This window comes from Oncorhynchus mykiss, chromosome 11 (genome assembly GCF_013265735.2).
Source record: "Oncorhynchus mykiss isolate Arlee chromosome 11, USDA_OmykA_1.1, whole genome shotgun sequence".
Classification (NCBI taxonomy): Eukaryota; Metazoa; Chordata; class Actinopteri; order Salmoniformes; family Salmonidae; genus Oncorhynchus; species Oncorhynchus mykiss.
The window spans coordinates 61,917,029-62,061,207 of NC_048575.1; the positions used below are offsets into that span (position 1 = coordinate 61,917,029).

Genomic DNA, 144,179 nt, shown 5'->3' on the forward strand with positions numbered 1-144,179 from the left:
AATCATTCAGATGTTCATTGGCAAATTTCAGACGGGCATGTATATGTGCTTTCTTGAGCAGGGGGACCTTGAGCAGGGACACTGCAGGATTTCAGTCCTTCACGGTGTCGCGTGTTACCAATTATTTTCTTGGTGACTATGGTCCCAGCTGCCTTGAGATCATTGACAAGATCCTCTCGTGTAGTTCTGGGCTGATTCCTCACCGCTCTCATGACCATTGCAACTCCACGAGGTGAGATCTTGCATGGAGCCCCAGGCCGAGGGAGATTGACAACTCTTTTGTGTTTCTTCCATTTGCGAATAATCGCATCAACTGTCACCTTCTCACCAAGCTGCATGGCGATGGTCTTGTAGCCCATTCCAGCCTTGTGTAGGTCTACAATCTTGTCCCTGACATCCTTGGAGAGCTCTTTGGTCTTGGCCACGGTGGAGAGTTTGGAATCTGATTGGTTGATTGCTTTTGTGGACACGTGTCTTTTATACAGGTAACAAACTGAGATTAGCAGCACTCCCTTTAAGAGTGTGCTCCTAATCTCAGCTTGTTATCTGTATAAAAGACACCTAGGAGCCAGAAATCCTTCTGATTGAGAGGGGGTCAAATACTTATTTCCCTCATTAAAATGCAAATCAATTTATAACATTTTTGACATGCGTTTTTCTGGATTCTTTTGTTGTTATTCTGTCTCTCACTGTTCAAATAAACCTACCATTAAAATTATAGACGGATCATGTCTTTGTCAGTGGGCAAATGTACAAAATCAGCAGGGGATCAAATACTTTTGTCCCTCACTGTATGTGTGTGTAAATATTGTACATAATCAATGCTGTAATTTGGGGACTCTGTATGCTTTTTGATTGAGTGATGCGTCTCCAGCTTTGTTCAAGCGATAACTCCATGTTGTACATCTGTGTCTCCTCGACTACTGTGTATATAAACTTGCATGCGTGTATGAAAACTTATTTTTCTTCTTCTACCAGAAGAAAAAAATATATATTTTATTTTTAGAAAAAACTTAATGTGTCACTATAGTTAGTTTTTGTTTAGCCATTTTGTTGAAGTGAACAAGGTGTGTGCTCAGATTAATATAGATGTGTATATTATTGTGAAAGGAATGCCAATCGTGGGCAGGTCTATAAACATGAAGCTGTGTAGAGAAATATTTGCCAAACGATGCCCTGCGAATATTGTTTTAATTAAAGGGGATTGGCAGGAATAGCAGACAGTGCTGTTTATGAGCGTCAAGTATATGAAATAAAGAATGATGTTCTCTAGCAAATTAAATAATGTGTTCCTCTGGATATAAAGCTACACAACATTGAGTACATTGCAGCTTACATAAATAGGTCTACTGCAGGTAATTTTGGAGACAATATTGTGTCAGAGTGCATGCACACTGGAGAGCATGGGCGCAAAAACACTACACCTCAATAACAATAGCATTGTTTAGTTCTCACAATCACAACTCAAAAAAATGTAATCGTATGAGTTACTGTGCCTTCAATGTTTGCAAATCAGATATCAATTGTTGTTGGGAATAAAAAGGTCAATTTTCAATTAGTATTGTTGGGTTCTGAGAATATGAAATATACTTATTCATGTCACTGAGGGAGAGAAGGTAATGTATAACGTTTACATTATGTCAGGATATGTTATTGTTAACCATCAGGGATCCTATGGGAGGGATCCTCTGGGAGGAGAAGAGACACAGTCTGGTACCAGGCACCATGACAGACGTGAGTTGAGCAGGGAAGCGATCACATGTGGCAGGCATTGATAAGGGGAGAGATCTTTGGATTAGACATCAAGGGGGTTGAGGTCACCTTAAGGGAGAAGGAAGGGTTTATTACCCTATCACTTCGTCTTCCTGTTGAACCATAACAGATGTCAGGGTTGGAGAGAAGGAGGAGTGCATCTAAATTGGAGTATATAAACTTGTTGGTGGAAACATGTTTTGTCTGATGCAGCTGGATTGACCCTCTGGGAGAATGAACTTGGTTAAGCTTTCATAGTGTCCGTTGAGTTTTTCACTCTGAGAATTAGAACCTAACAGTATAGTCTACTATAATTCCAGTCTATAAAGTAGGAAAAGATACAGTTGAACCAAAGTAAGGGCTTATGGTATTAGTTTTAAACAACAACACATAGTTTTCATAGCTAGTAGGCATTAAGCATGTATAGTAATTACATTTACCCCTGGCTTTTCCATTTGAATTAGAAAAACAAACCTTCCAACAAAACAAACAAATTTACATGTACATTTTCTCTAACTTGGAATTTGGAGTTAATGCCTTCTCACACACAGTATTTGAAAATGTCTACAATGGAATGCCTGCTTATTGTCCTGCAATGGCAACATTAGCACAGCAGAGACAAGAGAAGTTTCACAGCATATCACAGATTACTCCTGGTCCCTGCTGGTTGACTTAAAATAATAAATCAATTGCTACAGGCAGGCACATATACCCTTTTCGCACTACTGCCCAACTGAGCCAAGCCATACCGAGCTGTACTACACTGGTCTGGTTACATGTCATCCACTGTAGTTGCTGTAACAATGCTGGAAAGGAGAATATGAAAAGAAAATCCAAGTCGGAACAATATGGTTCACGTCGGATTGATGGTGTGAAAAGGTACTGGTGTAGCCTGTCAGCCTACAGTGCATTCGGGAAATGTTCAGAACCCTTCTCTTTTCTCAGATTTTGTTACGTTGCAGCTTATTTTTTGCAAATGTATAAAAAACTAAAACAGAAATACCTTATTTACATAAGTATTGAGACCCTTTGCTATGAGACTCGAACTAGAGCTCAGGTGCATCCTGTTTCCATTGACCATCCTTGAGATTTTTCTACAACTCGATTGGGGTCCACCTGTGGTAAATTTAATTGATCGGACATGATTTGGAAAGGCTCACACCTGTCAATGTCAGGTCCCACAGTTGCCCGTGCATGTCAAAGCAAAAACCAAGCCATGAGGTGGAAGGAATTGTCCGTAGAGCTCCAAGACAGGATTTCTAAATGTTTTATTTATTTATTTAACCTTTTAACCAGGTAGGCTAGTTGAGAACAAGTTCTCATTTGCAACTGCGACCTGGACAAGATAAAGCGTAGCAATTCGACACATACAACAACACAGAGTTACACATGGAATAAACAAAACATACAGTCAATAATACAGTAGAACAAAAGAAAACAAAAAGTATATATACAGTGATTGCAAATGAGGAAATAAATAGGCCATGGTGGTGAAGTAATTACAATATAGCAATTAAACACTGGAATGGTAGATCGGCAGAAGATGAATGTGCAGGTAGAGATACTGGGGTGCAGAGGAGCAAAATAAATAAATAAATACCAGTATGGGGATGAGGTAGGTAGATAGATGGGCTGTTTACAGATAGGCTAAGTACAGGTGCAGTGATCTGTAAAATGCTCTGACAGCTGGTGCTTAAAGCTAGTGAGGGAGATGTGAGTCTCCAGCTTCAGAGATTTTTGCAATTCGTTCCAGTCATGGGCAGCAGAGAACTGGAAGGAAAGACAACCAAAGGAGGAATTGGCTTTGGGGGTGACCAGTGAGATATACCTGCTGGAGCGTGTGCTACGAGTGGGTGCTGCTATGGTGACCAGTGAGTTGAGATAAGGCGGGGCTTTACCTAGCAGAGACTTGTAGATAACCTGTAGCCAGTGGGTTTGGCGACGAGTATGAAGCGAGGGCCAACCAACGAGAGCGTACAGGCCGCAATGGTGGGTAGTGTATGGGGCTTTGGTGACAAAACGGATGGCACTGTGAATGACTGCATCGAGTTTGTTGAGTAGAGGGTTGGAGGCTATTTTATAGATGACATCACCGAAGTCGAGGATCGGTAGGATGGTCAGTTTTACGAGGGTATGTTTGGCAGCATGAGTGAAGGATGCTTTGTTGCGATATAGGAAGCCAATTCTAGATTTAATTTTGGATTGGAGATGCTTAATGTGAGTCTGGAAGGAGAGTTTACAGTCTAACCAGACACCCAGATATTTGTAGTTGTCCACGTATTCTAAGTCAGAGCCGTCCAGAGTAGTGATGCTGGACGGGCCAGCAGGTGCGGGCAGCGATCGATTGAAAAGCATGCATTTAGTTTTACTTGCATTTAAGAGCAGTTGGAGGCCACGGAAGGAGAGTTGTACGAGTTAAGCTCGTCTGGAGGTTAGTTAACACACTGTCCAAGGAGGGGCCAGAAGTATACAGAATGGTGTCGTCTGCGTAGAGGTGGATCAGAGAATCACCAGCAGCAAGAGCAACATCATTGATGTATACAGAAAAGAGAGTCGGCACGAGAATTGAACCCTGTGGCACACCCATAGAGACTGTCAGAGGTCCAGACAACAGGCCTTCCGATTTGACACACTGAACTCTATCAGAGAAGTAGTTGGTAAACCAGGCGAGGCAATCATTTGAGAAACCAAGGCTGTCGAGTCTGCCAATAAGAATGTTGTGATTGACAGAGTCGAAAGCCTTGGCCAGGTCGATGAATACGGCTGCACAGTAATGTCTCTTATCGATGGCGGTTATGATGTCGTTTAGAATCTTGAGCGTGGCTGCGGTGCACCCAATGACCAGCTCTGAAACCAGATTGCATAGCGGAGAAGGTATGGTGGGATTCGAAATGGTCAGTAATCTGTTTGTTAACTAGGCTTTCGAAGACCTTAGAAAGACAGGGTAGGATAGATAGAGGTCTGTAGCAGTTTGGGTCTAGAGTGTCACTCCCTTTGAAGAGGGGGATGACCGCAGCTGCTTTCCAATCTTTGGGAATCTCAGGCGATACGAGAGAGAGGTTGAACACGCTAGTAATAGGGGTTGCAACAATTTCGGCAGATAATTTTAGAAAGAGAGGGTCCAGATTGTCTAGCCCCGCTGATTTGTAGGGGTCCAGATTTTGCAGCTCTTTCAGAACATCAGCTATCTGGATTTGGGTAAAGGAGAAATGGTGGGGGCTTTGGCGGGTTGCTGTGGAGGGTGCCGGGCAGTTGACCGGGGTAGGGGTAGCCATGTGGAAAGCATGGCCAGCCGTAGAGAAATGCTCAGAGCAGTGGGAAGCTGGGAGGAGGTGCTCTTATTCTCCATGGACTTTACAGTGTCCCAGAACTTTTTTGAGTTAGATTGTGTCGAGGTACAGATCTGGGGAAGGGTGCTAAAAAAATTCTGAAGTATTGAAGGTCCCCAAGAACACAGTGGCCTCCATCAATCTTAGATGGAAGAAGTTTGGAACCACAGTTCCTAGAGCTGACTGCCTGGTCTAACTGAGCAAGTGGGGGAGAAGGACCTTGGTCAGGGAGGTGACCAAGAACCTGCTGGTCACTCTGACAGAGGTCTAGAGTTCCTCTGAGGAGATGGGAGAACCTTTCAGAAGGACAACCATCTCTGCAGCACTCCACCAATCACACGGAAGCCACTCCTCAGTAAAAGGCGCATAACAGCCCGATTGGAGTTTGCCAAAAGGCACCTAAAGAATTTCAGACCATGAGAAACAAGATTATTTTGTCTGATGAAACCAAGATTGAAGTCTTTGGCCTGAATGCCAAGCGTCACATCTGGAGGAAACCTGGCAACATCCCTACAGTGAAGCATGGTGGTGGCAGCATCATGCTGAGGGGATGTTTTTAACGGCAGGGACTGGGGGACTAGTCAGGATCGAGGCAAAGCTGAATGGAGCAAAGTACAGAGAGCTCCTTGATGAAAACCTGCTCCAGAACGCTCAGGACCTCAGACTGGGGTGAAGATTCACCTTCCAACAGGACAATGACCCTAAGCACATAGCCAAGAAACGCAGGAGTTGTTTCGGGATAAGTTTCTGAATGTCCTTGAGTGCCCAGTCAGAGCCCAAACTTGAACCTGATCGAACATCTCTGGAGAGACCTGAAAATAGCTGTGCAGCGCTGCTCTCCATCCAACCTGACAGAGCTTGAGAGGATCTGCTGCGAATAATGGGAGAAACTCCCTAAATACAGGTGTGCCAAGCTTGTAGCGTCATACTCAAGAAGACTTGAGGCTGTAACCGCTGCCAAAGGTGCTTCAAGAAAGTACTGAGTAAAGGGTCTGAATACTTATGTAAATATGATAAACATTTGTTTTTATACATTTGCCAAAAAATGTAAAAACCTGTTTTTGCTTAGTCATTATGGGGTATTGTGTGTAGATTGATGAGGGGAAAAAACTATTTAATACATTTTTAAATAAGGCTGTAATGTAACAAAATGGGAAAAAAGTTGAGGGTATACTTTCTGAATACTTTCCGAATTCACTGTATATGCATTTCTCAGGCCTGTTCGAAACCCATTAGCTAAACTATCAGGAAGTAAAAAGCATTGCTGAGTAATCCAAAGGAAATGTGTTTAGTGGTCACTATGGGTATGTCCAAAATTCCCCCTCTTCCCTCTTTATAGTGCACTACTTTGACCATAGCCCTATATGGTCCCTGGTCAAAAGTAGTGCATCACTCAGAACCCCCTCAACCTGCAGACCCAGGCCCTAACTACAGCATTTGGGGCTCTGGAGCATCGACCTCCTATAGCCCCCCCACCCCCCGGAGGTGTTGAAATGCAGCTAACTTCCTGCAATTCTACACTTTTTGCCATGGGGCAGTTTTTAGTTTTTTTTTGCTGTTTCATAGCTCCTCTCATGCTTTTATTTCGATTTTGCGACGAGGCTGAGAGAAAATGTTGCCGTTTTAAGCGAATTTCCTGCTATTCTACACATTTTGCCCTGAGGCTGAGATAACATTTAGCATTTTTAAAGCTAATTTCCTGCAATTCTAAAAATATTGCTATCATAATATGCTATCCAAACCCCAAACGTGTCAAGTGTGCCTGTTCGGTAATCCGGTAATCCGGCTCTCAGCTGAACCCAACCTTGACGTGTGAAGTGAAACCTTCTGATGTCTGCAAGCCTAACTATCTTCACCATGCATTTTTCTATAAACCAATCAGATACACTTTTTATACCCTTTTATTGTAATGATTCCACTGACACCCCTTTCATTTGCTGTTTTGAGGGTATATTGTTACCCTCATTCTGACAGCAAGAGATGGACAGCTGTCATGATAAATTGGTCGCCAGGTGGTGCTGAGGACAGCTAGATAATTAGAGCGTCAGATCAGGGGCGTATTCATTACGCCAATTCTGTTGCAAAACGTTTCTTAAAAGGAAGCAAACGGAACAAAATTCGGGAGGGATTTTCCTGAATTTGTCCAATTGTAGATCTCGTGTAGGTTGCAAAACGTTCCCTTTTGCAACTGTTTGGCTAATGAGTACACCACTGGGGTATTCATTAGTCAGATTATGTTGCACAACGTTTGGTCTGTTGAAGCTCTGTGCTATGGCAAGAATAGCTCAAAGAGAAACAAAGAGTCCATCAATACTTTAATTATTTTCTCGGATTCCGTTGCAAAAGGTTTCGTCGGTTGCACAACGGAAACAGTGTACTCTAGGAACCATATCGAAGCAAACGGGACAAAAGAAAAAGGAGATAACATAATTTGTCCAATATAAACGCGTTTTCGTTGGGAAACGTTTTCCGTTTGGAGTAAACGGTTTCCGTTGCAAAACGTTGCGCAACCGACCAAACGTTTTGCAACGGAATCCGAGTAAAGAATTTACCCCAGTTCAGAGCGCACTGACTGTGAACACTTGCACTGAGACAGAGGAAACCTCAAGCACTTTCTGACATGACCCAGCAAAGGTGAACAACGCGATGGGAGTTCTGCTGAGAAAGTGACAGGAGGCATATCGACGAAAAGGAAGTTTAGAAAACTAGAAGTTAATATTCTCTCGATAGTGTCACATCTAAGAATATTGTTTTGACTCATCTTAAAACCAAAAGCGCGGTTTATGGTTTGCTGATAGCTAGCATTGGTTGGGCAACATTCATCAAGTTCATAACCGGGGGAACAGAGGCAGGATGTACTATGAAGAAAAAGCTAATTCACACAAGCCACGTTATGGAAGTAAGTAAAAGTGTCCTAACCCACCATTTGTAAATAAATTCAATCGACAGTTTTTATTGTAGCTTTCATGTTTCAAGTGGTTTTGGCAGGGTGCGTATGTGGCCTTATAGCTGCATGTTCGATGATGAGCCACAGGTGTTTATTGGAGCTACCATTTTATCTATTTAACCTTTAACTAGGCAAGACACACCATAGGACTACTGTACATGTGCACCGCAGAACTGTTCGATTTTCACCTTGAATTATATTCTGCATAAACAAGTGTAAACTTTGAAAAAGCTATCAAACTCTGATGTAATGTTGTCAAACATGGAATTGTAGGCACATTGTTTGCTAGGGATGGGGAAAAGTATGACACTACTCTGGCCCCAGAGGACTGGAGTTGTCCATCCCTGACTAGTCTGTACTCACTCAGGCTATTGTCAGTGACCCTGACCCTTTATCAGATAAAGTTCTACTAACCATTTGCACCCATAAAGCGAGGGAACAAATGACTATTTGAAGTGGCCTGTGTGTGCCCCACATCACCTCAGACAGACATGATCCATCTTCAACAACTCTGTTTTCTCAATCCAGAAGGTAGCCCTATTTGGTAAAAGACCAAGTCCATATTATGGCAAGAATAGCTCAAATAAGCAAAGATAAACAACAGTCCATGATTAATTTAAGTCATGAAGGTCAGTCAATCTGGACAATTTCAAGAACTTTGAAAGTTTCTTCAGGTGCACTCGCAAAAAACATCAAGCACTATGATGAAGCTGGCTCTCATGAGGACCGCCACAGGAAAGGAAGACCCAGAGTTCCCTCTGCTGCAGAGGATACGTTCATTAGCGATGCCAGCCTCAGAAATTACAGCCCAAATAAATGCTTCACAGAGTTCAAGTAACAGACAAATCTCAACATCAACTGTTCAGAGGAGACTGCATGAATCAGGCCTTCATGGTCGAATTGCTGCAAAGAAACCACTACTAAAGGACACCAATAAGCAGACTTGCTTGGGCCAAGAAGACGAGCAATGGACATTAGAACAGTGGAAATAAGCCCACATTTTGTTTCTAACCTCCGTGTCAGGTGAACGATGATCTCAGCATGTGTGGTTCCCACTGAGTTGGACTGCAGAGTGAAGGAAAATTGGTCAACAAGTGCTCAGCATATGTAGGAACTCCTTCAAGACTGTTGGAAAAGCATCCCAGGTGAAGCTGGTTGAGAGAATGCCAAGAGTGTGCAAAGCTGTCATCAAGGTAATGGGGTGGCTACATTGAAGAATCTAAAATTTGTTTAACACTTTTTTTGGTTACTAGATATGTGCCATTTCATGGTGTTGATGTCTTCACTGTTATTCTACAATGTATAAAATAGTAAACATAAAGAAAACCCTTGAATGAGTAATTGTCCAAACTTTTGACTGGTGCTGTAGATATCTTTACAGTAAAAAGACTCATCCTAGTGCACAAAAGAGTCAACAGTTAAGGGTCTCTACAGACAGAAGGCATTTTCCCAGTGGTTGAATATGAACTTTTTGCTATTACTGTTAAGAAATCCACGCATGACTTCTGCATGGGTATTACAGGAATTTAGCAAAGTCAATAAATATTTTGGAAAAAAGGTTTGAAACGCCAATAACATGCTCACCTGTATCACTTTAGGCCTGTGTGTTGTTGACAGGATTTAGCCTATGCTGAGTCAGATCTGAGAACAAATGGCAAAGTGCAATGGTGAGAGATATTCAATTAGGTAATCAGGTCAATAGTATTTTTTTCTCTCTACAATTTCAACCAGTAAAATGATAACTTAGCTGCATTATCAACCATAGTGGAAATGTCTCAACCAGTTTGTTGACCTGACATTGTTGTTTACCGGTTTAAAATGAACTGACTAACTGCATAGGTCCAAACAGGAAAGGTTGAAGGTAAATTGTCTGTCTGTCTGTCACACAGAATGAGGAGTTTATTATTGTAAGGGCAGAGGTGGTCCGTAGAAGCTGACTAATGCATTACCATAATTCCGGCACTAATTATCTGTATTAGTGATCTCTATCTAGGAGTCTTCTTTTGGATTCAGCACCCAAGTGAGGTCTTGGGGGAAACGGTCCACAAAAACAGGTTTTGCTAAGTTTAATCAGACGCAATTGGGGTTTTGAGCCCAGTAGATGGGTTGGTTGTTTAGCAACAAAACTGATGCGTGGGCAACTATGGGAAAAAACAGACTGGGTTGGCTTAGATTGTTGACAACATGTAAACTATATTTAGTCTCCAATGTTTATTGAAAACATGAAATACATTTGCACTTGTTGTCGCAAATACATAGTCTCAGTTGTTAGTTAGCTACCTAGTGATTTTTTTTGCTGTATTAGCATTGACAGTCAAATCAAGACCTGGTATCAAGAACTAGATGAAATGAGGCAGTTTATTGCTATCTATCTCATACATATTTTTTTTTACTGAACCTTTGTTTAACAACTCAAGTCAGTTAAGAACAAATTCTTATTTACAATGACGGCCTACCGGGGATCACAACTTAAACCAGCTGCCTTGTTCAGGGGCAGAATGACAGATTTTTTACCTTGTCATCTCTGGGATTCGATCCAGCAACCTTTCAGTTACTGGCCCAACGCTCTAACCACTAGGCTACTTGCCACCCCAATCACAACAACACCAGATCTTCTGCCCCATTGAAGCGTGTGCATCGTTTTCATGATGTTGTCAGCTAACCCATCTATAAAAAGCACCGTCTCTGCATTTCTGATTCGTTGATTTGCCTCAAGGTTTCCCCCTACCTAGAAGTTTGACATGTTTTTATATATCAACTCATTTAAATATATATATATGAGATTATAGGCCTAATGTTAAATTGATCAATTCACAAGTTTGACCAATTTTCATGTAGGACAAATCTCAACATCAACTGTTCACAAGTTTGACTCTTATGTAGGTTACTTATACAATGTATTGGCTTAGGCTAACCGACATAAAAGTCAATGTATTGATTATGTAGACTAGCATAAAACAATCTGATTAGTAATGCACAACTCTAGGCTTGGAAGGTCACGCTGTAAGCTGGTTTAAGTTGTGGTCTTTTAATCAGAGACTGATTTAAGACCTTGGTAAGCAGGTGTATGGACTCTTTAGCCAATCAATAACTGTAATTGATCAATTAAGGGCAGAGAGTAACTAACACTAGCAGTGCGGAATCCCAAACCGGTCCCTTCCCCTTGATCCTTTGTTCACGCCTGCCTCCTCCATGTGAATGAGTGTTCCAAAGCTAAGGGAGAGAAAATGATTGAAGATGTAGTAGCTAATAACCTCCGATAGCCCCTCCTGACAATGCATCGCGATATGTTTCTAGTTTATTCAATCTCATACAAAAGAATGAGACGTGCGTTTGTTTGTCTGATTTTGAGGCTTGACACATAAAACAAACGAAATACCTCCCAAATTAAATGTTTAACTGTTACCAAGGTTTATGTCTTGTAAAATGACATGGGGAATTTGTTCAATTTAATTTCTCGTTTTATTTAAATGAATTGCGTAATTTAACCCCGAAGTTGATGGGTTTATTGATTCTCTCGTTATTCCCCTCAAAGTCACCCTCTGAGTTTCATCAGCAACACTTGACAATGGAGGGCCCTCGGCACGAGTTGGTTGGGGCGAGGGTCTGGATTGGGATTCATCGCAGGGCTGTGGCCCTCTGACTGGACTTATACATCCCAGAGCAAAGTGGTACTGTCTCTCTATGCTACATCTGGATCTCCTTCTGACATATTTGTACAACTATGCACATGAGCCCTCAGCATAGTATGGGGGGACTAAGGCCATATCCCTTTCCCCCAACTCAAGGATTTGATAACCACATGCATTTAAGAGCCCCTTGCGTAACTTGTTGCTCCCACAGGATAGAAAAACATTACCTTAACAAAGGAATGAGTCATCAAGTCTATAAATCATGTCCAGTGATGTTCTGACAGATGAAGGCAGTGACAGATTAAATATAGCCCAGCATACTGAGCGCAGGCAGGTCTTCCAGGAAGTTTGAGTGTGGTGTGTGTAATGGCTGTGCTGGGGATCCCACGCCTCTGGGGTGAGTGTTTACTCACACTCTGGTCCTCTCCAATAACACAGCTGGCTCAGTGGATTCAGGCTGACGGATGCTCTGACCATAGATCTCCCCCTGGGCCCACACAGCTCAGAGATGGACCCCTGCTGTGTGTGTGCTTTCCTGTGCCCCCTTCCCCCTCTCATATTTTCGTATTTGGCATAACAATTTCAGGGCCAACAGACCCTTATAAATTGACCCTTCAACTAGAAGTTCCATGGCTTGTCCAATTAACTTTTGTTTTTAGCGGACCCTTGCATCACAATCTGCCCCTCAGTGAGACTTAAGGTCATTACTCCTTATTGTAAAATAAAATGTTCACTTGGTTAAATAAAGGCTAAATTAAGACTGGTGAGGCGAGTCTTGTTGGTCGGGTAAACTGGCTTTGTGTGCTGCCTCAGTGAGAGTGGGTCACAGGAGCTATAGGGATAGATGTCAGTGAGAGTGGGTCACAGGAGCTACAGGGATAGATGTCAGTGAGATTAGTTCTACGGTAGTGGGCTGATAAGGCCCAACAATGGTGCAGGAATTATCTGCTGGGATTTGTGAGCGAGATTTCTAGACCTAACTAACTTGTTCATCAGGGTGTAAATACTGCATAGTGGGTTGGATTGTGCTGCTCTTTCAAGAGCACAGGGGCAAGTATGACAGTGTGTCAGCAGCATACTCAGTTAATCTTAATAAATGGTGTTTGGAGTAGAGGTCGACCGATTAATCGGAATGGCCGATTTCAAGTTTTCATAACAATCGGTATTTGGGGCGCTAATTTGCCAATATATATATTTTTTTACACCTTTATTTAATCTTTATTTAACTAGCAAGTCAGTTAAGAACACGTTCTTATTTTCAATGACTGCCTAGAAACGGTGGGTTAACTGCCTCATTCAGGGGCAGAACGACAGATTTTCACCTTGTCAGCTCGGGGGATCCAATCTTGCAACCTTACAGTTAACTAGTCCAACGCAATAATGACCTGCCTCGCACTCTTTGCACTCCACGAGGAGACTGCCTGTTACGCAAATGCAGTAAGCCAAGGTAAGTTGCTATCTAGCATTAAACTTATCTTATAAAAAACAATCAATCATAATCACTAGTTAACTACACATGGTTGATGATATTACTAGATATTATCTAGTGTGTCCTGCGTTGCATATAATCTGACTAAACATACAAGTATCGAAGTATCTGACTGAGTGGTGGTAGGCAGAAGCAGGCGCGTAAACATTCATTCAAACAGCACTCTCGTGCGTTTTGCCAGCAACTCTTCGTTGTGCGTCAAGCATTGTGCTGTTTATGACTTCAAGCCTATCAACTCCCGAGATGAGGCTGGTGTAACCGAAGTGAAATCGCTGGCTAGTTAGCGCACCCTACTCGCTCTGAGCCTTGGGGTGGTTGTTTCCCTTGCTCTGCATGGGCAACGCTGCTTCGATGTTGTGGCTGTTGTCGTTGTGTTGCTGGTTCGAGCCCAGGGAGGAGCGAGGAGAGGGACGGAAGCTACACTGTTACACTGGCAATACTAAAGTGATTATAAGAACATCCAATAGTCAACGGTTAATTAAATACAAATGGTATAGCGGGAAATAGTCCTATAATTTCTATAATAACTACAACCTAAAACTTCTTACCTGGGAATATTGAAGACTCATGTTAAAAGGAACCACCAGCTTTCATATGTTCTCATGTTCTGAGCAAGGAACTTAAACGTTAGCTTTCTTACATAGCACATATTGCACTTTTACTTTCTTCTCCAACACTTTGTTTTTGCATTATTTAAACCAAATTGAACATGTTTCATTATTTACTTGAGGCTAAATTGATTTTATTGATGTATTATATTAAGTTAAAATAAGTGTTCATTCAGTATTGTTGTAATTGTCATTATTACAAATGCATAAAAAAACTTTTTTAAATTGTCCAATTTAATTGGTATCAGCTTTTTTGGTCCTCAAATAAATCGGTATCGGCGTTGAAAAATCATAATCGGTCGACCTCTAGTTTGGAGAGATGCAGCCTATCAGTCAGATTAGGCTTGCCTCCAAGCCTGCATGTGCCTGCTAGACTTCTCCACTCTGGGTCTTTAGGGCAACAAAGGTATTTTTCGTAAGTCATGCCAGTAAAATAGGGGTCTAATCAGTCTGCAGACTTAACTAGTTCAGCACTTCCCAGTAATAATGGTCCATCAATTACATACTCGCCCACTACATGCATACTGTAGCAGGATTTCCGGAAATGTGGCGCTGGACATTTGACTGACAGCATTTTGATTTACCGGACATTTGATACATTTACCGGACCCATCTGCATTGGGTACGTAACCTGATTAGGGTGTCCACTCACTGTGCTCAGAATGACAGAAATCACATTTACATTATGGTAATTCATATTACAGAACATGTAAGTCCAGGATGCAATGATGTGCGGATCTTCTTAATGAATTCTGAGTACACTTTGAAGATGTTAGAATAACTGTCCACATGTACTTTTCCTCAGCCAACAAGACCAGTAACTAATAGCAAAATCACTAGCCTATGTCAATCTACTATACCCCATCGTACAAACGTTTACCTATTATATTGGTCAGCTTGTCGAGAAAGAAATAGCCTTTTCCAAACAGACTCAGGGACAGTTGTGGGACGAAAGATCCCAAATTCATACCACCAGTAGGCCTAGGCTACATAAAAAACTTTAAAAAGCAATGAGTCTGAAACAACCGATCAGAATATTTAGCCTAAAATCTTTGGAATATCTACGTATTCTTTTGGTTTATTCGGATCCACTTTTGCTGAGGCAGCAGTTATTCTTCCTGGGGTCCACACAAAAACATAAAACACGACAAGTAACAAAACACTCATAGACAAGAACAGTTACACAAATTTAAAATACAACAATATACAAATAATACAACTAAAAACTGTGTGCGATTAGTGTGTTTGTGTAATTTCACAGTCCCTATTGTGCCATGAGATGTTGTTTTTGAAAATGTAAGGTAATTTTGCTGGTTACTTGAGTAATTGCGATCATGGTTCTGTATAATATTGTCCACTGGCGTGAATTCGTTTTGGTGACATGTCTTGCTGGGTATGTATGGGTGTCTGAGCTGTATGTTATTTGATTATGTAGACAATCTGGAATTTTCATTACAGCAATATTTCTCATTAAAACTGGAAGAGAATGGCATGCATGTTAATGTTAGTTCTGTATGTGCTGTAAAGGGCAAGGCGTGCTACTCTGTTTTGAGCCAGCTGCAGCTTTGCTAGATCTTTCTTTGCTGCACTTGACCATATTACCAGACAGTAATCAAGATGGGACAAGACCAGACCCTGAACAACTAGTACACTTTATTTTTGTGTCAAATGCATAATATCATTTATACCGAACATACTCCTCATCTTCACAACAACTTTGTCAATATTACTTGACCATGATAATTGACCTAGGAGTTTAGCTTCCTCAACTTGCTTAATGGTCACACCCTTTATACACAACTCCAGTTGAGGTTTCAGAATTAGAATGTTTTGAACCAAATACAATGCTTTTAGTCTTAGATGTATTTAAGACCAGTCTATTATTATTCATCACCCATTCTGATGCTGAGTGTAACTTCTTATTTAGAAATTCAGTAAGCCCACAGGCTTTTGGTGCTGACATGTAGTGTGTGGAATCATTGTCATACATAGTCGTTCTAGCTTCGTATAAGACCAGTGGCAAATCATTTGTAAAAATAGAGAAGATTAATGGCCCAAGGCAACTGCCCTATGGGACACCACACTGTACATATCTGATGTTAGAGAAGCTTCCATTGATGAACTCTATGGGTTCTATTGGATAAATAACCCTCCAACCATGAGATGTAGGTGATGTAAAGCCAAAGCAAGTGAGATTCTTTCAATAACAATTTATGATTAATAACATCAGAGGCTGCACTGAAATCTAACAATACAGCTCCAACTATCATCTTATTATACATTTATTTTAACCAATCATCAGGCATCTGCGTCAGAGCAGTACAAGTTGAGTGCCCTTATCTATATGCATGCTAAAAGTTCGTACTCAACTTGTTTTTTTAATAATGTAATTTAAATTCTGAGTTTTCCCACTTCACTAGTGAAATAATCATTTAAATTATTGAAAGGTTTTGTTATAAATGACCCATCAACTGCAATGAGGGATGGAGATGAATGGGTTTTCTATCCATTATATCAATTAAATTACTCAAGTCTTGTTCCATTGTGTTTTATATCAGTTATCTTGGTTTGGTAATATTTTTGTAAAGTTTAGTCACAAAATTTCTCAATTTACAGTATGTCAACCAATCAGCTGAGCAGTCTGACTTGTTTGCCTTCTTTTTTTTTTGTTGCATCATTTCTTTGAACCATAAAATGTTTTAATTCATAATCATTCCAGGGGGCTCGAACTGTTCTCATAGTTAATTTTGTAACAGGTGCATGCTTGTCAATGCATGAAATGAATCATTTTACAAATACTTCCAGTGCTGCATCTGGATTCACTTCCTCATACACATCAGACCAACATACATCTTTTACATCTTCAACAAAAGATAACACAACATTTTGGCACTTTGGCTTTCCTTGTTATTGCCACAATGTTATGGTCACTACAGCCAATGGAAACTGATTTCACTTTGGACAAAGATATAGAAGAAATAATCAATACAAGTGGACGTCACAGATCCAACACTATTGGTATACACTCTAGTTGGTTGAGTGATAACCTGGGTCATAATTACAGGCATTAGTCACAGTAAGAAGATTCCTCTTGAGAGGAAAGCTACTTGCTAACCAGTTCAGGTCACCCAGAAAATAGATTTCTGTTAACATCACACACTTAAGCATTGCAGACATGATCCAAATACTGACTGTTAGCACTTGGTGGGCTATAGCAGCACCCTAAAATAAGTGACTTTAGATGAGGCAGGTGAACTTGCAACACAACACTTCAACAACATTTGACACAACAATAACCTCCTTTAAGCTTTACAGGAATATGGCTCTGAACATATACTGTACAGCAACACCTCCCTCATGGGCATTCTTGTCTTTTCTGTAGATGTTATATCGCTATATTGCTACTGCTGTGTCAAAGGAATTATCTAAGTGAGTTTCAGAGAGAGCCAGTATATGAATGTTATCCAATGTTAGAAATGGTTCATGAAATCAGTAACTTGCTTAGGCTACAAATATTAATATGGGCTTTTCTTAGCCCTTTCCTGGGTAGCTTATCAGAGATGGCCATAATATGGAGAAAAAATGAATCAAATAAAAACATTGTTTGACTGATCTAGTCAGTCGTGTGTGCGTGTGTGTGCGCGAGATGTGATGTTAGTCTGAAGCTACTGACCAGAAAGATTGGCTCTCACTCCTTCCAGGCTTTTGTTAGGTGGACAATGAACTTGTCATAGCAAATGTAAGCAATGTCCCCACGCGCTCTCTAAAGTAAGGTAATAATGTCCCAAGTATCCTACTAGGCAGGTTTCTGATTCGTTGTGATTTTTAAGAATGCATGCTAAAAAGATCCTATCATGTTGATAATGGTTGATAATGGTTTTCTCTGTGTTCTTATGAATCTCTTAATTCACAAGAACACAGAGAGAGAGAACTATATCCAGTCCAAGATGATTACAGCAGATGATTCCCACCCTCTCATTACAGGCGTGTGTGCATGAGGCTGTAACTGTTTTTATTTCAATCTGCAGCCATTCAGGACGATGAGAGGCTCTCGGCGGAGGAGATGGACGAGAGGAGACGACAGAACATTGCCTACGAGTATCTCTGTCACCTGGAGGAGGCCAAACGGTAAGAGAGGAGTAGTCATGGAGCGTAGGGAGCAACAAAATGGCTCCGGAGAAGAAAGCAGACGTTTTACGTGCCCCCAACCGATTGTTTTTTGTTTATTTTTGGGGTTTTCTGGACAGGACTGCGGTTACTCATCACGGACTGACAGAATCCTTTTTTTCCCTTTTAATGAGTCTGACGAGCCCAACGCGAACAATGTTCTTCTTTCTTGGGAACAGGCACAGCTCCCCATGATTTGTGGCAAGAGGAGCCAGAGGGCGGGCTGCCTTCTGAGAATTTGTAGGCGATCGAATAAACCCCCACTTCCTTCCATTCTGCTAGCAAACGTGCAGTCTTTGGACAATAAAATAGATGACTTACATAGAAGATTAAACTAGCAACGGGACATTCGAAACTGAAATATTTTATGCTTCACGGAGTCGTGGCTGAACAACGACACTCAACATACAGCTGGCTGGTTATACGCTGCACCGGCAGGATAGAACAGTGGTCTCTGGTAAGACAAGGGGCGGCAGACTGTACTTTTGTAAATATCGGCTGGTGCACGATATCTAAGGAAGTCTCGAGCTATTGCTCGCCTGAGGTAGAGTATCTCATTATAAGCTGTAGACCACACTATCTACCTAGAGAGTTTATCTGTATTTTTCGTAGCTGTTTACATACCACAGTCAGAGGCTGGCACTAAGACAGCATTGAATGAGCTGTATTCTGCCATAAGCAAACAAGAAAACGCTCACCCAGAGGTGGCGCTCCTAGTAGCCGGGGACTTTAATGCAGGGAAACTGAAATCTGTGAAATCCAGAGGAAAAAAACTCTGGACCACCTTTACTCAACACACAGAGACGCACACAAAGCCCTCCCTCACCCTCAATTTGGCAAATCTGACCATAATTCTATCCTCCTGATTCCTGCTTACAAGATAAAATTAAATCAGGACGCACCAGTGACTAGATCAATAAAAAAGTGGTCAGATGAAGCAGATGCTAAGCTACAGGACTGTTTTTATAGCACAGACTGGAATATGTCAGGATTCCTCCAATGGCATTGAGTACACTACATCAGTCATTGGCTTTATCAATAAGTGCATCGACGACGTCGTCCCCACAGTGACCCTACGTACATACCCCAATCAGAAGCCATGGATTACAGGCAACATCCGCATTGAGCTAAAGGCTAGACATGCCACTTTCAAGGAGCGGGACTCCATCCCAGAAGCTTATAAGAAATTCCGCTATGTCCTCCGACGAACCATAACACAGGCAAAGCCTCAATACAGGACTAAGATCGAATCGTACTATACCAGCTCTGACGCCAGATATGGCAGGGCTTGCAAACCATTATAGACTACAAAGGGAAGCACACCCGAGAGCTGCCCAATGACACGAGCCTACCAGACTAGCTAAAGTACTTCTATGCTCGCTTCGAGGCAAATAATACTTAAACATGCATGAGAGCACCAGCTGTTCCGGAAGACTGTGATCATGCTTTCCGCAGCCGATGTGAGTAAGACCTTTTAAACAGGTCAACATTCACAAGGTCGCAGGGTCAGATTACCAGGACGTGTACTGCGAGCATGCGCTGACCAACTGGCAAGTGTCTTCACTAAATGACAACATGTTTTAAGCATACCAACATAGTGTTCTTGGGCACAGGCACTAAGGTAACCTGCCTAAATGACTACCGACCCATGGCACTCATGTCTGTAGCCATGAAGTGCTTTAAAAGGCTGGTCATGGCTCACATCAACATCATTATCCCAGAAACCCTAGATCCACTCCAATTTGCATACCGCTCCAACAGATCCACAGATGATGCAATCTCTATTGCACCCCACACTGCCCTTTCCCACCTGGACAAAAGGAACACCTACGTGAGAATGCCATTCATTGACTACAGCTCAGCGTTCAACACCATTGTGCCCTTGAAGCTCATCAATAAGCCAAGGACCCTGGGACTAAACACCTCCCTCTGCAACTGGATCCTGGACCACGACAAAACCTATTCCCCCTTAAGAGACTGACAAGATTTGGCATGGGTCCTCAGATCCTCAAAAGGTTCTACAGCTGCACCATCGAGAGCATCCTGACTGGTTGCATCACTGCCTGGTATGGCAACTGCTCGGCTTCCAAACGCAAGGACTACAGAGGGTAGTGCGTACGGCCCAGTACATAACTGGGGCCAAGCTTCCTGCCATCCAGGTCCTCTATACCAGGCGGCGTCAGAGCAGAGGAAGGCCCTAAAAAGTATCAGACTCCAGCCACCCTAGTCATAGACTGTTCTCTCTGGTACCGCACGGCAAGCAGTTTCAGTTAAACAGCTTCTACCCCCAAGCCAAAAGACTCCTGAACACCTAATCAAATGGCTACCCAGGCTATTTGCATTGCTTCTCTCCCTCTTTTACACCGCTGCTACTCTCTGTTGTTATCATCTATGCATGGCCACTTTAATAACTCTACCTTCATGTACATATTACCTCGACTAACCGGTGCCCCCGCACATTGACTCTATATACAGGGGGGTACTGGTACAGTCTCGCTATTGTTATTTTACTGCTGCTCTTTAATTACTTGTTACTTTTATTTATTCTTATCCGTATTAAAAAAAAACATGCACTAACACTTTAAACCCCACAATGTCTCTGACATGGGGTCAACAATGTCGTTTTAAAGTTTAGTGTAAAGAATTTTTAATACAGTTTAAGATTGGTTTTGATAAAACAATCACAACTTATTTTTTATAAACCAATGTAGTCTTTTCCTGAGAGCTCTGAGCGTGCTGTGTCTGATACTGAACCACTTCCTGTCGTATGTATGAAGGCACCCAACGGAACAGGAAGCCTCTCCTCTCGTGTTCTCACGTGTTGTTTTTGGGACTGCCCACCACACTACACCTCTGCAAGCAACCGAGAATAATCACACCAAAAGTTAATCTGCTATAGCTGTACCATGGTGACATCACCCGTCAGCAGGTGGTTTAAACACTTCTAGCCTCTATGTGTTGAGGTCAGAGTTTGCTGTACACTGGTATGACTCTGCATTGGCTCCCCTGATGAGATGTTGTATTAAAGTTTGACTGCAGAACGTGGACTTTGATTTGGTAGAGAACAGAGACTTGGTAGTGGGATCATCAACTAGATTCAGCCGTGGGACTTTCTTTTTCTTGAGCAGATTGTCGGGGGCTGGAACATAACTACAAAGAATTTGTAGACTGCAAATTCAACGCAAGAAGCCCAGACAGATATGATTGACTAAAACATAATCATTTCAAACCTTGCTTACATTTGTACATGATCAAGTCTTGTCTCTCTCTTATGCGTGGGAATACTTGAACATATTTCTTAAATTAAAATCACTGAGCTGATATTTTTGGTGTTTTTTACAGTCTTATGGGCCAAATAAAACCAGTTGAGGAACCCTGATTTATGACCTAATTGGTGTCATGGATCTCTGTCTGTTAAAGTGTAATAGGGATTCTGGTGACAAACTAGCACTCAGCAGCACCGCTGACTTCCCTTATCTCTCCTCCGTCGCTGATGAGCCTCTATTCTGGGAAACTTGTCATCTGGGATTAGGATTATGGTGCTGGCTGCTAATTAGGCTATTAGTGAATATTAGTGACTGAGTCAGGCAGTGCGATTAGGACCCGTCTAACCCTGCTCTGCTTCAACTCTGGGGTCAGGAGTCACAGGCACAGGGCAGGCATGCAGCCCCAGTCTAGTCAGCCCTTCAACAGCTCCCGGGAGAATGGCTTGATTGGAACAACTAAACCATGCTGCTTTTGTCTTCTCTGGTAAATGGGGTTAATGCACTCTGAGTGTCTGTCTGGACTTTATTTCTTCATTTGCATTGATAATACACCTGTGGTTTACAGGTATGATATGATAACACACTGGTAGCTCACAAGTCACAACCTTAACATAAACCAAAATGTGGGCCTACCTCCGTTTTAACCAAACTGTAGTGCAGTGACAGGCCTTGACACTCTTTGACAGGCTCATAGGCGGACTTTGTACCTGTAGTACTGAGTAAACAGTATGTCAGCTTGCTCATGTTTTTTGATAGGGTGTCATTTTTGGAAGTTACATTTTTACCCTTACTACCCTTCACCTCCATTTTTTTATTTGTTTTTATTTTACCTTTATTTAACTAGGCAAGTCAGTTAAGAACAAATTCTTATTTTCAATGACGGCCTAGGAACAGTGGGAACTAATGAAGTTTTAGTTCCATTTTTACAAGTGTGGCAAAAATGTTATTTACCATTTGTCTGAACTTTTATCATTTAGTTAGTCGAAACAACTTAGCTCCATGCTAAGTTAAGTTATCTCATCAAACATGCAAAAATACCCTTAGTGTCACTAGTATCACACAATCTCATAACATGAGAGCTCTCAAAGGCAGGCTTACTGTGCGCATAGTAGAGTAACACAAAGGGCACATATGGCGTTACTGTCGGTCTATAAATAATGGAGTAAATGTGGTTTGAAACAAAAATGAAAAGGATATTCATGCAGTTCCATATGAAAATTGACCCATACCTCCACCTATACAACAACAGGTCTAGGACTACATCCTTTTAGCAGGATTTATATAGACATTGGCATGTCAAATTCAAGGACTTTCAGGGACTTTTTCAAGCACTTCATTGTAATTTTCAAGGACCTCAATGTGTAGTACAATTGTGTAATTGATATAATTGTACATATAGGGCCTAATATAGAACCCCACCCCTCCCTGCAAAAAGTGTCAAACAAGTAGGCCATTACCACTTTTTAAGGATAATAAGAAAAAGTATGCCTTGCCAGTTCACTGAAATTCATATTATTACATTCAAAATGTGTGACAATAATGTGGACATTGCCTGACTAATTAGATTTGAGGCCTTCATGGCCATTTTTCTGGAGCCTATGTGGCCGATGCAGGCACACAATAAAACCATGAATAGTTGTAGCATTAATCTCACCATTTGAAACTCGCCATCACTGTTTTTATAATTAGAAAGTGACCAAAAACCAGGTTCCTTTTTTAATGGAAGAGTTTGTATGGACATCCAATTTGAAGCCAACATTAGATTTTGTTGTCCTCGTAATAACCGCATGTGGTTTTACCGCAACAGAGTAGCGCAACACCTTTTCAATTGAAGCAGCAGGAAACAAACTGTGTCCCCATCTCTCACAAAAACTGATCAAAAGTGAAATCACAGATAATTATAAGGGAGCAGGAGAACTTATCAATAAATTGGCTACAATAATTACATGGACTTCTATCCTGGGTCTATCCTACACAATTGCGCACAGTAGACTTGGTGTCCAATCCGACGCACAAAAACATCTGAAAACATGAACACATTACCTTGACGCTTCCTCTGTTAAATCTAATGAGACCCTGCTGTAAATCAAGCAGACAACAGATAATCAACATCAATTCGCTGAAGATATTTAATCCAATGTGGATCCATACACAACTGTCTTCACTGGCGTAACGAATGAGGCACCAAAATATTCTGGACATTCCTCGTGAACACCTTTTTTTCATCTCTTTAGCGCAAGCGACGCAACATCACAACAGTTGTTCGTTACCTGACTGTCATTAGGAAAATTCCGTCCCAGATCAGATGGTGATGTGTGAAAATATCACTGCGTTACTAATCAGCTAGACACCAAATGCACATCCAACAAGTGTTATGCATAATTATTGAACAGCCACATGAATGACAGTCGATTTTAGGTTTTAAGGTAAAGGTGACTCTTTCGGTTAGAAGCATTCGATTTTGCCATCACATTTATTATTTTGGATTTGTGTGCCCATAAACTGTTTTCACCCCATAACATAAGAAGACACAAAATGTTAAGTCTTGAGGTTTTGCTTGCCTGAGGTAGAGTATCTCATAAGCTGTAGACCACACTATTTACCAAGATCTATATTTTTCGGAGCTGTCTATTTACCACTACAAACTGATGCTGGCACTAAGACGGCACTCAACAAGCTGTATAAGGCCATAAGCAAACAAGAAAATGCTCATCCAAAATGCGGCGCTCCTAGTGGCTGGGGACTTTAATGCAGGGAAACTTAAATCTGTTTTACCTAATTTCTACCAGCATGTTACATTTGTAACCAGAGGGGAAAAAACTCTGGACCACCTTTACTACACACACAGAGACGCATACAGTGGTTCCTCCTTTAAAAGTTGCAGAGTACTGCGGCACAGCTAGCATGGTGCCGCAGAATTCTATGGCACGTTATTTAAGTATGAACCACTGGTACCATTAAGGCTAGTTAGTGCTGGTTTGTCCACCAGAGGGCATCTTTGAGAAGCATTTGATAGCCTTCAATAATGGCTGTACTAGAGAATGCGTACACGCGGGAGACCGGGGTTCAGTTCTCTGACGGGCAGGAAGGAATAGGCTGTCCTTGTAAATAAGAATTTGTTTTTAACTGATTCCATGTGTTATTTCATAGTTGTAATGTATTCACTATTATTCTACAATGTAGAAAATATTAAATAAAGAAAAACCCTGGAATAAGTAGGTGTGTCTTTTGACTGATACTGTAATTTGATTAATATTATGGTGGTTCTATTCCAAGGAAAATGAAAATGCCTCTAGGTTTCCGTTATGATGGAACGGAAAATATGGCAATGTACAATGTGATGGTCGGGAGTACAGTACTGGGCTATTTAGGTAAAGAATTCAGTGTCACCTCCCTGACCAAGGCCCTTCTCCCCCGATTGCTCAGTTTGGCCGGGCGGCCAGCTTTAGGAAGAGTCTTGGTGGTTCCAACTTTTTCCATTTAAGAATGATGGAGGCCACTGTGTTATTGGGGACCTTCAATGCTGCACACATTTTTTGGTGCCCTTCCCCAGATCTGTGCCTCAACACAATCCTGTCTAGGAGCTCTACGGACAATTCCTTTGACCTCATGGCTAGGTTTTTGCTCTGACATGCACTGTCAACTGTGGGATGTTATATAGACAGGTGTGTGCTTTTCCAAATCATGTCCAATCAATTGAATTTACCACAGGTGACGCCAATCAAGTTGTAGAAACATCTCAAGGATGATCAATGGAAACAGGATGCACCTGAGCTCAATTTCAAGTCTCATAGTGAAGTGTCTGAATACTTATGTAAATAAGGTATTTCTGTTTTTTATTAAATTAGCAAACATTTCTAAAAGCCTGTTTTTGCTTTTCATAATGGGGTATTGTGTGTAGATTGCTGGGATTTTTTACATACATTTTTTTTTTTTTTTTTTTTTTTTTTTTTTTTTGAATAACGCTATAACGTAACGATGTGGAAAAAGTCCAGAGGTCTGAATACTTTCCGAAGGCACTGTAGCTTTTTTTTTGCAGATTATTATCATTGATTTATCAACAGCTGTAGCAAGTTGTCCTGCGTAGGAAAGCCTCACTGGTACCCTAATTTATAGAAAGACCCATATAGGCTAGTAACACTTGGCCTGGCTAGCAGTTTAGTTTAGGCTAATGTGGACTGGTCACTGGTGTGGGATTTCTCCATTTGTCCTAGAGAGCAGTAGGCTAATATTAGGGCTGGGAATTGCCAGGGACTTCACGAAACAATATTATCACGATATTTAGGTGCCGATACGATATGTATTGTGATTCTATATGTATTGCGGCTCGATACTGCGGCTCGATGTTGCTCACTATATATGTCTGCTGCAAAGATGAGGGAGCATGAGAAAATCAGTCATGGAAATAAGTGCTCAAAACATGTTGGCTCACTATTTAAAAAGATGAAGAGCAACTACCTAGCAAAAAAAAATATCGATACTTGGAGTCAAAGTATTAATATTGTGATATGCAACTACAGTGGGGCAAAAAAGTATTTAGTCAGCCACCAATTGTGCAAGTTCTCCCACTTAAAAAGATGAGAGGCCTTTAATTTTCATCATAGGTACACTTCAACTATGACAGACAAAATGAGGGAAAAAAATCCAGAAAATCACATTGTAGGATTTTTTAAATGAATTTATTTGCAAATTATGGTGGAAAATAACAAAAGTTTCTCAATACTTTGTTACATACCCTTTGTTGGCAATGACAGAGGTGAAGACTTACAGAAAAGGTTTGACAAGGTTTTCACACACTGTTGCTGGTTTTTGGCCCATTCCTCCATGCAGATCTCCTCTAGAGCAGTGATGTTTTGGGGCTGTTGCTGGGCAACACGGACTTTCAACTCCCTCCAAAGATTTTCTATGGGGTTGAGACTGGCTAGGCCACTCCAGGACCTTGAAATGCTTTTTACGAAGCCACTCCTTCGTTGCCCGGCGGTGTGTTTGGGATTATTGTCATGCTGAAAGACCCAGCCACGTTTCATCTTCAATGCCCTTGCTGATGGAAGGAGGTTTTCACTCAAAATCTCACGATACATGGCCCCATTCATTCTTTCCTTTACACGGATCAGTCGTCCTGGTCCCTTTGCAGAAAAACAGCCCCAAAACATGATGTTTCCACCCCCATGCTCCACAGTAGGTATGGTGTTCTTTGGATGCAACTCAGCATTCTTTGTCCTCCAAACACGACAAGTTGAGTTTTTACCAAAAAGTTATATTTTGGTTTCATCTGACCATATGACATTCTCCCAATCTTCTTCTGGATCATCCAAATGCTCTCTAGCAAACTTCAGACGGGCCTGGACACGTCTGGCACTGCAGGATTTGAGTCCCTGGCGGCGTAGTGTGTTACTGATGGTAGGCTTTGTTACTTTGGTCCCAGCTCTCTGCAGGTCATTCACTAGGTCCCCCCGTGTGGTTCTGGGATTTTTGCTCACCGTTCTTGTGATCATTTTGACCCCACGGGGTGAGATCTTGCGTGGAGCCCCAGATCGAGGGAGATTATCAGTGGTCTTGTATGTCTTCCATTTCCTAATATTTGCTCCCACAGTTGATTTCTTCAAACCAAGCTGCTTACCTATTGCAGATTCAGTCTTCCCAGCCTGGTGCAGGTCTACAATTTTGTTTCTGGTGTCCTTTGACAGCTCTTTGGTCTTGGCCATAGTGGAGTTTGGAGTGTGACTGTTTGAGGTTGTGGACAGGTGTCTTTTTTATACTGATAACAAGTTCAAACAGGTGCCATTAAAACAGGTAACGAGTGGAGGACAGAGGAGCCTCTTAAAGAAGAAGTTACAAGTCTGTGATAGCCAGAAATCTTGCTTGTTTGTAGGTGACCAAATACTTGTTTTCCACCGTAATTAGCAAATAAATTCATAAAAAATCCTACAATGTGATTTTCTGGATTTTTTCCCTCATTTTGTCTGTCATAGTTGAAGTGTACCTATGATGAAAATTACAGGCCTCTCTCATATTTTTAAGTGGGAGAACTTGCACAATTGGTGGCTGACTAAATACTTGTTTTGCCCCACTGTTCCCCCCTCCTGCATCACTAGCTAATATAGTGTTTAACCTGGCCACAGGTCTAATAGTACCATTTTTATTTTTTTACACTGTTTGGACTAAGGCGACCTGCAAAAATGTTTAGGTGGCTCTCCCAAGGATTACAATGGCAGAAAAATCTGACAATAACAGGAAAGAGTGGCTGAGGAGTTTTAAATACTGTTGTTGGAGCTGTGCTTCGCCATGCGGCTGTATTACAACCAACCACATTGTTTCACTCCCGGAAGTGCAGCTTCAGAGGCTAGAGAGCTTTGTTACTGACTGAGCCAGGATATTCTTCTCCTCTCGTTCACTTTACCTCACCCTGGTCCTCTTTATCTTGCTTGGTTTCTCTCTTTCCTTCCACCTCTCTCCTCATTTGCTTATGTAATAATGAACTTTGCCTCTTATTTTCATCTGTGATTTTAAAACACCCACAATGGTGTGTCACTAAAGCCTTCCCAGCCTTGTATCTGTGTCTGTACACTCTTCCGTTACCCCTCTCCTCCACTACTTGAGCGCTAGCCAGTACAGTAGGCTGGCACTCTCTCCAACCCATGCAACCAACTCTCATCAAGTGCTCACCGTGATCAGGCGGACATGGCATGGTGTGCTGTTATCTCTATCAGCCACCCACACAAAGCCCTCTGTACCTCCAGTCACACCGCCTCTATTCCAGATTGGGATTTGTTATTAGTTTTTTTTAGCGAGGGCATGCCTGGTTTTGTTTGTCCTGTAGTCCCCTGAGCCAGTTCAGTAGCCACAGAGCTGCAGTGTGTAGAATGTGGCTGTGGCACTGTTCCAAGATGGTAGATTAATGTCAGGTAGCGTTAGTGCAGAAGTATGCCGATCTGACACAGCGGATCTGACTGGTGTGTCGATCTGACACACCACTCAGATTCTTCAGGCCTGTTGCACTAATTTCCCACTTTCCCAGGCCATTATGGCTCAGCATGGCAGCATTGGACCAACTGATATCTAGGCCTGTATTCACAGTGTCTCCAGAATAGCAGTGCTGATTTAGAATAATAGTGAAGACATCAAAACTATGAAATAACACACATGGAATCATGTAGTAACCAAAACGTGTAAAACACATTAAAATATATTTTAGATTCTTAAAAGTAGCCACCCTTTGCCTTGACAGCTTTGCACACTCTTGGCATTCTCTCAACCAGCTTCACCTGGAATGCTTTTCCAACAGTCTTGAAGGAGTTCCCACATGCTGAGCACGTGTTGGCTGCTTTTCCTTCACTCTGCAGTCCAACTAATCGCAAACCGTCTCAATTGTGTTGAGGTCGGGTGATTGGAGTCCAGGTCATCTGATGCAGCACTCCGTCACTCTCCTTGGTCAAATTGCCCTTATAGCCTGGAGGTGTGTTGGGTCATTTTCCCTACTACAATGTAGAAAATAGTAAAAATAAAGAAAAACCCTTGAATGAGTAGGTGTGTCCAAACTTTTGACTGGTGCTGTACATGTAGAGTTGCTTTTTCTGTGTCTGTCAACATTCTCTCATGTTTCCTTTGATATCGGCAGGGTAGCCTAGTGCGTTGGACTAGAGCGTTGGTCTAGTAACCGGAAGGTTGCAAGTTCAAATCCCCGAGCTGACAAGGTACAAATCTGTCGTTCTGCCCCTGAACAGGCAATTAACCCACTGTTCCTAGGCCGTCATTGAAAATAAGAATTTGTTCTTAACTGACTTGTCTAGTTAAATAAAGGTAAAATAAATACAAATTGATTTGCCATAATACAGTTTGCTGTAATAAAATGTTCTTATGTACCGTAGAGTCTTGGCATTTACCAGCAGGGTTTGGTGAAGAATCACATCACTTTACAATTTTAGCAAATCCTCCTTAGCAAGATTGTAGAACAAACAAAGGACCTTACAATGAAGGGCAGATGCAAGGAACTGTTCATTCTGCAATGAAACTCTACAATGAAGTTAGAGTTCACCCAAATTACGTATTGATTTCCTTACCCTGTGAGGAACCTATGGACAAGATATGACAACAATCCATGCTTTAGTTTAGTTTCCCTGACACTGTTTCCACATGCTACCATTTCAGCATTTGTGGCACAAATCCCATTCAAGTCATGGGACCGTTATTAGCATTTTTCCATGCATCATGTTTAAATCCTCTAAGTGACTTTGTTGCGCTTCAAAATCAATTTGACATACTTTCTGATGATTTGGACAAAATTATAATATCGGTCCCATGACTTGAATTGGGATTTGTGCAACAAATGCTAAAATGTTAGCATGTGGAAATGATGCCAAGGAAATTAAACCAAAGTCATACCCTGCCCATAGACTGCTTAAAGGGTAAGGAAACCAATGTGTCATTTTGTAATTTGGGTGAAATATCCATTTAAATGAATCAATCAATATGATAGGGTGGCATGGACTGACTTGCCATAATAACATGTTTGTTGTGGTTGTCCACACAGAGACAGAAAGTGCTGACAGAGGAGAGGGAATGGTGTGTTTGTTGGGTTCAATGTGTTGACACGTGTTGGGGCAGAGTGTTGTCTCTGTAGTGGTGGTTCAGCCTACAGACAGACGTTGACTTGTCATTAGTGGTTGCATGGAGGAGGGAAGGCCTGATGGAGTGAGCAGGGCGGAGGAGGCCTGATGGAGTGAGCAGGGCGGAGGAGGCCTGATGGAGTGAGCAGGGCGGAGGAGGCCTGATGGAGTGAGCAGGGCGGAGGAGGCCTGATGGAGTGAGCAGGGCGGAGGAGGGGAGGCCTGTTTTTAAAAAAATAAAAAAATGTGTTATCATGAATGAAGTTGGACTTTACTGTGACTTTAATAATAACTTCTAACACCCTGTGTGTGTTGAACATCCCCCCACACATTTTTACAAGGAACTCACTTGTGAAACAAATCTTACTGTAACATTTTATAGGGAACTTAACATTATTCTCAACTGACACTTCACTTGCTGCAAGGTTCAACATCTAAATTGGTGGTTTCAGTTCAGCTTTCAAGGGTGTGTATGATTACTGGGGTAACAAATGCAACAGATGCATTCATATTGTAAATTTAAGCGTGATCCCTTTTCTCTCGCTCTCCCTCCTGAGCACATGCATGACAATTTGTCTTACAGGATTTCACTCATCTTTACTCGAGACCCAGAATCACCTATAGGCCTACTGTTGATTTCGTTGAGGACCAAACCCTTGTTCCCTGCCCCATATACTCCTGAACAGTTTACTCTTATGCCCCAAATAGTCTTCTATTAAACAGTTTACAGAAACCTAATGTATTGCCAAAAGGCATGCCTCTCCAACCCCCCTACACTGGTATGTTGGACAGTGAATGTGGGAGCTGGAACAATGGGCTCTTCTCTCTGGGTCAGTACCAGTCTATTAACACCACAGACCGAGAGGGTTTATCATCCTCAAGCATGTCAGTCAATTTATAGACACACTGACATGTGTTATGTTATGTCAGTATACATTGACTGACTGAATGTACAGGTAGATTGTGTAGTCTAATTCCTTAGATTAAGATTAGTGACTGGATGCACAAACCAGCTAGTCATGTCAAATACTGTGTAGTCAATATAAACCTAAGCCAGCTGATCAGTGCTGTTTTGATCTTGGATTTAGAGATTTTGTAACAGTTGTGGGACTCTTTAATGACCCTTCCACCTGTGCCTTTCACTGAAGGCTTGATGTTATTTTTGTGACTTGCACATGCCTCTCCAGGTGTGTTTGTGTGCACACTTAGTATATTGTAAAATTTAAACCACTGCCACAGTCGTACAATACCTAATCCTTCAATACCATGAAATGTCAGGAAGCAAGGAGGAGTCCTACGGATGCAGACATGGACTTAAATAAAGCATGTAGCCAACATATAGAAAGGTGAATCCCAACAATCACCAGAGGAACATTCTGAGTTAGCCTAGGTCTACTGCTGGTTTTCCCTTGACTGTGCTGCTCCTTCGATAAGTACAGGGAAAGCCAATATTGACCTATGTGGTGCTAGCGTAGGCGGCTTGTCAATCAGCCCGGTAATGGCTCACATGCTCTTAGATCGCAGATCACCACGGTGCAAGGTGATGGACAGACCAAGGTTATGTTTGTTTATATCTGCTTGTATCCATGACGACAGCTTTCATATTGAGAGAACCGTTACCTTGAAGCCAAGGAATGAGCGGGCAACAGGTTCAAAGAGTCAGACTTTGGTCCAAACATTTGCATTTTGTTATCCATAAGCTCCTCAAAGATGATGAACATATGATGCTAAATGAACCTATGATGTTCTGGGATCGGTGTCTCTGCTAGTGTTTACCTGGCCTCACAGTTAGCCTACATAGACAGGGCGGGACCCTACACCATTCCTAACAAATCATCCAAAGGAAACACTGGTCTGTTTTTCTGTTGTGTTATCAGTGTCTCTTCCCTATTGCTCCATATGAATGACTGGAGAGCGGTTGCCATTTTGTTGTGAGATCAGTTTCTGTTCCAGTCATTTCCATATAAATTACTGAACAGATGTTGTCAACATTAGAATTAGCAGAACGGGCATCCCCATTCAGTTCAATTATGCCATAATGGGTGGGCTGGTGGCCATTATTAGTGTCCCCATAGGAGCAAAGCAGGAAGTATATATTTTGTTCCTTTTCTGAGATCAGTGTTTGTGTGTATACCCAGGTGGATGGAGGCGTGTGTAGAGGAGGAGCTGCCCTCCACCACAGATCTGGAGGAGGGTCTGAGGAACGGAGTCTACCTTGGAAAACTGGCCAAGTTCTTTGCTCCCAAGATGGTGTCTGAGAAGAAGATCTATGACAGGGACCAGGCTCGCTACAAGGTGACCTTTGTCCTCATATTGGAAAGATCTGGTACCGCAGGATACTCCAAGTTAATTGACACTTCTTCAGACTATGAATTTAACGAGGCTACATAGTAAAACTGTCACAGACACAGGATCACAACTGGGTGGCAGTGGGCGCTATCTAGTTTCTCTCCCCCATACCCCACCTTCATCTAGTTTCTCTCCCCCACACCCTATCTAGTTTCTCTCCTCTCCTCTCCCCCACACCCCACCTCTCTAGTTTCTCTCCTCTCTCCCCCACACCCCACCTCTATCTAGTTCCTCGCCTCTCCCCCACACCTCCATGGCGTCATAAAGGAAATGTCTAATCCCAGATCCAACGCAGACAGCCCCACTTCCTGTCAACCATCTCCCAAGGGACAGAGTGATGCCCCCACCCATGTTAAAAACAGCAGCTGTGCTGACAACACACTCCCGCACACACTCTCCTTCATCTTTCCGTGCGCCTGCACGTGCACATCCTTGCATGCGTATGATTCCTACCAATAACATGCTATTTCTGATGCACAACAGACTCAGTTGCAGGGATCTAATATTTCTGTTTTGTCTGTGTTTGTGTCCAGCGCACAGGACTTCACTTCAGACACACAGACAACACAGTGCAATGGCTACGGGCCATGGAGTCTGTAGGGCTGCCTAAGGTACGACTAACACACACACACACACACACACTGCCCAAGTCCCTCCTACCAGAGGCATACAGTATCAGAACCTTTTAGTAACTGGTAATATCACCAGGCTGATATGCCTGTTTTATGGATTTTAGTAAGTCAAATGACAGTGGACCATGTAAATTTAAAGCACGCTGTTTGTTCTAGTGCGTCCTTATGGAACACCTTATTGTCATGCCATGTGATGGTAACTCTGGAATCGCTCAGAGATGCATGTTTGATGATGATCAACAATGAATGATTCTGTTTTGGGGAAGCAGTACACTTACCAAAGGAGACTCTTTAGGAGTCGACAGACAGCCAATGATATGATACATTGTTTATTCATATGGTTATTATGGCCTCATCTTGTCATTATTGATGGATTAAAATGTTTCACTATTTGTTTTAATTCAAAATAATGATTAGGGTAGGGGAATAGGTACGACATGCCAGCAACAAACGCTGACACTACACATCCAAGTATTTTGGACCAAATTATGAAAGACAAGAACTGTACTTTTGAATTCCATAAAGTCATTGTAGAAGAGGAGAATGAATGATTGTTGTATATGAACAATGACAAGCCACCGGGGTCTGACAATCTGGATGGAAAATTACTGAGGATAATAGCAGACGGTATTGCCACTCCTATTTGCCACATCTTCAATTTAAGCCTATTAGAAAGTGTGTGCCTTCAGGCCTGGAGGGAAACTAAAGTCATTCCGCTACCCACGAATAGTAAAGCCCCCTTTACAGGCTCAAATAGCCGACCAGACTGTTACAAACCCTTAGTAAACTTCTGGAAAAAAATTGTTTGACCAGATACAATGCTATTTCACAGTAAACATGTTGACAAGACTTTCAGCATGCTTATAGGGAAGGACACTCAACAAGTACAGCACTTACACTAATTACTGATGATTGGCTGAGAGAAATGTATGAAAAATTGATTGGGGGGGCTGTCTTGCTAGACTTCAGTGCAGCTTTTGACATTATCGATCATAGTCTGCTGCTGGAAAAACTTGTGTTATGGCTTTACACCCCCTGCTATAATGTGGATAAATAGTTATTTGTCTAACAACACAGAGGGTGTTCTTTAATGGAATCCTCTCAAACAAAGTCCAGGTAGAATCAGGAATTCCCCAGGGTAGCTGTTTTGGCCCCTTGTTTTTTCCAATTTTTACTATTCATATGCCACTGGCTTTGAGTAAAGCCAGAGTGTCTATGTATGCAGATGACAACACTATACACGTCAGCTATTACAGCGACTGAAATGACTGCAACACTCAACGAAGAGCTGCAGTTAGTTTCAGAGTGGGTGATAAGGAATAAGTTAGCCCCAAATATTTCTAAAACTAAAAGCTTTGTATTTGGGTCAAAACATTCACTAAACCCTAAACCTCAACTCAATTTTGTAATAAATAATGTGGAAATTGAGCAAGTTGAGATGACTAAACTGCTTGGAGTAACCCTAGATGGCAATCTGTCATGGTCCAAATGTATTGATACAGTAGTAGCTAAGATGGGGAGAAATCTGTCCATAATAAAGCGATGCTCTGCCTTCTTAACAACACTATCAACAAGGCAGGTCCTACAGGCCCAAATTTTGTCGCACCTTGACTACTGTTCAGTCGTGTGGTCAGGTGCCACAAAAAAGGACTTAGGAAAATTGCAATTGGCTCAGAACAGGGAAGCACGGCTGGCCCTTGGATGTACACAGAGAGCTAATATTAATAATATGCATGTCAATCTCTCCTGGCTGAAAGTGGAGGAGAGAGACTTCATCACTACTTGTATTTATGAGAGGTATTGACATGTTGAATGCACCGAGCTGTCTGTCTAAACTACTGGCATACAGCTCGGACACCCATGCATACCCCACAAGACATGCCACTTGAGGCCTCTTCACAGTCCCGAGTCCAGAACAGACTATGGGAGGCGCACAGTACTACATGGAACTCTATTCCACATCAAGTAACTGATGCAAGCAGTAAAATTTGTTTTAAAAAAACGTATATGAAAACACCTTATGGAACAGCGGGGACTGTGAAGCAACACAGACACATGCATACACACACAATAACATATGTGCTATGCACACACATGGATTTAGTACTGTAGATATGTGGTAGTGGTGGAGTAGGGGCCTGAGGGCACACAGTGTGTTGTGAAATCTGTGAATGTATTGTAATGTTTTTAAAATTGTATAAACTGTCTTAATTTTGCTGGACCCCAGGAAGTCAGCAGCTAATGGGGATCCAAAATAAATACAAATAGGTTGCTTTACTTTTGTTCACCGCTACTGTTCCCTTTTGGGAAATACATGGACATCCACAGCAGTCAGCCAAGTAAGTGTAGGTACAGTGAGACACACTGACAGGCAAGAATTACATCACCCAAAGGTGTGTGGCAGTAGCCAGGAGGATACAGAGGAATAGTGTCAGACTGCTTCAGGTTGAAAATGAGCTGACAGTCTGAAAGATGTAGTGTGCTCGCTGTGCCTCTTGGCTGCTGCACTGTGCAACATATCAGGAGACGTTAATGAAAGACCCATGACTAATGCCTTCTCTGGTTGCTACTTTCAGATATTCTATCCTGAAACGACAGATGTGTACAATCGCAAAAACATGCCCAAGGTGGTGTACTGCATACACGCGTTAAGGTAAGACAGCGTGCATTCCAACACAAGGTGGGTTTTCTATCTGACTCGCCCCCATTAGGCTTACTGCTCAGTGCTTACATCATGCCCCTTACTCTTTGTCCAAAGCACACTACAATATTTCTTGTTTCTTGACTGCACATTATATTGTGTAGGAGACCTAAGTTTTTTAGCTCTTCTGATATTTGAAGAGCCCTAAAAGCATATCACATAATATTAATGTCTAAATGGGACTTGAGGATCATTTTTGAAAAATGTAACAATGTGTGAAACAAGAGAAGTGAAGATGAATGGAGGAAAATGGTAAAATATGACATGAAACTAGTATCGGCTGTTTCAGTTTATGGTTAAAACATGCTATTTTCACGATTCATGGAACGAAGGTTTGGCAATATGCAGTAATTTCCCACGCTTGCCATTGTTTTTGTGTGTTTGTATGGATATCGTTTGCGCATGCAATGCTAGGTACAGCCTCAGAACTGATAGGTGACTTCCTGTATACATTAAGTCATTTCCTGCCAACAGACTGCTTCAATTTGTAGGCTTCCTCTAGCTATTTTGTGTCTCCTTTGACAATGTTCTCTTGAGTCTACAAGAGACCACAATGATGTTATTCTCACATAGTATCATCAGGCTCTGTAAGGAAAGCCAGATGTTATATTGGGAGCTGGGGGTGGTAGAAGGGCCTGTCTATCATTCAACTTTTTAGATTTGAATTAATAGCCCTCTCACCATATTTTACTGTGAAGCCTATTTTCTTATGTGCAGTCAGTGTTGACTCTGACTCCTAACTTTCAGTGAGCATTGAAATACCTGTTATATGAATAGGATGAATGAATAGGAATTAATAGGTTTATCTGAGATCATGTTCAGAGGGATTTTACTACACAACCTCAAGCGTTAGGCTTTCTGCTCTATATATATATATATATATATCACACAACCATTATAGCCTATATAACGTTATGGCAGGTTCACACATTATAGCCTATACAGTGGCTTGCGAAAGTATTCACACCCCTTGGCATTTTTCCTATTTTGTTGCCTTACAACCTGGAATTAAAATAGATTTTGGGGGGGTTTAATCATTTGATTTACACAACATGCCTACCAGTCAATACTTTGTAGAGCCACCTTTTGCAGCAATTACATCTGCCAGTCTCTTGGGGAATGTCTCTATAAGCTTGGCACAAAACTGGGAGTTTTGCCCATTCTTCAAGGCAATTGCCCATTCTTCAAATCTCTGGAAGACTGAAACAGGTTTCCCTCAAGAATTTCCCTGTATTCAGCGCCATCCATCATTCCTTAAATTCTGACCAGTTTCCCAGTCCCTGCCGCCAGACGTCGAGTTATCCTTGATGGCCAAAAAGTGTACCTTCCATATGTTTGGGGAGTCTCCACATTGCCTTTTGGCGAACACCAAACCGGTTTGCTTATTTTTTTCTTTAAGCAATGGCTTAATGGTTGACCGATTTTGTGATTTCAATATTCCCAGGTAAGAAGTTTTAGGTTGTAGTTATTATAGGAATTATAGGATTATTTCCCTCTATACCATTTGTATTTCATTAACCTTTGACTATTGGATGTTCTTATAGGCACTTTAGTATTGCCAGTGTAACAGTATAGCTTCCGTCCCTCTCCTCGCTCCTCCCTGGGTTGGAACCAGCAACACAACGACAACAGCCACCATCGAAGCAGCGTTGCCCATGCAGAGCAAGGGGAACAACTACTAGATGGCTCAGAGCGAGTGACGTTTGAAACGCTATTAGCACGCTCTAACTAGCTAGCCATTTCACTTCCGTTACACCTACCTCACCTTGGGAGTTGATAGGCTTGAAGTCATAAACAGCGCAATGCTTGACGCACAACGAAGAGCTGCTGGCAAAACGCACGAGAGTGCTGTTTGAATGAATGTTTACGCGCCTGCTTCTGCCTACCACCGCTCAGTCAGATACTTCGATACTTGTATGCTTGTATGTTCAGTCAGATTATATGCAACGCAGGACACGCTAGATAATATCTAGTATTATCATCAACCATGTGTAGTTAACTAGTGGTTATGATTGATTGTTGCTAGCTAGCAACTAACCTTGGCTTACTGCATTCGCATAACAGGCAGTCTCCATGTGGAGTGCAACGAGAGAGAGGCAGGTCGTTATTGCGTTGGACTAGTTAACTGTAAGGTTGCAAGTTTGGTTCCCCCGAGCTGATAAGGTGAAAATCTGTCGTTCTGCCCCTGAACAAGGCAGTTAACCCAAGGCAGTTAATATTTGGTGTTCTCGGTATCAGTATCTCTACTTGCACATTCATCGTCTGCACATCTTTCACTCCAGTGTTTAATTGCTAAATTGTAATTACTTCGCCACTACGGCCTATTTATTGCCTTATCTCCCTAATCTTACCTCATTTGCACACACTGTATATAGACTTTTCTATTGTGTTATTGACTGTACGTTTGTTTATTCCATGTGTAACTCTGTTGTTTGTGTCGCACTGCTTTGCTTTATCTTGGTCAGGTCACAGTTGTAAATGAGAACCTGTTCTCAACTGGCCTACCTGATTTGACTAATTATGTGACTTCTGAAGGTAATTGGTTGCACCATATCTTATTTAGGGGCTTCATAGCAAAAGGGGTGGATACAGATGTAGTGGTTTGGGTGTAGCTGGTGCAGAGGAGTCGGGCGCAGGACAGCAGAGATGAGCAACTTTACTCAAATATTCCAATAACATGTCGTAATACAGAGCCCACATTTACGGACCGAACAGACATAACACAATCACGCACAAAAACCATGGGGAAAACAGAGGGTTAAATAATGAACATGTAATTGGGGAATTGAAACCAGGTGTGTAAAACAAAGACGAAACAAATAAAAAATGAAACGTGGATCGGCGATGGCTAGAAGGCCGGTGACGTCGAATGCCGCCCAAACAAGGAGAGGGACCGACTTCGGCGGAGGTCGTGACAGCAGATGCATGCACCACTTTTCCGTTTTTATTTTGTATAATTTTTTGAAACAAGTAATATTTTAAATTTCACTTTCCCAATTTGGACTATTTTGTGTATGTCCATTACATGAAATCCAAATAAGAATCTATTTAAATTACAGGCTGTAATGCAACAAAATAGGATAAACGCCAAGGGGATGAATACTTTTGCAAGGCACTGTATCACGTTATGGCAGGTTCCCACATTATAGCCTATATAACATTATGGCAGGTTCACACATTATAGCATATAGAGTGCCTTCAAAGTATTCACACCCCTTCACTTTTTCTACATTTTGTTGTTTTACAAAGGTGGAATTAAAATGGATTTAATTGTCTTTTTTTGTCAATGATTTACACTAAATACTCTAGTGACAAATTGGAAGAAAAATTCAAACATTTGTTAAAAATATGTGACAAATTAAACACTAATATATCTTGATTAGATAATATTCAACCCCCCTGAGTCAATACATGTTAGACTCACCTTTGGCAGTGAATACAGCTGTGAGTCTTTCTGGATAAGTCTCTAAGAGCTTTGCACACCTGGATTGTACAATATTTGCACATTATTATTCAAAAAATTATTTAAGCTCTGTCAAGTTGGCCATTTTCAAGTCTTGCCATCGATTTTCAATTTGATTTAAGCCAAAACTGTAACTCAGCTACTCAGGACCATTCAATGTCGTTTTGGTAAGCCACTCCAGTGTATATTTGGCCTTGTGTTTTAGGTTATTGTTCTGCTCAAAAGTTTAATTTGTCTCCCAGTGTCTGTTGGAAAGCAGACTGAACCAGGTTTTCCTCTAGGATTGTACATATGCTCTATTCCATTTATTTGAATCCTAAAAAGCTCCCTAATCCTTGCCGATGACAAGCATACTCATAACATGATACTTGAAAATATGAAGTGGTACTCAGTGATGTGTTGGGTTGGATTTGCCCAAAACGTAACACTTTGTATTCAGGACATAAAGTTAATTTCTTTGCCATTATTTTTGCAGTTTTACTTTTGTGCCTTTTTGGAAACAGGATGCATGTTTTGGATTTGTTTTATTCTGTACAGGCTTCCTTTTCAAATAAAATAAAATAATAATTGTCACATGCGCTGAATAGAACAGGTGTAAACTTTACAGTGAAATGCTTACTTAAAAGCCCTCAACCAACAATGCAGTTAAGAAAATCCATAAATTAAAAGATAAGAATAACAAATTATTAAAGAGCAGCAGTAAATAACAATAGTGGGGCTATATACAGGGGGTACCTGTACAGAGTCATGCCTGGCTGTCAGTGAACAGGGAGTACAGGAGGGGACTGAGGACACACCCCCGAGGGGCCCCCGTGTTGAGGATTAGCATGGCCGATGTGTTGTTACCTACCCTTAACACCTGGGGATAGCCCGTCAGGAAGTCCAGGGTCCAGTTGCAGAGGGAGGTGTTTAGTCCCAGGGTCCTTAGCCTATTGATGAGCTGTGAGGGCACTATGGTGTTGAACGCTGGGCTGTAGTCAAAGAATCGTTTTCTCACATAGGTGTTCCTTTTGTCCAGGTGGGAAAGGGCAGTGTGTAATCGAGATTGCATCATCTGTGGCTCTGTTGGTGTGGTATGTAAATTGGAGTGGGTCTATGGTTTCTGGCATAATGGTGTTGATGTGAGCCATGCCCAGCCTTTCAAAGCATTTCATGGCTACAGACGTGAGTGCTACGGGTAGGTAGTCATTTAGGCAGGTTACCTTGGTGTTATTAGGCACAGTGACTATGGTGGTCTGCTTAAAACATGTTGGTGTTATAGACTCAGACAGATAGAGGTTGAAAATGTCGGTGGAGACACTTGTCAGTTGGTCAGCGCATGCTCGGAGTACACGTCCAAGTACTCAGTTTGGCCCCGCAACCTTGTGAATGTTGACCTGTTTAAAGGTCTTACTCGCATCGGCTGCGGAGAGCATGATCGTCCGGAAAAGCTGATGCTCTCATGCATGTTTCAGTGTTGCCTCGAAGCGAGCATAGAAGTACTTTAGCTCGTCTGGTAGGCTCATGTCACTGGGCAGCTCTTGGCTGTGTTTCCCTTTTTGTAGTCTGAAATAGTTTGCAAGCCCTGCCACATCCGATGAGCGTCGGAGCCAGTGTAGTATGATTCGATCGTACTACATCCGTCAGCTCTACCCTTTAGCTCAGTGCGAATGTTGCCTGTAATCCATGGCTTCCTGTTGGGGTATGTACGTACAGTCACTGTGGGGACGACGTCCTCGATGCACTTATTGATAATGCCAGTGACTGATGTGGTGTACTCCTCAATGCCATCGGAAGAATCCTGGAACATACAGTGCCTTGCGAAAGTATTTTGTCCCCTTGAACTTTGCGACCTTTTGCCACATTTTAGGCTTCAAACATAAAGATATAAAACTGTATTTTTTTGTGAAGAATCAACAACAAGTGGGACACAATCATGAAGTGGAACGACATTTATTGGATATTTCAAACTTTTTTAACAAATCAAAAACTGAAAAATTGGGCGTGCAAAATTATTCAGCCCCCTTAAGTTAATACTTTGTAGCGCCACCTTTTGCTGCGATTACAGTTGTAAGTCGCTTGAGGTATGTCTCTATCAGTTTTGCACATCGAGAGACTGAAATTTTTTCCCATTCCTCCTTGCAAAACAGCTCGAGCTCAGTGAGGTTGGATGGAGAGCATTTGTGAACAGCAGTTTTCAGTTCTTTCCACAGATTCTCAATTGGATTTAGGTCTGGACTTTGACTTGGCCATTCTAACACCTGGATATGTTTATTTTTGAACCATTCCATTGTAGATTTTGCTTTATGTTTTGGATCATTGTCTTGTTGGAAGACAAATCTCCGTCCCAGTCTCAGGTCTTTTGCAGACTCCATCAGCTTTTCTTCCAGAATGGTCCTGTATTTGGCTCCATCCATCTTCCCATCAATTTTAACCATCTTCCCTGTCCCTGCTGAAGAAAAGCAGGCCCAAACCATGATGCTGCCACCACCATGTTTGACAGTGGGGATGGTGTGTTCAGCGTGATGAGCTGTGTTGCTTTTACGCCAAACATAACGTTTTGCATTGTTGCCAAAAAGTTCCATTTTGGTTTCATCTGACCAGAGCACCTTCTTCCACATGTTTGGTGTGTCTCCCAGGTGGCTTGTGGCTAACTTTAAACAACACTTTTTATGGATATCTTTAAGAAATGGCTTTCTTCTTGCCACTCTTCCATAAAGGCCAGATGTGTGCAATATACGACTGATTGTTGTCCTATGGAAGAGTCTCCCACCTCAGCTGTAGATCTCTGCAGTTCATCCAGAGTGATCATGGGCCTCTTGGCTGCATCTCTGATCAGTCTTCTCCTTGTATGAGCTGAAAGTTTAGAGGGACGGCTAGGTCTTGGTAGATTTGCAGTGGTCTGATACTCCTTCCATTTCAATATTATCGCTTGCACAGTGCTCCTTGGGATGTTTAAAGCTTGGGAAATCTTTTTGTATCCAAATCCGGCTTTAAACTTCTTCACAACAGTATCTCGGACCTGCCTGGTGTGTTCCTTGTTCTTCATGATGCTCTCTGCGCTTTTAACGGACCTCTGAGACTATCACAGTGCAGGTGCATTTATACGGAGACTTGATTACACACAGGTGGATTGTATTTATCATCATTAGTCATTTAGATCAACATTGGATCATTCAGAGATCCTCACTGAACTTCTGGAGAGAGTTTGCTGCACTGAAAGTAAAGGGGCTGAATAATTTTGCACAGACAATTTTTCAGTTTTTGATTTGTTAAAAAAGTTTGAAATATCCAATAAATGTCGTTCCACTTCATGATTGTGTCCCACTTGTTGTTGATTCTTCACAAAAAAATACAGTTTTATATCTTTATGTTTGAAGCCTGAAATGTGGCAAAAGGTCGCAAAGTTCAAGGGGGCCGAATACTTTCGCAAGGCACTGTATTCCAGTGTATGCTAGCAAAGCAGTCCTGTAGTTTAGCATCTGCTTCATCTGACCACTTTTTTTATAGACTGAGTCATTGGTGCTTCCTGCCTTAATTTGAGCTTGTAAGCAGGAATCAGGAGGATAGAGTTATGGTCAGATTTGCCAAATGGAGGGTGAGGGAGAGCTTTGTACGCGTCGCTGTGTGTTGAGTAAAGGTGGTCTAGAATTTGTTCCACTGGTTGCACAGTTAACATGCTGCTAGAAATTAGGTAAAAACTGATTTAAGTTTCTCTGCATTAAAGTCCCCGGCCACTAGGAGCTCTGTCCCTGAATGAGTGGTTTCCTGTTTGCTTATGAAGGAATGTAGCTCATTGTGCGGTTTTGGTTACAGCGTTGGTCTGTGGTGGTATGTAGACAGCTACGAAAAATATAGATAAACTCTCTAGGTAGATGGTGTGGTCCACAGTTTATCATGAGATATTCTACCTCAGGCGAGCAAAACCCTGAGACTTCCTTAGATATCGTGCTCCAGCTATTGTTTACAAAAATGCATAGGCCCCCGCCCCGTGTCTTACCAGAGGCTGCTGTTCTGTCCTGCGGATAGTGTCTAACCCGCCAGCTGTATGTTCTTAATGTCTTTGTTCAGCCATGACTAGGTGGTGATGTACGTGCTTTCAGTTTGTCCCATTTACAGTGCTTTGCAAAATTATTCATCCCCCTTGCCGTTTTTCCTATTTTGTTGCATTACAACCTGTAATGTAAATGAATTTAAAAAATCCCCTAAATAAGATCTGGTGCAATCAATTACCTTCAGAAGTCACATAAATAAAGTCCACCTGTGTGCAATCGAACTAATTAAGTGTCACATGGTCTCAGTATATACAGTTGAAATCGGAAGTTTACATACACTTAGGTTGTATTCATTATAACTCGTTTTTCAACCACTCCACACATTTCTTGTTGACAAACTATAGTTTTGGCATGTCGGTTAGGACATCTACTTTGTGCACGACACAAGTAATTTTTCCAACAATTGTTTACAGACAGATTATTTAACTTATAATTCACTGTATCACAATTCCAGTGGGTCAGAAGTTTACATACACTAAGTAGACTGTGCCTTTAAACAGCTTGGAATATTCCAGAAAATGATGTCATGGCCTTAGAAGCTTCTGATTTGCTAATTGACATCATTTGAGTCAATTGGAGGTGTACCTGTGGATGTATTTCAAGGCCTACCTTCAAACTCAGTGCCTCTTTGCTTGGCATCATGGGAACATCAAAAGAAATCAGCCAAGACCTCAGAAAATAAATTTGAGAACTCCGCAAGTCTGGTTCATCCTTGGGAGCAAGTTCCAAATGCTTGAAGGTACCACGTTCATCTGTACAAACAATGGTATGCAAGTATAAACACCATGGAACCACGCAGCCGTCAAACCGCTGAGGAAGGAGACGCGTTCTGTCTCCTAGAGATGAACGTCCTTCGATGCGAAAAGTGCAAATCAATCCCAGAACAACAGCAAAGGACCTTGTGAAGATGCTGGAGGAAACGGATACAAACGTATCTATATCCACAGTAAAACGAGTCCCATATCGACATAACCTGAACGGCCGCTCAGCAAGGAAGAAGCCACTGCTCCAAATCCGCCATAAAAAAAGCCAGACTACGGTTTGCAACTGCACATGGGGACAAAGATCATACTTTTTGGAGAAATGTCCGTTGGTCTGATGAAACAAAAATATAACTGTTTGGCCATAATGACCATCATTTTTTTGGAGGAGAAAGGGGGAGGCTTGCAGGCCGAAGAACACCATCCCAACCGTGAAGCACGGGGGTGGCAGCATCATGTTGTGGGGGTGCATGGCTGGACTGGTGCACTTCACAAAATAGATGGTATCACGAGGGAGGACAATTGTGGAAATATTGAAGCAACATCTCAAGACATCAGTCAGGAAGTTGAAGCTTGGTCGCTAATGGGTCTTCCAAACGGACAATGACCCCAAGCACACTTCCAAAGTTCTGGCAAAATGGTTTAAGGACAACAAAGTCAAGGTATTGGAGTGGCAAAGCCCTGACCTCAATCTTATCAAAAATGTGTGGGCAGAACTGAAAAAGCGTGTGCGAGCAAGGAGGCCTACAATCCTGACTCAGTTACACCAGCTCTGTCATAAGGAATGGGCCAAAATTCACCCAACTTATTGTGGGAAGCTGGTGGAAGGCTACCTGAAACGTTTGACCCAAGTTAAGCAATGTAATGGCAATGCTACCAAATACTAATTGTGTGTATGTAAACTTCTGACCCACTGGGAATGTGATGAAAGAAATAAAAGCAGAAATAAATTATTCTCTCTACTATTATTCTGACATTTCACATTCTTAAAATAAAGTGGTGACCCTAAATGACCTAAGACAGACATTTTTACTCTGATTAAATGTCAGGAATTGTGAGAGCTGAGTTTAAATGTATTTGGCTATGGTGTATGTAAACTTCTGGCTTCAACTATATCCACCTGTTCCCAGAGTCTGCAACACCACTAAGCAAAGGGCACTACCAAGCAAGCGACACCATGAAGACCAAGGAGCTCTTAAAAACAAGGGACAAAGTTGTGAAGAAGTACAGATCAGGGTTGGGGTATAAGAAAATATCAGAAACTTTGAACATCCCACAGAGCACCATTTGAAAGAATATGGCAACACATCAAACCTGCCCAGAGAGGGCCGCCCACCAATACTCACGGACCAGGCAAGGAGGGCATTAATCCGAGAGGCAACAAAGAGACCGATGGTAACCCCGAAGGAGCTGCAAAGCTCTACAGCAGAGATTGGAGTATCTGTCCATAGGACCACTTTAAGCTGTACACACCACAGAGCTGAGCTTTATGGAAGAGTGGCCAGAAAAAAAGCCATTATTTAAAGAAAAAAGTAAGCAAACACATTTGGTGTTCGCCAAAAAGACTTGTGGGAGACTCCTCAAACATATGTAAGAAGGTTCTCTGTTCAGATGAGACTGAAATTAAGCTTTTTGTCCAAGGAACATGCTATGTCTGGCGCAAACCCCACACCTCTCATCACCCGGAGAACACCAGCCCCACAGTGAAGCATGGTGGTGGCAGCTTCATGCTGTGAGGTTGTTTTTCATTGGCAGGGACTGGGAAACTGGTCAGAATTGAAGGAATGATGGGTGGCGCTAAATACAGGGAAATTCTTGAGGGGAACCTGTTCCAGTCTTCCAGAGATTTGAGACTGGGACGGAGGTTCACCTTCCAACAGGACAATGACCCTAAGCATACTACTAAAGCAACACGTGAGTGGTTTAATGGGAAACATTTAAATGTCTTTGAATTGCCTTGTCAAAGCCCAGGAACTCAATCGAATTGAGAATCTGTGGCATGACTTAAAGATTGCTGTACACCAGGGGACCCCATCCAACTTGAAGGAGCTGAAGCAGTTTTGCCTTGAAGAATGGGCAAAAATCCCAGTGGCCAGATGTACCAAGCTTATAGAGACATACCCCAAGAGACTTGCAGCTAAAATTGCTGCAAAAGGTGGCTCTACAAAGTATTGACTTTGGGGTGGTGAATAGTTATGCACGCTCAAGTTTTATTTTTTTGTGTGTCTTATTTCTTGTCTAACAAGATAACATATTTTGGTCTTCAAAGTGTTAGGCATGTTGTATAAATCAAATTATACAAACCCCTCAAAAATGTATATTCATTCCAGGTTGTAAGGCAACAAAATAGGAAAAATGCCAGGGGGGGAAATAGTTTCGCAAGCCACTGTATTTTCCAGTGATTGAAGCCTGCACAACGGAAGGCAAGGGTAGATTAGCCACTCCTCACCTGATCTCTTTCCGCGAAACCTACGTTTAACTTTTCCAGCCATTCACGGGATCTGGACCTGTTCAGGTGTCCGTAGTTTTTCCCTCGCGTCCGACTCATCGAAGAAGAACTCCACGTCCAGTTTTAGGTGCGTAATCCCAGTTCTGATGTTCAGGAGGTCTTTTCGGTCATAAGTGACGGTAGCAGCAACAACATTATGTACAAAACAAGTTACGAACAACACGAAAAAACAAACAAAGTAGCATGGTTGGTTAAGAGCCAATAAGACGGCAGCCCTACCCTCCGGCGCCATCTTTACTCAATTCACTCTGTCATTTAGGTTAGTATTGTGGAGTAACTACAATGTTAATGATCCATCCTATTACAGCCATTAAACTCTAACTGTTTTAAGGTCACCATTGGCCTCATGCCAAAATTTCTTGGCAGTTTCCTTTCTTTCCGGCAACTGAGTTAGGAAGGACACTTTGTAGTGACTGGCTGTAATGCTACACCATCCAAAGACATGTTTTAATAACTTCACCATGCTCAAAGGATATTCAGTTTCTGCTTTTTTTTATTGTAACCATCTACTAATAGGTGCCCTTCTTTTGTGAGGCATTGGAAAACCTCCCTGGTCTTTGTGGTTGAATCTGTGTTTGAAATTCACTGCTCGACTGAGGTGCCGTACAGATAATTGAACAGTATGTGTGGGGTACAAAGAGGAGGTATTCAAAAATCCATGCGATTTATCATGTGACTTGTTTACTCCTGAACGTATTTAGGCTTGCCATAAAGGGGTTGAATATTGACTCAAGACATTTCAGCTTTTCATTTTTTATTAATTTGTAAACATTTCAAAAAAGATAACTCCACTTTGACATTATAGGAATTGTGTGTTGGCCAGTGACACACAATCTCAAATGAATCCATTTTACATTCAGGCTGTAACACAACAAAATGTGTAAAAAGTCAAAGGGTGTGAACTTTCTGAAGGCACTGTTATAACATTAATGCAGGTTCATACATTATAACCTATATAACGTTGTTATTACAGCTTCACAGCTGTTGCAGGCGTGGGTTGGCCTTAGATTATTACGCTAAAAGGCATTACTGTTAACTTTATTCATGGATTGAAAGTGTGTTAAAGGTAGTAAACCCCATGAGTTACTCTCACACAGCCCTCTAACTCCCGCTCTTTTTTCAAAGGTCATGATTGATTCATGTCCTGATTATGCACTGTGCTATCATAAACATCCCACAGGTTTGACGGAGAGCCAAGGTCCAGCAACCTACTGTAACAGCTCTCTGTCCAGTGCTTTTGAACACTGAATAACTGATATAACTGCATAATGTACTATACACACCCCTGTTAACATCTCTAGAAAATAAACAGCATATAACAGTGCTTCACAAACTTTTTTGGTTACTGTACCACCAAGTACATTTTTCTCTGCCCAGAGTTACCTTGCAGTACCCCCTCATGTGCATTTGACCAGAAAGCCTATGGTCTCATGAGCCATCTCAAGTACCCCCTGTGGATAGGCCATATACCCCCAGGGCTCCTAGTACCCCTTGTTGGTAAACACTGGCCTATAAGACAGGCCGGCCTATACTGAGCTTGCATCCCAAATGGCACCCTTTCCCTGTTTAGTGCACTACTTTTGACCAGTCAGTCTCCAGTCTTACCTCAGAGCTGCTGTCATAGTGTGGTGGTGCTAGTAGAAGTAACAGATCTGTAGTGTCATTGTGTGAAGTCAATGGTGTCACTGTTAGTGTCTGGTTTTGTACCGACTGGTTTTATTCCAGACCCTGTGTTCTGTGACCACATTGACTGTCATGTATACAATACACTGTCATGTGTACAGAGAAGAGGGGTTTGTAATGTATACAGTGCTTGACTTGGACTGAAATAGGTGCTGGTATCATTTTGGGTGCCGTTACTGTTTAGGTGCAGGAACTCCACAATATTTTTAGCAAGTGCAGGAACTCAAGCAGTAGAACATTTACAGTGCTGCTATTCAGTACCGCTAAGCTCCTGCCCAAGTCGAGCACTACTCGTACTGTATATCCATCTGAATGTGACAGAGAATTGGAGTGAATGCGTTAGCTAGTTGACTTGTTTTTTTTGTTGTCTTTGAGTTGTTTGGTCATGGCCCATGAGGGCAGGCTTCCTTCCCTGCCTGTGCACGCACACGTGCTCTTCCTTCCTGGCAGTGCGGTCTAACCCCACTGGGAGCCAGGGTAGGGAATAAACTCTAGCTCTGAGGAGAAGTAGACACACTGGGCTAGTGAGCCTTTGTTGAGATTTCAGTGAAGTGGAAAAATAGAAAGGCAACACAATAGAATGGAAACGACATAATAAACTTTTGGCCTTCCCTCTGTCTTACCAGACTTTAAACCCCTCAGGAAGAGACCCGTAGCCCAATCTATAATTCATGCCCACTTATCAAGAGCCTGCTGGCAGATGAAAGTTTAATGCAGTTTCCAGCCACCTGTTTGTTTCAGGCTAACTGGGCTCAGTACAGTCAGTGCAGTTGGCTTGTCAGTATTCTGACTGCTGCTTTCTCTGAGCACATATGGCTCCCCTGTGGGGAAAAGGGGGAATTGCAGTTTATTGGGCCGACGTTCTTCTAGCTCAGTCTGGAGAAGATGATGTTTCAAGGTCCCCTTGGGATGCATCCTTCCTTCCCCACTTCAAGTTGTCACTTATCAGACTGACATGCTTTCATAGGTGAAAGCAATATGGTGGATTCCTTGCTGACCCAAGGGCAAGAGGAAGGAAGGATGCCTTTCTAAAGTATTCAAGCAAGGGAAAAGTGTGGATAGATGCAGATGTTAGTAAATGATGTTTCCCTGCCTCTGGGTTATTGAATAAACATAGCCACATCTTATCCACAACTTTAGTACCCTTTCTTCCTAACCATTAAATCTAAATTAAAGTTCTGAGCCCTTCATACCGTTCCATCCCTCGACCCCAGGCAGTTATTCTCCAGGATACTTGAAGCAAAACCTGACTAGAAGTAGTTCTACTAAATTACCAAAATGAAATGGAAATGTAACACAACCTTGTGTTTTATTCCAGCCTATACCTGTACAAACAGGGCATTGCACCACAGATCCAGGACCTGCTGGGGAAAGTGGCCTTCACAGGTAAGAAAGACACAGCATTTTACCAGGCCACAGTAGCATTTTACCAGGCCACAGTGGTATTTTACTGTAGCATTTTACCAGGCTACACTAGTGTTTTACAAGGCTACAGTAGCATTTAATCCACCAGCTCTTCTATTCCAGCATCTTAATTAGAGATCTCATGAGAGCCATAGCTTGAGTTCACCCTGTACTTTAAAATCAACATGTAGTGTTTTCCTCTGTCTGGCACCAGCCTGGTTTTGATTGAATGCTGGGTGCTTGAACCCGTAGGAACAGTTGCTGTGGGAACCTGCAAGTAAGCATTTCGTTGGACAGTGACTAGTAAAACTTGAAACTAGTGTAAAGAGGTACTACAGTATAATGAACTTGTTGCATTGAGCTGACTGCTCCAGAATGAACACTAACATCACACAGTGTTGTAGTGAAGGAGGAACTGCTGTAGTAATTACTACCTCTCTTTGAAACTAAAGGAAAACATGAAGACTCATTTAGCCTTGCTTTAGCCTTGCACAGATAATTGGTGCTCTTGTTTGGTTTTGATTGAAACAGAACATCATCGCTCGCACCTAGCTGCATGTTCAATTCGATAAGCACTGTGGAGATCAGTATTATATACTGTGGTTGTTGTGAGTGAAGTGGTAAGTACCCACCACATGTCTTATCTGGATGAATAACTGCAATATAACACTTACTCATAAAAAACACTTGAACCTTTATCAATTGCTATCACTGTCTGAAGTTATTCACTTGTACTCCAACGCCCCCAAAAATAAAGTGCCCATTTCACCGACGAGGAGATATACTCTGTGTACAAAACATTAGGAACACCTTCCTAATATTGAGTTGCACCCCATTTTGCCCTCAGAACAGTCTCAATTTGTCGGGGAATGGACTCTACAAGGTGTCGAATGCATTCCACAGGGATGCTAGCCAATGTTGACTCCAATGCTACCCACAGTTGTCAAGTTGTCTGGATTTCCTTTGGGTGGTGAACCATTCTTGATACACAGGAAACTGTTGACCCAGCAGCGTTGCAGTTCTTGACACACTCAAACGGGTGCGCCTGGAACCTACTACCATACCCTGTTCAAAGGCACTTACCCTGGGGCGGCAGGGTAGCCTAGTGGCACTTACCCTGGGGCGACAGGGTAGCCTAATGGTTCGAGCGTTGGACTAGTAACCAAAAGGTTGCAAGTTCAAATCCCGAGCTGACAAGGTACAAATCTGTCGTTCTGCCCCTGAACAGGCAGTTAACCCACTGTTCCAAGGCCGTCATTGAAAATAAGAAATTGTTCTTAACTGACTTGCCTAGTTAAATAAAGGTACAATTAAATTACATCTTTTGTCTTGCCCGTTCACCCTCTGAATGGCACACACACACAATTCATGTCTCAAACATCTTGAGACTTAAAAATCTTTCATTTCCGGTCTCCTCCCCTTCATTTAGAGGCTGATTTAACAGGTGACATCAATAAGGGATCATAGCTTTCACCTGGTCAGTCTGTCAATGTTCCTAAGGTTTAGTATACTTTCAAATGTTATATGAAAAGGTGGACAATATCAAAGTACTGTAGGCTAATATGACTGAAATAGATCCAGTGCATTCGGGAAGTATTCAGACCCCTTTACCTTTTTTTTTGTGATGTTACAGCCTTGTGTATTCCATCGTATGTACACTGTCCAACAAAATGCTTACTTGCAGGTTCCTACAGCAACTGTTCCTATGGGTTCAAGCACCCAATCAAAGCCTGGCTGGTGCCAGACAGAGAAGAACACTACGTGTTGGTTTTAAAGTAATCAACATGTGGTCACTCTGACAGAGCTCCAGAGTTCATCTGTGGGGATGGGAGAACCTTCCTGAAGGACAACCATCTCTGCAGCACTCCACCAATCAGGTGGAGTGGCCAGACGGAAGCCACTCCTCAGTAAAAGGCACATTACAGCCAGCTTGGAGCTTGCCAAAAAGCACCTAAAGGACTCTCACACCATGAGAAGCAAGATTCTCTGGCCTGATGAAACCAAGATTGAAGTCTTTGGCCTGAATGTCAAACGTCACTTCTGGAGGAAACCTGGCACCCATCCCTACAGTGTAGCATGGTAGTGGCAGCATCATGCTGTGGGGATGTTTTTCAGCAGCAGGTACTGGGAGACGAGACAGTATCGAGGGAAAGATTAACGGAGCAAAGTACAGAGAGATCCTTGATGAAAACCTGCTCTAGAGCGCTCAGGACCTCCGATTGGGGCGCTTCAGGACATGTTTCTGAATGTCCTTGAGTGGCCTAGCCAGAGCCCAGACTTGAACCCGATTTGAACATCTCTGGAGAGACCTGAAAATAGCTGTGCAGTGACTCTCCTCATCCAACCTGACAGAGCCTGAGAGGATTTGCAGAGAAGAATAGGAGAAACTCTCCAAATACAGGTCTGCCAAGCTTGTAGCGTCATACCCAAGAAGACTCAAGTCTATAATTGCTGCCAAAGGTGCTTCAACAAAGTACTGAGTAAAGGGTCTGAATACTTATGTAAATGTGATATTTCAGTTTATTTGAAATGTGCAAAAAGTTTTTGCTTCATCATTATGGGGTATTGTGTGTAGATTGATGGAAAAAACAATTTCATACATTTTTCAATAAGGCTGTAACGTAACAATGTGGAAAAGGTCAAGGGGTCTGAATACTTTCCAAATGCACTGTATGCCAGTCATGCAAAGCAGAAGTCACGTATTGACGACTTTCCTTACTGTAAATACTAGCTTACTAAAACAGCTTAATTTCACTGTATTGCTTTGTAATTTCTCCAAAGCGTCTTGATGTTCTACATTTTGCCAGTGAATTAGCAGGCCCCTCTCCCAGGGGAGTTGAGGTTTCCTGCTGTACCAGTCTGGTTGTATTGTGTTCCTGTCTGTCTCACAGAGGAGGAGATCAGTAACATGCGGAGCGAGCTGGAGAAGTACGGCATTCAGATGCCAACCTTCAGCAAGATAGGAGGCATCCTGGCCAACGAGCTCTCGGTGGACGAGGCAACCTGTGAGTAGGACAGTACGCTGTTCCATCCACTGGAGACCACATGTCTTCTATCCTGCTCCTGGAGAGACCCATAGGGTGTCCAGGGTTTGGTTCCAGCCCAGCACTAAAACACCCAATTCAACTAATCCAACCTTTGATGATTAGCAGATTAGTTGAATCAGGTGTGTTAGTGCTAGGCTATAACAAAGGTCTGACCTCTCATAGACAGACATACAGACATGTTTACTGCTGAGTGGTACTCATTCTTGCTGGTGTCCCTCAGTGCACGCTGCTGTGTTTGCCATCAACGAGGCGGTGGATAAGGGTGAGGCGGCTGTGACCATAGGGACATTGAAGAACCCCAACGCTATGCTGAGGAACACTGGGGAAGAGCTGGCCCAGGACTACCAGGACACTCTTAGCCGGGCCAAGGCCAGCAAGGAGCTCCAGGCCTCAGGCAGGGTGAGGAACTCCCAAATCCTCCCTGATGTTGCCTTTTCCACCAAAGAGGCACCCAGAAGAAGGCTGTTTTTTGACCAGAGACCTATGGGTCCTGAGTCCTGGTAGAAGTTTCAAAACTGACCTTGGATCAGCATCTTGATCCTGTTCTGAACAGAAATAGTATAGTATTAGTCTTGTCTGCAGTGAATACCACCTGAAACACCTAGCAGCCCTTGCCATGACATTCCAGAGGCTGCAGCATCAGCTGAACTCCCACTACAACACTAGTCTTCCCACACCAGCTGGTATCTTTCCTCTCATACTCCTCACTGACTCTGTGTAACATGACCCGCTGTGTTAAATTACACATTATTTCAGCAAAGTCATGATCTTAAATATAAAGTTAATATGATGGCCAGATTGTCAACAGTTTTATCATGACGGTGTGTTTTCGTTTCAATCATAGTAGTAATGACTGGATCGGAATCCATGGAACAGTATCGAACACATCAGACATGCTTTCCATGTGTTTGATACCATTCCATTTACTCCATTCCAGCCATTATTAGGAGCCGTCCTCCCCTCAGCAGCCTCCTGTGGTTTCAATATGCACAAAATGTAAAAACCTTAAGAATGTATGTTTATAGTCCGTCTAACACAATGCTTTTTCTCTTGTCTCCCTGCTCAGCGCTTGTCCATAGCCACAGAGGAGAGAGATGTTTATGAGGAGCTGCTGACCCAGCAAGAGATCCAGAGCTGCGTCGACCTTGTTAACAGTAACTACCGTCACTCTTATGACCTCAAAAATGTGTATTCTGAACATCTAGGATAGGCCTTCAGGATGTGTCTGGTAGATATTTTACCTTTTCCACAGCCGGTTTGAGATCTCATGTCAAAACAAGAAGTTGGACACCCCTTGTCTACAGGTTTGTGGCTGAGGGTTGATTTATTTGGGATGTGTCCAGTCTGTCTCCGTCCAACCCCTGCTCCCTCGTGTCTGTCTCTCCAGCGCAGGTGGCGGTGCGGCAGGTGAACCAGGCCATCTCTGCCCAGAATGAGGCTGCGCTGCTAGTTGGGCTCAAGGTGCCGGCCCTGGGGCTGCTGGGGGTCCAGAATACCAACTCTCACTGGTACCTGGAGCACTTCACCACCTACTGCCAAGTCCAGACTCGGGTCAGTAAGGACAGTGGTCAAATGGTTGATGCACGTCTAGTAGGTTGGCTATACAGTATGGCTATGGGCTACACTAGTTCATTTAGCAGACAAGATTTGCTTAGAATTCCATTCCATTATTTTATATTATTTTGTAGTATTAAGAATACAATTGAACGTAGCTGAATGAAATAGAAAAGGATATTTTCTCCAAACGATTTCTGAGGGAGTGCGTACATGCAGCTATCCTGTGTTGAGAGGTTAACAAAAACTGGATCCTTCTATGCTTAATTTATAGTTATTTATGCAACTTTAGTTGTGATTTAAACGTTGGGCTATATGTTTTGATTTTTAATACATTCTAAGGCTGCATGATGTGACCTAATAATGATTTGAAAAAAGTTGCACGAAGGCATGAGCTCTGCTTAGTTTCTTGCGCAGGCTGTACACCCTACAGCAGTCTCTCATTCACAATTTGACAAGCACTTGACATGCCTCGATTGTCCTGCCGACATCCCCCTCGTGTGGCTGTAATGCCCCCTAAAAAAATCCATGCCTTTTGCGGCCAATGGCCGTTGTGCCCTTGGGCTGAATATAATCATTATAATTCCCTTCTCCCGGCTGCGTGCTCCGAAGCACCTCTCACTCACATGGCTCTCTCAGATTTCTCAATTATTTTTAGCCAATGCCCGTCATGTGATCGGGTCCTTCTCACAGGTATCTCAGCTCTGAAGTAGGCTACAAGGGAAGACCGACACATTGGGGACAGTTGTGGAATGCGATAGATCACAAATGAATACAACCACTCGCATCAACACATTTTTTAAAAGCAATGAGGCTGATGCAAGATCAGAACGTTTAGCTTAAAATGTTGATCAACTATTAGGCTGTTTCTTCACTTTATAAGCACAGCAATGTGCACATGATAAGCTATAAGCGCAAATGTTCTAAAATGCAATCAATTAGCGGGAAAAGACCATTCTCAAAAGTGACTGTAAATGCGATTATACATGTAATGCTTTATTATAAAGGTGCATTTTTATGGTGAAAATCATGTTCCCCAAACTTGAAGCTCACGTGCCGCTTTATGTATTCCAGTTAGGCTCTACACCGGTTGTAAAGCAGATTAGTGTACTTCATTTTTAGAAGTTATTTGGCCCCTCTAGTTGTAATACAAATCGTATCAAAATATATATGCCCATGGGCTAGGCAACTATCATTTTGAAAAACTCGCAAAAAAAGACTGTTTCTTGCTCTGTTTCTTGCCATACTGCACACAAGCTGGGCATCATTCACAAGATATAGCCTATCACTTGTGAATGATATATATTAATATTGTCAGACTATTCTTGATTTAATCTGGTCTTTACATATATTATTTAGTATATGTGTGAAATAAGTTTTGATTTAGAATGGACCATTATCATGCGCCTGTCTCGGAACAGGGGCAGGGTAAAAAAAATACTTGTCATCTATGCACTTAAATGGCAAACGGAGGACACTTTTCCCCGTTGTTCATTATTCACGCCAGCCAGGTAGGCTATACTCCTGTTGTAAAGCAAAGCAATGTGCTTAATATTAGGAAAGTTGAGAAATAAATATAGTAGGCCTAGCCTATAGAAAGCTGATGGGATCCTCCTCTTTTTAATCGAGTCCATCAAAACTATGAAATGTTGCGCAACATGAGCTCATGGGCTCTCATGAAGTGTTTGATTCGATTTTCGAATACATTTGCATTGATGTCAGAGTGATTAGAGGGACAACAGAATGCTGAGTACAAGCCAGTTAGCAAGTTTGATGGACTACTAATGACCAGCAGCAGCATCAGAGCTTGGAGAAGCCTAGTTGTCGTGACTTTAGTGGAATTTGACTGCGTCATGACTCGAGACCGCCGGTGTGGCGTTAATACGGTCACCATAACAGGCCTAGTAGGGGATATAAGGTATCCCATAAAAATAATTGAGAATGCCTACACACTGTGTGTTTGCCTTTAAGAGCATAAGATGACAGTCTTCATTCATTGGTGCAAGTTGCATTAGTGTTACAGAACCCAGAATTTTCTATTGAATTGAACTTGTCACCCAAACACTTTCTCCGTGGACCTCAGGACGCTGGAGGTGCAGTGATGCTGGAGAGGGAGGAGATTCAGAGGGTGGTCATATCCTGTAACGACTTTGCTGAGGCAGAGAAACGAAGTAAGCACCGCTCACCCTCCATCACTCTCATTTTGTAATATTCCCCAGTGTTTCAAAGTTCAGTGTTGGTACTACAAGTATGTATGTGTGTGTATGTCTTTGCCCCTATAGTACAGTTAATATGAAAATGTTGTATGATATTTTTGCCACGCAGAACTGGAGGCCATTACAGCGATCAACTCTGCCATTCGTCATGGAGTAGCAGCAGAGACTATAGAGGAGCTGACAAACCCAGAGGCCCAGCTCCCCATAGTCTACCAGACTGCTGCCAACCTCTACCAGACCGAACTGTTCAGCCTGCAGATACAGGGACCAAAGGTGACACACACACACACACATGACTCTTTTCTTATTTTAAGCTACAATATAATGTTGTACAGATGTGGTTGCTGGTTTTCACACCCGAGCTAGGTTGGCCGGTGGGCAGACTGTTGTGCGTGTGTATCTGGTTGTATGTCCAGTATATGATCACTAATCTCTGGTTGAATCTAACAGGCAGGCCTGGGGCATGAGGAGCTGTCTGTTGCAGTGGAGATGCTGTCTGCGGTGGCGGTGCTCAACGAGGTCCTGGACACCAAGGAACCCCAGGCTGTCACTGAACAGCTTTCTGACTCTCCTCTGGGCTTCAGCAACATGGACCACGACAACCTGCACAGGTAGCTAACACCACCAACACCATCGCAACCTGCACAGGTAGCTAACACCATCACAACCTGCACAGGTAGCTAACACCATCACAACCTGCACAGGTAGCTAACACCATCACAACCTGCACAGGTAGCTAACACCATCACAACCTGCACAGGTAGCTAACACCATCACAACCTGCACAGGTAGCTAACACCATCACAACCTGCACAGGTAGCTAACACCATCACAACCTGCACAGGTAGCTAACACCATCACAACCTGCACAGGTAGCTAACACCATCACAACCTGCACAGGTAGCTAACACCATCACAACCTGCACAGGTAGCTAACACCATCACAACCTGCACAGGTAGCTAACACCATCACAACCTGCACAGGTAGCTAACACCATCACAACCTGCACAGGTAGCTAACACCATCACAACCTGCACAGGTAGCTAACACCATCACAACCTGCACAGGTAGCTAACACCATCACAACCTGCACAGGTAGCTAACACCATCACAACCTGCACAGGTAGCTAACACCATCACAACCTGCACAGGTAGCTAACACCATCACAACCTGCACAGGTAGCTAACACCATCACAACCTGCACAGGTAGCTAACACCATCACAACCTGCACAGGTAGCTAACACCATCACAACCTGCACAGGTAGCTAACACCATCACAACCTGCACAGGTAGCTAACACCATCACAACCTGCACAGGTAGCTAACACCATCACAACCTGCACAGGTAGCTAACACCATCACAACCTGCACAGGTAGCTAACACCATCACAACCTGCACAGGTAGCTAACACCATCACAACCTGCACAGGTAGCTAACACCATCACAACCTGCACAGGTAGCTAACACCATCACAACCTGCACAGGTAGCTAACACCATCACAACCTGCACAGGTAGCTAACACCATCACAACCTGCACAGGTAGCTAACACCATCACAACCTGCACAGGTAGCTAACACCATCACAACCTGCACAGGTAGCTAACACCATCACAACCTGCACAGGTAGCTAACACCATCACAACCTGCACAGGTAGCTAACACCATCACAACCTGCACAGGTAGCTAACACCATCACAACCTGCACAGGTAGCTAACACCATCACAACCTGCACAGGTAGCTAACACCATCACAACCTGCACAGGTAGCTAACACCATCACAACCTGCACAGGTAGCTAACACCATCACAACCTGCACAGGTAGCTAACACCATCACAACCTGCACAGGTAGCTAACACCATCACAACCTGCACAGGTAGCTAACACCATCACAACCTGCACAGGTAGCTAACACCATCACAACCTGCACAGGTAGCTAACACCATCACAACCTGCACAGGTAGCTAACACCATCACAACCTGCACAGGTAGCTAACACCATCACAACCTGCACAGGTAGCTAACACCATCACAACCTGCACAGGTAGCTAACACCATCACAACCTGCACAGGTAGCTAACACCATCACAACCTGCACAGGTAGCTAACACCATCACAACCTGCACAGGTAGCTAACACCATCACAACCTGCACAGGTAGCTAACACCATCACAACCTGCACAGGTAGCTAACACCATCACAACCTGCACAGGTAGCTAACACCATCACAACCTGCACAGGTAGCTAACACCATCACAACCTGCACAGGTAGCTAACACCATCACAACCTGCACAGGTAGCTAACACCATCACAACCTGCACAGGTAGCTAACACCATCACAACCTGCACAGGTAGCTAACACCATCACAACCTGCACAGGTAGCTAACACCATCACAACCTGCACAGGTAGCTAACACCATCACAACCTGCACAGGTAGCTAACACCATCACAACCTGCACAGGTAGCTAACACCATCACGACCTGCACAGGTAGCTAACACCATCACGACCTGCACAGGTAGCTAACACCATCACGACCTGCGCAGGTAGCTAACACCATCACGACCTGCGCAGGTAGCTAACACCATCACGACCTGCGCAGGTAGCTAACACCATCACGACCTGCGCAGGTAGCTAACACCATCACGACCTGCGCAGGTAGCTAACACCATCACGACCTGCGCAGGTAGCTAACACCATCACGACCTGCGCAGGTAGCTAACACCATCACGACCTGCGCAGGTAGCTAACACCATCACGACCTGCGCGGCTAGCTAACACCATCACGACCTGCGCGGCTATCTAACACCATCACGACCTGCGCGGCTATCTAACACCATCACGACCTGCGCGGCTATCTAACACCATCACGACCTGCGCGGCTATCTAACACCATCACGACCTGCGCGGCTATCTAACACCATCACGACCTGCGCGGCTATCTAACACCATCACGACCTGCGCGGCTATCTAACACCATCACGACCTGCGCGGCTATCTAACACCATCACGACCTGCGCGGCTATCTAACACCATCACGACCTGCGCGGCTATCTAACACCATCACGACCTGCGCGGCTATCTAACACCATCACGACCTGCGCGGCTATCTAACACCATCACGACCTGCGCAGCTATCTAACACCATCACGACCTGCGCATCTATCTAACACCATCACGACCTGCACAGGTATCTAACACCATCACGACCTGCACAGCTATCTAACACCATCACGACCTGCACAGCTATCTAACACCATCACGACCTGCACAGGTATCTAACACCATCACGTCCTGCACAGCTATCTAACACCATCACGACCTGCACAGGTATCTAACACCATCACGACCTGCACAGGTAGCTAACACCACCAACGCCATCACAACCTGCACAGGTATCTAACACCATCACCATCTGCACAGGTAGCTAACACCACCAACGCCATCACAACCTGCACAGGTAGCTAACACCACCAACGCCATCACAACCTGCACAGGTAGCTAACACCACCAACGCCATCACAACCTGCACAGGTAGCTAACACCACCAACGCCACCACCACAACCTGCACAGGTAGCTAACACCACCAACGCCTCCATCACAACCTGCACAGGCAGCTAACACCACCAACGCCATCGCAACCTGCACAGGCAGCTAACACCACCAACGCCATCGCAACCTGCACAGGTAGCTAACACCATCACAACCTGCAAAGGTAGCTAACACCACCATCGCAACCTGCACAGGTAGCTAACACCATCAACGCCATCACAACCTGCACAGGCAGCTAACACCACCATCACAACCTGCGCTGGTAGCTAACACCACCACCATCACAACCTGCACAGGTAACTAACACCACAACCTGCACAGGTAACTAACACCACCACCATCACAACCTGCACAGGTAGCTAACACCACCACCATCACAACCTGCACAGGTAGCTAACACCACCACCATCACAACCTGCACAGGTAGCTAACACCACCACCATCACAACCTGCACAGGTAGCTAACACCACCACCATCACAACCTGCACAGGTAGCTAACACCACCACCATCACAACCTGCACAGGTAGCTAACTCCACCACCATCACAACCTGCACAGGTAGCTAACACCAACACCATCACAACCTGCACTGGTAGCTAACACCACCACCATCACAACCTGCACAGGTAGCTAACACCACCACCATCACAACCTGCACAGGTAGCTAACACCACCAACGCCATGACAACCTGCACAGGTAGCTAACTCCACCATCACAACCTGCACTTGTAGCTAACACCACCATCACAACCTGCACAGGTAGCTAACACCACCACCATCACAACCTGCACGGGTAGCTAACACCTGCATCACAACCTGCACAGGCAGCTAACACCACCATCACAACCTGCACTTGTAGCTAACACCACCATCACAACCTGCACAGGTAGCTAACACCACCATCACAACCTGCACAGGTAGCTAACACCACCACCATCACAACCTGCACGGGTAGCTAACACCAACACCACCATCACAACCCGCACGGGTAGGTAACACCACCAACGCCATCCCAACCCGCACGGGTAGCTAACACCACCACCATCACAACCCGCACGGGTAGCTAAAACCACCACCATCACAACCCGCACGGGTAGCTAAAACCACCACCATCACAACCCGCACGGGTAGCTAAAACCACCACCATCACAACCCGCACAGGTAGCTAAAACCACCACCATCACAACCCGCACAAGAAGCTAACACCATCACGACCTGCACAGGTATCTAACACCATCACGACCTGCACTGGTATCTAACACCATCACGACCTGCACAGGTATCTAACACCATCACGACCTGCACTGGTATCTAACACCATCACGACCTGCACAGGTATCTAACACCATCACGACCTGCACAGGTAGCTAACACCACCAACGCCATCACAACCTGCACAGGTATCTAACACCATCACAACCTGCACAGGTAGCTAACACCACAAACACCATCACAACCTGCACAGGTAGCTAACACCACAAACACCATCACAACCTGCACAGGTAGCTAACACCACAAACACCATCACAACCTGCACAGGTAGCTAACACCACCACCATCACAACCTGCACAGGTAGCTAACACCACCACCATCACAACCTGCACAGGTAGGTAACACCACCACCATCACAACCTGCACAGGTAGCTAACACCACCACCATCACAACCTGCGCAGGTAGCCACCACCACCATCACAACCTGCACAGGTAGATAACATCACCATCACAACCTGCACAGGTAGCTATCACCATCACAACCTGCACAGGTAGCTAACACCACCACCATCACAACCTGCACTGGTAGCTAACACCACCACCATCACAACCTGCACAGGTAGCTAACACCACCACCATCACAACCTGCACAGGTAGCTAACACCACCACCGCCATCACAACCTGCACTGGTAGCTAACACCACCACCATCACAACCTGCACAGGTAGCTAACACCACCACCATCACAACCTGCACAGCTGCTAACACCACCACCATCACAACCTGCACAGCGAGCTAACACCACCACCATCACAACCTGCACAGGTAGCTAACACCACCACCATCACAACCTGCACAGGTAGCTAACACCACCACCATCACAACCTGCACAGGTAGCTAACACCACCAACGCCATCACAACCTGCACAGGTAGCTAACACCACCAACGCCATCACAACCTGCACAGGTAGCTAACACCACCAACGCCATCACAACCTGCACAGGTAGCTAACACCACCAACGCCATCACAACCTGAACAGGTAGCTAACACCACCAACGCCATCACAACCTGCACAGGTAGTTAACACCACCAACACAACCTGCACATGTAGCTAACACCACCATCACAACCTGCACAGGTAGCTAACACCACCAACGCCATCACAACCTGCACAGGTAGCTAACACCACCATCACAACCTGCACTTGTAGCTAACACCACCACCATCACAACCTGCACGGGTAGCTAACACCACCACCATCACAACCTGCACGGGTAGCTAACACCTGCATCACAACCTGCACAGGCAGCTAACACCACCATCACAACCTGCACTTGTAGCTAACACCACCATCACAACCTGCACTTGTAGCTAACACCACCATCACAACCTGCACAGGTAGCTAACACCACCACCATCACAACCTGCACAGGTAGCTAACACCACCACCATCACAACCTGCACGGGTAGCTAACACCACCACTACCACCACAACCCGCACGGGTAGGTAACACCACCAACGCCATCCCAACCCGCACGGGTAGCTAACACCACCACCATCACAACCCGCACAGGTAGCTAAAACCACCACCATCACAACCCGCACAGGTAGCTAAAACCACCACCATCACAACCCGCACAGGTAGCTAAAACCACCACCATCACAACCCGCACAAGAAGCTAACACCATCACGACCTGCACAGGTATCTAACACCATCACGACCTGCACTGGTATCTAACACCATCACGACCTGCACAGGTATCTAACACCATCACGACCTGCACTGGTATCTAACACCATCACGACCTGCACAGGTATCTAACACTATCACGACCTGCACAGCTATCTAACACCATCACGACCTGCACAGCTATCTAACACCATCACAACCTGCACAGGTAGCTAACACCACCAACGCCATCACAACCTGCACAGGTATCTAACACCATCACAACCTGCACAGGTAGCTAACACCACAAACACCATCACAACCTGCACAGGTAGCTAACACCACAAACACCATCACAACCTGCACAGGTAGCTAACACCACAAACACCATCACAACCTGCACAGGTAGCTAACACCACCACCATCACAACCTGCACAGGTAGCTAACACCACCACCATCACAACCTGCACAGGTAGCTAACACCACCACCATCACAACCTGCACAGGTAGCTAACACCACCACCATCACAACCTGCGCAGGTAGCCACCACCACCATCACAACCTGCACAGGTAGCTATCACCATCACAACCTGCACAGGTAGCTAACACCACAACCTGCACTGGTAGCTAACACCACCACCATCACAACCTGCACTGGTAGCTAACACCACCACCATCACAACCTGCACAGGTAGCTAACACCACCACCACCATCACAACCTGCACTGGTAGCTAACACCACCACCATCACAACCTGCACAGGTAGCTAACACCACCACCATCACAACCTGCACAGCGAGCTAACACCACCACCATCACAACCTGCACAGCGAGCTAACACCACCACCATCACAACCTGCACAGGTAGCTAACACCACCACCATCACAACCTGCACAGGTAGCTAACACCACCACCATCACAACCTGCACAGGTAGCTAACACCACCACCATCACAACCTGCACTGGTAGCTAACACCACCAACGCCATCACAACCTGCACAGGTAGCTAACACCACCAACGCCATCACAACCTGCACAGGTAGCTAACACCACCAACGCCATCACAACCTGAACAGGTAGCTAACACCACCAACGCCATCACAACCTGCACAGGTAGTTAACACCACCAACACAACCTGCACATGTAGCTAACACCATCACAACCTGCACAGATAGCTAACACCACCATCACAACCTGCACAGGTAGCTAACACCACCATCACAACCTGCACTTGTAGCTAACACCACCACCATCACAACCTGCACGGGTAGCTAACACCACCACCATCACAACCTGCACGGGTAGCTAACACCTGCATCACAACCTGCACAGGCAGCTAACACCACCATCACAACCTGCACTTGTAGCTAACACCACCATCACAACCTGCACTTGTAGCTAACACCACCATCACAACCTGCACAGGTAGCTAACACCACCATCACAACCTGCACAGGTAGCTAACACCACCACCATCACAACCTGCACAGGTAGCTAACACCACCACCATCACAACCTGCACGGGTAGCTAACACCACCACTACCACCACAACCCGCACGGGTAGGTAACACCACCAACGCCATCCCAACCCGCACGGGTAGCTAACACCACCACCATCACAACCCGCACAGGTAGCTAAAACCACCACCATCACAACCCGCACAGGTAGCTAAAACCACCACCATCACAACCCGCACAGGTAGCTAAAACCACCACCATCACAACCTGCACAGGTAGCTAACACCATCACAACCTGCACAGGTAGCTAACACCATCACAACCTGCACAGGTAGCTACCACCAACACAACCTGCACAGGTAGCTAACACCACCACCATCACAACTTGCACAGGTAGCTAACACCACCACCATCACAACCTGCACAGGTAGCTAACACCACCACCATCACAACCTGCACAGGTAGCTAACACCACCACCATCACAACCTGCACAGGTAGCTAACACCACCACCATCACAACCTGCACAGGTATCTAACACCATCACAACCTGCACAGGTAGCTAACACCACAAACACCATCACAACCTGCACAGGTAGCTAACACCACAAACACCATCACAACCTGCACAGGTAGCTAACACCACCACCATCACAGCCTGCACAGGTAGCTAACACCACCACCATCACAACCTGCACAGGTAGCTAACACCACAAACACCATCACAACCTGCACAGGTAGCTAACACCACCACCATCACAACCTGCACAGGTAGCTAACACCACCACCATCACAACCTGCACAGGTAGCCACCACCACCATCACAACCTGCACAGGTAGCTAACACCACCATCACAACCTGCACAGGTAGCTATCACCATCACAACCTGCACAGGTAGCTAACACCACCACCATCACAACCTGCACTGGTAGCTAACACCACCACCATCACAACCTGCACGGGTAGCTAACACCACCACCATCACAACCTGCACAGGTAGCTAACACCACCACCACCATCACAACCTGCACTGGTAGCTAACACCACAACCTGCACAGGTAGCTAACACCACCACCATCACAACCTGCACAGGTAGCTAACACCACCACCATCACAACCTGCACTGGTAGCTAACACCACTACCATCACAACCTGCACAGGTAGCTAACACCACCACCATCACAACCTGCACTGGTAGCTAACACCACCACCATCACAACCTGCACAGGTAGCTAACACCACCAACGCCATCACAACCTGCACAGGTAGCTAACACCACCAACGCCATCACAACCTGCACAGGTAGCTAACACCACCAACGCCATCACAACCTGCACAGGTAGCTAACACCACCAACGCCATCACAACCTGAACAGGTAGCTAACACCACCAACGCCATCACAACCTGCACAGGTAGTTAACACCACCAACACAACCTGCACATGTAGCTAACACCACCATCACAACCTGCACAGGTAGCTAACACCACCAACGCCATCACAACCTGCACAGGTAGCTAACACCACCATCACAACCTGCACTTGTAGCTAACACCACCACCATCACAACCTGCACGGGTAGCTAACACCACCACCATCACAACCTGCACGGGTAGCTAACACCTGCATCACAACCTGCACAGGCAGCTAACACCACCATCACAACCTGCACTTGTAGCTAACACCACCATCACAACCTGCACTTGTAGCTAACACCACCATCACAACCTGCACAGGTAGCTAACACCACCACCATCACAACCTGCACAGGTAGCTAAAACCACCACCATCACAACCTGCACAGGTAGCTAACACCATCACAACCTGCACAGGTAGCTAACACCATCACAACCTGCACAGGTAGCTAACACCACCACTACCACCACAACCCGCACGGGTAGGTAACACCACCAACGCCATCCCAACCCTCACGGGTAGCTAACACCACCACCATCACAACCCGCACAGGTAGCTAAAACCACCACCATCACAACCCGCACAGGTAGCTAACACCACCACCATCACAACCCGCACAGGTAGCTAAAACCACCACCATCACAACCTGCACAGGTAGCTAACACCATCACAACCTGCACAGGTAGCTAACACCATCACAACCTGCACAGGTAGCTAACACCATCACAACCTGCACAGGTAGCTAACACCATCACAACCTGCACAGGTAGCTAACACCATCACAACCTGCACAGGTAGCTAACACCATCACAACCTGCACAGGTAGCTAACACCATCACAACCTGCACAGGTAGCTAACACCATCACAACCTGCACAGGTAGCTAACACCACCACCATCACAACCTGCACAGGTAGCTAACACCACCACCATCACAACCTGCACAGGTAGCTAACACCACCACCATCACAACCTGCACAGGTAGCTAACACCACCACCATCACAACCTGCACAGGTAGCTAACACCACCACCATCACAACCTGCACAGGTAGCTAACACCACCACCATCACAACCTGCACAGGTAGCTAACACCACCACCATCACAACCTGCACTGGTAGCTAACACCACTACCATCACAACCTGCACAGGCAGCTAACACCACCACCATCACAACCTGCACAGGTAGCTAACACCACCACCATCACAACCTGCACAGGTAGCTAACACCACCAACGCCATCACAACCTGCACAGGTAGCTAACACCACCAACGCCATCACAACCTGCACAGGTAGCTAACACCACCAACGCCATCACAACCTGCACAGGTAGCTAACACCACCACCATCACAACCTGCACGGGTAGCTAACACCTGCATCACAACCTGCACAGGCAGCTAACACCACCATCACAACCTGCACTTGTAGCTAACACCACCATCACAACCTGCACTTGTAGCTAACACCACCATCACAACCTGCACAGGTAGCTAACACCACCACCATCACAACCTGCACAGGTAGCTAAAACCACCACCATCACAACCTGCACAGGTAGCTAACACCATCACAACCTGCACAGGTAGCTAACACCATCACAACCTGCACAGGTAGCTAACACCACCACTACCACCACAACCCGCACGGGTAGGTAACACCACCAACGCCATCCCAACCCGCACGGGTAGCTAACACCACCACCATCACAACCCGCACAGGTAGCTAAAACCACCACCATCACAACCCGCACAGGTAGCTAACACCACCACCATCACAACCCGCACAGGTAGCTAAAACCACCACCATCACAACCTGCACAGGTAGCTAACACCATCACAACCTGCACAGGTAGCTAACACCATCACAACCTGCACAGGTAGCTAACACCATCACAACCTGCACAGGTAGCTAACACCATCACAACCTGCACAGGTAGCTAACACCATCACAACCTGCACAGGTAGCTAACACCATCACAACCTGCACAGGTAGCTAACACCACCACCATCACAACCTGCACAGGTAGCTAACACCACCACCATCACAACCTGCACAGGTAGCTAACACCACCACCATCACAACCTGCACAGGTAGCTAACACCACCACCATCACAACCTGCACAGGTAGCTAACACCACCACCATCACAACCTGCACAGGTAGCTAACACCACCACCATCACAACCTGCACAGGTAGCTAACACCACCACCATCACAACCTGCACAGGTAGCTAACACCACCACCATCACAACCTGCACAGGTAGCTAACACCACCACCATCACAACCTGCACAGGTAGCTAACACCACCACCATCACAACCTGCACTGGTAGCTAACACCACTACCATCACAACCTGCACAGGCAGCTAACACCACCATCACAACCTGCACAGGTAGCTAACACCTGCATCACAACCTACACAGGCAGCTAACACCACCATCACAACCTGCACAGGTAGCTAACACCACCATCACAACCTGCACAGGTAGCTAACACCACCAACACCACCACAACCTGCACAGGTAGCTAACACCACCACCATCACAACCTGCACGGGTAGCTAACACCACCACCACCATCACAACCCGCACGGGTAGGTAACACCACCAACGCCATCCCAACCCGCACGGGTAGGTAACACCACCAACACCACCACAACCTGCACAGGTAGCTAACACCACCATCACCACCTGCACGGGTAGCTAACACCACCACCACCATCACAACCCGCACGGGTAGGTATCACCACCAACGCCATCCCAACCCGCACGGGTAGGTAACACCACCACCATCACAACCAGCACAGGTAGCTAAAACCACCACCATCACAACCCGCACAGGTAGCTAAAACCACCACCATCACAACCCGCACAGGTAGCTAAAACCACCACCATCACAACCTGCACAGGTAGCTAACACCATCACAACCTGCACATATGGCTACCACCATCACAACCTGCACAGGTAGCTAACACCACCACCATCACAACCTGCACTGTTAGCTAACACCACCACCATCACAACCTGCACAGGTAGCTAACACCACCACCATCACAACCTGCACAGGTAGCTAACACCACCACCATCACAACCTGCACAGGTAGCTAACACCACCACCATCACAACCTGCACAGGTAGCTAACACCACCACCATCACAACCTGCACAGGTAGCTAACACCACCACCATCACAACCTGCACAGGTAGCTAACACCACCACCATCACAACCTGCACAGGTAGCTAACACCACCACCATCACAACCTGCACAGGTAGCTAACACCACCACCATCACAACCTGCACAGGTAGCTAACACCACCACCATCACAACCTGCACAGGTAGCTAACACCACCACCATCACAACCTGCACAGGTAGCTAACACCACCACCATCACAACATGCACAGGTAGCTAACACCACCACCATCACAACATGCACAGGTAGCTAACACCACCACCATCACAACCTGCACTGGTAGCTAACACCACCACCATCACAACCTGCACTGGTAGCTAACACCACCACCATCACAACCTGCACTGGTAGCTAACACCACCACCATCACAACCTGCACTGGTAGCTAACACCACCACCATCACAACCTGCACTGGTAGCTAACACCACCACCATCACAACCTGCACAGGTAGCTAACACCACCACCATCACAACCTGCACTGGTTGCTAACACCACCACCATCACAACCTGCACTGGTAGCAAACACCACCATCACAACCTGCACAGGTAGCTAACACCACCACAACCTGCACAGGTAGCTAACACCTGCATCACAACCTGCACAGGCAGCTAACACCACCATCACAACCTGCACGGGTAGCTAACACCACCAACACCACCACAACCTGCACAGGTAGCTAACACCACCATCACAAGCTGCACGGGTAGCTAACACCACCACCACCATCACAACCTGCACAGGTAGCTAACACCACCACCACCATCACAACCTGCACAGGTAGGTAACACCACCAACGCCATCCCAACCTGCACAGGTAGCTAAAACCACCACCATCACAACCCGCACAGGTAGCTAAAACCACCACCATCCCAACCCGTACAGGTAGCTAAAACCACCACCATCACAACCTGCACAGGTAGCTAACACCATCACAGCCTGCACATGTAGCTAACACCACCACCATCACAACCTGCACAGGTAGCTAACACCATGGACCACCATCACAACCTGCACAGGTAGCTAAAACCACCACCATCACAACCCGCACAGGTAGCTAAAACCACCACCATCACAACCCGTACAGGTAGCTAAAACCACCACCATCACAACCCGCACAGGTAGCTAAAACCACCACCATCACAACCTGCACAGGTAGCTAACACCATCACAGCCTGCACATGTAGCTAACACCACCACCATCACAACCTGCACAGGTAGCTAACACCATGGACCACCATCACAACCTGCACAGGTAGCTAACACCACAACCTGCACAGGTAGCTAACACCACAACTATCTGTCATATCACAGGTAACCCCACAACCATGTCCCTCATGAGGAAACTCTCTCCACAGCTCACCACAGATGCACACAGATAACACCTAGAACTGTCTTTCTGCCTGATATGTAACCTCCCTTGGCCTCCCCCTCTCTCTCCTCCTTTCCCCTCCCACTCTCTCCTCTTCCTCTTTTCACCTGTACCACTCTCCATCCCCCTCTCCCTCTCTCTCAGGTACGCAGACACTCTGATCAGCCTCAGAGCCGACAGTCTGTCCCGTGGCCTGGAGTTCCTCACCTGGAATGATGTTCAGAAGACCATCGACACAGTCAATCTGCAGGTCCACGAGGAACACGAGCGTAGGTCACACCCTCTTAACCTTCTGAATCCCAAATGCAACCCTATTCCCTATTTAGACCAGGGCCCATAGGGGATAGGGTGCTAAGTCCAACCATTTCACTACGGCTGGTAGAATATTCTGCAGTCTCCAATAAATAAATCCACACACTATAAATCAGAAATGTACATGAAGTAGTACTGAGTTCAGTGTCATTATGGTTGTTCACCTGCTGCTTGGTGTAGTCCAACTCTAACCCTGACTGTCCAACTCTAACCCTGACTGTCCAACTCTAACCCTGACTGTCCAACTCTAACCCTGACTGTCCAACTCTAACCCTGACTGTCCAACTCTAACCCTGACTGTCCAACTCTAACCCTGACTGTCCAACTCTAACCCTGACTGTCCAACTCTAACCCTGACTGTCCAACTCTAACCCTGACTGTCCAACTCTAACCCTGACTGTCCAACTCTAACCCTGACTGTCAAGCTCACTACATGTGCTGTCTGTCTCATTCCCCCTCTAGGTATTATTGCTATATCTGAGATCAATGAGGCACTGAGCTCTGATGACCCTAACCAGACCCTCTCTGCCCTGCTCCTGCCCACGGCCAAACTGCAGGGAGTCAACCCAGCCACAGCCAAACACTACCACGACGTCCTGCAGAACACCAAGCTAATCATCTGCAAGGTATTGTACTGCCAGCCATTATGAGATCCTACACTGAGTGTACAAAACATGGATTGTGTATGTGTGCCACTCAGAGGGTGAATGGGCAAGACAAAAGATTTAAGTACCTTTTGATGAATGGGGTATGGTAGTAGTTGCCAGGCTTACCGGTTTGTATGTCAAGAACTGCAATGCTGCTGGGTTTTTCACTCAACAATTTCACGTGTGTATCAAGAATGGTCCACCACCCAAAGGACATCCAGCCGACTTGACACAACTGTGGGAAGTATTGGAGTCATGGGCTTTCAACACCTTTTAGAATCCATGCCCGATGATTAGGCCTTATGCACATTCCATGATCGAACGTTCTAAACACACTTCCTATCGGTTTGGCAATTTCCGGTCAGTCTAGTTGTTATCAACGATATAACTTTACTATCACTATGTCGCAGGTTTTTACTAGGTGTCTTCAGGACTTGCCTCAAATTAATATTGTTCATCGAATTGTTACATCAGCCACCGAGACGCCAGCTAGCAAGAATGAAAAGGGGTTCAAGATGTATATAGGAAACTACATAGACAACTATGAAGGTGAGTACCAAGTCAGTGACCGATATAACGTTAGCTAGCTACAATCATTAGCTAGCTAATTTAACTATTAACTGTAGCTAGCTAGTTACTTCGTAAAAGGACATAACTTTGACAGAATCTACCTGAGTGTGTGTATTTTCGTTAGCTTGGTTAAGTTATGCTTGCTAGCTAAAAATAATTGTTATTCATGTCTTCTACTCCGTATCTAACAAAGGTACATTGACAGGGGAGATCATCGTGAGGGCTGCCTGCCACAGGTCCATGCGGAAGAGTGAAAGGCCGCACAGCATGAGAGGTAGGGAAAGGTTATAGATAGCTACTAGTTGTTACTAGACCTTGTTAAACATCTCCTGTGGGACACTGTCATCATGGTCAAAATGTGTTGGAGACAGTTTCAACATTTAATCTTATCAGTAGATAGATATTAAGGATGGGTCCCAATCCCAATTTAGAATCGCCCACTTAACAGGTTATTTGGTAAAGATCTGTTGATGCAGTATTTGTTAGTTTTGTTACTGGAACACAATGTATTCCTGTATAGTTAAATGAGCCCCTAGTTAAGAAGACTAGACACTACTATGTTTATTGTTATTCATTCTCACTTCAGTCTTCCATCACACTCATCTTCACAGATGGTGTAAAGCACTCCATACCAGTGATGGTGGTCAAAAGCCACTGCTCCTGTGTTGCAGGAAGTGTTCTGTGTATGCAGACCATGGAGATGAAGAGGGGGCTAGCCATGGAGCCAGTGGCTGTACAGGAGTACTGCACACTGAAGAATGTTAACTTCTTTCCGTGTGGCTTCGTAGTGCACCCAGATGCTCCGTGGTTAGGATCCTCTCCAGATGGAATCATATTTGATCCTAGTGTGAGACCACACTTTGGACTCTTAGAGGTCAAGTGCCCAAATGTACCAAGCTATGTTGACTGCCCTTACCTGAAGATACAGATACAGAATGGAGAGCTGAAGTTGAAGAAATCTCATGCTTACTACTGGCAGGTTAAGTGGGCGATTCTAAATTGGGTTTGGGACCCATCCGTAATATCTATCTACTGATAAGATTAAACGTTGACACTGTCTCCAACACATTTTGACCATGATGACAGTGTCTCACAGGAGATGTTTAACAAGGTCCATAGTAGCTATCTATAACCTTTCCCTACCTCTCATGCTGTGCGGCTTTTCACTCTTCCTCATGGACCTGTGACAGGCAGCCCTCACGATGATCTCCCCTGTCAATGTATCTTTGTTAGATACGGAGTAGAAGACATGAATAACAATTATTTTTAGCTAGCAAATATAGCTAGCAAGCATAACTTAACCAAGCTAATGAAAATACACACATTCTCAGGTAGATTCTGTCAAAGTTATGTCCTTTTACGAAGTAACTAGCTAGCTACAGTTAATAGTTAAATTAGCTAGCTAATGATTGTAGCTAGCTAACGTTGTATCGGTCACTGACTTGGTACTCACCTTCATAGTTGTCTATGTAGCTTTCTGTATACATCTTGAACCCCTTTTCATTCTTGCTAGCTGGAGTCTCGGAGGCTGGTGTAATAATTCGATGTACAATATTAATTTGAGGCAAGTTTATTTATTTTTATTTATTTCACCTTTATTTAACCAGGTAGGCAAGTTGAGAACAAGTTCTCATTTACAATTGCGACCTGGCCAAGATAAAGCAAAGCAGTTCGACACATACAACGACACAGAGTTACACATGGAGTAAAACAAACATACAGTCAATAATACAGTATAAACAAGTCTATATACGATGTGAGCAAATGAGGTGAGATAAGGGAGGTAAAGGCAAAAAAGGCCATGGTGGCAAAGTAAATACAATATAGCAAGTAAAACACTGGAATGGTAGATTTGCAATGGGAGAATGTGCAAAGTAGAAATTAAAATAATGGGGTGCAAAGGAGCAAAATAAATAAATTAATTAAATACAGTAGGGAAAGAGGTAGTTGTTTGGGCTAAATTATAGGTGGGCTATGTACAGGTGCAGTAATCTGTGAGCTGCTCTGACAGTTGGTGCTTAAAGCTAGTGAGGGAGATAAGTGTTTCCAGTTTCAGAGACTTTTGTAGTTCGTTCCAGTCATTGGCAGCAGAGAACTGGAAGGAGAGGCGGCCAAAGAAAGAATTGGTTTTGGGGGTGACTAGAGAGATATACCTGCTGGAGCGTGTGCTACAGGTGGGAGATGCAATGGTGACCAGCGAGCTGAGATAAGGGGGGACTTTACCTAGCAACGACGAGACGAGTAATGAAGCGAGGGCCAGCCAACGAGAGCGTACAGGTCGCAATGGTGGGTAGTATATGGGGCTTTGGTGACAAAACGGATTGCACTGTGATAGACTGCATCCAATTTGTTGAGTAGGGTATTGGAGGCTATTTTGTAAATTACATCGCCAAAGTCGAGGATTGGTAGGATGGTCAGTTTTACAAGGGTATGTTTGGCAGCATGAGTGAAGGATGCTTTGTTGTGAAATAGGAAGCCAATTCTAGATTTAACTTTGGATTGGAGATGTTTGATATGGGTCTGGAAGGAGAGTTTACAATCTAACCAGACACCTAAGTATTTGTCCACGTATTCTAAGTCAGAGCCGTCCAGAGTAGTAATGTTGGACAGGCGGGTAGGTACAGGTAGCGATCGGTTGAAGAGCATGCATTTAGTTTTACTTGTATTTAAGAGCAATTGGAGGCCACGGAAGGAGAGTTGTATGGCATTGAAGCTTGCCTGGAGGGTTGTCAACACAGTGTCCAAAGAACGGCCAGAAGTATACAGAATGGTGTCGTCTGCGTAGAGGTGGATCAGAGACTCACCAGCAGCAAGAGCGACCTCATTGATGTATACAGAGAAGAGAGTCGGTCCAAGAATTGAACCCTGTGGCACCCCCATAGAGACTGCCAGAGGTCCGGACAGCAGACCCTCCGATTTGACACACTGAACTCTATCAGAGAAGTAGTTGGTGAACCAGGCGAGGCAATCATTTGAGAAACCAAGGCTGTCAAGTCTGCCGATGAGGATGTGGTGATTGACAGAGTCGAAAGCCTTGGCCAGATCAATGAATACGGCTGCACAGTAATGTTTCTTATCGATGGCGGTTAAGATATAATTTAGGACCTTGAGCGTGGCTGAGGTGCACCCATGACCAGCTTTGAAAACAGATTGCATAGCAGAGAAGGTATGGTGAGATTCGAAATGGTCGGTAATCTGTTTGTTGACTTGGCTTTCGAAGACCTTAGAAAGGCATGGTAGGATAGATATAGGTCTGTAGCAGTTTGGGTCAAGAGTGTCACCCCCTTTGAAGAGGGGGATGACCGCAGCTGCTTTCCAATCTTTGGGAATCTCAGACGACACGAAAGAGAGGTTGAACAGGCTAGTAATAGGGGTGGCAACAATTTCGGCAGATAATTTTAGAAAGAAAGGGTCCAGATTGTCTAGCCCGGCTGATTTGTAGGGGTCCAGATTTTGCAGCTCATTCAGAACATCAGCTGAGCAGATTTGGGAGAAATGGGGAAGGCTTGGGCTAGTTGTTGTGGGGGGTGCAGTGCTGTTGACCGGGGTAGGAGTAGCCAGGTGGAAAGCATGGCCAGCCGTAGAAAAATGCTTATTGAAATTCTCAATTATGGTGGATTTATCAGTGGTGACAGTGTTTCCTATCTTCAGTGCAGTGGGCAGCTGGGAGGAGGTGTTCTTATTCTCCATGGACTTTACAGTGTCCCAGAACTTTTTGGAGTTAGTGTTGCAGGAAGCAAATTTCTGCTTGAAAAAGCTAGCCTTGGCTTTTCTAACTGCCTGTGTATAATGGTTTCTAGTTCGATGCTAATGCAGAACGCCATAGGATGTTTTTGTGTTGGTTAAGGGCAGTCAGGTCTGGGGAGAACCAAGGGCTATATCTGTTCCTGGTTCTAAATTTCTTGAATGGGGCATGTTTATTTAAGATGGTTAGAAGTCCTGAAGACACCTAGTAAAAAAACTGCGACATAGTGGTAGTAACGTTATATCGTCGATAACAACTAGACTGACCGGAAATTGCCAAACCGATAGAAAGTGTGTTTAGAAATTTCGATCATGGAATGTGCATAAGGCCTATTGAGGCTTTTCTGAGAGCAACAGGGGAGGTGCAAATCAATATTAGGAAGGTGTTCCTAATGTTTAGTACACTCTGTGTATATTCCCTCAATTCCCCCTTCATACATTTCATGGACAGAGTGCTACTCAGAGGCTCGGGATCACAGCTGTTGATCAGATCTTACAGATCTAGGTTGCCCTATTCGCTATATAGTGCGTTACTTTTGATCAGCGCCCAGTGCTCTGGTCAAAAGTAGCACACTATATAGGGAAAATGGTGCCATTTGGGACGCACTCTAGATCTGTAACCTAGACTTAATAAGAGGGAGGGCTGGAGACATGAATGAGATGGTCACTGATTAATGGGAGCATGCTGTAACAGGTCTGTCTGGAGCACAGGTATGAGCCAGCCCTCACCTTTATCTAAACCCTGCTCCTTCTAAGATATGGACCATTTTAAATATTCAGTAAAATGAGAATTAATTAACAAATTAATGTATGGGAATAGGCCTACATGAATACACTTCATGTGTACTGAAAGGGTATTATTTACAAGTTGTCATTGTGAACAAGACATAACAGTATATGAAGGTAACTTTGAAGTAGTCATGTCCTTTTTGGCTCCAACACTGTCTGGTTTCTTAACATCCTCTGGGAGAATTGTTTTTGTCATCACTGTTGCCGCCAGCTGGCTTTTCAGGACATCCTTGCTGATAAAGTACACAAATGAAACCATCAATACTAGAATGGACATGAAACCTTCTATGACGGTATAAATGGTCAGCGATTTTGGTAAGGGAGTTGGTAAGCCATCAGTCAGCCAGTGCTGTGGTAAGATATTGTGGAAAACAATGATTTTTAAGATTATCTGCACAGTATGTTTGTTAGCTAGCCAGCCAGCCAGTTTAAGTGTAGTGATTCCACACATTTTTTAAATGATCTGCCAATATGCCAACAGAGTTAATCCACAGCCATACACTGGCTCAAATCAGTTGATGATAGGACTTAGAGCAACAAGTACTGTATCATATTATAACACTTACAGCTTTCCAAGATAGAAAAAATATGTTTACATAGATTGTAGAGGCTATTTATCAAATTTTATTTGTCACATACACATGGTTAGCAGATGTTTATGTGAGTGTAGCGAAATGCTTTTGCTTCTATTTCCGACAATGCAGTAATATCCAACAAGTAATTTAACCTAACAATTTCACAACTACCTTATACACACAATTGTAAAGGAATTAATAAGAATATGTACATAAAAAAATATATATCAATGAGGGATGGTATAGAACGGCATAGGCAAGATGCAGTAGATGGTATCGAGTACAGTATATGCATATGAGATGAGTAATGTACGGTATGTAAACATTATATGAAGTGGCATTGTTTAAAGTGGCTAGTGATACATTCATTACATCCATTTTTCCATTATTAAAGTGGCTTGAGTTGAGTTAGTATGTTGGCAGCGGCCACTCAATGTTAGTGATGGCTGTTTAACAGTCTGATGGCCTTGAGATAGAAGCTGTTTTTCAGTCGCTCAGTCCCAGCTTTGATGCACCTGTACTGACCTAGCCTTCTGGATGATAGCGGGGTGAACGGGCAGTGGCTCGGGTGGTTGTTGTCCTTGATGATCTTTTTGGCCTTCCTGTGACATCGGGTGGTGTAGGTGTCCTGGAGGGCAGGTAGTTTGCCCCCGGTGATGCGTTGTGCAGACCTCACTACACTCTGGAGAGCGGTGCAGTTGCCGTACCAGGCGGTGATACAGCCCGACAGGATGCTCTCGATTGTGCATCTGTAAAAGTTTGAGTGTTTTTGGTGACCAGCCAAATTTCTTCAGCCTCCTGAGGTTGAAGAGGCGCTGCTGCGCCTTCTTCACCACCCTGTCTGTGTGGTTGGACCATTTCAGTTTGTCCGTGATGTGTATGCCGAGGAACTTAACTTTCTACCCTCTCCACTACTGTCCCGTCGATGTGGATAGGGGGGTGCTCCCTCTGCTGTTTCCTGAAGTCCACGATCATCTCCTTTGTTTTGTTGACGTTGTGTGAGGTCATTTTCCTGACACCACACTCCGAGGGCCCTTACCTCCTCCCTGTAGGCCGTCTCGTCGTTGTTGTTAATCAAGTCAACCACTGTAGTGTCGTCTGCAAACTTGATGATTGAGTTGGAGGCGTGCATGGCCACGCAGTCGTGGGTGAACAGGGAGTACAGGACAGGGCTGAGAACGCACCCTTGTGGGGCCCCAGTGTTGTGGATCAGCGGGGTGGAGATGTTGTTACCTACCCTCAACACCTGGGGGCGGCCCGTCAGGAAGTCCAGGACCCAGTTGCACAGGGCGGGGTTGAGACCCAGGTTCTCAAGCTTGATGACACGTTTGGAGGGTACTATGGTGTTAAATGCTGAGCTGCAGTCAATGAACAGCATTCTCACATAGGTATTCCTCTTGTCCAGATGGGTTAGGGCAGTGTGCAGTGTGATTTGCAATTGCGCCGTCTTTGGACCTATTGGGGCGGTAAGCAAATTGTAGTGGGTCTAGGGTGTCAGGTAGGGTGGAGGTGATATGGTCCTTGACTAGTGTCTCAAAGCACTTCATGATGACGGAAGTGAATGCTACAGGGCAGTAGTCATTTGCTCAGTTACCTTAGCTTTCTTGGGAACAGAAACAATTGTGGCCCTCTTGAAGCATGTGGGGACAGCAGACTGGGATAAGGATTGATTGAATATGTCCGTAAACACACCAGCCAGCTGCAGGGATGCCGTCTGGTCCTGCAGCCTTGCGAGGGTTGACACGTTTAAATGTTTTGCTCACGTCGGCTGCAGTGAAGGAGAGCCCACAGGTTTTGGTAGCGGGCCGTGTCAGTGTCACTGTATTGTCCTCAATGCGAGCAAAGAAGTTGTTTAGTCTGTCTGGGAGCAAGACATCCTGGTCTGCGACGGGGCTGGTTTTCCTTTTATAGTCTGTGATTGACTGTAGACCCTGCCACATACCTCTCGTGTCTGAGCCGTTGAATTGCGACTCTACTTTGTCTCTATACTGACGCTTAGCTTGTTTGATTGCCTTGTGGATGGAATAGCTACACTGTTTGTATTCGGTCATGTTTCCGGTCACCTTGCCCTGATCAAAAGCAGTGGTTCACGCTTTCAGTTTTGTGCGAATGCTGCAATCAATCCACAGTTTCTGGTTTGGGAATGTTTTAATAGACGCTGTGGGTATGACATCGCCGATGCACTTGCTAATAAACCCGCTCACCGAATCAGCGTATTCATCAATGCGGAACATTTCCCAGTCCACGTGATCGAAGCGATCTTGAAGAATGGAATCCGATTGTTCGGACCAGCGTTGAACAGACCTGAGCGCGGGAGCTTCCTGTTTTAGTTTCTGGCTATAGGCTGGAAACAACAAAATGGAGTCGTGGTCAGCTTTTCCGAAAGGAGGGCAGGGGAGGGCCTTATATGTGTCACGGAAGTTAGAATAGCAATGATCTAGGGTTTTGCCAGCCCTGGTTGCGCAATCGATATGCTGATAGAATTTACACTTGCAAAGCACACAGGGGGACTTTATTTAACTAATTACGTGACTTATGAAGGTTATTCTTTGCACCAGATCTTATTTAGGGGATTCATGGCAAAGGGGGTGAATACATATGCACACACCAATTTTAATTTTTTTAGAATTTTTTAAACCAGTTATTTTTTTCATTTCACTTTCCCAATTTGGAATATTTTGTTTATGTCCATTACATGAAATCCCAATAAAAAAATAAAAATCCATTTAAATTGCAGGTTGTAATGCAACAAAATAGGAAAAACACCAAGGAGGATGAATACTTTTGCAAGGCACTGTATGTCCTGGAAAGTTGGCTGTTGCTTACACGTTAGCAACAACCATCCCAGTATAGGGATACCGATCCTGTAGAGGTTATTAACTAGAATATTAACACTGATTGACAGACTGTACCAAAGCTAGCCAAAGTGCCATTTTTTGCGATGATGTCACGAACATTATATTAAGCAGGACATTCATACGAGCTTTACAGTCCAATTATAATCCAGAAGTAGTGTGAAATGCAGTCAGTCATAAGAATGGAGGAACCCATTTACCGGGATTTCCCACCCAAAACCACTCTTTTCCCAGGATAAATAACTGCGAGAAACCGGTAAATTATAATAAAATATTTATATGAATAGCATAGTCTGAAATGGAACTGTTAAATTGTATGCAATGTCTACATCTGGCTTCACTACAACCTCTGCATGATGAATCAACTCTTAGGGTGGGGACAGACCCATCTCAGTATGGAGTGCAGTACACAATGCATGTAGACCTATCATCTCATTATGGTCTTTTGTTCTGACAGGTAGGCCTGCGTTTGCTGCAGCATAACCTATACCACAGTAATATAAAGACCGAATGATATACAGTAATATAAAGACCGAATGATATACAGTAATATAAAGACCGAATGCGTGTCTAATTTACCCAACTCCATCTGGCTTTTGAGGGTCACCTTGTTTTTTAATTGTAAATTATTATTTTTTAGCAGCTGCTGCAGAGTTTTTTTTAAACAGTCTATCACTCGAATAGCATTGCTTTAAATCGGCCTTCTTTCACACACACACACACACACACACACACACACACACACACACACACACACACACACACACAGAGTCTCTACACCGGAACAGCAAGTCTCTGAGGTGTCCTTCTGAGCGAAGCAAAGCGTAGTCTGGAGGCGGTTGTCCTGGACATGAGCACACACAGGAATGGGTCCAGACAGCTGTGGAAACAGCACAGACACACTGCAGCGCTGGTGTAAATATACATCCCGTCCTCTCCACTGGTGGACAGCCTCACATAGTGGGCAATATGGAGGATGCCACTGGGAGCGAAACACACAGTGAAGATGAGGAAGACCAGTGTACTGACTCTGATGAAGGGTGTCCAGTCAAGGCCTGAGCGACCCAGGTGCCACACCACCGCCACATGGGTCCAGGCACAGGTCACAAATGGCACGAGGAACCCTAAGCAGACCAGTGTCAGCCTGTAGGGCACCAGCAGGGCATGGGAATCCTCCTCCAGGGGCAGTATGTCATGGCACGTGATGAGGCCCATACGGGGCAGCAAGAAGCTCTGCCTCACCAGGAGCTCTGGTACCACAGCTGCTCCAAACAGGCCCCACATGCCCAGGCTTGCCCCCAGCGTCCAGGCCTTCTTGGACAGCCGACTGTAGAGGAAGGGCCTCACCACGGCCAGGTAGCGCTTGAGGCTGATGCATGCGATGGTGTGGGCAGAGCAGTAGACGTTGCAGTAGAAACAGGCGGTGACGATGCGACAGGCCACCTCGCCGAACACCCAGTTGTTTCCGTTGAGGTGGTAGTGGATGCGGAGGGCCAGGGAGAGCAGGAGGAGCAGGTCGGAGAGGGCCAGGCTCAGGTAGAGGACAGCCATGGAGTAGGACCTGGCCCGGAGCCTCAGGAAGGCCAGGATGAAAGCGTTAGAGGGGATGCCCACTGTCATGGCCAGGAGATAGGCTGAGGGGATGAGCCTGGTGCTGAGGAGCCCCGTGGTGTAGGCTGCTGCAGGGTCCTCCAGCCTCACATCCAGCCCAGGGGACAGAGGGACCAGGCTGGGGGGCCCTGTCTCAGCTGTACAGTTGGACTGGTATCCCCTGCCTTTGAACGTCTTTGGTTTCAACACATCTGGGACCGTTCTTTTTGTATTGAGTTTCTTCTCTGTTTGTGGTAAAATAGGGGGAAGAATATTTCCATAGATTTTAATTCACATGAGAGGTTTTATACTTTGCATACATAGTCATGAAACACAGTATAAAATGGGAATGTCGTTTTAAAGTTATCTGAAAATTCTGTTTAAAACATGTATGATGATTTAGACTTCATACATGTGACCAAATGTGACAGTGTACTGGGGGAGAGTGAATCTCCGTGTGTATGTTGTCAAGCTGAAGACTTTCTGGCATAACATTTGGTTAGAGAAAACATGTATTGTTTTCCAGTTTGAGGGGAAATGGACCTGTTCAACCCAGCCTAAAGAACTGACAATAAACAGCTTTACCAAGTAGATAAGTACCAAATGTAATATGAAATTCCAAGGTTAAGGTTCTTAGAGGTTCTATAAAGTCCTAATGAGACATGTAAAAATAAAGTGACTTACCATTGTCCTGGAGAGAGAGTCCTACCAACAGACAGAAGAGTATCCCAGATAGTAGGTTTGCCATGTCTTTCTCCTATCTCCTCCACGTTATTATTCCAACTCAGTCCTCTCGTTCTTCAGTAGACCTGCTATAGTCTAGTTGTCCACTAGCATGATCAACCACTAGCAGGATCAACTGGCCATCCAGACTGCTGGTTCACATGGTCAGACAGGCTACTGTATGCATTTTGTGTGTGTGTTTTTTTTCATGTCCAGGCCTGAAACTGAATTCCTGTTCTCTTTGTCAGCAGCTATTTGCTGATTCGTTGTAGTGGGAGGAGACATTCGTTGCAACACCCTAATAGTTTACAGTTTGTTCATTTCTGACTTTGGTTTTTTCCCTTAGAGTTCTATTATACCATTCTCAGGAAGACCTTTGGCTGTTTCAATGTTAGGGGTTTATTGTGCAAGTTTCTGTGACTGAAGATCTTCTTGACTAATACAAAATGCCTAGCCTAATGTTACAGTAACAATATTGACTGCATGTCCTAAAGCTATTCAGAAACTGTACGGTCAGTGGGTAATTCTCAGGTCAAAATCAGATTCACTTCATGGCAGAAACCAAAGGGGCATGTTTTCCCTTGACTTCCTTCCTTCCTGCCTTTTTTGTGGTTAGGGAGAATAAACGTTCAGTGAGGTTTTTCTGCTATTTTAGGTGGTGTTTGAGCCCCCATGACCAATGTTGTGGACTGAGCTGAAGATGTTTTGGCCACTAAATAACAATCTGTGTTTTAACATTTTCCATCAGGTCTTACCTCTGGACACAGAGGAAATGGTAGAGCTTCTTGTTCATGCTGGCGCTGTTTTCGTAGCTGTTAATATGCTTCATACCTGGGCTTCAAATACTTGAACAATCTTTACAAATAATTTATCTGTGCCTGTTTGAGCTTGCCTGGCTTAATAAACCAATAGAAAGACCCTGTCCATTTGGCCTGAAGTGCTCAAACTATTTTAAATTATTTTGTATTTCAACCCAGGTATGATATATTTAGCTGTTGCTTTGGAATGCCAACTGTACATGTGCTGTCTTGGATAGTGTTTGGAAAAAGAACATTCAGTTAGGGCTCAATCCTAACTTGAGATTTGTGGTCCTAACTCAAGCGCTAAAATTACAGCAAAGTTCTAATTATATGTGAACATCTCAAGCTAGAATTTGGCATTGTATTGTTTGTGTGGTCTACCACTCTGACTCAGTATGTGTCTGTGACTCCAGAGCTCAGGGGATGAGTCTGCTGTGCTGTGGCTCAATCAGATCCAAGAAGGCATACACACAGCCAACCAAGATGAAGAGGAGGCTCTCGCATGTAGGCACACCATGCCCACTCACAACCACATGCTCTAAACCATCAACAAATAATATCTTAGAAGTTCTTCACCATTCAAATGTCTTAACTCCAGCCACTGTATTGGAGTGTCTGATAAATTACCAAAATGTAAAATGTCATAACTGTTCCTTTGTGTGTTTCATCTGTGGCAGTGGCTGGAGCAGTGGCAGACATCAACAGGGAGGTGGCGGCGGGAGACTCCCAAATTACCCTGCAGGCCCTCCAATCACCCCTGCCAGGGCTGAGAGGGGTTCTGTCTGAGTGTGCAGACACCTACCAGACACAGCTGGGCCAGCGCCAGGACCTCAACGTTACTACTGGTAACCTGGCATACAATCTGCTTTATAAATCAGTTTATTACTCATTTGTACACCTACACTGTTATAGACTAAAGAAGCATTTATGCATGTTTGTTCTCTCGTCAAGACACTTTCTCTCACACAATTCAATACATTATCCTCCCAACTTGTCTTAATGCGTAACGTCAAATGCTGGAGATTAGGATGGTCTCAGGTTAGGATTCATCCCTATTCAGGATTCCTCTCGAAGTGTATGACATGTTGTTTCCTCTAGCAGGCAGCAGTGACAGTGTGTGGGTGAAACACCAGATCAAGGGAGGTTATGACTACTACTACAACCTGGAGAACAGAGAGGGGACCTGGGAGGAGCCAGAGGACTTCACACACAACAGCACACAGCTCCGCAGAGAGGAAATACAGGTACATACACACCTGCTTGTATGTTGGAGAAATACCTTTCTACATTATAATTAATGAAAATATGTTACTTAAAACGTTGGGACAATTTACAAATAACATTCTCATACTAAATTACACTTCACCATCGACCACGTAACATGTTATAAGTCATGTATAATGCATAACAACACTGGAAGAGTATTCATGTGTGTGTCCCCTGGTCAGAGTGTGGTTGGAAGTGTGACAGCGGAGTATAACAGGGAGCAGTTATGGTTGGCCAACGAGGCCCTAGTAACTCAGCTACAGGCTCGGGTTAGAGGTTACCTGGTGAGGAGAGCTCACGCCCAGAGACTGGATTTCCTACGACAACAAGAACCACACGTGGTCCGACTACAGGTACTATACTGTGTCATGTTCTACACCGACCGGTTTATGAAGTCAAACACAAATGTAATATCTACAGTTAATATTCACGTACCACTTTTTTTGTTTACTCACAAATACTGTAAACACACATGGACAGAGCTGGTTCTGGGTTTGATTTCCTCATGTTTATATATAGGCCTCCTGGAAGGGCTATAAACAGAGGAAGATGTACAGAGACAGAATGAATGTGCTACAAAGCAATGTGGGGACTGTCGTCAAGGTAATGAGTTTTGGGGCTGTGAGCCTTATTGGAAAGAGATAACATTAGTTTGAAATGGTGAGAAAGCAAGTGTCAATTTTCAGGAGACTCATCTCAAATTAAAACAGTTATCCGTTGCTGACATTGTTGTATTCCTCCTGGTCCAGCTTCAGTCGTTCGTTAAAATGTGGAGAGCCAAAAGTAAATACTCTCAAAGACTGCAGTATTTCAAAGACCATGTGAGTAACAAAGCACCTACATTACAAATGAGGAGTTACGTAATGTATTCATATTATATCATATTATTCATCAGTGATATTTGCTGAAGCTTGATTACCTTCTGTCTTGTTTGTATGTTCAGGAGAAAGACATAGTGAAGATCCAGGCTTTCCTCAAGGCGAACAAAGCCAGAGACGACTACAGAACACTCAGTGAGTTCAGACAGCATTTAATACCTCACACATTTTTAAAGAAGTCACAGTTTCAGACAGAGAAGGAGCTACCTGAACCTCTCCGATACAATTGCAATGTTAATTTGTTTATCTTTTTAATGTTTTTATGTCTGTCTGTGTCCGTCTTTCTCTTTGTGTGTCTGCCCTGTAGCCGGGGCTCAGGACCCTCCTCTGTCGGTGGTGCGTAAGTTTGTACACCTGCTGGAGCAGAGCAGCCTGGACCTACTGGAAGAACAGGAAGTGACACGGCTTAGGGAGGAAGTGGTCACTAAGATCCGCTCCAATCAGCAGATGGAGAAAGACCTCAACCTGATGGACATTAAGATTGGCCTGCTGGTCAAGAACAGGATCACCCTACAGGTGACGTTTTACACACCGAGGGAACATGACTGACAAAACAGTGCTTTTCAAAACAACTGAGAAACTATGCTTATTCACAACAGTCCTGCTACAGTTCCCAGAGCCATTCCCCTTCAGCTGCTGATAACAACTGTTTCTGGAGATAGCGCTTAGTCTACAATAGTCATAGGCCTGCTCAGATACTTGAATAATGCATTCCTCTTCCCTGTCTTTCTTAAAGTTATCACTGATCAACACAACTGGATAGGTGAGCAGGGCTTTTTTCATGCTGCCTACTGTCCATCTTCCCAGGATGTGGTTTCCCATAGTAAGAAGCTGACGGTGAAGAAGAGTAAAGAGGAGCTGGCTGCAGGGGACAGGCAGGGCATCAAGGCACTGAGCAAAGACAAGAGGAAGAAACTAGAGGCTTACCAGCACCTCTTCTACCTGCTGCAGGTGAGTTCGAAACACAGAACACACTAAGACGCGCGCACACACACACACACACACACACACTCTTTTACCTCGATCTCATCTCCTCTCCACAGACCAACCCTTCGTACCTGGCCAAGTTGATCTTCCAGATGCCTCAGAACAAGTCTACTAAGTTCATGGACACAGTGATCTTCACCCTGTATAACTATGCCTCCAACCAGAGAGAGGAGTACCTGCTGCTCAAACTCTTCAAGACCGCTCTGGAGGAGGAGATCAAGTGAGTGGAACTTTCACCTGTCCCAAATCGTACACCTCCCTTATACAGTTACTACAGATGGTCTAGCCTGGGTGACACGATTTCTTTGCACTCATGATAAGGCAACGATGTACAGAATCACTGTTGAGTGCAACAGACAGTAATCCACGTTCCCTCCTACTTCATAACTCAAGGATCCTCTCCAATCATATACAGTATTATATATAAGTTGTCTGATGTTTCCTGAATATAAAGGAAAAATATGGTTGCATGATAAAATGTCTCTCTTGCTCTCCCTCAGGTCCAAGGTGGATCAGATCCAGGACATCGTGACTGGGAACCCCACGGTCATCAAGATGGTGGTGAGCTTCAACCGTGGAGCCCGTGGTCACAACACGCTGAGGCAGCTGCTGGCACCTGTGGTCAAGGAGATCATCGAGGACAAGGGCCTGGGCATCAACACCAACCCTGTGGAAGTGTACAAGGCTTGGGTCAACCAGCTGGAGACCAACACTGGAGAGGCCAGGTGGGGCACACACAGACGGTGGTGGAAAAATACTTTAAAGTACTACTTTAGTCGTTTTTTGGGGTATCTGTACTTTACTATTTATATTTTTGCCAACTTTTACTTCACTACATTCCTAAAGAAAATGTACATTTTTGACAACTTTTTTACTCCACACATTTTCCCTGACAACCCAAAGTACTGCTTAGCAGAACAAGAAAATAGTGAAATTCACACACTTATCAAGATAACACGTGGTTGAACACGAGTGTTGGAGTGTGCCCCTTAAAAAAACAAGAGCATGGTCCGTCCACTTTGCTGAATGTAAGGAATTTTAAATGATTTATACTTTTACTTTTTGATACTTAAGTATATTTTAATCATTCAATTTACTTTTGATACTGAAGTATATTTTAATCATTCAATTTACTTTTGATACTGAAGGATATTTTAAACCAAATACTTTTAGACTTTTACTCAAGTAGTATTTTACTGGTGACTTTCACTTGAGTAACTTTCTATTAAGGTATCTAAACTTTTACTCAAGTATGAAAATTGCATACTTTTTCCACCACTACACACACACACACACACACACACAGACAACATGCGTACACTCACACAAACATACACTGACCTCAACGTTCTCCTACCTCTCCCAGTAAACTACCTTACGAGGTGACCCCGGACCAGGCCATGTCACACGAGGAAGTACGTGCCAAGCTGGAGTCCTCCAGTCGGGCGCTGCGGACAGCCACAGACAAAGTGCTCAACTCCATCGTGTCGTCACTGGACAACATCCCGTAAGTCTAAGGCCTGGTTGGAATTCTTCAAAAATGCGTCCTTTTTCCTTTCCTGCCCTGGTCAAAAGTCGTGAACTACAAAGGGCATAGTGTTCCATTTGGGAGGCAACCCCAGTGGTGTGTTAGTGGAAGGGTAGACAAAACAGTGCTTAGAGAGGCCAGAGGGTTACAACCCATCCATGTTACATAGCTACTGGTTTAGACAACTGTTGAATCCCCACTCTGCAGTGCTTAGTATACTCCACAGGGGGGCATCAGTGTTATTTTATACAACAGACCAAAATACAGCCCTCATTTTCTGAAATTGTCATGGTCCCCTGCATTTTATGTTGATGCGCCCCATCATTTGTGCATCAATTCACTATGTTGTGTATTTTTAATGCATGCTGGTTTCACTTCTTCTCCATGTTTTTTGTTGTTGTGCATGTAGCTATGGCATGAGGTACGTTGCAAAGGTCCTGAAAAATTCACTTCATGAAAAGTTCCCAGATGCTACAGAGGATGAGTTGTTGAAGGTACAAGGCTTAAGTATTACATCTCATGAATGTCCTATGAATTTGCCATTCATATACCTTTCGTTCATGTTGCTGTTATTGGTTTGGTAATATCAAGTTCCTTTAGTGTTCCCTGACACTGTAGTCCCCATGCAAATATTCAGCAACTTCAGTTTGTACTGATTAATACAGGTCTTTGACAGCCCTTTGTGACGCCATGAAGCTATGTTTAACTGTGTGTGTGTCGGCTGTCAGATTGTAGGGAACCTGCTGTACTACCGCTACATGAACCCAGCCATAGTGGCTCCAGACGGCTTCGACATCATAGACATGTCAGCCGGAGGTCAGCTCCACTCTGACCAGCGTCGCAACCTGGGCTCCGTGGCAAAGATGCTGCAGCACGCCGCCGCCAACAAGCTGTTCGAGGGAGAGAATGCCCACATGACCCCCATGAACAACTACATCTCCCAGACCTACCAGAAGTTCAGGTGAGAGTAAATAACTACAACTCCCAAGCCTCTTGGCTGAGGTTCAGTTAAGATGGGTCTGGGAGTTGTAGTTTTCTATCTGCAGGCCCGTTCCGAGATAATAAAAGAAGTGCTTATTCACAAGGGTTGGCCTTTGTCTGCGCTATGTGCTGCGCAGACTGTTTACTGCAGCACTTTATCGATATTTATTTGATCTATAAATTCCCTCATCTCCAAGCTGTGCATCCAATCCTTATTATGAAAGATGTGTGAACCTCTGTAGTTCCTGGCTCAGGCCGACGCTCGTGGACAAACAGAACCGCTACCCCAAAAGAGCTGTTGGCTAGCAGACCTCTAGGACTAAAACTGTCACCATGTTTTTAAATGTTACATTCACTCCGAGTAGAACTGCTCCTGAGACTGCCATGTATAGAGAAATGTGCCATCTATTAAAGCAGAAGGGGATGTGATAAGAAAAAGAGCGGGCTTTACCGATAAACGATTTGGAGGTCAGGGCAGGGTTAAGTTGACATGGGAGCAGAGGTGAGTCAGGAGAAAGAGGAAGTGTCTTTGTGTGAAAGTGCAGTGTCAGCAAGGAAGATGGTGTGGGAAATGGGTCTTCACTAAAACTCAATACCCCCCACACACACACACACACACACACACACACACACACACACACACACACACACAGAGCGAGAAAGGGACAAAGGGTTATGTTCCCTGAATTCTCTGCCCCGACCTCCTACAGCATTGACTTATCTTTACTGGAAATCAGTTCGAACTCCAGCCACTATTAAAAAAGCAAAGACTAAACCCTAATTCAACAGGATATGTTTTGTCTTTAAAGGGAAATTCTGCCACTTTTCAACCTCACTCAGTATCTTCAACACCATGCTAGTCTCTACATACAGTGCTGCTTGAAATTATGTGAATCCTACAGGGCTGGTCATTCTTTTGCTATAAAATATTAAAATAAACATAAAATCCTTATCTAAACTCCAATTCGTAATAAATACATTCCAAGTAAATGACACACAAAAAAATGATATATTTTCTTTATTTAACAAAAACTTTGATGTGTGCAAAAATGTGAACCCCTTCAGTCAATAGCTTGTGGCACCTCCATTAGCAGTGATAACTTGGAGTAAATGTCTCCTATAGCCAGTAATCAGTCTCTGACATCTGTTTCGAGGGATTTTTGCCCACTCCTCCTTACAGAACTCAGCTAATTGAGTGAGGTTTGAGTGGTGTCTGGCATGAACTGCCCTCTTCAGGTCCAGCCACAGCATCTCGATTGGATTCAGTTCTGGACTTTGACTTGGCCAATCCCCCCAAAAAATGTCTTTCTCCGGAGCCATTCTTTGGTAGATTTGTTTGAACGATTTGGGTCGTTGTCTTGTGGAAGACCCATTTTGACTGATGGCCTGACGTTCTGTTCAAGAATCTCCTGGTACACCTCAGAATTCATGGTTCCCTTAATGATGTGTAGTCGTCCAGGTCCAGAGGAGGAAAAGCAGCCCCAGATCATGACATTCCCACCACCACGCTTGACTGTTGGGATAAGGTTATTTTGGTAGTGCACAGTTACCTGAGATGCAGCAAGGGAGGTCTGCAAATCCCTAGAAGTTATGTTTGGGTTGGCTTTTACCTGATTTATTATTGCTCTTGGGGATATTTTGGAAGAGCATCCACTTCTAGGCTGAGTTGCTGTCATGTTAAATGCTCTCCATTTGTAAATGATTTGCCTCACAGTGGACTAATGGAGCTCAAATCTTTTTGAGATAATTTTATAGCCTTCACAAGACTGATGTGCTCTCACTACCCTCGTCCTGATGTCCTCTGAGATCTCCTTTCCTCTCGGCATGGTGTGCTTTGCTTTCACCTGGTTAGATAACGCCAAACTGACCAGGTTTCTTATCTCTATTTATCAGAGTCCCGTCCAAACTCTTTCCTAAAGACCTCTCCTTTGATTGGTTCATTTGGTACCCAATTATTTACCCACCTGATGCTATTTACCTAATTGATTTAACCAATGCAACTTATTTTTGCACCAGCACCAATTCCTTTTTAATGTAGTTTTTCTACTACACACATGATTTCCTCTACACTAACATATGGTATTGGTAAATATAAACCTGTTATGTCAGATCAAAAATAATTGTTCTGATTTAAATTAAGATTTCATGGTAAAAACGTAATAAATATGTAATTGCACAAGGTGTTCACATACTTTCATGCAGCACTGTATGTGAAAATGGCCTTAATGTTTTTGTTTATTGGCTAGATATCAGAAATCTTTGATAATACACTACATGACCAATAGTATGTGGACACCTGCTTGTCGAAGAGTCTCCTTCCAAAATCATAAGCATTAATATGGAGTTGGTCCCCCCTTTGCTGCTATAACAGCCTCCACTCTTCTGGGAAGGATTTCCACTAGATGTTTGAACATTGCTGCGGAGACTTGCTTCCATTAAGTCACAAGAGCATTAGTGAGGTTGGGCACTGATGTTGGGCGATTAGGCCTGGCTCACAGTTGGGGTTCCAATTCGATGGCGTTGAGGTCAGGGCTCTGTGCAGGCCAGTCAAGTTCTTCCACACTGATCTCGACAAACCATTTCTGTATGGACCTCACTCTGTGCACTGGGGCATTGCCATGCTGAAACAGGAAAGGGCCTTCCCCAAACTGTTGCCACAAAGTTGGAAGCACAGAATTGTCTAGAATGCCATTGTATGCTGTAGCGTTAAGATTTCCCTTCACTGGTATTAAGGAGCCTGAATCATGAAAAACAGCCCCAGACCATTATTCCTCCTCCACCAAACTTTACAGTTGGCACTATGCATTGGGGCAGGTAGCGTTCTCCTGGCATCAGCCAAACCCAGATTTGTATGTCGGACTGCCAGATGGTGAACCGTGATTCATCACTCCAGAGAACGCATTTCCACTGCTCCAGTCAAATGGCGGTGAGATTTACACCACTCCAGCCGACGCTAGGCATCATTGCACATGGAGTTCTTAGGCGTGTGTGCGGCTGCTCGGCCATGGAAACCCATTTCATGAAGCTACCGACAAACATTATTTTGCTGACGTTGCTCTTAGAGGCCGTTTGGAACTCGGTAGTGAGTGTTGCAACCGAGGACAGACCATTTTTACACACTTCAGCACTCGGCGGTGCAGTTCTGTGAGCTTGAGTGGCCTACCACTTCACGGCTGAGCCGTTGTTGTTCCTAGACGTTTCAACTTCACAATAACAGCACTTACAGTTGAGCAGGACAGAAATTGAAAAGGTGGCATCCTATGACGGTGTCACGTTGAAAGTCACTGAGCTCTTTGATATGCCATTCTACTGCCAATGTTTGTCTATGGAGATTGCATGGCTGTGTGCTCGATTTTATACACCTGTCAGCAACGGGTGTGGCTGAAATAGTCGATTTCACATACTTTTGTATAAATAGTGTATCTTCAGAAATGATTAATGATTTTTCTACTACCCATTTGTCCAGTAATCTTCCTGGTGAGGTAAAAACAACAACAGAATGCTTTGATCCCGTCTTTCAGGGTGTTTTTCCAGGCGGCGTGTGACGTCCCTGAGCCGGAGGAGAAGTTTAACGTGGATGAGTACTCTGACATGGTGACTCTGTGCAAGCCTGTCATCTACATCTCTATAGATGAGGTCATCAACACACATTCGGTAAACCCAGACTATCTGTGCATCCCAAATGGCACCATATTCCCTTTACAGTGCACTACATTTGGCCAGAGTGCTATGGGCCCTGGTTAAAGGTAATGCCCTATATAGGGAATAAAGTGCCATTTGGGACAAGATCATGGACTGTCTCTCCTTTTCCTTCCCCCTCTCTTCTGGTCTCCCTCTTCCCATCTCTCTCCTTTATCTTCCCACTCTCTTCTAGTTTCCCTCTTCCCATCTCTCTCTCTTTCCTTCCCCTTCTCTCTTCTAGTCTCCCTCTTCCCATCTCTCTCTTTTTCCTTCCCCCTCTCTTCTAGTCTCCCTCTTCCCATCTTCCTCTCTCCTTTTTCTTCACCCTCTCTTCTAGTCTCCCTCTTCCCATCTCTCTATTTTTCCTTCCCCCTCTCTTCTAGTCTCCCTCTTCCCATCTTCCTCTCTCCTTTTCCTTCCCCCTCTCTTCTAGTCTCCCTCTTCCCATCTTCCTCTCCTTTTCCTTCCCCCTCTCTTCTAGTCTCCCTCTTCCCATCTTCCTCTCCTTTTCCTTCCCCCTCTCTTCTAGTCTCCCTCTTCCCATCTTCCTCTCTCCTTTTCCTTCCCCCTCTCTTCTAGTCTCCCTCTTCCCATCTCTCTCCTTTTCCTTCCCCCTCTCTTCTAGTCTCCCTCTCCTCTCCATCTCTTGGGTATGAATGAGAGGGGTGATGGTGACAGGGAGGACATAAAGGAGGACATCAGAGGTTCTCATAGCCAAATGTCTCAGATGTTGACATCCTTTTTGGCATTGTTAGTTTCACTCTCTGCTCACCTCACCCACATGGATTACAAGCACAACAATGGACATGACGTGCATTATACCCCACTGACAGACATGCTCAGCTTTTATCTTGCAGTTACAGAGTTTAGGATTTCCTTACTGCAACTTTGACACACACACACACTGCACGCACACACGCGTGTGCGCAGTAATAAAGAGAATACTATATTTTACTGTAAAGTCTCAATACATGAACAAAATACATCCCCAAGGAGGATGAGATGAATGGAGGAAAGGACAGATGGATGACCCCTTCCTAGCACGGCTGTGTCCAATGCCATAGGAAGGCAATGGACGTCCTGTCATTATAAATCTCCACGTAAAGAGGAAGAGAGGGCTGAGCTTGGTATTACTGCAGAGCTGTGTTAGGAGGGGGTCTAAGAGGGGGTCATCCATCTGTCCTTTCCTACATTCATCTCATCCTCCTTGGGGATGTATTTTGTTCATGTATTGAGACTTTACAGTAAATAGTATTCTCTGTTTATTACTGCAGAGCTGTGTTAGGAGGGGGTCTAAGAGGGGGTCATCCATCCATCCCTTCCTCCATTCATCTCATCCTCCTTGGGGATGTATTTCGTTCATGTATTGAGACTTTACAGTAAATAGTATTCTCTGTTTATTACTGCAGAGCTGTGCTAGGAGGGGTTCTAGGAGGGGGTCATCCATCTGTCCTTTCCTCCATTCATCTCATCCTCCTTGGGGATGTATTTTGTTCATGTATTGAGACTTTACAGTAAATAGTATTCTCTGTTTATTACTGCGTGTCTGTGTGTGTGTTGCCCTGTCTATAAAGACAGGGTAAACATCAAACTGTTATCACACACAGCATACATACAGTGTGGGCTGGAGAGGCCTAGTCTTGGAGGAGTGTGTGTCTGACATAATGCACCTGTGTGGTGTTCTTTGTGTGTATCCTAGCTAGTGTTGGAGCACCTGGAAGCAATCTCCCCCGACCACAACGACCTGCTGCATGAGCTGTTGCAGGACCTAGGGGACATGCCTGACGTGGAGGCACTGCTGGGTATCACAGACACCCCTACACCCTCACCCTGCTCCTACACACCTCACCCTGCTCCTACACCCCTCACCCTGCTTCCTACACCCCTCACCCTGCTTCCTACACCCCTCACCCTGCTTCCTACACCCCTCACCCTGCTTCCTACACCCCTCACCCTGCTTCCTACACCCTGCTTCCTACACCCCTTACCCTGCTTCCTACACCCCTTACCCTGCTTCCTACACCCCTCACTCTGCTTCCTACACCGCCCACACTATACCTCCTACACCCCTCAGTTCACCTTAATCCCTGCCTCCCAGACACCCAACGTTATACAGTACCAGTCAAAAGTTTGGACACACCTACTCATTCCAGGGTTTTTCTTCATTTCTACATTGTAGAATATTAGTGAAGACATCAAAGCTATGAAATAATGTATATGGAATCATGTAGTAATCCAAAAAGTGTTAAACAAATCAAAATATATTTTATATTTCATATTCTTCAAAGTAGCCACCCTTTGCCTTGATGACAGCTTTGCACACTCACACTCATTCTCTCAACCAGCTTTATGAGATAGTCACCTGGAATGCATTTTAATTAACAGGTGTCCTTGTTAAAAGTTAATTTGTGGAATTTCTTTCCTTAATGCTCTTGAACCAATCAGTTGTGTTGTGACAAGGTAGGGATGGTATACAGAAGATAGCCCAATTTGGTAAAATACCAAGTCTATATTATGGCAAGAACAGCTTAAATAAGCAAAGACAAACGACAGTCTATTTTTTATTTATTTAACCTTTATTTAACTAGGCAAGTCAGTTAAGAACAAATTCTTATTTTACAATGACGGTCTACCCCGGCCAAACCCTCCCCTAACCTGGACGACGTTGGGCCAATTGTGCACCGCCCTATGGGACTATCATTACTTTAAGACATGAAGGTCACTCAATCCGGAAAATGTCAAGATCCTGTAAAGTTGCTTCAAGTGCAGTCGCAAAAACTGTCAAGCGCTATGATGAAACTGGCTCTCATGAGGACCACCACAGGAAAGGAAGACCCAGAGTTACCTCTGCTATGATGAAACTGGCTCTCATGAGGACCGCCATAGGAAAGGAAGACCCAGAGTTACCTCTGCTATGATGAAACTGGCTCTCATGAGGACCGCCATAGGAAAGGAAGACCCAGAGTTACCTCTGCTATGATGAAACTGGCTCTCACGAGAACCACCACAGGAAAGGAAGACCCAGAGTTACCTCTGCTATGATGAAACTGGCTCTCATGAGGACCGCCATAGGAAAGGAAGACCCAGAGTTACCTCTGCTATGATGAAACTGGCTCTCATGAGGACTGCCACAGGAAAGGAAGACCCAGAGTTACCTCTGCTATGATGAAACTGGCTCTCACGAGGACCACCACAGGAAAGGAAGACCCAGAGTTACCTCTGCTGCTGAGGATAAGTTCATTAGAGTTACCAGCCTCTGAAAATGCAGCCCAAATAAATGCTTCAGAGTCCAAGTAACAGACACATGTCAACTGTTCAGAGAAGACTGCGTGAATCAGGCCTTCATGGTCAAATTTCTGCAAACAAACCACTACTAAAGGACACCAATAATAAGAAGAGACTTGGGCCAAGAAACACAAGCAATGGCCATTAGAACAGTGGAAATCTGTCCTTTGGTCTGATGAGGCCAAATTTGAGATTTTTTGTTCCAACCGCCGTGTCTTTTTGAGACGCAGAGTAGGTGAACGGATTATCTCTGCATGTGTGGTTCCCACCGTGAAACGTGGAAGAGGAAGTGTAATGGTGCTTTGCTGGTGACACTCTCAGTGATTTTATTTAGAATTCTATGTGCACGTAACCAGCATGGCTACCACAGCATTCTGCAGCGATACGCCATCCCATCTGGTTTGCGCTTAGTGGGACTATCATTTGTTTTTCAACAGAACAATGACCTAACACACCTCCAGGCTGTGTCAGGGCTATTCGACCAAGAAGGAGAGTGATGGAGTGCTGCATCAGATGACCTGACCTCAACCCAATTGAGGTGGTTTGGGATGAGTTGGACCATAGAGAGAAGGAAAAGCAGCCAACAAGTGCTCGGTATATGTTGGTACTCCTTCAATACTGTTGGAAAAGCATTCCAGGTGAAGCTGGTTGAGAGAATGCAAAAGAGTGTGCAAAGCTGTCTAGGCAAAAGGTGGCTACTTTGAAGAATCTAAAATATATTTTGATTTGTTTAACTCTTTTTTTTATATATATATATATATCTATATATTTTACTACATGATTTCATGTGTTATTTCATAGTTTGTCTTCACTGTTATTTATGTAGAAAATAGTAAACACAACACTGAGATCCATTTACAGTACAGGGCTGAATCTTAATTATAAAATAAGAGTTTGTTACACAAACTTCTGTGTGAATCATGTAACGCTTCGACCCACAGTCTCAGAATGAGTATACAATATGCCCTTCTCCACTAGGACTGACAAAAGTACACATTAGTTCTCATACCAGGAACCAGCCTAGCTAAACATATGTTTCTCTGTTCTCCAGGTGAAGGGGTGGTGGATCCTAACAATCCCAACAAGGAGAGCACCCTGAGTCAGCTGGCAAAGACGCAGATCTCCCTCAGCCTCACTAACAAGTTTGAGCTGCTGGAGGGCGATGACAAGGACACGAAAGGCCTGATGATGAAGTAAGACACTGGATCTTCCCAAATGGCCCCCTATTCCACTAAAACATGGGAAATAGGGTTCCATTTAAGACGTATATTGCTATGAACAATCTACCCACTATTTATTCTTCATTACGGAAGCCCATTAAAATCCCCATAAAGTTAAACACACACATGGGAGAACTGCACAGTGAGAGGTTTTGTACTGAGCGAGCAAAAGAAGCCAGAAGAAACAGTTTAAATGTGTTTGACTTTCCAGTAGGTTTGAAAATAACAGAAAGGCTGGCACACTGAATATGCTCCCAATTACCACTTTTATTGACATTTATCGAAATGTTGTCAATAAAGGTGGTAAGTATGAGCATATTCCGTGTGCCAGCCTTTCTGTGCTTTTCAAGTTTCATTAGCCCAGTACCTAGGGTGTGGTATGACCACAAACTTTTCTATAGACGTCCCAGTAGGTACATACATAAATAACCACAGTGGCTATCGCTCAGTGACAGCTCTGTGCTCTTTCCTGCTCCACTATCACTTCCTATCCTGCCAGGAAGAGGTTTAGTGGCCAGGGTTATCTTGCCCATGGACCTGCTCATTTTAGATAATGTATTATGTTTCTTTGAGGAAAAGGCTGTGTGTTTAAAATATGGTTTCTGTTCTGCTGATGTGACTGTGCTCATCATGTTTCCTGTGACATGAACACCAATCCAGCCAGTCACAACTGATCATGTGGTCAAGAAAAACTCCTGGCTCTACCTATGATACTATACATGGCAGCTCTGTTCTTCTGACCTACAGTAGTTGAGGTGAGAAGCCATGTTAGGGCTCTGTTGTGTCTCAGTCTCTCTGTGTGTCACTGTGGTCCTGACCAGTGTCGGACCAACATGCACCGGGGCAGGAAATGGGAAGTGTGACTGAGTGGCATCATGTCCTACTGCAGGGTCAGTGGAACAGTGACGCGTTTGTGTGTTAACACAGCTAAATGTTTCCTCTCCCCCAGAACCGAGAGAGGCCAGAACTCAACACACTGCCAATTATTTTCAAACCAAATCAACGAGACTTTGAAAAACAGCAGTCACGTACTGTAACAGCTAGCCAGTAAGAGGCCAATGTTTGAGCTACACTGTTTTGTTAAAATTACATTAATCCCACATATTGTACACAATCACCCAGTCAGTGATAGGGTTGAAGGGCGGGAACCCGGTTACCGAGATTTTCTGGGATTTATTGCCCAAAACCACTCCATTTTCCCGGGATGAATAACTGCGAGAAACCGGTAAATTATAATAAATTATTTATATGAACAGCATGACGTGATATGGAACTGTTAAATTATATGCAATGTATAAATTTGGCTTCTCTACATCCTCTGCATGATGAATCATCAACGCTTATCTATCCAAAATAGATTATCCTATTCTAGATTGACTATACCCCTATACAGTGCATTTTGAAAGTATTCAGACCCCTTCACTTTTTCTACATTTTGTTACATTACAGCCTTATTCTACAATGGATTAAATTGGTTTTCCCCTCATCAATCTACACAATACCCCATAATGACAAAGCAAAAACAGGTTTTTAGAAATTTTTGCAAATGTATTAAAATAAAATAGTGAAATATCACATTTACATAAGTATTCAGACCCTTTAATCAGTACTTTGTTGAAGCACCTTTGGCAGCGATTACAGACTCGAGTCTTCTTGGGTATGACGCTACAAGCTTGGCACACCTGTAGGCCGCATGTGCTGCACCAGAATCGCATGTTGTCACCCTGCTTTATCATGGTTTAAACGATGTGTGTAATTCCAGTCCATATAATACAATATGGTAATACTGTTCACACTCAGGAAGATTAGCCTGCTGGAGCTAGTTGCATTTATTTACCCAGGAGAGTATTTAGCTTGCTACACAAAAGTAAAGTCTGAAAAAAAGAAAAGTCCTCTCACTGTCAATTGCGTTTATTTTCAGCCTACTTAACATGTGTAAATATTGGTATGAACATAACAAGATTCACCAACTGAGTAACAGTCAGTATCTGGTGTGGCCACCAGCTGCATTAAGTACTGCAGTGCATCTCCTCCTCATGGACAGCACTAGATTTGCCAGTTCTTGCTGTGAGATGTTACCCCACTCTTCCACCAAGGCACCTGCAGGTTCCAGGACATTTCTGGGGGGAATGGCCCTAGCCCTCACCCTCCGATCCAACAAGTCCCAGATGTGCTCAACGGGATTGAGATCCGGGCTCTTCGCTGGCCATGGCAGAACACCGACATTCCTGTCTTGCAAGAAAACACGCACAGAACGAGCAGTATGGCTGGTGGCATTGTCATGCTGGCGGGTCATGTCAGGATGAGCCTGCAGGAAGCGTACCACATGAGGGAGGAGGATGTCTTCCCTGTAACACACAGCGTTGAGACTGAGCTTGTTGTCATTGCAGACAGTCTGAGGATGCTGTGATACACCGCCCCAGACCATGACAGACCCTCCACCTCCAAATCAATCCCTCTCCAGAGTACAGGCCTCGGTGTAACGTTCATTCCTTCGACGATAAACTTAAATCCGACCATCACCCCTGGTGAGACAAAACCGCGACTCGTCAGTGAAGAGCACTTTTTGCCAGTCCTGTCTGGTCCAGCGACGGTGGGTTTGTGTCCATAGGAGACGTTGTTGCCGGTGATGTCTGGTGAAGACCTTGTGCGTTCCTGGTGTAACTCAGGCAGTTGTTGTTGCCTTCCTGTACCTGTCAGTGTCTTAACTACCACTGTTAGTGTCTTAACTACCATTCCACAGGTGCATGTTCATTAATTGTTCATTGAACAAGCATGGAAAACAGTGTTTAAACCCTAATTATTTTTGAAAGACAGGGTCCTGAAAAAGGGACGTTTATTTTTTTGCTGAGTTTATATTGACACTCTTTCAAATGAGTGGATTTAGCTGTTTCAGCCACACACGTTGCAGACAGGTGTGTAAAATCGAGCACACAGCCATGCAAGCTCCATCGACAACCATTCACAGTAGAATGGCCTTACTGAAGAGCTCCGTGACTTTCAACGTGGCACCGTCATAGGATGCCACCTTTCCAACAAATAAGTTTGTCAAATTTCTGCCCTGCTAGAGCTGCTGTAAGTGGAAACGTCTAGGAGCACATCAGATCAGCAACAAAGTGATAAGACACAAGCTCACAGAACGGGACTGCTGGGTGCTGAAGCTCGAAGCGCGTAAAAATAATTTGTCCTCAGTTGCAACACTCTCCGAGTTCCACATGACCTCTGGAAGCAACGTCAGCAAAATAACTTTGTTGGGAGCTTCATGAAATGCGTTTCTGTGGCCGAGCAGCTGCACACAAGCCTAAGATCACCATGCGCAATGCCAAGTGTCGGCTGGCATGGTGTAAAGCTCGCTGCCATTGGACTCTGGAGCAGTGGAAACACATTCTCTGGAGGGATGAATCAGCATGGCATGCACAAAGCGAGGTCCATACAGAAATGGTTTGTCGAGATCGGTGTGGGAGAACTTGACTGGCCTGTACAGAGCCTTGACCTCAACCCAATCGAACACCTTTGGGATGAATTAGAACGCCGACTGCGAGCCAGGCCTAAAGCCCCCATATTAGTGCCGGACCTCACTAATGCTCTTGTGGCTGAATGCCGTGGGGACTTGCTTCCAATGTTCCAACGTCTAGTGGAAAGCCTTCCCTGAAAAGTGGAGGCTGTTATAGCAGCAATGGGGGGACCAACTCCATATTAATGGCAGTGATTTTGGAATGAGATGTTCAACAAGCATTATTTTGGTCATGTAATGTACATCTATGGGCCTCTATAGACCTATTTATATACTTTATAATGCTTTTGAATGACACGTCCAGTTTTGGTGGGAAATACCAGGTTACCCGGGAGAAAAGTGGCTTATTCTCAGGATGGAGCATTTGTAAAATACCTGTAAAATATTGAAACCTAGTCAGTGCCCTGGCCTGTACAGTATATTATCTGTGTATGGTAAGGTTTCATACGTAGTGCATCCCAAAACACATCCTATTCCTTATATAGTGTGCACTACTTTTGATCATGGCCTGGGGCTGTTGTCAAAAGTATTGCACTACATAGAGAATAGTGGATGTGATGCAACCTAGGTGATGTTTTCTCTTTCTCTCTGTCTGTCTCTGTCAGAACTAAGAAGCTGATAATGGATGTAATCAGGATCCAGCCAGGAGACACTCTCCCAGAGACCCTGGAGACCCCAGCCTCTGGCCTCCAGGTGACGGCATAATCATGACCCCCTAAACCAGCCCAGCACCCCACTCCTCAGATGCTTCTCTATTAAAGTGGTTTGATTTCCATGCTATGCCCTTTGTGCCATGCAGGAGTGGAAAAGAGCAGTCATGCTAACTTTCCTGTCTGTCTTTGTCTGTCTCTCTTCCTACTTGTGCTGTGGTCCAGGAGCGTGAGCATGCTAAGGTGGTGGAGCTGCGTGCAGTGCAGGACGCCCAGGCCCCAGAGGGGCTGAAGAGCAGCCAGGCAGTGCTGGAGGACAGACAGCTGCCTCTAGAGCAGAAGAAGAGGAAGATCCTCCGCAATCTCCGAACCCTGGAGCAGGCTGGCCTCGTCACCATTGGCAACAAGTACCAGGATCTCATCAACGACATCTCCAAGGTACACGAACGCGCACACACATACTGATGGCCTTCAGAGTTTGTTGCAGAATACCCATCTAACCAATCACGTCCCTTCTTTGTGTGCTTGACAGGACATTCGTTACCAGAGGCGTTACAGACAGAGGAGGAAGGCAGAGCTAGTGAAGCTCCAACAGACACTGAGTGCGCTCAACTCAAAGACAGCCTTCTATCAGGACCAGACCAACTACTATGACACTTACATCAGGACCTGCCTTGACAACCTCAACAGGAAGTGAGTGTCCCCTACAAAACAGACCCCTCGGCACTAACCATAAGTCTTAGTTAACCTAAAAACATACACTGTACAGGGCCTAGCAAGTCAACAAGGATCTCGGGTTACAGAGGAGGAATTGGTTTGGAATGGCGCCATATGGGCTAGTTTTGAATTACATTGTCATTGCTATTGTCATGATCAGAGCCTATGGTCCCATTCAAAACTTGATGTGTGCGTGAGTGACTTCCATGCATGTGTGACTTATCTGGTGTGTGTCCCCACAGGAACGCGCGGCGGTCCATCAAGCTGGACAGGAAGGTGGAGGAGAAGGGCAGTAAGAAGTGGAAGCATCAGTCTCTGAAGTACACGGCGGCCCGGCTGCATGAGAAGGGAGTGATCCTGGAGATAGAGGGGCTGCAAACCAACCAGTGAGTGAAACAGAGGGGAGGACAGCTGGTCCTAGTTAGCTTAGCATTGTGCTTGGACATCAGCTTCCCGGCGCCGGAGTCGTGTTCATTTGTACAAACCGTTTCAAAGCATAGCAAAATGTTTTACAATTGAAAATGTTTTGCAACATCAAATATTTTACAATGAACAGCCAGGGTTTTGTGATTTAAGAGGTAGTGTGGTTGAACTAATGTGAACATGGTATTGAATCCTGAGTGAGTTGGTACCATACCAGGTCTCGGGTATTGTGGTAGAAGTAGGTTATCCATATTTGACAAGGGGCTCTGCTCCAATACTTTCAGAAATGCATGAGTCTGTCATAGCTTTTACAAATCAGATCAGTGATTATTCCAAAGGAAGGGAGGACGAAAGGATGCATTGGTAAAGTATTGGGACGGGGCCAAGGCTCCAGGTCTTTGATGTGATGAGTGAGCTCTGTAAGCTCTGTGTGAGACGGGGAGGAAGGAAAACCCTCATTAATAAGGGGCATTTTCCATAGACGCCCACCGTGTTCTGTCTATCTCTCGCTCTCTCTCGCTCTCTGTCTGTCTTTTGTGTTATCCCCACTCTCTCCTTCACTCTCTGTCCCTCTCCCTCCATCTCTCTGAATACTCACTCCCGTCCTTCTTGTTTTGGCCAGGCTGTTCCAGCTAGAGTGGCGCTGAGAGCCAAAGTCAGCTCCTGTGGCTCCTCACTGCACTCTGTGGGAGTTCCAGGCTAGGTCAAAGAGGAAACAGAGAGCTAGTATCTAGAAGACTCTTTAGAGCCATTTAAACACACTACACTTTGGCCCAATATCATCAATGCATTTCAGAAAATAAATAAGTACAAACAAAAAAAACGATTTCAAAGCATTCTATTTCTGGTCATAATATTTCTCACACTCAACATTTAAATGTTATTCCAAAACAAGTCTGTCTGACGTTGTGACCTACGGACAATAGCAGGACTAGAGTTGGTTATTGTCCAGTCTCTGTATCCTGTATTTTCATTTTGACTCATTCTTTTAATCCCATGTTTTTGTATTTTCTCTCAGGTTCAAAAATGTCATGTTTGACATCTCGCCCAGTGAGGAAGTTGGGGACTTCGAGGTGAAGGCCAAGTTTATGGGAGTTGAGATGGAAAAAGTCCAACTCCATTTCCAGGTAATGCTTTTCCCTGGAACTACGATGACGCATATTTGTCACTGACCGTCTGTTTCTGTCCCTGTATCTCAGTATGATAGTTGACTGTCTGTTGTCCCTGTCTGTCTATCTCAGTCCCTGTCTGACTTTCTCTGTTTCTGTCCCTGTCTGTCTATCTCGGTCCCTGTCTGTCTATCTCGGTCCCTGTCTGTCTATCTCGGTCCCTGTCTGTCTATCTCGGTCCCTGTCTGTCTATCTCGGTCCCTGTCTGTCTATCTCGGTCCCTGTCTGTCTATCTCGGTCCCTGTCTGTCTATCTCGGTCCCTGTCTGTCTATCTCGGTCCCTGTCTGTCTATCTCGGTCCCTGTCTGTCTATCTCGGTCCCTGTCTGTCTATCTCGGTCCCTGTCTGTCTATCTCGGTCCCTGTCTGTCTATCTCGGTCCCTGTCTGTCTATCTCGGTCCCTGTCTGTCTATCTCGGTCCCTGTCCGTCTATCTCGGTCCCTGTCCGTCTATCTCGGTCCCTGTCCGTCTATCTCGGTCCCTGTCCGTCTATCTCGGTCCCTGTCCGTCTATCTCGGTCCCTGTCTGTCTATCTCGGTCCCTGTCTGTCTATCTCGGTCCCTGTCTGTCTATCTCGGTCCCTGTCTGTCTATCTCGGTCCCTGTCTGTCTATCTCGGTCCCTGTCTGTCTATCTCGGTCCCTGTCTGTCTATCTCGGTCCCTGTCTGTCTATCTCGGTCCCTGTCTGTCTATCTCGGTCCCTGTCTGTCTATCTCGGTCCCTGTCTGTCTATCTCGGTCCCTGTCTGACTATCTCGGTCCCTGTCTGACTATCTCGGTCCCTGTCTGACTATCTCGGTCCCTGTCTGACTATCTCGGTCCCTGTCCCTGTCTGACTATCTCGGTCCCTGTCCCTGTCTGACTATCTCGGTCCCTGTCCCTGTCTGACTATCTCGGTCCCTGTCCCTGTCTGTCTCGGTCCCTGTCCCTGTCTGTCTCGGTCCCTGTCCCTGTCTGTCTCGGTCCCTGTCCCTGTCTGTCTCGGTCCCTGTCCCTGTCTGTCTCGGTCCCTGTCCCTGTCTGTCTCGGTCCCTGTCCCTGTCTGTCTCGGTCCCTGTCTCTGTCTGTCTCGGTCCCTGTCTGTCTCGGTCCCTGTCCCTGTCTGTCTCGGTCCCTGTCCCTGTCTGTCTCGGTCCCTGTCCCTGTCTGTCTCGGTCCCTGTCCCTGTCTGTCTCGGTCCCTGTCCCTGTCTGTCTCGGTCCCTGTCCCTGTCTGTCTCGGTCCCTGTCCCTGTCTGTCTCGGTCCCTGTCCCTGTCTGTCTCGGTCCCTGTCCCTGTCTGTCTCGGTCCCTGTCCCTGTCTGTCTCGGTCCCTGTCCCTGTCTGTCTCGGTCCCTGTCCCTGTCTGTCTCGGTCCCGGTCCCTGTCTGTCTCGGTCCCGGTCCCGTCTCGGTCCCGGTCTGTCTCTCTCTCTCTGTCTCGGTCCCTGTCTCTCTGTCTCGGTCTCTCTCTGTCTCGGTCCCTGTCTGTCTATCTCTCTCTGTCTCGGTCCCTGTCTGTCTATCTCTCTCTGTCTCGGTCCCTGTCTGTCTATCTCTCTCTGTCTCGGTCCCTGTCTGTCTATCTCTCTCTGTCTCGGTCCCTGTCTGTCTATCTCTCTCTGTCTCGGTCCCTGTCTGTCTATCTCTCTCTGTCTCGGTCCCTGTCTGTCTATCTCTCTCTGTCTCGGTCCCTGTCTGTCTATCTCTCTCTGTCTCGGTCCCTGTCTGTCTATCTCTCTCTGTTTCGGTCCCTGTCTGTTTGTCTCGGTCCCTGTCTGTCTGTCTCGGTCCCTGTCTGTCTGTCTCGGTCCCTGTCTGTCTGTCTCGGTCCCTGTCTGTCTGTCTCGGTCCCTGTCTGTCTGTCTCGGTCCCTGTCTGTCTGTCTCGGTCCCTGTCTGTCTGTCTCGGTCCCTGTCTGTCTATCTCTCTCTGTCTCAGTCCCTGTCTGTCTCTCTCTCTCTGTTTCGGTCCCTGTCTGTCTGTCTCGGTCCCTGTCTGTCTGTCTGTCTCGGTCCCTGTCTGTCTGTCTGTCTCGGTCCCTGTCTGTCTCTCTGTCTCGGTCCCTGTCTATCTCTCTGTCTCGGTCCCTGTCTATCTCTCTCTGTTTCGGTCCCTGTCTATCTCTCTCTGTTTCGGTCCCTGTCTATCTCGGTCCCTGTCTGTCTGTCTGTCTCGGTCCCTGTCTGTCTGTCTCTCGGTCCCTGTCTGTCTGTCTCGGTCCCTGTCTGTCTGTCTGTCTCGGTCCCTGTCTGTCTGTCTGTCTCGGTCCCTGTCTGTCTGTCTCTCTCTGTTTCGGTCCCTGTCTGTCTATCTCTCTCTGTTTCGGTCCCTGTCTGTCTATCTCTCTCTGTTTCGGTCCCTGTCTGTCTATCTCTCTCTGTTTCGGTCCCTGTCTGTCTATCTCTCTCTGTTTCGGTCCCTGTCTGTCTATCTCTCTCTGTTTCGGTCCCTGTCTGTATATCTCTCTCTGTTTCGGTCCCTGTCTGTCTATCTCTCTCTGTTTCGGTCCCTGTCTGTCTATCTCGGTCCCGGTCCCTGTCTGTCTATCTCGGTCCCTGTCTGTCTATCTCGGTCCCTGTCTGTCTATCTGTTTCGGTCCCTGTCTATCTCTATCTGTTTCGGTCCCTGTCTATCTCTCTCTGTTTCGGTCCCTGTCTATCTCTCTCTGTTTCGGTCCCTGTCTATCTCTCTCTGTTTCGGTCTCTGTATCTCTCTCTGTTTCGGTCCCTGTCTATCTCTCTCTGTTTCGGTCCCTGTCTATCTCTCTCTGTTTCGGTCCCTGTCTATCTCTATCTGTTTCGGTCCCTGTCTATCTCTCTCTGTTTCGGTCCCTGTCTATCTCTCTCTGTTTCGGTCCCTGTCTATCTCTCTCTGTTTCGGTCCCTGTATCTCTCTCTGTTTCGGTCCCTGTCTATCTCTCTCTGTTTCGGTCCCTGTATCTCTCTCTGTTTCGGTCCCTGTCTATCTCTCTCTGTTTCGGTCCCTGTCTATCTCTCTCTGTTTCGGTCCCTGTCTATCTCTCTCTGTTTTGGTCCCTGTCTATCTCTCTCTGTTTCGGTCCCTGTCTATCTCTCTCTGTTTCGGTCCCTGTCTATCTCTCTCTGTTTCGGTCCCTGTCTATCTCTCTCTGTTTCGGTCCCTGTCTATCTCTCTCTGTTTCGGTCCCTGTCTATCTCTCTCTGTTTCGGTCCCTGTCTATCTCTCTCTGTTTCGGTCCCTGTCTATCTCTCTCTGTTTCGGTCCCTGTCTATCTCTCTCTGTTTCGGTCCCTGTCTATCTCTCTCTGTTTCGGTCCCTGTCTATCTCTCTCTGTTTCGGTCCCTGTCTATCTCTCTCTGTTTCGGTCCCTGTCTATCTCTCTCTGTTTCGGTCCCTGTCTGTCTATCTCTCTCTGTTTCTGTCACTGTCTGTCTATCTCTCACTGTTTCTGTCACTGTCTGTCTATCTCTCTCTGTTTCTGTCACTGTCTGTCTATCTCTCTCTGTTTCGGTCCCTGTCTATCTCTCTCTGTTTCGGTCCCTGTCTATCTCTCTCTGTTTCGGTCCCTGTCTATCTCTCTCTGTTTCGGTCCCTGTCTATCTCTCTCTGTTTCGGTCCCTGTCTATCTCTCTCTGTTTCGGTCCCTGTCTGTCTATCTCTCTCTGTTTCTGTCACTGTCTGTCTATCTCTCTCTGTTTCTGTCACTGTCTGTCTATCTCTCTCTGTTTCTGTCACTGTCTGTCTATCTCTCTCTGTTTCTGTCACTGTCTGTCTATCTCTCTCTGTTTCGGTCCCTGTCTGTCTATCTCTCTCTGTTTCTGTCACTGTCTGTCTATCTCTCTCTGTTTCTGTCACTGTCTGTCTATCTCTCTCTGTTTCTGTCACTGTCTGTCTATCTCTCTCTGTTTCTGTCACTGTCTGTCTATCTCTCTCTGTTTCTGTCACTGTCTGTCTATCTCGGTCCCTGTCCCTGTCACTGTCTGTCTATCTCGGTCCCTGTCCCTGTCTGTCTATCTCTGTTTCTGTCACTGTCTGTCTATCTCGGTCCCTGTCCCTGTCTGTCTATCTCGGTCCCTGTCCCTGTCTGTCTATCTCGGTCCCTGTCCCTGTCTGTCTATCTCGGTCCCTGTCCCTGTCTGTCTATCTCGGTCCCTGTCCCTGTCTGTCTATCTCGGTCCCTGTCCCTGTCTGTCTATCTCGGTCCCTGTCCCTGTCTGTCTATCTCGGTCCCTGTCCCTGTCTGTCTATCTCGGTCCCTGTCCCTGTCTGTCTATCTCGGTCCCTGTCCCTGTCTGTCTATCTCGGTCCCTGTCCCTGTCTGTCTATCTCGGTCCCTGTCCCTGTCTGTCTATCTCGGTCCCTGTCCCTGTCTGTCTATCTCGGTCCCTGTCCCTGTCTGTCTATCTCGGTCCCTGTCCCTGTCTGTCTATCTCGGTCCCTGTCCCTGTCTGTCTATCTCGGTCCCTGTCCCTGTCTGTCTATCTCGGTCCCTGTCCCTGTCTGTCATCTCGGTCCCTGTCCCTGTCCGTCTATCTCGGTCCCTGTCCGTCTATCTCGGTCCCTGTCCCTGTCCGTCTATCTCGGTCCCTGTCCGTCTATCTCGGTCCCTGTCCCTGTCTGTCTATCTCGGTCCCGGTCCCTGTCCGTCTATCTCGGTCCCTGTCCGTCTATCTCGGTCCCTGTCCCTGTCCGTCTATCTCGGTCCCTGTCCGTCTATCTCGGTCCCTGTCCCTGTCCGTCTATCTCGGTCCCTGTCCCTGTCCGTCTATCTCGGCCCCTGTCCGTCTATCTCGGTCCCTGTCCGTCTATCTCGGTCCCTGTCCCTGTCTGACTTTCTCTGTTTCTGTCCCTGTCTAGGACCTGCTCCAACTTCAGTACGACGGAGTGGCAGTGATGAAGATGTTTGACAAGGCCAAAGTCAATGTCAACCTGCTCATCTTCCTCCTCAACAAGAAGTTCTATGGAAAATAAACCAAATATAGAGGAAGGGTAAAGATATGGAGGAGGACATGGGTGTGAAAGGATTGTATACCTTCTGACAAAGCATTGTTTGTTAAAGGAGCCATTGGGATAGGAAGTTTGAATGGTCCGTAACGTGTTATGTATGTCTGACTGAATATGATTTGGTTTCAATTTATAGCATGTCTATCCTCAGGCTCACATACACACATCCTCAGGCTGGTGAGCCACAAACACACACAAAGGGTTGTTGGTTTTATTTGATGCAGTTTTGATTGATCTTGTATTGTCATGTTATATCTGGTTCATTATTTAGTTTATGTTCAGTTTTCCACAGGGAGATTGTACATGGAATATATTTTTTTAAGGTATATTGTAATGAAATCTACATTTTATATGTAGAAATTCTATAAAGACAACACTGTTATTGTCACTGAAAAATAAAGTATGTTTGCAACAAGATGTGTACAATGCACTACTGCCTAATAGTCAGAATGGGAGTTTAGACAGTAGTACAATTCCTGTCCAGCTATATACAGTAGCCAGCATGGATTGTCTGGAAGTGGTTAATAATCAGTGTTTTTTTTAATCCACATACAGTACATTGGGAAGCTGTGCATCTTTTAAAGTCTATTCATGAACATGTATTTCTAGAGTTTCGCTGCTTTTTACACATAATGTACCGTCCAGTATACATTTAAATAATTTCTAATGTTTTAATGAGTTTAATAAAAATACAAATATATATATATTATTTGCTTGGTCTTTGTTTTAAAGACGAATACACTCTGACCTATATGAAATGTTGATGTTTAAAGGGATATTGCTTGATTGATCAAAGAAAGAATGGAGCATTAATCGTTTTTATGTGTCACCCCAAGATGAAAAATATGCCCTGGTCCAAGATGGTTGTATACGTGACTGAATAGACACGTTTTAATTCCTGTCTGTATTAATGAATCACTCGAGAGTAGGCGAGGCTTTTTACGACCTCTGTTGATGGAGTCAGACTTTTCAAAACCAATGTGTCTTTTGGTGCTACGCGCTGACTGTTCGAAGGCTTACGGCAGTTTCCCTAACACAAAAAAATAGTTTTGAGATATTTTCTTTGTCTTAAGTTTAATGAAACGTGTGCCTGCGAAATCAATTTAGGATAAGAGTGAATTTACAGTCATGGTTTATTGGATTGTTGCGACGTTGGTCCTTTTTGCTCTTCAAACTTCAGCATATGTGCCACACAATGGTAAGTCAAATGCCTTGGTGTTTTTTCTGTCTTTATTTTCATAGATCAGTTAAAACATTGAAATTATTATTATGTTTTACATTATGAGGAGATATTGACCCTTCTGCTCTTTAGCAGTTTTACGAAGCACTTTGGGTTTTGAAATGTGCCCACTTGCATTGTTCATTGTCGAGGGTAAAAATGTTTTTTTAAAGATGAACAAAAACAGCAGTTTCAGTGGCGAACATTTATTTTTAACCGCCATAAAAATATTTATGAAAATGAAGATGGAAACTTAACGGGATTTGAAGACAATTGCGATGGAACACGTACGTATAGCTCAACATGAAACGCTCTTTCAAACTTTGTGCACAATTTAGACAAATGTGTTAGTATATTCAACATATTTACCCCCTGACTCAAACTGCCACTTGTAGGCTAAATCCAGGGGTTTTCCAATGCCGTTTTTTTCACGCAGAAAGGGCGCATGGAAAGATGTGAAAATGAATTATGACACACCTTTTGTGTTCAGCATGTTAATTATCCTCGACCCTGGTAGGACAGCATGCAGAGTAGACTATACATACACTCGATTGTCTTTGCTGTGGCATGTTCGCTATAGGAGCGCCACTTTACATGTTTACAGTGAGGTGTGCACACACCTTGCGGTTATGCTATATCTCACCGTTCATTAGGCACTTTATAATGAAGAGCACATACTGTTATTTGTTACTCAGCTCCTGTTGTCTGTCTCTCTCAGACTCCAGACTCAACCTGAGGACGTTTGCAGGGATCTTCCTGTCGGTGACTGATGAGCCCATCGACTACATAGGGCTGGATGTACAGGAGGGTAGTGGCTCAGGGATGGGCCAGGAGCCAGTGAAGAAGCAGGAGCATGGCCATCACGGCCCTCGTCGCTCCACCAAGATTGTCATCTCTGAGGAGGCCCGCAGCTTCCTCCAGGGTCGCCTAGCAACGGCCTTCGTCCCCACAGTCTACACCCTGGTCTTCATTATCAGCGTCCCCCTCAACCTGATTGCCGTGGTGATGTTTGTGCGTCGTATCCGTCCGAGGAAGCCGGCGGTGATCTACATGCTGAACCTAGCCAGTGCCGACCTCCTCTTCGCCCTGCTGCTCCCTTTCAGGATCTCATACCATTTCCACGGCAACAACTGGGTTTATGGCCCCTTCATGTGTCGCCTGGTGACAGCAGCCTTCTACTGCAACATGTATTGCTCTGTCCTGCTCATGATGTGCATCAGCATCGACCGCTTCCTGGCTGTGGTCTACCCCATGGACTCTCTAACGTGGCGTAGTCCACAGACGGCCGCCGTGGTCTGTGGCGCCATGTGGCTGTTGGCCTTGGGAGGAGTGACCCCCCTCCTGCTCTCCAGACAGACCATCCACCTCCCGGATGTGGGCATCACTACCTGCCACGACGTGCAGGATGTAGACAAGCTGCGTGCCTACTACCTCTACTTCTTCCCCATTTACTCCTCCATCTTCTTCTTCATCCCTCTGGTGTTCACAGCTGTGTGCTACGTCCGTATTGTGCAGGCCCTGGCCGCAGCCAACGTGGAGAACCGCTCCAGGAAGTCTCGTGCGGTGGTGATGGCGGTGACAGTGCTGGTGGTGTTTGTGGCCTGCTTCACCCCCACCAATGTCATCCTCCTGGTGCACTACCTCAAGCTGGCCCACGGACGCAGTGACAGCTCCTACCAGGCCTACCTGCTCTCCATGTGTGTGGGCAGCATTAGCTGCTGCCTGGACCCACTCATCTACTACTTTGGTTCGTCCCAGTGCCAGAGACAGGTGGCAGCTCTGCTGGGCTGCAGACAGGCTGGGCCAGGAGCAGAGCTAAGCTCTCAGACAGGCAGTACCAGGACCAGCAGACTGGAGAGCATTCAGAGCACTGTGGGCAGTCATTACAGGAAGCTCATGGCCTGACGCCTTGGGACTGCGAATTCAAACAGACTCTAGGGCTGCATCTCGATAGTCTAGAGCAGGGCTTCTTAAACTATGTGTCGTAACCTAAAGTGGGCCCTGGGCATGTAGGAGGTAGGTCGCTAGTTATGATCTACATCTATAATCACTCGGGCTGTCAAACTAAAACATTTCATAGAGTTCATCGCAGAATTTGGTGTGATTAATTGTGATAAATCGCAAATTCTGAATGATCTAAAATTGAGCTGTAATTTACCATTGCTTTTAATACAAAAAGCATTACAAGAATATTGACAACTTGATTTTGTCCAAAGTAACGTTAAGCAAAATCCATTAAATTGATAAAGCACACTATCTTTAACCTCAATGTCAACTTGTTTTGACATTGCATTGTTGTTTTTAGCAGTAAAGATTATGTATTTTGGTTGCCTGACGACTCAAAACTGAATTATTCCGCTGCTCTATGTTCAACTACATACTTCAGTCAGACTGCCATCGTTGAAGTTGTTTGTGGTAATGTCAAAATGAGGGGTGTTGTACAAAATAAAGTCATCAGTTCGTCTCTAACCAATCAGAGTATCAAAGCCAATGACGAATTTTCTACATGCCGCTAATTCCCACGTGTTCTTGCTCTGGCCCAACGTAACTGATTAACTCTGACAGCCCTAGTAATCACACACTATTTCTTCTTCATGTGGGTCTTTGGAGGATGATTTGGGTCACTAGAGGACGGTCAATTTCTCATTTGGGTCTCGAGCTGAAAAGGTTTAAGAACCCCTGGTCTAGGATGTCTTTGTCTCCTCCCTCATCTATTTCCCTTCATCTGCACTGATTTAAAATGTTATATAGATGAAGGCAACATATGGATGCCTGCCAGGCATTTTCGCTCACCTGTCCAGTACCCTTTAGAACAATGCAGATGAAAGTAAGGAGACAAGGAGAGGACTCCACATAAGAGTATTGAGATGCAGCCACTGTTTACCCACCTTGTCAAGTGAGGGAGCTTGAATTTATTGCACTTCTCTTTTTGATTGTCTTAATTGTTTTTTCATAGTTTGCGTTAAGTCAAGAGCCATATTTTAATGCCAGTCTACTGATATTTACACGTCTATAAATGCTTTGTTACTGCAGATACTGTATATTGAGTAATGCTTAAGGCAAAATTCTGGAAACATTCAATAAATTCCCAGGTTTTCCAGAAATCCTGGTTGGAGGGATCCGGGAATCCTCCAACTAGGATTTTGGGAAAACCATAGAATTTATTGAATGTTCACGTAATTTTGTAACCTTAGTAAATAATACACTCTATACATATACAGTGTGTTGGGAAAGTAATCAGACCCCTTGACTTTTTCCATGTTTTGTTATGTTACAGAATTATTCTAAAATTGATTTTCCTCATCAATCTACACCCAATACCCCACAATGACAAAGCAAAAACAGGTTTTTCTATTTTGTTTTTGTAAATTTATTAAAAATTAAAAACATACCTTATTTACATATTCAGACCATTTGCTATTTTACTTGAAATTGAGCTCAGTTGCATCCTGTTTCCATTGAGTATCCTTGAAGTTTCTACAACTTGATTGGAGTCCAACTGTGGTAAATTGAATTGATTGGACATGATTTGGAAAGACACACACCTGTCTATATAAGGTCACACAGTTCACAGTGCATGTCAGAGAAAGAAAACAAGCCATGATGTTGAAGAAATTGTCTGTAGAGTGCAGAGACGGGATTGTCACGAGGCACCGATCTGGGGAAGAGTACCAAAACATTTCTGAGGTAATGAAGTTCCCCAAGAACACAGTGGCCTCCATAGTTCTTAAATGGAAGAAGTTTGGAACCACCAAAACTCTTCCTAGAGCTGGTCGCCTGGCCAAACTGAGCAATCGGGGGAGAAGGACCCCGATGCAGCACTCCACCAATCAGGCCTTTATGGTAGAGTGGCCAGATGGAAGCACTCCTCAGTAAAAGGCACATGACAGCCCACTTGGAGTTTGACAAAAGGCACCTCAAGGACCATGAGGAACAAGATTCTCTGGTCTGATGAAACCAAGATTGAACTCTTTGGCCTGAATGCCAAGCGTCATGTCTGGAGGAAACCTGGCATCATCCCAACGGTGAAGCATGGGGTGGGAGCATCATGCTGTGGGGATGTTTTTCAGCGGCAGGGACTGGGAGACTTGTGAGGATCAAGGGAAAGATGAACAGAGCAAAGTACAGAGATTTCCTTGATTAAAACCTGCTCCAGAGAGCTCAGGACCTCAGACTGGGGAGAAGGTTCATCTTACAACAGGACAACGACCCTGAACACACAGCCAAGACAACGCAGGATTGGCTTCGGGACATGTCTCTGAATGTTCTTGAGTGAACCAGCCAGAGCCCGGACTTGAACCCGATCAAACGTCTCTGGAGAGACCTGAAAATAGCTCCCCATCCAACCTGACATAGCTTGAGAGGATCTGCAGAGAAGAATGGGAGAAACTCCCCAAATACAGGTGTGCAAAGCTTGTAGCGTCATACCCAAGAAGACTTGAGGCTGTAATCGCTGCCAAAGGTGCTTCAACAAAGTACAGACTAAAAGGGTCAGAATACTTATGTATTTAGTTCATGACAATGTACAGGTAACACATGAGTAAATGAGGGATATAAAGTATATTGAAGCAGGTGCTTCCACACAGGTGTGGTTCCTGAGTTAAGTAAGCAATTAATATCCCTTCATGCTTAGCGTCATATATATAAAAAATATTGGGCATACCATTATTTTGGCTACCATGGCTATGCCCCCATCCAGAGCACGAGTGGTCACTGAATGGTTTGATGAGCATGAAAATGATCTAAACCATATGCCTTTGCGGCCTCAGTCACCAGATCTCAACCCAATTGAACACATAAGGGAGATTCTGGAGTGGTGCCTGAGAGTGTTTTCCACCAACATAAACAAAGCCCAAATTATGGAATTTTCTCATGGAAGAATGGTGTCACATTCCTCCAATCGAGATCCAGACAGTTGTAGAATCTATGCCAAGGTGTATTGAAGCTGTTCTGGCTCTTGGTGCCCGATGCCCTGTTAAGACACTTAATGTTGCTGTTTCCTTTGTTTTGGCAGTTACCTGTATATTACTACATGCTCTATATAAACGTTTAAGAAATAGTCCATATTGTCATGCAGTGTCTCAAAACCACAGTATTAACATGAATAGTTTACATTGGCTGTCTACACATTTCAAGTTAAGTATGAAAGTAGTTGGCGGTTGTCTGATTTCTTAACTCCTCACTAACCTACAGGAAGTTTTACATTGTATAACCAATGTTACATTTTATTCAGATCTTATTACTTCAATGGAATTAGTTACAAAATGAGTTTGAATGTCTTTATTTAAATGTCTGTTTGGACAGTTATATTGAACTGGTATCACTGTAACTATCAAAGAAACAGTAAAGACATGAAAACATTCACTTTAAAAACGTTTTTTATCATTACATGGTCATATCACTCTCCCTGTGTATGTAAGACATGATTTAGAGACGCATGAAAGTACATGTCATATTTGGTTAGATAGTTCTGGGATCAAAGTTCCACTAAAGAGATGTTGGGCACAATAGTGAGGATCTGGTTGTTTTGCTCAAGCCATAGTCTTCTCTTCCTCTGTAGTCGGATTCTTCCCTGTAGTCTTCTCTTCCTCTGTAGTCGGATTCTTCTCCATAGTCTTCTCTTCCTCTGTAGTTGGGTTCTTCTCAGTAGTCTTCTCTTCCTCTGTAGTCAGCTTCTCCTCCATAGTCGCCTCCTCCACCATCGTCTTCTCTTCCTCTGTAGTCTGCTTCTCTTCCATAGTATCCTCATCCACCACCTTCTCCTTCTGGTTGTCATCGGGGCACAGCTCTGAAATAAGGAGGATGTAAAGATTAGATACAAACAGAGAGATTTGTGTTGCATGACTACTACCCCTCAGTGTCACAGAGGAAGTTTGTTTCATTGCCATTTCCTGACTAAATTGCATATCCTCTAGAATTCAGGCCATACTTGCTCTCAGCTGTGCGTCTTTACCACAGGAAAACGAGGATGCTTCATGTGTAGATAACAAAAAGGACATAGCATTTTTATTATGCTTGTAATGTCTCCCCCTTGTGGTTTTGCATGGTTATGACACACCGTAGTTCACCTGTGGTGGGCCAATGATAATGGCCATTGGTCTTTGCAGTAATTTAAACTTTCAACGAAAACAAGTTGAGCCTGTATATTGCTATGGAACTAGACCCTGACCATGGAATGGCCATCATTTTCCTCTGTCTGCTCAAGATAGAGTAAGAGCGGTAATTGTGACTGCTCATATGATTCAATTCCCCTCAAACACAGTGACAATTTGGATCGGCTTAACCTTTTATTGATTTTTCAGCATCTATTACAGATAAAAAGATGAGGAGCGAAGAGAATCGCTGACCTGTTTCTCCATCATAGGTGTGGTGTGTCTCTGGGAAGTTCAGGCACTCTGCCTGGTTCTTATAGGTGTCCAGGTATGTGGGATCCATTTTCCCTGACCTTGCTGAAAGAGAGGAGGGAGGGAGGCTGGTAAGCTGTCCAAACAGAAACTTGCTTGTGAACTCTTTTAGGGCTAGTAACAGACAACAAAAGGCTCATCTTCCATTGTCTTTCAAAACAATGCATTGAACTCGCTGGTTACTGAAATAGTGACCCCTTTGACAGAAAGACACTGTTTCAACACCTTATCGATGTAGGGTCAACTTTCACAATGCCCTATCTGGAGTACAGCCTGCAGTTTTGAGAATGACACAAATATTAATTTTCACAAAGTTTGCTGCCTCAGTGTCTTTAGATATTTTTGTCAGATGTTACTATGGAATACTGAAGTATAATTATAAACATTTCATAAGTGTCAAAGGCTTTTATTGACAATTACATGAAGTTGATGCAAAGAGTCAATATTTGCAGTGTTGACCCTTCTTTTTCAAGACCTCTGCAACACGCCCTGGCATGCTGTCAATTAACCTCTGGGCCACATCCTGACCGATGGCAGTCCATTCTTGCATAATCAATGCTTGGAGTTTGTCAGAATTTGTGGGTTTTTGTTTGTCCACCTGCCTCTTGAGGATTGACCACAAGTTCTCAATGGGATTAAGGTCTGGGGAGTTTCTTGGCCATGGACCCAAAATATCGATGTTATAACAAGAGAATCACTGACATGTCAGCTGATCCTTTTGTGGCAGGGCTGAAATGCAGTGGAAATGTTTTTTGGTATTCAGTTAATTTGCATGGCAAAGAGGGACTTTGCAATTCATCTGATCCCTCTTCATAACATTCTGGAGTATATGCAAATTGCCATCATACAAACTGAGGCAGCAGACTTTGTGAAAATGAATCTTTGTTTCATTATCAAAACTTTTGGCCACAACTGTACACTGCTACTATTTATCAACATCAATGAGTGGTGCCCGCTTGGGGCTAGCTTCGTCCCAGATCTGTATGTGCTTAAACAAAGTCATACATTTTGGTCATGACACTGAACCAACACTGCAGTTAGGAGTCGGTTAAAGCACATCCAGATGGGTCCAGACTAGTTTGGGAGTGGACTCAAATTGATTGTTTGAGTGGACTTACTAAACAGGAGTAGGTATCTGCCAGTGATGTCTCCATTACGAGAGGTGTCTGACCATAGCAGGCAGTCAGGGCAGGTCTCCAGGTACTGACCTTTGTGTTCAGACAAATAAACTGTGGATCCACAAAATGATCCATTATGATTAGGACATTTGGTAACACCTTTTTCAGCTAATACTTCCAAAAATTCAATAAAATCTTATACCAAATGTCAGGTTTCGTTTTGGTGCTTGTTTTAGTCATTACCAAATAAACTACTATATAATTATTAGATAATTATAATGTTGCAACATTTTTACCATGCCATTTCCAAGTACCTGAAAAATATCTAACTAAAATAAAGTGTAACATTATTTTATTCTTTGAATCTTTACAGGCTTATCATCATGACATAAAGTGAAGACATAGCATGGTATAATGATAAGGCACAGGGTACAGTACAATGTACGTAATAAATAGGCAAGTGGATAAAGTCCCTATTATTGAGCAGCTAAATGATTTCATCATTAAGATGTAGAGCACTAGCCTGGTTGCCAAATCTGTGTCTGTTTCTGCTTCAGTCAACTCGCTCCTTTGTTGATGTCCTATTTGGCATAACGTCAGAGGAGGGTGTTGACTAAAGCACTGACAGATCTGGCGAGCAGGCTAGTAGAGCACGGGTCACTTACTGTGAACTGTGGAGGTGGTGCCGGAGATGGTAGCATTTGTTGCACCGACAAGGCATTTGCCATCACTGATAGATATTTTGGAAAACTTGTTAGCATAAAGTAGGTGCCAACCTGAGACATTCTCTTTGCTTTCCGAGAAAGGTGAAATTAAATGTCTACCATTGCAGATACTTTCCTAATATTTTTTAACGCCCAATGACATTCGTTACAGTCCACATTCATATCCACAACCTAACCAGACTTACATGCGATCTCCCCAACGTAGTGTGACTACTTGATGGTCAGATGTAGCCGACAGGTCAATCCAGGAGCTTTTCAGAGTCCCCAAAGCTTTTTGGAAGACTGAATGATCCGCAGACCCCATCACATACACCCATTTGCCATAGATCTACCAGTCACAGACAAGGAAAAACCCATGAGTTTCAAACCATCTTCATTGCAGTATCCTTAACCTAACTTGGACCATTTGAAGTTGAAAAAAACAACAAAAGGTACACTCTTAGAATAAAGGGTTCTTCTGGTGTCCCCATAGGAGAACCCTTTTGGTTACATGTAGAACCCTCTATGGAAAGGGTTCAACATGTAACCAAAAAGGGTTCTTCAAAGGGTTCTCCTATGGGGACAGCCGAAGAACTCTTTAAGGTTCAAGATGGCACATTTTTTTTCTAAGTGTAGAGTAGTACAGATGTATGATCTTAATTTGATCACTCTTTTGTTGCTGAGAATAATCCTACACTGCAGGAAATGCAAATGAGCTTTGCGATTTACATAAATTAACTGAAAACCCGCACTAACACACAGTTATATTAACAGTATTGCACTTTTCATGTAGGCTACTTTTGGCCAGCTAATAGCCGAACCACTGATCAAGCAATATTATGGACTAGATGTTCTAATCCTTTTGCTGCAGGATTTTCTTGCTATGACAATACTGGCAAAATTAAGATCCTAAATCTGTATGTATACTGCACAGCGTCTGTCACTGTCCCAAAATAAATAATCACACGTTCATTTGCCACAAATATCTCTTATTTGTCAAATAAATGGCTGTGTCTCAAAATGACACCTTCCCCAGAGTGTTTGGCTCTGGCCAAAGTAGGTTGTCTGGATAGGGAGTAGTGTCATCTGCGACGTAGTCATTAAGTCTAAAGATCATGTTTAGTACTATGATCACAACTTACCTCAGTATGGTCCTCCAGTACCAGGGGTTTGACCAGTTCTTTACAGAGCGGTGCAGATGCAGCATTCAGAGAAGCTAGAGCTAGGAGAGATACGACTAGCTGGACAGACATAGTGAAAGATGAGAGAGCTGGAGCAGAGACACGTGAGACGATAGTACAGTACAGCCAGGGCAGGACACCTCTACTTCTGGAGCATGTGCTTCACAGAGGCTTAGACAAAACACTGTTGCATAAGGGGCTATGTGGAGGAGGAAGAGGAGGGGAGGTTTTCAACAGGCTTGAATGCTTGAATGGATAAGTGAAGGCCTAAATCAGCATTCATATCCAGACTTTTCTTATAAAACTCTGAATGGTTGTCCCCTCCCTGACTGAATGGACACCATCAGCTGGGGACCAGAACACTAAATAGAGACTGTATGGGAATACTGCCCTTGAATTCATTCAAACAGACAGCCTGGAAACCAGCTAAATGATGACGACCACAGTCTGGTGAGGTAGCTTTTTACAACAAGTTAAATAAGTAATTCAATGATCAATAGGGTGGAGAGTGTCTGGATTGGTATAGAACTACTGTAAAACAATGTTGCAGGATGAAGAGGGAGGAAGCCCTTGGTTTGGTGTATGTGCACATGGATTTATTTGCACATGAGGCCTACACTTTCTCATGGGTCACCTGGCAACCAACTGCCTTGGTCCCAAAACAAAATAGCTTTTCTTTGGACTGTTTTGTTGTGCCCTTTTGTCTCATTTGGCATAAAGATGTAACAATGTGCTGACCCTTAGGAACCAATAAATTCATTCAGGGTGAGGGCTACATGGAAGCTGAAACAGGTAGCAATTGAAATAGATTGTAATGAAAGATGCCCCAGATGATGTGTCTGAAATAGCCAAATCCACTCATTTGGAGAGGCATCAACATACTTTTGTATATATAGTGTATATATTTATACTCCGGACATTGCTCGTCCTAATATTTCTTATTTCCAATCTTTTACTTTTAGATTTTTTTCAAATCAAATTGTATTTGTCACATGCGCCAAATATAACAGGTAGACTGTAAAGTGAAATGCTTACTTACAAGCCCCTAACCAACAATGCAGTTTAAAAAATATGAATAAGAAATAAAAGTAACAAGTAGTTAAAGAGCAGCAGTAAAAAACCAATAGCGAGACTATACACAGGGGGTACCGGTATAGAGTCAATGTGTGGGGGCACCGGTTAGTCGAGGTAATTGAGGTAATATGTACATGTAGGTAGAGTTATTAAAATGTCTATGCATAGATAATAACAGAGAGCAGTGGCATAAAAGAGGGGGGGGGCAATGCAAATAGTCTGGGTAGCCATTTGATTAGGTGTTCAGGAGTCTTTTGGCTTGGGGGTAGAAGCTGTTTAGAAGCCTCTTGGACCTAGACTTGGCGCTCAGGTACAGCTTGCCGTGCGATAGCAAAGAGAACAGTCTTTGACTAGGGTGGCTAGAGTCTTTGACAATTTTTAGTGCCTTTCTCTGACACCGCCTGATATAGAGGTCCTGGATGGCAAGACGCTTGGCCCCAGTGATGTTCTTGGCTGTACGCACTACCCTCTGTAGTGCCTTGTGGTCGGAGGCCAAGCAGTTGCAATACCAGGCAGTGAGGCAACCCGTCAGGATGCTCTCGATGGTGCAGCTGTAAAACCTTTTGAGGATCTGAGGACCCATGCCAAATCTTTTCAGTCTCCTGAGGGGGAATAGGTTGTGCTCTTTTCACGACTGTCTTGGTGTGCTTGGACCATGTTAGTTTATTGGTGATGTGAACGTCAAGGAACTTGAAGCTCTAAACCTGCTCCACCACAGCCCCGTCGATGACAATGGGGGCGTGCTCAGTCCTCCTTTTCCTGTAGTCCACAATCATCTCCTTGGTCTTGATCACGTTGAGGGAGAGGTTGTTGTCCTGGCACCACATGGCCAGGTCTCTGACCTCCTCCCTATAGGCTGTCTCGTTGTTGGTGATCAGGCCTACCACTGTTGTGTCATCAGCAAACTTAATGATGGTGTTGGAGTCGTGCCTGGCCGTGCAGTCATGAGTGAACAGGGAGTACAGGAGGGGACTGAGCATGCACCCCTGAGGGGCCCCTGTGTTGAGGATCAGCGTGGCAGTGTTGTTACCTACCAATACCACCTGGGGTTAGCCCGTCAGGGAGTCCAGGATCCAGTTGCAGAGGGAGGTGTTTAGTCCCAGGGTCCTTAGCTTTTTAATGAGCTTTGAGGGCACTATGGTGTTGAACGCTGACCTGTAGTCAATTAGTAGCATTCTCAAATAGGTGTTCCATTTGTCCAGGTGGGAAAGGACAGTGTGGAGTGCAATAGATATGCGTACATAATAAATTGGAGCGGGTCTAGGGTTTCTGGGATAATGGTGTTGATGTGAGCCATGACCAGCCTTTCAAAGCACTTTATGGCTACAGACGTGAGTACTACAGGTCGGTAGTCATTTAGGACAGGTTACCTTAGTGGTCTTGGGCACAGTGTCTGCTTAAAACATGTTGGTATTACAGACTCAGACAGGGAGAGGTTGAAAATGTCAGTGAAGACACTTGCCAGTTGGTCAGTGCATGCTCGCAGTACACGTCCTGGTAATCCGTTTGGCCCTGCGGCCTTGTGAATGTTGACCTGTTTAAAGATCTTACTCAAATCGGTTGTGGAGAGCGTGGTCACACAGTCGTCCGGAACAGCTGGTGATCTCATGCATGTTTCAGTGTTAGTTGCCTCGAAGCGAGCATAGAAGTACTTTAGCTCATCTGGTAGTTTCATGTCACTGGGCAGCTCTCGTCTTTGCTTCCCTATGTAGTCTGTAATGGTTTGCAAGCCCTGCCACATCCGATGAGCCTTAGTCTTAGTCCGGTATTGACACTGCCTGTTTGATGTTTCGTCGGAGGGCATAGAGGGATTTCTTATAAGCTTCCGGGTTAGAGTCCCGCTCCTTAAATGCGGCAGCTCTAGCCTTTAGCTCAGTGCAGATGTTGCCTGTAATCCATAGCTTCTGGTTGGGTTATGTACGTACGGTCACTGTGGGGATGACCTTATTGAGGAAGCCAATGACTGATGTGGTGTACTCCTCAATGCCATAGGAAGAATCCGGGAACGTATTCCAGTCTGTGCTAGCAAAACAGTCCTGTAGTTTAGCATCTGCTTCATCTGACCACTTTTTTATTGACTGAGTCACTGGTGCTTCCTGCTTAAATTTTTGCTTGTAAGCAGGAATCAGGAGGGTAGAATGATGGTCAGATTTGACAAATGGAGGGCGAGGGTGTATTGTTAGATATTACTGCACTGTTGGAGCTAGGAACACAAGCACTTTGATACACCCGCAATACCATCTGCTAAATACACTACCGTTCAAAGGTTTGGGGGTCACTTAAAAATGTCCTTGTTTTACGAAGAAAAACTATTTAAAATAACATCAAATTGATCAGAAATACTGTGTAGACATTGTTAATGTTGTAAATGACTATTTAGCTGGAAATGGCTTTCTTTTTAATGGAATATCTACAGTTGAAGTCGGAAGTTTACATACATCGTAGCCAAATACAGTGGGGCAAAAAAAGTAGTTAGTCAGCCACCAATTGTGCAAGTTCTCCCACTTAAAAAGATGAGAGGCCTGTAATTTTCATCAGAGGTACACTTCAACTATGACAGACAAAATGAGAAAAAAAATCCAGAAAATCACATTGTAGGATTTTTAAAGAATTTATTTGCTAAGTATTTGGTCACCTACAATCAAGCAACATTTCTGGCTCTCACAGACCTGTAACTTCTTCTTTAAGAGGCTCCTCTGTCCTCCACTCGTTACCTGTATTAATGGCACCTGTTTGAACTTGTTATCAGTATAAAAGACACCTGTTCACAACCTCAAACAGTCACACTCCAAACTCCACTATGGCCAAGACCAAAGAGCTGTCAAAGGACACCAGAAACAAAATTGTAGACCTGCACCAGGCTGGGAAGACTGAATCTGCAATAGGTAAGCAGCTTGGTTTGAAGAAATCAACTGTGGGAGCAATTATTAGGAAATGGAAGCCCCAGATCTCCCTCGATCTGGGGCTCCACGCAAGATCTCACCCCGTGGGGTCAAAATGATCACAAGAACGGTGAGCAAAAATCCCAGAACCACACGGGGGGACCTAGTGAATGACCTGCAGAGAGCTGGGACCAAAGTAACAAAGCCTACCATCAGTAACACACTACGCCGCCAGGGACTCAAATCCTGCAGTGCCAGACGTGTCCAGGCCCGTCTGAAGTTTGCTAGAGAGCATTTGGATGATCCAGAAGAAGATTGGGAGAATGTCATATGGTCAGATGAAACCAAAATATAACTTTTTGGTAAAAACTCAACTTGTCGTGTTTGGAGGACAAAGAATGCTGAGTTGCATCCAAAGAACACCATACCTACTGTGAAGCATGGGGGTGGAAACATCATGCCCTGGGGCTGTTTTTCTGCAAAGGGACCAGGACGACTGGTCCGTGTAAAGGAAAGAATAAATGGGGCCATGTATCGTGTGATTTTGAGTGAAAACCTCCTTCCATCAGCAAGGGCATTGAAGATGAAACATGGCTGGGTCTTTCAGCATGACAATGATCCCAAACACACCGCCCGGGCAACAAAGGAGTGGCTTCGTAAGAAGCATTTCAAGTTCCTGGAGTGGCCTAGCAAGACACTAGATCTCAACCCCATAGAAAATCTTTGGAGGGAGTTGAAAGTCCGTGTTGCCCAGCAACAGACCCAAAACATCACTGCTCTAGAGGAGATCTGCATGGAGAAATGGGCCAAAATACCAGCAACCGTGTGTGAAAACCTTGTGAAGACTTACAGAAAACGTTTGACCTCTGTCATTGCCGACAAAGGGTATATAACAAAGTATTGAGATAAACCTTTGTTATTGACCTCTGTCATTTCCAAATACTTATTTTCCACCATCATTTGCAAATAAATTCATTAAATCCTACAATGTGATTTTCTGGATTTTTTTTGTCATTTTGTCTGTCATAGTTGAAGTGTACCTGTGATGAAAATTACAGGCCTCTCTCATCTTTTTAAGTGGGAGAACCTGCACAATTGGTGGCTGACTAAATACTTTTTTGCCCCACTGTACATTTAAACTCAGTTTTTCACAATTCCTGACATTTAATCCTAATAAAAATGTCCGGTCTTATGTCAGTTAGGATCACCACTTTATTTTAAGAATGTGAAATGTCAGAATAATAGTAGAGAGAATGATTTATTTCAGCTTTTATTTCTTTCATCACATTCCCAGTGGGTCAGAAGTTTACATACACTCAATTAGTATTTGGTAGCATTGCCTTTACATTTTTTAACTTGGGTCAAACATTTCGGGTAGCCTTCCACAAGCTTCCCACAATACGTTGGGTGAATTTTGGCCCATTCATCCTGACAGAGCTGGTGTAACTGAATCAGGTTTGTAGGCCTCCTTGCTTGCACGTGCTTTTTCAGTTCTGCCCACAGATTTTCTATAGGATTGAGGTCAGGGCTTTGTGATGGCCACTCCAATACCTTGACTTTGTTGTCCTTAAGCCATTTTGCCACAACTTTGGAAGTATGCTTGGGGTCATTGTCCATTTGGAAGACCCATTTGCGACTAAGCTTTAACTTCCTGACTGGTCTTGAGATATTGCTTCAATATATCCACATAATTTTCCGGCCTCATGATGCCATCTATTTTGTGAAGTGCACCAATTCCTCCTGCAGCAAAGCCACAGCATGATGCTGCCACCACCGTTCTTCACGGTTGGGATGGTGTTCTTCAGCTTGCAAGCTCCCCCTTTTTCCTCCAAACATAACGATGGTCATTATGACTAAACAGTTATATTATTGTTTCATCAGACCAGAGGACATTTCTCCAAAAAAGTACAATCTTTGTCCCCACGTGCTTTGCAAACTGTAGTCTGGCTTTTTTATGGCAGTTTTGGAGCAGTGGCTTCTTCCTTGCTGAGCGGCTTTTCAGGTTATGTCGCTATAGGACTCGTTTTAATGAGGATATAGATACTTTTGTACCTGTTTCCTCCAGCACCTCCTTTGCTGTTGTTCTGGGATTGATTTGCACTTTTCACACCAAAGTAGGTTCATCTCTAGGAGACAGTATCGGAGGACGCATAGTATGGTTCCCGATTACTCCTTCCTGAGCGGTATGACGGCCGCATGGTCCCATGGTGTTTATACTTGCGTACTAGTGTTTGTACAGATGAACGTGGTACCTTCAGGCATTTGGAAATTGCTCCCAAGGATGAACCGGACTTGTGGAGATCTACAATTATTTTTCTGGGGTCTTGGCTGATTTCTTTTGATTTTCCCATGATGTCAAGCAAAAAGGCACTGAGTTTGAAGGTAGGCCTTGAAATACATCCACAGGTACACCTCCAATTGACTCAAATTATGTTAATTAGCTTATCAGAAGCTTCTGAAGCCATGACATAATTTTCTGGAATTTTCCAAGCTGTTTAAAGGCACAGTCAACTTAGTGTATGTACACTTCTGACCCACTGGAATTGTGATACAGTTAAATAATCTGTCTGTAAACAATTGTTGGAAAAAATACTTGTGTCATGCACAAAGTAGATGTCCTAACCGACTTGCCAAAACCATAGTTTGTTAACAAGAAATTTGTGGAGTGGTTTATAAACAAGTTTTAATGACTCCCACCTAAGTGTATGTAAACTTCAGACTTCAACTGTACATAGGCTTACAGAGGCCCGTTATCAGCAACCATCACTTCGGTGTTCCAATGGCACGTTGTGTTAGCTAATCCAAGTTTATCATTTTCATTGGCTAATTGATCATTAGAAAACCCTTTTGCAATTATGTTAGCACAGCTGATGTTGTGCTGATTAGAGGCAATAAAACTGGCCTTCTTTAGACTAGTTGAGCATCAGCATTTGTGGGTTCGATTACATTCCATGCAAGAAATTGTCATGAAACTGAAGATCTCGTACAACACAGTGTACTACTCCCTTCACAGAACAGAGCAAACTGGCCCTAACCAGAATAGAAAGAGGAGTGGGAGGCCCCAGTACACAACTGAGCAAGGGGACAAGTATGTTAGAGTGTCTAGTTTGAGAAAGACGCCTCACAAGTCCTCAACTGGCAGCTTAATTAAATAGTACCCTCAAAACACCAGTCTCAACAGTGAAGAGGCGACTCCAGGATGCTGGCCTTCTTGACAGAGTTCCTCTGTCCAGTGTCTCTGTTCTTTTTCCCCATCTTTTCTTTTTATTGGCCAGTCTGAGATATGGCTTTTTCTTTGCAACTTTGCCTAGAAGCAAAGATCTCGAGAGCCCTTGGTTCTCTATGGTGTTAAGTCAAAGCGTGACTAGGGGGGTGTTCTAGTCTTTTCATTTCTATGTTGGTGCTCTTAGTATGGTTCCCAATTATAGTCAGCTGATGTTCGTTGTCTCTAATTGGGGATCATATTTAGGAAGCCTTTTCTCCCACCTGCTTTGTGGGATATTGTTTAGTGTATGTGCATGTTGCACCACTGATGTCACAATTCGTTGTTTGTTTATTGTTTTGTTTGAAAGTTTCCCTTTATTAAAAGATGTGGAACTTTAATCACGCTGGGCCTTGGTCCGTCCATTTTCACGAGCGTGACATAATATCCCACCAAGCAGCGGCCTCCCGGGTGGCGCAGTGGTTAAGGGCGCTGTACTGCAGCGCCAGCTGTGCCACCAGAGACTCTGGGTTCGTGCCCAGGCTCTGTCGTAACCGGCCGCGACCGGGAGGTCCGTGGGGCGACGCACAGTTGCCCTAGCGTCGTCCGGGTTAGGGAGGGGTTGGCCGGTAGGGATATCCTTGTCTCATCGCGCACCAGTGACTACTGTGGCGGGCCGAGCGCAGTGTGCGCTAACCAAGGTTGCCAGGTGCACGGTGTTTCCTCCGACACATTGGTGCGGCTGGCATCCGGGTTGGATGCGGGCCGAGCGCAGTGTGCGCTAACCAAGGTTGCCAGGTGCACGGTGTTTCCTCCGACACATTGGTGCGGCTGGCATCCGGGTTGGATGCACGCTGTGTTAAGAAGCAGTGCTGTTGGGTTGTGTATCGGAGGACGCATGACTTTCAACCTTCGTCTCTCCCGAGCCCGTACGGGAGTTGTAGCGATGAGACAAGATAGTAGCTACTACAACAATTGGATACCATGAAAAAGGGGTCAAATTAAAAGAAAAAAAAAAGAAAGAAAAAAAAAAGGACCAAGCAGCGTGTTCATGAGGTAAAGGAGTTTCTTAGTATAGTTCCCAATTAGAGGCAGCTGATGTTCGTTGTCTCTAATTGGGGATCATATTTAGGAAGCCTTTTCTCCCACCTGCTTTGTGGGATATTGTTTAGTGTATGTGCATGTTGCACCACTGATGTCACGATTCGTTGTTTGTTTATTGTTTTGTTTGGAAGTTTCCCTTTATTAAAAGATGTGGAACTTTAATCACGCTGCGCCTTGGTCCGTCCATTTTCACACTACCTACATGTACAAATTACCCCAACTAATCTGTACCCCCGCACACTGACTCGGTACCCCCTGTATATACCCTCATTATTGTTATTTTATTGTGTTACTTTTTTAGAAATTTTGACTCTTCATGAACTGCACTGTTGGATAAGGGCTTGTAAGTAAGCAATTCATGGTAAGGTCTACACTTGTTGTTTTCGGTGCATGTGACAAAGTTTGATTTGATTAATACACCCAGTCACTACAAAGATATAGGCGTCCTTCCCAACTCAGTTGCTGGAATGGAAAGAAAACACTCAGGAATTTCACCATGAGGCCAGTGGTAAATTTAAAACAGTTACAAAGTTGAATGGTTACTCCACAATATTAACCTAAATGACAGAGTGAAAAGAAGGAAGCCTCTACACAATACAAATATTCCTGAACATGCATCCTGTTTGAGATAAGGCACTAAAGTAAAACTGCAAAAAAATAGGTGAATAAATTAAAGCAAAATGTTATGTTTGGGGAAAATCCAACACATCACTGAGTACCGCGGTCCATATTTTCAAGCATGGTGGTGGCTGCATCATGTTATGGGTGTGCTTGTCAACAGCAAGGACTATGGAGGTTTTTAGGATAAAAAGAAACGGAGTAGAACTAAGCACAGGTAAAATCCTAGAGCAAACCTGGTTCAGTCTGCTTTTCCAACAGACACTGGGAGACAAATTCACCTTTCAGCAGGACAATAACCTGAAACACAAGGCCAAATATACACTGCTCAAAAAAATAAAGCGAACACTTAAACAACACAATGTAACTCTAAGTCAATCACATTTCTGTGAAATCAAATTGTCCACTTAGGAAGCAACACTGATTGACAATAAATTTCACATGCTGTTGTGCAAATGGAATAGACAACAGGTGGAAATTATAGGCAATTAGCAAGACACCCCCAATAAAGGAGTGGTTCTGCAGGTGATAACCACAGACCACTTCTCAGTTCCTATGCTTCCTGGCTGATGTTTTGGTCACTTTTGAATGCTGGCGGTGCTTTCACTCTAGTGGTAGCATGAGGCGGAGTCTACAACCCACACAAGTGGCTCAGGTAGTGCAGCTCATCTAGGATGGCACATCAATGCGAGCTGTGGCAAGAAGGTTTGCTGTGTCTGTCAGCGTAGTGTCCAGAGCATGGAGGCGCTACCAGGAGACAGGCCAGTACATCAGGAGACGTGGAGGAGGCCGTAGGAGGGCAACAACCCAGCAGCAGGACCGCTACCTCCGCCTTTGTGCAAGGAGGAGCAGAAGGAGCACTGCCAGAGCCCTGCAAAATGACCTCCAGCAGGCCACAAATGTGCATGTGTCTGCTCAAACGGTCAGAAACAGACTCCATGAGGGTGGTAATGAGGGCCCGACGTCCACAGGTGGGGGTTGTGCTTACAGCCCAACACCGTGCAGGACGTTTGGCATTTGCCAGAGAATACCAAGATTGGCAAATTCGCCACTGGCACCCTGTGCTCTTCACAGATGAAAGCAGGTTCACACTGAGCACATGTGACAGACGTGACAGTCTGGAGATGCCATGGAGAACGTTCTGCTGCCTGCAACATCCTCCAGCATGACCGGTTTGGCGGTGGGTCAGTCATGGTGTGGGGTGGCATTTCTTTGGGGGGCCTCCATGTGCTCGCCAGAGGTAGCCTGACTGCCATTAGGTACCGAGATGAGATCCTCAGACCCCTTGTGAGACCATATGCTGGTGCGGTTGGCCCTGGGTTCCTCCTAATGCAAGACAATGCTAGACCTCATGTGGCTGGAGTGTGTCAGCAGTTCCTGCAAGAGGAAGGCATTGATGCTATGGACTGGCCCGCCCGTTCCCCAGACCTGAATCCAATTGAGCACATCTGGGACATCATGTCTCGCTCCATCCACCAACGCCACTTTGCACCACAGACTGTCCAGGAGTTGGAAGATGCTTTAGTCCAGGTCTGGGAGGAGATCATTCGCCACCTCATCAGGAGCATGCCCAGGCGTTGTAGGGAGGTCATACAGGCACGTGGAGGTCACACACACTACTGAGCCTCATTTACACTTGTTTTAAGGACATTACATCAAAGTTGGATCAGCCTGTAGTGTGGTTTTCCACTTTAATTTTGAGTGTGACTCCAAATCCAGACCTCCATGGGTTGATAAATTTGATTTCCATTGATGATTTTTGTGTGATTTTGTTGTCAGCACTTTCAACTATGTAAAGAAAAAAGTATTTAATAAGAATATTTAATTCATTCAGATCTAGGATGTGTTATTTTAGTGTTCCCTTTATTTTTTTGAGCAGTGTACAATGGAGTTGTTTTCCAAGATGACGTTGAATGTTCCTGAGTGGCCTAGTTACAGTTTTGACTTAAATTGTCTGAAAATCTTTGGCAAGACTTGAAAATGTCTGTCTAGCAATGTTCAACAAACAACTTGACAAAGCTTGAAGAATTTTTAAAATAATAATGTGAAAGTATTGTACAATCTAGGTGTGCATAGCTCTTAGAGACTTACCAAAGGTGTTTCTAACATGTATTGACTCAGGGGTGTGAATACCTATGTCATTTCATTTTCAATAAATTTGCAAACATTTCTAAAACATGTTTTCACTTTGTTATTATGGGGTATTGTGTGTAGATATTTCATACATTTTTAAATCAGGCTGTCACACAACAAAATGTGTAATAAGTCAAGGACTATGAATACTTTCTGAAGGCACTGTACATGTTGGATTCACGTCTCCAACTAAACCAAAAATAAAAGTTCAAGAATAGGATTAAGCCAGTGGCTCAGATGAAACTATCCAAGCATTAGATATCCTTTAAATTGTAATATTTGTCTGCGTTGTCAACCAAACACAATTCAATAATACTTTTGTAATACAGTAAATAGCCTAAAGTTAAGGCTATTTTACAAACTAATGTTACAGTATTTATTCAACCTTAAAATGAGTAACACATCCATGACCACATTTTACAGGTCTGTGCAGGTCTTCAGAATTTCTATAATAATCTGCACAGAATCATGAACAGCATTGATCACTTGCACTATGTACTTTTAATGTAATCTCAACTGCAATCCATGTCATTTGGTTGTTCGATTAGATGAAGCATAGGGAAACACATTAAGTTGTTGTATAAATACAAAATATCTGACATATACTGAACAAAAATATAAATGCAACATGCAACAATTTCAAAGATTTTACTGAGTTACAGTTCATATAAGAAAATCAGTCAATTGAAATGCATTCATTAGGCTCTAATCTATGGATTTCACATGACTGAAAATACAGATATGTGTAAGGACAAACTCTGGGAGACGAGATGCAAATACAGGGCGTGAACATTTAATAAACAACGGACATGAAACAACACGGACAGCATCTGGACAGCGAAAACAAAACGACAATGCTGACTTTGGGATCAAACTGAGGAACAGACAGATCTAGAGGGGGAAATCAACAAAGTGAAGGAGTCCAGGTGATTCCAATGAAGCGCTGATGTGCGTAATGATAGTGACAGGTGTGCGTAATGATGGGCTGCCAGGCGCCCTAGAGCGCCAGAGAGATATGCATCTGGTCACAGAAACTGTACCTTAAAAAAAGTTAAGGGCGTGGATCAGAAAACCAGTCACTATCTTGTGTGACCACCATTTGCAGAACGACATCTCCATCGCATAGAGTTGATCAGGCTGTTGATTGTGGCCTGTGGAATGTTGTTCCACTCCTCTTCAATGGCTGTGCAAAGTTGGATATTGGCGGGAGCTGGAACACGCTGTCATACATGTCAATCCAGAGTATCCCAAACATGCTCAAACAGTGACGTTTGTTGAGCTTGCAAGTCATGGAAGAACTGGGACATTTTCAGCTTCCAGGAATTGTGTACAGATCCTTGCGACATGGGGCCGTGCATTATCATGCAGAAACGTGAGGTGATGGCGGTGGATGAATGGCATGACAATGGGCCTCAGGATCTCGTCACGGTATCTCTGTGCATTCAAATTGCCATCGATAAAATGCAATTGTGTTCGTTGTCCATAGCTTATGCCTTATGCCATACCATAACCCAGCCACCATGGGGCACTGTTCACAGTGCAAATCTCTCACCCACCCAAAGCCGTACACGTGGTCTGCGGTTGTGAGGCTCGTTGGACGTACTACTAAATTCTTTAAAACAACATTGGAGGAGGCTTGTGGTAGAGATATTAACATTCAATTCTCTGGCAACAGCTCTGGTGGACTCCTGCAGTCAGCACTTGAAACATCTGTGGCATTGTTGTGTGACAAAACTGCACATTTTAGTGGCCTATTGTCCCCAGCACAAGGTGCATCTGTGTAATGATCATGCTGTTTAATCAGCTTCTTGATATGCCACACCTGTCAGGTGGACGGATTATCTTGGCAAAGGAGAAATGCTAACTGACAGGGATGTAAACAAATTTGTGTACAAAATTTGAAAGAAATAAGCATTTTGATCTTTTATTTCAGCTCATGAAAAATGGGACCAAAACTTTACATGTTGCATTTATATTTTTGTTCAGTGTAGTATTCCCATTTTAACTTTGTTGTGCTTTTAAATGCTTGAAAGTGCAGTAATAACACATTTAGATGACCAACTAAACCACAAATCTGACATTGTTTTTCCATTGTAATTTGGTTGTGTTTTAGATGATTAAGATCAAAGTGATAGCACATTGGGAATTCAACAAACTTCTCTCTTTTTAAGTGGGTGATTAAAGGTTGAAATCTCACTGATCAATGTCAACCAAATATTACCCAAATTTCCACATTGAAATGATGTGGTGTGCCCAGTGGGCATAGCCTACACAAACACATACAGTACACATACAGACAAGGAATCAACATGTTGAATGAGAGAAGATCAGCTTTATACCAGCATATTCAAAACCCATGTAGTACTTCTATTTCTATGTATTTACAAAACATAACACAAGATTTTTAAAAAGAAAAAAGAAAATGAACACGTCACAAATGGAAACAAACATTAACAAAATGTGGAATAAAAAATGTAGAACGTTCAAATTTACAAATGCATCTTTCAGTATTTACATTTGTGACTTTGAACTAACATGAAAACAAAAGGCTCTGTACTGGTGTCCTCTAGTTCACCATCCCCCTCTCTCTTTCTGTCCATTTGTAAGATAATATACATAAAACATAGAGGAGATAGATTTGTGAGCTTTACAGGTATACGTATGGGAGGGAGTAGTAAAATCCACCTCTAAATAATATCGTAATAATCTAACATGGACTAAGGATTAGGTTTAAAACAATACGAGATACACCTACTGTATTTCACCTCCACACAAACTCTCCAAAATACATTAAGATCACAGTTTGTCCGGATGACAATAATAAATTAAGAGAATGATTTAACTCCGTGTTTTTAAAGGCCCAGTGCAGTCAAACTAGATTTGTATTTTTTAACCATTTAAATTGTTAAATATTGAAGTAAGGTACTTAATTGTTACACAGAAATGATTTGATATTGAGATAAAAACAACTGCATTGGACCTTTAAGAATACCTTCACACAAACCCTCTACAACCATTGTCAACCATTGTTGCAGTTTTTGTCTTCCTTTTTTCATCAAGATATTTTTTGATATTTGTAAAGCGCTTTTCATTATACAGAATAATCTCAAAATGCCTAAAATAAAAAATACAAATTGACACAAGACAGGGCAACTGACACAATTAACCCAGATAACGCTACAAGGGACAAGGACACCAAGGAGCACAGCTATCAACAGAAAGCCTTCCTACAGAGCAAGGTCTTTAGGCCCATTTTAAAGGAGCCCAGAGTCTGTGGTGCCTTCAGGTGGTCATGGAGAGCATTCCAGAGGCTCGGGCGGTCAAGCTGAAAGCCTGATCCACATGGAGCGGAGATTGGTCCTGGGGGCGTGGAGGAGCAGGCTATCGCTTGACCTGCGGGTGGAGTTATGGAGGGAGAGCAGTTATTTGAGATAAGCAGGAGGGTTTTGAATTCAAACCGGAATGAGATGGGGAGCCAGTGCAGAGATGCCAGGATGGGGGTGATGGGATGGTGTTTCCGCACTCTCATCAGGATCGTGGCAGCGTTGTTCTGGGTATATTGGAGCTTCAGGTGACTCCTGCCAGGAATCCCGATGAAGTGTGTTGCAGTAGTCCAGCATTGAGGAGATAAAGGCATGGATGAGTTTCTCTGCGTTAGTCTGAGTAAGGGTGAGAGTTTGGCAATGGTCTTGAGGTGATAGAATGACGCTTGGCTTTACAAAGTTGTTTGATCTGGCTGTCAAAGGTCTGGGAGGAATCAAGCTTTACACCCAGATTGTAAATTAAGGGGGAGAGAGGGATGTTCTGTCCTGCTATGGTCAGGTGTGTTTTTGGTGAGTGCTGGACCTGGTGGGGGCTGCCAACAAGTAGAGCCCCGGTTTTGCTGCTGTTAACTTGAAGGAAGTTTAGCTTTATCCATGCCCTTATCTCCTCAAAGCAGGTGTTTAAAAAAATCTACAGTTTTGCATTAATTGAACAATCATAACAGGTTGCATCATTTTTAAAAGGCAGAAAACCAACCACTTGAATTCTCTCTGTTCTCTCCATGTCAGATGTGTAATCGTTAGATTGGTGAATCTCTGTTTTGTAGGTGTTGATGTTCCTGGTCAAGACATAGATACAAGAATGATATCTGCATTTATGTCTCATATCTAATTCACCATTGTCTCTCTCTCTCTGTGCAGTCAACATAGCACATCAAATCCAAGTGTATGGAGCTGAAAATAAAATAAGAGCTCTTGGTGAATGTTCACTGTGGGACCAAGATCTCAAATCACTGAAGCCGTTGCCCAGTTCCAGTCCCACATAGGCTTTATTCCAGGTTGTGTATCCAATGAGAATGAAGTTGACATCTCAATATAATTAATCCAAATCAAGACATAACAACTGCAGGTGGGGAGACAGGCCAGAACGCTATCCTCTCGAATTTCTTTACACTTGAGGGTTTTCAGTTTCTTTTCCACAAGATGGTACATATTTCTGTGTTAACAGACTTAGCACAACTGTGAGTGTGCAGTGACATACATTTATAAATATTCAGAGATGTTTTATTTCAGTTTCTTTATACAGTCTCTGATGGTAGGTGTTGATGAGCAAAGCAGGTCACAAATGTAAAATGGGGAGGAAACAGAAAAGAAGAAGAGGCCAAGGGGAGAATGACGCCTAGGTCCACTGTCCTGGTAGAGATATCACAGAGAGGAAGAGCCGGGAGCTTAGATGACATCACATCCTGTCTCTGTGCGTTCCACCAATCCACACCACTAACTGACCAGCTGGCGAAGCCTTCACACACTCATGGTCATGTTTGGAGAATACTGCAGAGAGAAACAGAGGAAATATTATCAATACATAATAATAATTATGGAAATATTATCAATGCATAATAATTTAGTGGGTTCTTATATTTGTCATATTTCACACATGTGAAATGGAATATGCATTTTTGATTTTTTTTTTTTTTGCATATCCCAACTCCCTGAGTGCCCCTGAACAAGGCAGTTAACCCACTGTTCCTAGGTTGTCATTGTAAATAAGAATCTGTTCTTAACTGACTTTGAAAATATGAAATAATCCTTATTCATGTCACTGAGGGAGAGAGAGGAATGTAGAACGTTTACATTCTGTCAGGATATGTTATTGTTAGACATCAGGGATCCTATGAGGATGAGTGAAGAGATGAAGTGAGGAAGAACAGATATCACTAAAGTTCTGCCTAGCAATAAAGATGTCATGCTTAGAGGGAAGGAGGATACTTCCTAGGGAGTTTTTCCTAGCCACCGTGCTTCTACAACTGCATTGCTTGCTGTTTGGGGTTTTAGGCTGGGTTTCTGTACAGCACTTTGAGATATCAGCTGATGTAAGAAGGGCTTTATAAATACATTTGATTTGATTCACTGTTCAGCTGTCCGACCCTTTGGGTGAATAAACTTGGTTGGAGCTTTTATAGTTGTCTGTCAGTTTTTACCCTGTTATTTAGAACCTAACAGTAGACTTTAGTGAAAGTGGGTCAACATGTTGAATCTTTAGGCCTACTGCTAGAAAATGTACCAATAGTCCTAATTTAATGTGTCTATGGTACTTTGAATCAGTTAATCAGTCAGAGTTATACTGTACAAAACAGTCTTCTACGTACAGATATTCTACCAACAGCATGTGTCAGTGAGGTTGTGGGTACGAACTCACGCTCTCGTTCTGAAAGGGGTTGAGGAAGTTGCCACCCATCTCTCCATCTTCTCTGGGGGTCCCCGGCTGGTTACTCAGACTCAGGTTACCAGGTGAGTTCTAATCAAGACCAACCATAAAACACAGAAATATCACCTATCAAATAGCTACACATACCATACTATACTATACTATATAGGGCAGATTATCCATTAACGGTAGTACCAATATTTCATCCACATACAAATACAGGCTAATCACTACAATGTGTTGTGAAACACTTAATTCTGTCTGAGAATTGATTGACAGATATGAGTGATGCTGGTGACTGATGGTTTGGGTTGGAGTCTTCTCTTACCTTGGGGAGGCTGTCCATGTCTCCAGACCCTGGGTGTTTGATAGAGAGAAGGTGAAAAAAAATTGAAGGACATTACTACTATACGGTCCAGCAAACATAAACTTGCTCTTCACAAGACTAGTGTAGTGAGTTAAGAACAAGCTCAAAGTGTACGTGCGTGTGTATGTTTGTAAGTGTTACCTAGCGACCCGTTCATGTGATGTGGCTCCATTCCTGCCATCCCTCCCATTGGACCGTCTGCACCTGGACCCATTGGGAACTGAGGAACAAACACAAGCACACAGGTATACACAGTTCAATACACACACAGAAACACGCATGCATGCCACACACACACGGGGCGGCAGGGTAGCCTAGTGGTTAGAGCGTTGGACTAGTAACTGGAAGGTTGCAAGTTCAAACCCCCGAGCTGACAAGGTACAAATCTGTCGTTCTGCTCCTGAACAGGCAGTTAACCCACTGTTCCTAGGCCGTCATTGAAAATAATAATTTTTTCTTAACTGACTTGCCTAGTAAAATAAAGGTAAAATAAAATAAAAAAACACACACAAATAATAATGAATGAGTTGTCTTACATTTGGTCTGTTTCCACCAGGAGGGACTGTGTTGATCAGGGTGTACATGTTGTCACCAGAGTTAGTTGAGTCTGACAGGAAACAATGGGAAACAGACCCATTGGTGCAATAATAACCGCTCAAATAATAATACATACAGTTTACTACACAAACACACATTAGTCAACTTCAGGTTAAGTAGTCACTGGAAAAGCTACCTTATTGAGGTGAAATGTACTTACTATGACTGTGATATGTGGTTGTCCCACCTTAAGATTAATGCACTAACTTTAAGTCAATTTGGATACGAGCATCTGCTAAATGACTCAAATGTAGAAACTTTAACATACTACTGGCCAAATTGGCAACTGACTTCAGCTAAAGCATTACATCACACCTTAGGCCCGATATAAATAGCTAAATAGTTTCAGACCAAATGGCTTAAGTCTGTTTGTAACATTGTGAATGTATCCCTGTCCTTGTAACCCCACACACACATCCATTGTGCCTCACTCAGGTCTAGGCCTAGGGACACCAGGAACCATAAGCCTACGCATGGCAAAGATTCAATTACAAGAAGATCCAATGATGCCTTAGGTTAGTAAATATGACTTAGCTCTGTCTAAATCGTAGATTTCAACAGGACATCAATTTCGTTTCCCTTACACTGTCCTCCCGGGTCAGCAACTCACAAGACTCAAACACCCACACCCACACACACTACCTGCTGGGCTGGGCATTATTGGAGTACCAGGTGGCCCCCCTCCTCCTGGTGGACCCTAAAATGAGAGTTGATAATGGGGAGAAGAATGCCTCAGATACATCAAAGCTACAACACACCAACAATACAATGCTCTTAATAGCTGTTAACACAATACTCCCTATACTGCCCTGTAACTAACAGGCAAATACAGGGAACCAACTTCTAGTCACATACCACATAACTCCCTGGAGACGCAGAGGAGTATGGGATCTATAGACAGAGAGGGAGGAGAGAGAGAAGAAAATGTTTATTTATTTAAACCCTCTCTGCGATAAATGTATGACCATTTATTGTAATTGTGGTTTATTTAAGTATCTGTCATGGTGGTTGTGTTACAGTGTTTTTCTGTACTCACCGAATTGGCATTTGGAGGATTTGGCCAAGGTCTACCCCCACCAGGGCCCCTAGAATACACACCCACACACACACACACTTTAGTTTTTTAACCATGAACCATAAGCCATGGCAAAAATGTTTAGAATGACAGAAAAATAGCTGTAAAACTGCAACATTCTCTCTCAGCCTCATGGCAAAATGTGTAGAATAACAGGATATCAGCTACAAAACTGCTTATTTCTCTCTCCGCCCCATGGCAATACAGTGCCTTCAGAAAGTATTCACACACTTTGACTTTTTCCACATTTTATTGAGTTACAGCCTGAATTTAAAATTGTTTAAATTTAGATTTTGTGCCACTGGCCTACACACAATACCCCATAATGTCAAAGTGGAATTCTGTTTTTTGAAAAATGAAAAGCTGAAAAGTCTTGAGCCAGTAAGTAGTCAACCCCTTCGTTATGGCAAGTATATAAGTATATAATAATAAGATGCATGGACTCACTCTGTGTGTAATAATAATGTTTAAAATATGTTTTTAATGACTACCTCATGTCTGTACCCCACACATACAATTATCTGTAAGGTCCCTTCGTCGAGCAGTGAATTTCACACACAGATTCAACCACAAAGACCAGGGAGGTTTTCCATGCCTCGTAAAGAAGGGTAAAGTGTAGAAAAGTGTAAAAAAAAAGCAGCAGGCATTGAACATCCCTTTGAGCATGGTGAAGTTAATAATTACACTTTGGATGATGTATCAATACACCCAGTCACTACAAAGATACAGGCGTCCTTCCTAACTCAGTTGCCGGAGAGGAAGGAAACCGCTCAGGGATTTCACCACGAGGCAAATGGTGACTTTAAAACAGGTACAGTGTTTATTAATGGCCGTGATCGGAGAAAACTGAGGATGGATCAACAACATTATAGTTACTCCACAATACTAACCTAATTGACAGAGTGAAAAGAAGTAAGCCTGTACAGAATACAAATATTCAAAAACATGCATCATGTTCGGAATAACGCACTAAAGTAATACTCGCCAAACAATTGCAGATGAAATTAACTTTATGTGCAGAATACAAAGCCTTATGTTTGGGGCAAATCCAACACATCACTGAGTACCACTTCATATTTTCCAACATGGTGGTGGATGCATCATGTTATGGGTATGCTCGTCATCGGCAAAGACTAGGGAGCTTTTTAGGATAAAAATAAACGAAATAGAGCTAAGCACAGGAAAAATCCTAAATGAAAACCTGGTTCAGTATGCTTTCTAACAGACACTGGGAGACAAATGAACCTTTCAGCAGGACAATAACCTAAAACACAAGGCCAAATAAAGTGAGTGTACAAAACATTAGGAACACCTGCTCTTTCCATGACATAGACTGACCAGGTGAATCCAGGTGAAAGCTATGATCCCTTATTGATGTCACTTGTTAAATCCACTTTAATCAATGTAGATGAAGAGACAGGTTAAAGAAGTATTTTAAAGCTTTGAGGCAATTGAGACATGGATTGTGCATGCGTGCCATTCAGTGTGTAAATGGGCAAGACAAAAGATTGAAGGGCCTTTGAATGGAAAGGAAAGGAAAAGGGGATAGCTAGTCAGTTGTACAACTGAATGCATTCAACTGAAATGTGTCTCCGCATTTAACCCAACACCTCTGAATGGGGTATGGTAAAAAGTGCCAGGCGCACCAATTTGTTTCAAGAACTGTACCGCTACTGGGTTTTTCACGCTCAACAGATTCCTGTGTGTATCAATAATGGTCAACCACCCAAAGGACATTCAGTCAACTTGACACAACTGTGGGAAGCATTGGAGTGATCATGGGCTCCACATGGACTCAATATTAGGAAGGTGTTCTTAATGTTTTGTACACTCAGTGTATACACGAGTTGCTTACCAAGATGACATTGAATGTTCATGAGTGGCCTAGTGACAGTTTTTTCAACAACCAACTTGACAGAGCTTGAAGAATTTTAAAATAATAATTAAAAAATATTGTACAATCCAGGTGTTCCAAGCTCTTAGAGACTTACCCAGAAAGACTCACAGCTGTAATCACTGCCGAAGGTGATTCTAACATGAATTGACTCAGGGGTGTAAATACTTAGGTAAATTAGATATTTCTGTATTTAATTTTCAATACATTTGCAAACATTTCTAAAAACATGCTTTCACTTTGTCATTATGGGGTATTGTGTATGAGAGAGGTGAGAGTTATTTTGAATTCAGGCTGTAACACAACAAAATGTGGAATAAATCAAGGGGTATGAATACTTTATGAAGGCACTGTATGTGTAGCATTGCAGGAACATTGTCTCTCAGCCTCATGGTAAAAGGTGTTGAATAGCATGAGATTAGCTATAATACTCGCAAAACTGCAGTACGCCACTGCTATGTGTGTGTGTGTGTGTGTGTGTTTATGTTTGAAGTGTGTGTATGTACTGTATGTTTGCACTGTATTTGAACCCAGGTCTGGTGCATGCGTGTGTGTGTTGATGACAGAGTGCTCACATGTTCATGCCAGGCATCCCAGGGCCAACCAGTGCATTGAGAGGTGGTCTCATCCCTCCACCGTAGTTCTGGAAGAGAGAATCCCAAGGCCAAATGACCATAATGTAATGTAGACATACATCAAACAGGTTTCCACAGGTGGAGAGTAGAAATACTACCATAGTATACTACCACACATGTACATACTGTATATAAACACATATATACAAATATATTCACCCACCTACAAACAAGCTCAAATGTGACAGAAGGAGTTTAAAGTTATGCATACTGTACCTGGAGATTTCATTCAATCGATCACATACCTGTGGCCCAAGAGAGACCATCCCCCTGGGGGGAGTCATTCGCTGCATGGGCCCCCCCATATTTGGATGCCCTGAAAAAATAGAGAGCCATCAGCCCTCAGCCTGTGTGTGTATGTAAGAGTCTGTGGTGTGTATGTGTGAGACCCACCTTGTTGTCTCGTGGGGTCCATTCCGCTGGGTAGCATAGGCTGGTTACCAGGGACCCCCATTGCCTGTGCCAAAATCATCATCATCATCATGATCATCACAGAATATCACACATCATCACTAACATATGCTAAATATGAGGAGCTATACACACAATCATGCCAAAACACAGTCAAGACAAGATAATGTGTTCAAGGAAGGTATAAAGAAAAACAGCCTCTTTGACTGTAAGACAAGACAAGATAATGTGTTCAAGTAAGGTATAAAGAGAAGCAGATATAAGTGAAATAAAAAGGAGGACAGGTCAGGATATAAAGAAGTCTTATAGACAGATGTACAATGGAACATTAGAATACATTTCTTATTGCAACCTGAGGAGGGCGTTAGTGATCTTACCTGATTGGGTATTCTGAGAGGAGGTCTGGGCCCACCAGGGTAACGAGGCGACATGAACGACTGTGAAGGCGCACACACACACACACACACACACACACACACACACACACACACACACACACACACACACACACACACACACACACACACACACACACACACACACACACACACACACACACACACACACACACACACACACACACACACACACACACACACACACACACACACACACACAAAAAGGGGAGAGTTGGGATAGAGGAAGGTAGAGTTAGGGAGATAGAGATAGACTGTTGGAAAAATATAAAGTATATGATGATGAATACTAGCGATGTTAGTATGACAGTCAGTCATCATGACCAGGCACCTGCACAGATAGGACCCTAGGCGTGCTGGTGCACCTGTCCTTTGCCCGCCTATGAAAAAAGTGCCCTTTTGTACTGATTACTTTTTATTTTATTATTAGTCTCTTTCTCTATTGTAACTTTAGATGTAACAACTTGTCCATCAATCTAGAACATTTCTCAGAATGTTCTAATGAATCTTTAAAAAATACCCTCCTCCGCCCGATCTGCCCCCGCAAGTGCGGCGGTGCCCATAAGCTGCTGCGCTCATCCTGCATGCACAAGCCACCTACTGGCGGTTTACTTTGCTGTTGCTAGCATGTGTTATCTGACAGTCAGGGACAGGGAAGGGGGCATCTGCAGTTTGACTGTTTGTAACCAGCAGAACAAATTCAAATCAAGTAAACACTAGTTTACTTATTTTAACAGATTAGCCTTGCTAACTAGCTAATTAATAACCTACATTCTAAATAATCAGCTGATATAGCCCACCCCGGTAGTGGTTCTAGCAAAGACAGGCAATGTTTAACTAACTCCCTTTCATCTGTCCAAAGCTCTGTGCACGGCCCTGGTCACTTCCAGAACTTCCATGACTAACTCTGTGTATATGTTTGAAACTATCAGTGTTTCCTGTAGGACTAAAATGTGTGTGAACTGTGTGTGAAATATCATTTTGCTATTGTGTGTGCCTGCTATCCAATGTCCACACCACACACAATAAACGGTCACATAAATGTTGGGTTCAATTCAAACTAACCCAAATCCAGCCAATGATGTGAGCTACAGGGAGCAGTACCATAACACACCCCTAGGGAGCAGTACCATACCACACCCCTAGGGAGCAGTACCATAACACACCTCTAGGGAGCAGTACCATAACACACTCCTAGGGAGCAGTACCATAACACACCTCTAGGGAGGAGTGCCATTACACACCTCTAGGGAGCAGTACCATAACACACCCCTAGGGAGCAGTACCATACCACACCCCTAGGGAGCAGTACCATAACACACCCCTAGGGAGCAGTACCATAACACACCCCTAAGGAGCAGTACCATAACACACCCCTAGGGAGCAGTATCATAACACACCCCTAGGGAGCAGTATCATAACACACCCCTAGGGAGCAGTACCATTACACACCACTAGGGAGCAGTACCATACCACACCCATAGGGAGCAGTACCATAACACACCCCTAGGGAGCAGTACCATAACACAGCCCTAAGGAGCAGTACCATAACACACCCCTAGGGAGCAGTATCATAACACACCCCTAGGGAGCAGTATCATAACACACCCCTAGGGAGCAGTACCATTACACACCACTAGGGAGCAGTACCATACCACACCCATAGGGAGCAGTACCATAACACACCCCTAGGGAGCAGTATCATAACACACCCCTAGGGAGCAGTACCATAACACACCCCTAGGGAGCAGTATAATAACACACCCCTAGGGAGCAGTACCATTACACACCACTAGGGAGCAGTACCATACCACACCCATAGGGAGCAGTACCATAACACACCCCTAGGGAGCAGTATCATAACACACCCCTAGGGAGCAGTACCATAACACACCCCTAGGGAGCAGTACCATAACACACCCCTAGGGAGCAGTACCATAACACACCTCTAGGGAGCAGTACCATTACACACCCCTAGGGAGCAGTACCATAACATACCCATAGGGAGCAGTACCATAACACACCCATAGGGAGCAGTACCATTACACACCTCTAGCGAGCAGTACCATACCACACCTCTAGGGAGCAGTACCATAACTCAACCCTAGGGAGCAGTACCATTACACACCTCTAGGGAGCAGTACCATAACACACCTCTAGGGAGCAGTACCATAACACACCTCTAGGGAGCAGTACCATTACACACCCCCTAGGGAGCAGTACCATAACACACCACTAGGGAGCAGTACCATTACACACCTCTAGGGAGCAGTACCATACCACACCCCTAGGGAGCAGTACCATAACACACCTCTAGGGAGCAGTACCTTTACACACCTCTAGGGAGCAGTACCATAACACACCCCTAGGGAGCAGTACCATAACACACCCATAGGGAGCAGTACCATAACACACCCATAGGGAGCAGTACCATAACACACCCCTAGGGAGCAGTACCATAACACACCTCTAGGGAGGAGTACCATTACACACCTCTAGGGAGCAGTACCATAACACACCCCTAGGGAGCAGTACCATAACACACCCCTAGGGAGCAGTACCATAACACACCCATAGGGAGCAGTACCATAACACACCCCTAGGGAGCAGTACCATAACACACCCCTAAGGAGCAGTACCATAACACACCCTTAGGGAGCAGTATCATAACACACCCCTAGGGAGCAGTATCATAACACACCCCTAGGGAGCAGTATCATAACACACCCCTAGGGAGCAGTACCATTACACACCACTAGGGAGCAGTACCATACCACACCCATAGGGAGCAGTACCATAACACACCCCTAGGGAGCAGTATCATAACACACCCCTAGGGAGCAGTACCATAACACACCCCTAGAGAGCAGTACCATACCACACCCCTAGGGAGCAGTACCATAACACACCCTAAGGAGCAGTACCATAACACACCCTTAGGGAGCAGTATCATAACACACCCTTAGGGAGCAGTATCATAACACACCCCTAGGGAGCAGTACCATTACACACCACTAGGGAGCAGTACCATACCACACCCATAGGGAGCAGTACCATAACACACCTCTAGGGAGCAGTACCATAACACACCTCTAGGGAGCAGTACCATAACACACCTCTAGGGAGCAGTACCATTACACACCCCCTAGGGAGCAGTACCATAACACACCCCTAGGGAGCAGTACCATTACACACCTCTAGGGAGCAGTACCATACCACACCCCTAGGGAGCAGTACCATAACACACCTCTAGGGAGCAGTACCTTTACACACCTCTAGGGAGCAGTACCATAACACACCCCTAGGGAGCAGTACCATAACACACCCATAGGGAGCAGTACCATAACACACCCATAGGGAGCAGTACCATAACACACCCCTAGGGAGCAGTACCATAACACACCTCTAGGGAGGAGTACCATTACACACCTCTAGGGAGCAGTACCATAACACACCCCTAGGGAGCAGTACCATAACACACCCCTAGGGAGCAGTACCATAACACACCCATAGGGAGCAGTACCATAACACACCCCTAGGGAGCA

General features: G+C 44.3%; 5 protein-coding genes across 8 annotated transcripts in view; 2 read left to right on the forward strand and 3 right to left on the reverse strand.

The window, feature by feature from the left end:
* Positions 1–7,326: 7,326 nt before the first annotated feature.
* On the forward strand, positions 7,327–108,613 carry LOC110536173 (ras GTPase-activating-like protein IQGAP1). Of its 4 annotated transcripts, none has more exons than XM_036936053.1 (39): positions 7,327–7,980; positions 17,786–17,885; positions 31,935–32,091; positions 32,679–32,756; positions 35,354–35,430; positions 49,247–49,314; positions 52,224–52,337; positions 52,600–52,778; positions 53,446–53,533; positions 53,660–53,683; positions 53,767–53,930; positions 56,017–56,104; positions 56,259–56,422; positions 56,600–56,760; positions 70,188–70,312; positions 70,818–70,981; positions 83,062–83,152; positions 83,326–83,493; positions 83,747–83,892; positions 84,097–84,267; positions 84,434–84,517; positions 84,664–84,735; positions 84,858–84,927; positions 85,100–85,308; positions 85,600–85,743; positions 85,836–85,999; positions 86,280–86,504; positions 87,146–87,286; positions 87,717–87,801; positions 88,036–88,268; positions 91,810–91,942; positions 93,669–93,771; positions 96,306–96,447; positions 100,594–100,681; positions 100,864–101,076; positions 101,171–101,331; positions 101,598–101,741; positions 102,797–102,905; positions 107,763–108,613. In XM_036936053.1, the coding sequence occupies exons 1-39, from the start codon at positions 7,935–7,937 to the stop codon at positions 107,874–107,876; spliced, it is 5,007 nt and encodes a 1,668-aa protein (XP_036791948.1). In that variant the 5' UTR covers positions 7,327–7,934; the 3' UTR covers positions 107,877–108,613. The 4 variants fall into 4 exon arrangements, with proteins under 4 accessions (XP_036791948.1, XP_036791949.1, XP_036791950.1 ...); XM_036936054.1 differs by having other exon boundaries at positions 83,750–83,892; XM_036936055.1 differs by lacking the exon at positions 53,660–53,683 and having other exon boundaries at positions 7,328–7,980.
* On the reverse strand, positions 79,383–82,027 carry LOC110536174 (proteinase-activated receptor 3-like). The gene is made up of 2 exons (XM_021621779.2): positions 81,810–82,027; positions 79,383–81,370 (listed from the first exon to the last, which is right to left on the reverse strand). The coding sequence occupies exons 1-2, from the start codon at positions 81,871–81,873 to the stop codon at positions 80,310–80,312; spliced, it is 1,125 nt and encodes a 374-aa protein (XP_021477454.2). The 5' UTR covers positions 81,874–82,027; the 3' UTR covers positions 79,383–80,309.
* A 225-nt stretch (positions 108,614–108,838) lies between the features above and the next one.
* Positions 108,839–112,528, forward strand: f2r (coagulation factor II (thrombin) receptor). Its single transcript, XM_021621780.2, has 2 exons — positions 108,839–109,107; positions 109,847–112,528. The coding sequence occupies exons 1-2, from the start codon at positions 109,038–109,040 to the stop codon at positions 111,031–111,033; spliced, it is 1,257 nt and encodes a 418-aa protein (XP_021477455.2). The 5' UTR covers positions 108,839–109,037; the 3' UTR covers positions 111,034–112,528.
* A 1,865-nt stretch (positions 112,529–114,393) lies between these two features.
* On the reverse strand, positions 114,394–118,714 carry LOC110536176. Its single transcript, XM_021621781.2, has 6 exons — positions 118,497–118,714; positions 117,561–117,703; positions 117,316–117,380; positions 116,651–116,761; positions 115,476–115,577; positions 114,394–114,916 (listed from the first exon to the last, which is right to left on the reverse strand). The coding sequence occupies exons 1-6, from the start codon at positions 118,605–118,607 to the stop codon at positions 114,660–114,662; spliced, it is 789 nt and encodes a 262-aa protein (XP_021477456.1). The 5' UTR covers positions 118,608–118,714; the 3' UTR covers positions 114,394–114,659.
* Positions 118,715–131,458: 12,744 nt separating this feature from the next.
* The window catches only part of LOC110536178 (single-stranded DNA-binding protein 2), a 131,850-nt gene continuing 119,129 nt past the window's right edge, over positions 131,459–144,179 (reverse strand). Inside the window, exons 6-17 of the mRNA XM_021621782.2 lie at positions 140,596–140,655; positions 140,201–140,264; positions 140,053–140,123; positions 139,748–139,815; positions 137,240–137,288; positions 137,059–137,094; positions 136,846–136,900; positions 136,143–136,213; positions 135,748–135,826; positions 135,568–135,596; positions 135,231–135,329; positions 131,459–134,362 (exon numbers count right to left, since the gene is read on the reverse strand). Of these exons, the coding sequence (XP_021477457.1) occupies positions 134,333–134,362; positions 135,231–135,329; positions 135,568–135,596; positions 135,748–135,826; positions 136,143–136,213; positions 136,846–136,900; positions 137,059–137,094; positions 137,240–137,288; positions 139,748–139,815; positions 140,053–140,123; positions 140,201–140,264; positions 140,596–140,655 (711 nt within the window). The 3' untranslated portion in view covers positions 131,459–134,332. The remainder of the gene's footprint in view (positions 134,363–135,230; positions 135,330–135,567; positions 135,597–135,747; positions 135,827–136,142; positions 136,214–136,845; positions 136,901–137,058; positions 137,095–137,239; positions 137,289–139,747; positions 139,816–140,052; positions 140,124–140,200; positions 140,265–140,595; positions 140,656–144,179) is intronic.

Coding starts and splice junctions, on each gene's coding strand:
- LOC110536173 (XM_036936053.1), top strand. CDS start 7,935: ATGTACTATGAAGAAAAAGCTAATTCACACAAGCCACGTTATGGAA. Junction 53,684..53,766: donor TGGACACCCCTTGTCTACAG/GTTTGTGGCTGA, acceptor CTGTCTCTCCAG/CGCAGGTGGCGGTGCGGCAG. Junction 88,269..91,809: donor CAGACCTACCAGAAGTTCAG/GTGAGAGTAAAT, acceptor CCCGTCTTTCAG/GGTGTTTTTCCAGGCGGCGT.
- LOC110536174 (XM_021621779.2), bottom strand. CDS start 81,873: ATGGCAAACCTACTATCTGGGATACTCTTCTGTCTGTTGGTAGGACTC. Junction 81,371..81,809: donor ACTCTCTCTCCAGGACAATG/GTAAGTCACTTT, acceptor TACCACAAACAG/AGAAGAAACTCAATACAAAA.
- f2r (XM_021621780.2), top strand. CDS start 109,038: ATGGTTTATTGGATTGTTGCGACGTTGGTCCTTTTTGCTCTTCAAACT. Junction 109,108..109,846: donor AGCATATGTGCCACACAATG/GTAAGTCAAATG, acceptor TGTCTCTCTCAG/ACTCCAGACTCAACCTGAGG.
- LOC110536176 (XM_021621781.2), bottom strand. CDS start 118,607: ATGTCTGTCCAGCTAGTCGTATCTCTCCTAGCTCTAGCTTCTCTGAAT. Junction 117,704..118,496: donor TACTGGAGGACCATACTGAG/GTAAGTTGTGAT, acceptor TGTGACTGGTAG/ATCTATGGCAAATGGGTGTA. Junction 114,917..115,475: donor CACCTATGATGGAGAAACAG/GTCAGCGATTCT, acceptor TCCTTATTTCAG/AGCTGTGCCCCGATGACAAC.